At 32.6% G+C, this 144,179-nt stretch overlaps 1 protein-coding gene and 1 long non-coding RNA gene across 2 annotated transcripts; both read right to left on the bottom strand.

Annotated features, from left to right (window-relative positions):
• Nucleotides 1–32,997: 32,997 nt before the first annotated feature.
• Nucleotides 32,998–110,638, bottom strand: LOC129229752 (uncharacterized). The gene is given in 20 exon segments (XM_054864122.1): nucleotides 32,998–33,265; nucleotides 35,855–36,055; nucleotides 38,148–38,900; nucleotides 40,401–40,594; nucleotides 40,597–41,710; nucleotides 42,828–43,051; nucleotides 43,830–43,983; nucleotides 45,371–45,462; nucleotides 46,235–46,272; nucleotides 47,596–47,740; nucleotides 48,371–48,470; nucleotides 48,633–48,716; nucleotides 49,920–50,127; nucleotides 51,924–52,013; nucleotides 52,526–52,650; nucleotides 54,042–54,225; nucleotides 99,307–99,413; nucleotides 100,311–100,399; nucleotides 104,942–105,067; nucleotides 110,518–110,638. Coding segments are annotated over 19 exon segments (4,110 nt in total). The 3' UTR covers nucleotides 32,998–33,265; nucleotides 35,855–35,893.
• A 4,330-nt stretch (nucleotides 110,639–114,968) lies between these two features.
• LOC129230071 (uncharacterized) lies at nucleotides 114,969–118,117 on the bottom strand. Its single transcript, XR_008581148.1, has 2 exons — nucleotides 117,979–118,117; nucleotides 114,969–115,171 (listed from the first exon to the last, which is right to left on the bottom strand). It is a non-coding gene; the product is annotated as an uncharacterized LOC129230071 (long non-coding RNA).
• Between the last annotated feature and the right edge of the window lie 26,062 nt (nucleotides 118,118–144,179).

Below are 144,179 nucleotides of genomic sequence, written 5' to 3'. Positions count from 1 at the left end.
TACTTTATCTTTATCCGTTCCTGACTTATAAGAGTTTGAATGCAAGAAATCGGGAAAAATTTCATCATGGAGAGAAACGCGTTTCAAGTTTTAAAGTTAAGTACACATTACATGAAATACACCGCCAGCTGGAAATGACTGAGCTGGCGCTGATGAGTGCTAATAAGCACGAAACTGCAGTCCTCGGCTGAAAATGACTGAGCTGGCGGTGTATTTCATGTATTTCTGCTTTAGCCCTGGCTAATGGGCGGTAATTTGCTAAATATAAGTACACATTAGTTAGGTGCATGCAACAAAAATAATTATATCTTTTGTTGTATTTAAAATAGAAACAAGATTCAAACGTCGTTTTTAGCAGAAAAAACGGAGTAATTTTTCACATGATAAAAAAAAATTGCAAAATTTGACGATTTTTGTGTCCTAGACCCCCTTAATTAGGCTTGCCAGACATTTCGGTTTGACCGGGACAGTCCCGGTTTTCAGACAAAATCCCGGTGTCCCGGTCGGTTTACTTCACGTCCCGGAAAATGATAAATTTGATTACAAATGACCAAAAAATAATTAACTGTGAAGGATTATTTAGGACGATTACTTTATCATTTGTAACATCGACTTGTAAAATTAATACTGGATTAGTTTGTGAGGATTTTTACAACAAAGTTGAAAATATTAAGATTTGTCTAAAAAAAAGTCCTATAATACTGAAAAGTATTTCTAAATATTGTTAAATTTTTTATTCCTTATTCAAAGTGTTTTTTCTAACTGAAATAAATGATAAATCTATACAAAGTATAAAATGAAGTCCTCAAAAAGCGTCTGTTTGTTTGAACTCGCAAAACTCGAGAACTACCCGGCCGATTGCGCTGAAATTTTCACAGTTTGTTCCTTTAAGTCCTGAGAAGGTTTGCAGAACAGTTCGAAAACAATTCGATGAATAGTTCTTTTTTTATTCCCATTTAGGCCCAATACTCACATAAATTCCCGAATATGGGGGTGAAAAATTACTCGCAATTAGTAATATTATATATCGTTGGAAAGGGAAGAATTTTCCGCGTTCTACGCAATTTGTTCCAACGCTCTAACTTAATTGTGGCGGGAGTTATTTACGTTTTTAGCTCGAATTTGTTTAGGCTTAGCTGAAATTTAGGCACTACTTTCTTCATTAAATTTATCAATAAAAAGTGAAGGAATCGTCCTACAGTTTTCTTTTTGACACCATTTAAAAGAGCTACCTTTTTTACTCCAGATCCAACTCGACCTATGGTCGGAAGTTTAACCCTCTATCTCCATTAGAAAAATGTAACAAGCGAATTAAATGAAGTTCAAAAATCTGTTCTCTATTCAAGTTTTCAACCATTTTATTTTGCGTTTCCACGGTAACGCTTTTTGAATCCATTATTTCCATCTTTCTCATTTTCAATTCTGAAACTTATTTTATTTTGTGTTTCCATGGTTACGCTTTTTAAATCCATCTTTCTCATTTTATTTTAATTTCTTAAAAGTATTTTAATATCTGTCGTCATTGCTTGGAGGGGAAATTTTGAATGGTGATTTTTTTTTCTTTTATTTATGCCTGATTGTTGAATATACGTCACTTGACACAATTTTTGTTTTCAAAATAGACCGGGCAAAGCCGGGCAACGCAGCTAGTATCTTATATAATTAAAAACTGAGCGTATGTGTATGTATGTATGTATGTCCGAGTTACTTCTCCCGAACGCCAGTAAATTGACCATCGAACCAGGTATCGATGGATTCGTAATCTTCCCGTCTTCATGTTTGGCTATTTACCGTAATCCTCCGATAAAAGTTAGCGGAGATATCAATTAATAACTATTAATTATGATACTTGGATTTCGGCATAAAATCCCTAATTTTCAAAGGCTTTCCTTCATTCAAATTATTATTCAGTGCTCCAACTCAACTTTCGTAACAATGCTTTTATTAAAATTTGTCACGGTGAAGAAAATCATTGAAAAGAAAGATCTGTTGCCATTTTTTTTGCTCGAAAATGAACAAATAAAATTCTGAGTTGAGGCTTTTCCTGTAATCGGGGGGAATTAAAATGTTTATTTTTGGTTATTTTTCCGCAATCTGCCGCAAAATTTTACTGATTTTTTTTTTTAATTCAAGCCTGATTGTTGAACACGCATCACTTGACATTACTTTTATTTTCGAGGTAGACCGTGCAATGCCGGGCGACACAACTAGTTTACATCTGAGAATTGAAATATTCAAATTTTATCTGCTTATGTCATTTTTTTATCACCTCTGTTTTAGGTTCATAATTAGCAACCATGTATTTATGGCATGGATAATTAACTGCTCTATAAAACGGTCACGGTTATGAATACTACGCGTACCCTTTTGAATACTACGCGGGGGAGGGGGGGCATTCCGGTTTCCCGGTTGAACATTTCAGAAATGTGGCAAACCTAATTTTAATACTATTATTTTTTTCATTTTTGAAATTTGTGACCAACAAATAAGACTTATAGTTTTACAAATCTTGTTATGACATTCAGTGCCGGATCACTGAATTGGCCGTGACTTTAAGCCCCTACTATTTAGGGGTCCTCAAACGGCAGAAATGTTTCAGTCAATGCAAAAATTGTTTAATCCAATGGCTAAAATTGTAAAGTTTGAATACAGAAGGGGCCCCACTAATTATTTCGTTTTGGGCCTCCTGATATATTTTATCGAGCCTTGGTTACAGTAATGTTGAAGGCTAGTTTAGAAATTAGTGTATAATATTTGAAAAGAAAAATGCAAATATTGTTTTGAAATGAAATACAGTAAAACTTTCATTATCCGAACATCGATTAACCGAACCTCTCCGTTAACCGAAGTCGGTTTCTTTTTCACTTTTTTTCTCACTTTCTACCATCTTCCCAAATTTTTTCTTAACAAAAACGTGCATTTTTCAAGGTTTTTTTTTTTTCCCTCAGAGTCCTTTTATATGCAAGCTGTTCTTTGCAAACCATGACTGCATATAAATATTTTGGAATTTCCTTTTTTAGAATTCCTTTAGATACTTTTAATGACAAGTGTTTTTTTTGGGGGGGGGGAGAGTAACAAAAAATAAATAAATTGAAGCCCCACCAGTCCACAAAATTTTGCCACACATGCTTACCGGTTCAGGAATCGAAAAAGATTGAGGAAATCTGGTATACACTAATTTCAACATTCTTTTTATAAATAGAGAGTCGAAAACTAATTCCATAACCTTATCATGTGAGTGCAGACAATATATTTTTCAGTAACTGGACTTACCAGTTACTAAAAAATTTGAAGTGGAGCAAAATTAAATGAACTGGCTCAAAGTTACACTAAAAAAATACTAAAATTTAAAATAAAGCAAATAATCTATTTAATTTTTTTTTAATTTATTAACGTATTACTCCGCATCATGCGGCATGCCGCAAAATTTGGGGGTCACCAGATTTTCAATAACACTTGCCTGGTCCTTTCCGGCATGCCGGAAAAATCGAAGTTTGGAAAAAAATAATACTATAAAAATATATGTTCAACTTAAAAATGAATATAGGTTCCATACATATCTTATTAGTTTTAATAAACAGTTTAATTTTGTAAAAATATTGTTATTTTAACAAGAAAAATATTATTCAATAACGGATAATTTTATAAAAATTAAATAAAAACTAAGCAAACATTTTAAGTAGTAAGTTACCGTAATTCAGCAGTGCTAAAGAATTTACCATAGCTATTCAATAAATAAAAATTAAACTTCTAAAAGGAACCAAAAATAATTTCTTTAAAAAATTTTTGTATGAATTGTAGTATCAATGGTTTGCTATCTGATTGGAACTGAATGGGGAAATTTACTTTTGTTTTCTTGCAAAATAATAAACCTCAAGTTATCCGGCATGCCAGATAATTGCATGCCGGATTTGAATTTCCCGGCATGATGGTCAACCTCACTTTTTTCTGGCATGCCGGATAATGCGTGGTAATACGGTACATATTTTTTTTAGAAAACATTGACTTAACCCCTTCAGTCGGAATTAGGAAATATTTGACCAAAAATTTTGATATTTGGTACACAGTGTAGTATGGTAAAGGGTATCTTATAGACGAAATTTTGAGTTTGTAGGAGAAAAACTAAAAGAGTTATGGCACGTCCAATATTCCAAACTTATGTTTTTGAAATCAATATTTCATATACAAAAGCGATAAAATACCAAACAAACTTCATTAAAAATGTTCTACAAACAATTATAAAACATAATATAAGCGTTTGAAACGATTCATTAAAGATTATGTATTTTTAAAAAAATCTGGGAAAAAACCTCGCTTTTCAGATGAAAATCCATGGTTGGAAAAATGAGCCACTCTCTATCTCTCAATCCTTATATGTCAGTGTTGTCAATCCCAAAACGAAAAATTATTTCACAGATCATAATAAGCAGAGTGTAAAGAGTCAACTACAAAAAAATCAACTAATTAATCAATTATTAAATGATTAGCAGCTGTTTAAAGTGGCTGTCCGGTATACCGGACACCAGGTCTGAAGGGGTTAAGAAGTTTACTGATCATCAGAAGATTCTTCCGACAAAATGGCTGGAAGTAAACCATCAATTCGTGTCCGAAACGAGTTAAAGAAACATGCATCGAAAAAAACACAATATTAAAATTTTCAATCTCTTTTGGAAATCGAACTAAATTTTAAAACATTATACGATCGGAGAAGAATTTGCATTATCGAAGCTCAAATGAAATTTCTAAAAATATTCTCTGTAACGACGGAGCGCGTTAAGTGCAATGGCGAACAATCTGACAGTTTAATGCTTCTCCGTCCGTAATCGCATCAACTAATGGTTCCAGACAGACGATTAAATCTATTTTGGCAGTAAAGAATTGTTTGGAACAAAATAGAACGTAGGTGATCGTTTGCCTGTTAACGAGAACAACGGGGGTGGGAGCATTATTAATTAGAATATTAGAGTGGCAGAAAATTTGCACCTGTGTTAAAATTTTTGTTTTATGGGGGGCAGAAGAGCAATCTTATGGTGGTTTTTTACACGATTTGTCATCACTATGCGTGGTTTTAGGTAATGCGTGTGTAGTAGAACTTCGTTTATCCGGCTGTTATTTATCCGGGTTATCCAGATCAAATGTGTAGCATTAAAAAAAATGCTAATATCTAGATAACTTTAAATTATGATAGCTAAGAGCGTAATTTTTAGCCGCTGCACATTCGCTTTTTATTTTGTTTGAATATGTAGCTCAGGGACGGATACAAGGGAGAGGCGATGGGGGCAATCGCCCCTCCCTTGAGGGACTCTCCACTGGTAATTTTTCGAAAATGAAGTTCAAAAAAAAAAGCAAATTTAGACGAGTTCCATTGATGTTGGGTGAAGGGAGGTTTGGGTTTGGGACCCTATCTCGCAACTGTTTCGGAATGAACGTCCAAAACCTTTGTGATCAATATTTTTAAATCATTATGCATAGTAAAACGTAAATTAAAAAAATCAATCGCCCCTCGTTTGAAAGATTTCTGTATCCGTCCTTGGTGCAGCTCCTGCATAGATTGTACAGCAAATTTTTGTAATCTAACAAACATCATTGCAGCTGAACTGTAATGATAAAACGTAGATTGACTATGCTTTATAGGGAGTGTGTATAAGAAGGGGTAACAAGAAGCGACATTAGTCAAAGTGCGATGTTATTATAGCCTATAGCGTTCCTCATAAAATGGACTATTCAACACAAAATGAATTTTTTAATTCGAACCCGTACTCCTTGAAAAAAGCGTGTTCAAACAGACAAACTCTACAGCTTTATATTATTAGTATAGATTTAGTGATTCAACCTTTTATTTACTCATTATTTGCACAAAGATATTTTTTAAATCAAATAGAAAATATTATTTCTAATTTTTTTACTTTGAAAAAATTAAGTCACTTTGCCCCACATTCCCCTACTATGTATTGCGAAATTTTATAAACAATTAAAGCTGCCGGGCAAACTTGAGTAGTAAATTAGTATGTGCTAAAAACAACAGTATTAAAGTTTAGTTTTATTTTTCAGTGTGTGAAAAAAAAAAAAAATGCTATATTAACTTTGTTTCAAAAATTTTCAAACATAACTCTGCAATATGTTTTATCTGCTAAATATCTTACAAAAGAAATAATCTTACTTTGTTTTGGAATGCATTACTTAAAGTAAATGAGGGACACAAACATACTCACAAAAACAGCTTATCAGTAAAAGATAAATTTTAGATGCCTTTGATAGCCACCATAAATCATGCCCTAATCGTCAACAAGCTTTCAAACTGGGTCAGTAGAACATATTTTTCCTGATTTAAAAAAACACTTTCTTTCGTTTTTCTGGGAGAAAATATTGCTATCATTTAAAATATTTATATTTCATAGAAAAAGAAACTTTTGGGGTTTTGAAAGAGGCATTCAACATTCAACGATGTGTAATTTTTTTTCATGCTTTTTATCGCAAAATTTATTTCTCTCGATTTTGTGGACAATATTTTTTTTTATTTTGAATGCAATGGATAATATTCGGCTTTAACACCCTTTAGCTCATTATGTTCAAGTTTTTATTATTATATTTTTTATTACGCTTGCTCTTTATTAGATTGTGCTCCCTCAAGAGTATAGCACCCCCTCCAAAACAATACAAACCAAAAGCGAGCCCAACAGTGACCTTTCTCTCCCCCCCCCTCCCAACAAAAAAACAGCGCAACAGGTCTCTTACCAGAGACGAGAAACCTCAAACGTCTTTCACTAATCTCCACAGGAAGAAATCGCTGGGAGTAAGGTCCGGTGACCAAGTTGATGGACTGCTGCATGACAGGTAGCATAAAGTAAGTAGTACGACCACAGAACATTGACTAATCATGCCTTTACCATCCTTTGTTCATGATTTTGGCTCTAATTGTTAAATCATGTGTAGTGGTAGCTGCGAGGGACATTAGAAAGTTGAATATTCATAGTTTTTTCCACAAAAGCTCTTAGTAAACCAATAGAAACAACCAAAAATTGATTTATTCTATTGATTAACTTTTTATCAAACTAAGCCGAGAAATTCCTCTAAAAATTTCGTTAATTCAAAACGTTAGAAAAGATGATGTCGAATTGGGATTTTAATTATATTTTGCACAGCACTATAAAATAGAAAATGATGCAATAGAAAAAAATATCTTTCACATTTTAATATTTAAAATATTACCACATATGTATATGTTTACACTCATTGGAGCCAAAATAATTCGTACGTAGATAAAGCACAAACTCTCAAGAAAAATGCAGCATAAAGTAGCTATAAGGCAAAAGAGATCAGTTCTCGATTGAGAGTTTGTGCTTTATCTACGTTAATTTTTCACTTTATTTATATTTTAGCACAAAGCTTATTTGATCTTTTTTCACACAATTTTCTTTTTATACCATTATAGCTAAACTTCATCCTTGTATAGTCGTGCTTAAACGAAATAGCCTGAACAGCCGTTAATTACATTTATACTAATAAGATTGCATTGAATGTAATCAATTACATTCTTAATTATGTCATTAAAATAATGAAATCATATCTTGACGTCATCGCGTCTTCGTTTTGAATCTGATCACCAATTATTATTTCCACTATTACAAATTAATTGTCTGAAATGTTGAAAGTGTTAATGTACAATGTATTTATAGTGTTTCAAAATGTAATCTGAATTATGAATTACTGTTCATTTGGTTTTATTTCAATACTAGAGCCTAATATCGCTCCAAGTCATAAAAGTATTATTGAGTAATACTCATACAAATTGTTTAATAAATGCAAAGATTGGGTAATACGCCTTCTATTCTAATAGTTGTATTGTACTTTTTTTTTTTAAATTTGATAAGTAATATTACTGCTTTTTTTCCAGTTTTATGCAGTTACGGTCAGACTTAAATTAAATTCAGGTACTTTATCATTGAATATTGAAACTTATAAAGTTAGAAAAGAAAAATAATGAACAGGAAGTAGAACAGATAGCCACACCTCCTCCAAGAAATTCGAATATCAGTTCAAAATTCAGATAATGTATCAAAAGCCTTCAACAGCCAAATGAAAAATTTTATTTTCATATAATAATCCATTATTTGGTAAAACCTAATGAGAAAACATTTTAAATAGTACGATATACAGTGGCTCCCAAAAGTGTTCGTACATCTACGACTTTCAATGAAATAGGCCCTTATCCATTGGTTAGAATTAATATTTCGGAATAGGTATTTTATTATAAGATCCATGATCTATTCTTAACAAAACTGCATGAAAATTTTTAATAAATCATTAAAACGTAATTTTTTAAAAATCAAAAACCAAAAAGTGCCGGAAATTTTATCTCACAAAAGTCTTCGTACACTTTGCAAAAATGTCAAACAATTAGTAAATAATCTAATTTTTTACTAAGTTATTATTTAGTAGAATATCATGCAGTATCAACAACAGCTTTTAAACGTCTGGAAATAGATTTCATTGTTTTTTCTTTCTTTTTTTTATGCAATTTCTGAGTAAGTGTTCAACCGCACTTCGAGTCTTACTGTTTCTAGTTCGCTTTTCGTTTCAATGGTGTATTTGGGTAATCTAACCACTAGATATCTCCAAATATGTTCCATTAAGTTTAAATCTGGCGATTGAAGAGATATTTCTCAGCTTAAGGACAATTTTTGCGGCACCAAACGCAAACGTGTACTTCTTATCGTTATATTGATAAAAAAACAAAGTTGTTTCCGATTGCCAAATTTTGGGCTAATAGTTTGAAATTGTTTTTTGAAATATTTAAATGAACAGTATAATTCATTACTTCATCAAAAAATTCCAAATTTCCAAGTTCTGGTCCTGTTATGCACCCTCACACTAGAACACCTTCACCGTCCTGATTAGCTGATCCAGCTAAGTTCTTAAGATTAAATTCCTCATTTTTTTCTTCTATTGACAATTGTACAACAATTTAACCCAAAATGTTGAATTTATTTTCATCTATAAGTAAGACGTTGTTCCAAAACGTTTTGAGCTTATTTATCATTGATTTTACGACGGAAAGCATAAGCTTACTGTTTTTCGCACGAACAAGAAAATTTCTGCGGAAAGAGGTCTCCTTTAATCCAGCAATCAAAGAACTTGGCGAACAATTTTTGGTGAAAATTAAATGTAAAATGTTTCATTCAATTCTGCAGAAACCTTTTCAGCGCTCAAATGTGTATTTTTCATAATTTTGTTAAACTGTAAACCTCCGATCACGCTTTGTTAACTTTGTCAGTTGACCTTTTCTTACCTTGTTTTCGATCCGATTCTTTTCTTTAAAGCATTTTATCAAGCACTTCACTATAGAATGGTATAAATTAACTAATTTAGAGACATTTCAAACCAATTTATGGCTACAGTGAGAAAAAAATTCAAATTTCGAATCGTGTTTGTTGTTTTCCATGCACTCCTGACATTTTAAAAGAATAAGCAGAATATTAGGGAATAAATAAACAAAAAAATAAAGGCAAATGACTTTACAGTGTCATTACAATGCAAAAATAATAAAAAAAACCACATATGATAATTTTAACCATGAATTAATTCGAAAATATTTCAGCGTACGATGACTTTTGTGACGTATCTTTTCTCTGTCTCATCGTTTTTTGACAAATTTCAAAAATAAAATCTGGCAATATTTTGAAAATAACTACTGAGTTTTATTCAGAATGGCATAGGTATGGTGTGAAAAAAAATTGGATTTCATATTCGAATTTAGTTTTGCGTTATTTTGGTTTTACTACAAAATTTCAAGGTGTACGAACACTTTTGGGAGCCACTGTATAGAAGAATAAATGGAAAACCGAGAAAAACGTGCAGATAACGAAGTAGTTGTACTACTAAACTCAAATATTTCACTACAGTAGATTATTTCTACTTTCAACACTCTTGGGACCGAACAAAAGTGTTTAGATTATGAAAGCGTTCATTATAGAGGTAGACTGAATAATGCTTGTGTATTCACTAGGGCCATCAAAATGTGTTCAGAATATATTAATGTTCACATTAGGGAGTGAGTAGAGATCAGATAGAGAGAGTCCACTGTACAAGTTTACAACTAACAGCAAACTAATTTATGGTTAAGGTTTTGCTAGAAAACTCGGGTATAACTTACATGAAAAAGCAAAACAGTAATTTTAATTATGTATAAATAATATTTTAGAAACTTTTTTTTCATAACTAGTGCAGTTGATATGTTTTAACCGTCGGAGTATTTTTGGAGTAACATATTTAGCTTTTGTTTTTATAACCGAAGTGTAGTTGATAATTTTTAATCGCAGGAATATTTTGGGATTAAATATTCAACATATTCATGAAATACACCGCCAGCTCAGTCAATTCCAGACGAGGACTGCAGTTTCGTGCTTATTAGCACTCATCAGCCCGGCATAGGAGTGACTGAGCTCTTGGTGGAAAACATGTGTAACTTACTGAATTCAACATATTGTTTTTAGAAACTAGGAGGTTTCAACATGTCTTACTCGTTGGAATATTTTTGAGGTTACATATTCAGGACATAATTTTCTAGGTGTAGTTGATACGTTTTAGTAGTAGGAATGTTTTTTAGATCAGATAATCAGAATATTATTTTTATAACCTATGTGTAGTTTATACGTTTTAATCGTAGCAGTATTTTGGGATTAAATACTCAGCATATTGCTTTAATAAACTCAGAGGTGTTAACATGTTTTAATCGTTGGAAAATTCTTGAGTCTAAATGTTCAGCACATTATTTTTATAACCTACGAATAGTTGATGCGTCTTAATTGTAGGCGTGTTTTTTAAAGCAGATAACCAGAATATTACTTTTATAACCTAGGTGTAGTTGATACGTTTTAGTTGTTGGAATAGTTTTTAGATCCGATAATCACAATATTATTTCTCTGACCTTAGTCTGGTTGATACGTTTTAATCATAGGCATGTTGTTTTAGATCAGATTACGAGAATAATGTTTTCATAACGTAGGTGTAGTTGATATGTTTTAGTGGTAGGAATGCATTTTAGATCAGATAATCAGAATATTATTTTTGTAACCAGGGTTTTTAGTTGATACGTTTTAAGCGTAGCCATGTTTTTTAGATCAGATAATCGGAAAATTATTTTAATAACCCAGGTGTAGTTGATATGTTTTAGTATGCTTTTTAGATCAGATAATTAAAATAATATTTTTATAACCTGGGTTTAGGTGATATGTTTTATTCGTAGGAATGTTTTTTAGATCAGATAGTCGGAACATTATTTTTTCAACGAAGGTGTAGTTCATACGTTTTAGTTGTAAGCATGTTTTTTAGATGAGATAATCAGAATATTATTTCTATAACTTAAGAGTAGCCGATAGATTTCAATCGTAGGAATATTTTTGGGAGTAAATATTCAACAAATCATAACAATTCCATCTCAAAGGATCTTTAAACTGCTTGGCATGACAGTATTCGAACAACATTCCCACCCCAAAACACGGGGCACGTCAGTTCGAACCACCATATGCGCATCTGTGATCACGTGCAGAAAAGAACACGGGGGCTTACCTGTCTGTCCTTTTCCGAGGGTCTTCTCTATCCGGTAGGGCCCCACGTACTGGTAATGGTGGCCCTCTCCGCCCACGACAGTGGACCCTTGTGACGTCATGAGGGGGCCCCTCACTTTCCTGGCACTGTCTTACGATGCCATCGTGGTAATCCGTGGGTGGCACTGGCAGGCTGGCACCAACGCCATACTCTTTTGCGGATCGATAGCGCTGTGGTTCTCGGTCTCCGGCAGGGAGGAGGATTTGAAGTGAAGAGCTAGGCGCCGGCCCCATTCAGATCTGCGGGGCGAAGAGAGATGGGATAGGGTTACCGGAGCGGGCCGGATTTGGCTCCTTTTGGCGAGATCCATCGCGCCAATTTCGAGCGGAAACGGGAGAAGGGTCTCCGCTTTTCATCATCTGATTAGAATTTCAAATCGCTTTATTAATTAGCTGAATACATACTGTGTGCATCAATATAGAGGTATCGTCGCTGGGGGGCAAAAGGGGGTTTTATTTCCCCGATGTGGAGGAAAAAATGAGTTAAATAGGGAGGAAAAAAATACATTTATAGGGGTAAATGCAATCGATTTTAGAAATTTAAAATTGTAGACCTTAAAGTTTATTAGAATAAGGAATGTATATTAATTCTGGAATGCCACTTTTCCTTTATAGTCTATTAGTTCAACGTTTTAATTTACAAAATCGTTTAAATTTAAAATCGTTTCAATTTAAAAAGTTGTAGTGATTTTTTTTAAACTATATATTTAGATCCCAAAGTTTCTTAGAAGAAGGAATGAAAAAAAAAGCAAAAAATATGAAACTCAATTTTTTGCGTTTTCATAGAGGATTAAGCTTTTGCTTTCAATTTCAAGTAAAACGATTCCTTTTCAAAAGTTACAATGATTTTTCAAACTAAAATTTCTTAGAAGAAGGAATATGGGAAAAAATATATATTTTTTAATGTATTGATTCTTTAACCCTAATTTTCCTTTATATGGACCATTAATCCTTTGTTTGAATTCCAAATATATCATTTCACTTTTTAAAAAATACAGTGCTATTTAAAACTAAATGTTAAGAGCTCAAAGTTTCATAAAAGAGGGCATATGGGGGAAAATGCATGAGTTCTGATTCATAGCTTTTCCTTTTTGTAGATCATTACTCCTTCCCTTTAAATTTTAAATAAATCGTTTAATTTAAAAAGTTTAAAAGATTTTGTTAAACTAAATATTTAGATCTAGAAGTTTCTTTGAAGAAGTAATGTGAAATATATGTGTATGTATCATTCCTAAAACACTACTTTTTTCATATACCATTAATCTTTTGTTTTGAATGACAAATAAATAGTTTCATTTTAAAAGTTGCAGTTTTTTTTTTTTTTTTTTTTTTTTTTTTTTTTAATTAAACCTTCAGATCTTGAAGTTTCTCAGAAGAAATAATGTGAAAAAAAAAAGAAAGAAAGAAGTTCCAAAACGCTATTTTTCCGTTGTCATAGACCATTAATTATACGTTTAAAATTAACCAAACGTTTTCACTTTTAAAAAAATTTAAAAAATTACTTTGATGTTTTTAACTGAATTCTCAACGGAAGTTCACTAACTACTAGGTATTGTACTAATCGCCAGATATAGAATTTTAACTAAACTCTATACAAATAATAAAACAGAGAAGCCAAAACAAAATTTCTTGAGCCTAAATTTTGAACTGAACAATTTCGGTTAAGGACTGGAAGTGCAATTTGCATATTATTGGACCTGACTATTTTCATGATTTTTTTTATTACTAGCTGCGTGCCCGGCGTTGCACGGGCTACCTAAAAAATGTAAGAGCAGTCCAGTTGATGCTTTTGTAGTACACTGACACTAGTTTCTAACGCGTTAAGGAATAAATAAATGCGCGTAAAGCAAGGTTTAACTAAGGTTAGGTAACTAAAAATAAACTGCATGTAAATCACTCATTTTCTTTACGACGTGCACGGCCCTCCTCGAAAATGAAAGTTATGTCATGTGACGCGTATTTAACAATCAGGCTTGAACAAAAAAACAAAAAAAAAACAGCAAAATTTTGCTGCAGATTACGGCAAAATAATCGAAAAGTAAACAACTTAAACACCCTGATTACAGGAAAAGCCTTAAAACAAAAGCCTAATTTTATTTCTTTATATTCGAGAAAAAAAATTGCAACAGATGTTTCTTTTCAATGATTTTCTTCACGCTGTAAATTTTAATAAAAGCGTTCATCCGGAAAGTTGAGTTGAAGCACTGAATAATAATTTGAATGGAGGAAAGCCTTCGAAAAATGGTGATTTGATTTTGAAATCTAAGAGTCATAATTAAAAGTTTTTAATTGATATCTCCGCTAATTATTATCGGAGAATTATGTTAAATAGCCAAACATGAAGACGGGAGGATTACGAATCCATCGATACCTGGTTCGATGGTCAGTTCACTGTCGTTCGGGAGAAGAAGCTTGGACATAGATAGATAGATAGATACTCAGATTTTATATGTATAAGATATTCGATAACATTTAAGCAGCTAAGCCCATAAAAAACTGCCCATTAAAAAACATTTTCTAAACATTTCATTTTTCAAACATGTTAATAATGCTTTAAAATGTATAACATTTTATAAGTACCAAAACTACAACTTTTCAATTGAGTTATTTATTTATTTCCACAAAACACAATGTTTTTTACCTTTTTGAATACGTTCAACTCAATATAGAAATACTTAACGAAATTAATATCTTAAAAGCAAATGAAACTCTTGAAAATGATTTAAAAGACAAATGCGGGAATAGAATTTGACAAAGTTAGTCTACCCCCCCCCCCTGCCTCCGTTTCTGATTATTTCAATTTTCACTTACAATTACTTGATCATGTGAGATTCGGCAATTAAATGCTGTTTTAAAAGTTGAAGTTATTGTTCAATATTAAGTAATGATAATTTCAAAAAATGCACAGAAAATTAGGTAAAAAATATTAATGAGCAATAGAGTCGAATAATGAGCAATACTCGCTTCTACAGAGCGCAAATGGACCACGATATTTGCTCGTTATAACCGAGTGCTCGTAACAAAACGAGTTCGTGAAAAATCCATAAAAATTCATAATAGAAGCTTTTTTTCTCTCTTCAAAAACTGTACAGTACCAAAAAAGTTTGTTACTTTGCTTTGAACTGTGTGAATGTCTCTTGCGTTATTGTTCTTGACGAATACACATATACACACAATACAAGAATAATTTTTAAATGTTTCTTTTCTCCACAAATTAAAAAAAAAAAAAAATGCTGTCACCTCTTATTCTCCGGATTTATGATTTGTCTCCAACTTTACTTAACTGCGGAATGTTACCGAAAAACGAGCTGATGACATCACGTGACTTCCTTTTACTCCACTTTAATGTCATTTTCCCATTATTGGTGATTTTAAAGTGATTCAATAGTTTACTCTCTAAATATCACCAACAGTGGCCAAATTGAAACCAAATTTTTTTAAAAACGCCAAACTTGGCGACCAAAAAACTGGTGATATATCGCCAAGTGTCCGCCAAATTGTAACACCACTTGAGTTTACATCGAAATTAACAATGATTTCTCTCCAAAAAGGGGCAAAAGACCCCCTTAGAAAACACCCGAATGCAACCAAAAGAGGAGTTGCACAACTAGACCCCGCTAGGAGTCTACGAACCAAATTTCAACTTTCTAGGACATACCGTTCTTGAGTTATGCGACATACATACGCACATACAGACGTCACGAGAAAAGTCGTTGTAATTAACTCGGGAATCGTCAAAATGGATATTTCCCGTGTCTGTACGTTCTTAGGCACTTATCCACGTGTGGTCGAGTCGAAAAAAAAACCCTCATCATTCATTCGGGGGTGAGTAAAATGGAAATTAAGATCGATTTTTGAGTGAAAATTTTTTCGCGAATACAATACTTCCTTTTTTTTTGTAAAAAGGAAGTAAAAAGGATAAGCTGAGCTAGAAGTCAATTGAAATTTAATGAATCAGACAGATATTGCTCGCTTTAAGATGGGTTTGCTCGTTCAAGCGAGTTATGCTCCCATAGACTTACCATTGTACCAACCAATTATCTCCGATTTCCTCGCTAAATCGGGTTATTATTAAATCAGGGCTCATTATAAACGAGTTCAACTGTATCAATCTGTTTATAAATAATGAGAAATAAGCAAAGTTACATTTATTTGAATAAAAATATTTAATCGTTATTCATTACTCTAAATATGTTGTCACTAAATTATGCAGTAACTATACAATAAATGTTAAGTTCAGAATTTTAATCTTTCTCACATCACGGTACTAAACGAAAATACCTATACTACCACTAAATTATGCAGTAACTGTACAATAAATGCTAAGTTCAGAATTTTAATCCTTCTCACATCACCGTACTAGACAAAAATATTTATGTTGTCACTAAATTATGCAGTAACTATACAATAAATGCTTAGATCAGAGTTTTAATCTTTCTCACATCACCGTACTAGACAAAAATATTTATGTTGTCACTAAATTATGCAGTAACTATACATATACAATAAATGTTAAGTTCAGAGTTTTAATCCTTCTCACATCACCGTACTAGACAAAAATATTTATGTTATCACTAAATTATGCAGTAACTATACAATAAATGCTTAGTTCAGAGTTTTAATCTTCCTCACAATCACCGTACTAGACAAAAATATTTATGGATTTTCTTTTTTTCTTCGCGCATCGAATTAGCTTTCGATCGAGACAATAATTGCTCTTTATCTTTCATAAACACCATTTATTACCATCATAAATTCTGTAACGTGGGATCCACCCTAGTTTCTTCTAAACCAGTCACGTGATGCGTTAGAGGACAAATCACTAATAAATGTCATTGATGAAACTTGGGGTATCGATTTTTCCTCAGGAGGACTTTTTTACGTCCGAGAAGGTTCAACGCAGTGATCATGAAGGTCAAGAAGGACGAATTTTCAAGGTCAGAACTGAGGGAATTTCTTTTGCGTAAGTGGTTGTTGAAGATGATGACCAGTGACTTTTTTTATGTGCGATTAAATTAAATTATTAAAATTCATCGTTGGGGAATGTGGAGCAAAGTGAAATAGTTAAGATAACTTGATTCTTTTCAAAATGAACAAATTGAAAATTTGTTTGGAAAAATTACGGTACGTAATAAAAGAACAAAGTATTTTATAATAAAACTTGCTTTAAAACATTATTTTAAATTTTTGACTGTAAATTTGTACCTTTAAAAAAAAGTGGAAAATTTTCACTTTTTTTTACGGAGCAAAGTGAAAGAATAAGGTATTTTTCTAATGAGATATTTCTTATTTAGTTTTTGAAAACCTTTTTGATCAAATGAGTGAGCCAATAAAAAACATTAATGTTTCAATTAATAGGGAAAGAAACAATAAAAAACTTAATTAATTTTTCAGGAAAAATAAATGAGTGAATAAATAGTGAATTAATAAAAAGAATAAGTGGAGGAATGAATAAAGAAATAAATGGAATATTAAATGAAATAATAAATCATAAATTAATTATTAAATGAATACATAAGTGATTCAGTAAATGATTGATCAAGTAAATAAAATGAACTATTTAACTTTGTCCCGCACGCACTTGACATTTTCAATAAAAAAATGAGCTTGTAATTAATTAATTATATACTGCATTGAATATTTGTATGTCTCAGATAGTATTTTAAATGTGAGTAACGAGAACTGGATCGCACTTAATGATAGCAAACATAATTTTTGTCTTTCAACAAAATTTTGCAATCTTTGAAAAATTTTTGTATTATCATAGGCTTTGATCTTCTGGAGTAACTTTTTCCTCAATAGAATTGACTACATGTGTTTCTACGTAGTTAAAATGTTACCAAATAGTGCTAAAATCATAGTAAATATTTCACCATTTTACTTCGCTCACTATTTCACACTGTCCCACTTTCCCCCATTTCAAAATTTTGGTCATCTTTTTAAAGCATAACTCTCCCAAATAACCGTTTAAAATTTATTTTTTTACAAAAGTAGTTTGCTAATTATGCAAGGAGAAATTCAGACAATACTCGTCTTTAAAAAAATGTTTCAAAGAAAATCTTTCCGAGATTTAAATGGCTCTAATAAACGAAATTCAAATAATTTCCCATGATTTTTTTTTAAAATATTGAATTCGAGAAACATTCTATGCCTAGTTATTTTCAGAATGATTCAATTATCCATATTTAAAATTAGAAAAAAATAACTAGTTTAGAATTGTATGTTAGCAAAATGCATTAAATTTCCCTAAAACACCAATAATGATTACAGCACGGAACCAAAAATACAATTACGGGTCGGGTATTTTTTTAAAAATGATACCGGAATGATACCGATAAATACCGGAGTTAGAACTTTTCAAAATAGGAATGAAAGCCTTCTTTTTTTGCATTTTATATTTCATAATTTTTTGAAAAAAAAAATGCATAAACTGTAAGAAAATATAAAAACTTTTATTATGAGAAAATATAAAATGAAGGAAACCAAGTATGTAGTAACAATTACAGTATACTAATAATTTATAACATTAAAAGTAAAAGTAAATGTAAAAACTAACCATTAGAGTGAAGGAACAAAGCGTATAGCATTACTATTAAGAAAAAAATAGGTATCACTTGAATTTTTTCACTTTTATTTGTACGAAAATGTGTTTTACCCCAATATGATGAAATTATCACACTTTTATTTGTTGATGCTGTATTAATTCGCATTTTTGAAGATAAATTTTGACATTAAATGATTGATTTTGATACTGTTTCATCGATTAAAAAAGAAAATACGCATTTAAAATAGCTAAGTTAAATTAAAAACTTTAATTTTAAGCTATTTTCGAAAATACCGGTATTTTAATTTATCAAATATACTAGTTTTCCGAAATTTCAAAAGGATTTTAATGTAAGCTACCGGTTGGTGTTTTCATTTTAAAATTGATAGACAATTAATTTGATTTTATAGAAAAAGTATAAAGCCTTATTTTATTTTATTTTTTATATTTTAAACTAAATTACAAAAGACAACATCAGATATTAGTCAGTAAAACGGCAGTAGTTAAAACATTGAAATAATTTGACACTATTTTATAGAATTATCAACTTTGCGAATATGACAAATTCATTTTTTTCCCATGATTCTAAATATAATTTAAAATAATTGATTAAATTTTCTTAATTTTTTACCACCTGAAAGAAGTGTTTATTATCCCCTATGAGAGAAAAAAAAATTATGCTTCTTCTAAAACATTTTTTTTTTAACTTAAAAGTTGTAGTAGTTTTTTCGTAACTTCAGAAACAAAAGTCTTACTTTTCAAATTTCGAGTCCTGCCGGATTTCCGAACGCCGATTTTCGGGTCCCGTAATCGCTTGATTTAAGAAATACCTACTTTTATTTTTAAAATCCCTTTCATACTCTTGACGTTAAAACTATTTCTGCCAAATCTTCATAATTTTACGCATGTCTCCCTCATTTTCAGCTTTCAATGTTGACAGCTTGGTAATTTTTTTTTTTTTTTTGATATTTTTAAAGTACAAAACATATCAGCTGCATCCAAAGCGGTAAATCACTTTCTTCAACATCATTCCTTTGACTGGATGAAATTTGAATTGAGAAATGAATCAGTTGTTGCAAATTTGCATATCCATGTTGTGAAACAAGCCATTTAACACGAACTCCACAAAGGTAACCCTATAGTTCCTTTTCAAAATGAAGCAACTATTTTTCCTTTACTTACGTTTGCATCAAATTATCTGTATTAAATTCAGAAATTGAAGAATGTAAATTTATATTTAATTTGCATAATTATTTTAGTATATTAATATGATAAACGTTATAATTTTAGTGAAAAAAAATTTTTTAAATGTGATTTAAGGTTTCATGTGTGAATATCAAATTTAAAAATACTGGAAAATGTGTGTAACTAAGTATTAATGCTTCAAAACATTTTGAACAAGAAAAGAATCTGCAAAAATATGGGGAAATCAATACTCTGCGTACTGGGGTTGTTTCTATCAGTCAAAAGTACTACTTTAAGTCACTTAAGTTGGTAGAATGAGCGAAAAAAATAACATGGAGCGAGGAAAATCTTTTATCTTCAAAACGGTTAATTTTTAATTATTTTTTTTTTTTAAATCTCTGATTTTTCAAAAAAGGCGTGGTCTTTATGACGTCACAAGTGATGAACTTTGGCGAGCACTCTTTTTGGCGCACTGAATGTTTACGATTGCTGTCTACCGCGTTTCCAGGTTAGGATAATTCAGAAGAGTACTAAATATTGCGCTCTACGCTTGCTATCAACCATATCATTGCCAGCACATGTGAGTAATGAAGCAATTAATAATATTGTGCTCTACGCTAATGGCATCAGTGAATGGCATTTCATCACTTGTGATGTCATGTGCAGAAACGTAAAAAATTAAATTGAATCTGCGCAGCGATTAAAATATTTTTTAAAAATATTAAAATTTGTCAAAATATTTAAAAAATGGTCGAATCCTATGTTTTTAGTGTGCTCTTGCAGAAAAAAATACTTTTAAAATTTCGTAAACGACCCCGTTTTTCATCGTAACATTTTTAGCAATTTTTAGTGGCTCTACAGGTTAGTTATTTTATTTTCAGATCTAAAAAATGTTGATGCAATAAATACCTTATTTAAATTTTCTTTCGTAAAAATAAATTCAAATTAAAACGATTGAATTTTTTTTAATATCAAACTTTAAGAAACTTAAAATATAAATTTAATACAAAAACTTCACGAATCAAAATTTACAAATAACGATATTATATTTTTGATACGATAATAATACTTAAAATATTTGATCTTTAAAATTTGTTATAAAATCGATGTTTTTCAGAAATTTCCACCTCCGTAATCACAGAAATGTTGGCTTTTCGGCAAAGACGCAGGGCTAAACAGAAAACGTGTTCTACAGACTCGTTTTCACGTTCGCAGCACATTTCGTTATTAAAATTGATAACTCGCCAAACATTGGAAGCCGCGCTGTTGTTGCAATGGCAGACGACAGGCAGTCTGGTGCTGCACTCTATCGCAGCGACATCTATAGGAAATCACTATTTGTCATTTGATGAGAAACCGTACGCACTTTTACCGCTCTATAAAACTGTTCTCAGCTGCATTGTCGAATGGCAAGGACCCCATCGTTTGGGATTAAAGGTTCCATAAATACGAAATAACTTCTAAAAGTAGGAAGTAAAAGTTGTTTCATTTCAACGAATCAAGAGATTTTTTTTTTAAGTCGGACGTCTATTCATTGGTATTCTTTGGATTCTTGAACTAAAATTTAAAAACTTCGCTTTAAAACGTTATTTTTTATTTATTTTTTTCGGTTTTTATGTCTTTTGCTTTAAGTATTGGTTTATTTTGGTAAATTTATTTTTTAATTTGGTTAACTAACAAAAAAAAAAAAGCGAGTTAAAAGACAGAATAGAAATTAATGTAATAATATTTGTGTGGACGTAGTAGGAATCAAACCTGTGTCGAGATCAAAATATCGTTAGTCTGTTTAGTTAAAAGTATATACTTATTTATTGATTATTCCTTTCACAAGTGTCTCAAATACTAATTGTTTAAGTAAATTTATTTTTTTTAATATTGTGTTTTAGTTTTTTTTAGTAGGACAAGAAGTCATGTCAGACTATAAATTCTCCCCTCCGTTACCTAAACACAAAATGCCATTCCTCATTAACACATGGCAGTAATGACATCAAATTTTATTTTCCATGATACAAGGCAGCCCCATTGTTTCATTTTCAGCCATTGTTGAAGTTGTGAGGTTTTTGTCGAAAAACAAAAAGATAGATTTTGCTTCAAAAACTTAGTGTGGTTATTCTGGCTTCTCACCTTCGTGAACTTGAATTTCAAGGAAATAAATTAATGTAAAAAAAGATGTGAACATATTTTCATAAAACATGTGCAGATTGTAGCAACGAAGAAAAAAAAAATCCCTGAAAAATGCATCTATTAGGCCTATATTAATGGAAAATTCCTTACCTCTGTGACAGACCGTATCAATGTCATTATTTCTGAGGTGAAAATAAATGATGGAGGAGAAATACATCAATAATAGGCATTTTACCAAAATTATAAATTGCCAGTATATCCTCAAATTTACTAAATACCGTAAACGCGGGCTACTTTGGACTTAGGGTCCTTCTTTGGCCCAAATGGATAAAAAGATACAACATCCTCTGTCAGCCTTCAAGGCGCAATTTTTTCAACATATTATTTTGACAGATTCTACTGGAGAGCACTCAATTATGTATATCAAGCAGTTCTATAGCTCTGCACAAGAAGCTACACTGGTGGTTCTGCATTCCTTGTGCTAGCATGTACCTTCGTAACCTCTCAACTTCTCCATGTAGAAGCAGTTCTACGTCAGCTAAGAGTTTTTTTAAGTACCTATTTGCGAGCACTATTTAATACTCTTTGCCGTAGTGTAGTTGTACTTCTCATTACTGTTTTGATTTTTTTTCTTTTTTTGAGCAATCACGATTGCTTATAGTTCTTATTTGACTGTTTTTGGCGTTACGCTGATTTTATTTTCCCGCCAGAACCCTCTGCAGCATCACCGTCGACTGGCCGCCTCATGATGCTGCTCCTCTTGCGAAAACTGTGTCCCGGTTGCGTCCATATCCTACACACACACACACGAACGCCTACACACACAGCACTGCATACACAACACTCACACGCATGCATACATACACTCGCACACACTCGCACCCACACACATGTGCCTACACAAACACGCACATGCGCCTACACAAACACACACACACACGCTTGTGATTGCAAAAAATGTTTGAATTCAAGATGCCAAAAATTCAAATTAATATAATCTCTTTTTTTTTTTTTGATTGACAATGACAGCATATCTCTTTACCTAAAACTTACGACCTACTTTGGCTCAACATAAAATTTTGAAAAACTCCGCAACAGAGATTTGGAAAAGTAAAGAATAGCTAAAATTAAGACTCTAAACAGGTAAAACACAAGAAAAAACCTGGAATTCTGGGCAACGGATAAATAGAGATTGCAGACTAGATTCCTCAGGGCTCAGTTACATGTCTTTCATTATGGAAGATGAAGTGGAATTAAATGTTGCAGAAGGTTTAGAAAAAGGTTTACCCAGTGGCATCTACATATAATAAATATTGTTAAATTTGTAGGAAAGTTTATGCAATTTTATTATTGTAGAATGGAATGAGCTCAGGTTTCCAAAGAGAGCTGTCGATGCGAGAGAAGAAGGAGCGAATGTTGAGAGCATGGAATGCACCAAAAAGTTTTGGAAGTGACCAAAAATTTAAAATCCTTTGTTTTACAAAGGGTGTTGTCTTAATAAAATTATTCAACCTCCAAAACTGATGAAAAGATGAATGTTCTCCTTCGGTAATATATGAAACAATAACAAGGTATGCACACACAATAATAATTTTCCTTAAAACAAATATGTGTGACTCAAACTTCTTTTAAAGGTATTTTTCATTCAAGTAAATAGTTTTTCGTGTAAACACACGTATTTCTTAAACTCTAGTTCAGTGGTTGGAAAAACTACATTTTTTTTGTAGCGAACTACAACTACAACTACTTTGTTACAAATGTAGTTAACTACAGCTACAACTACTTTTTTCAAAATGAAGTAACTACAAACTACTTTTGAAATGTAGTCGCTACTTCGCTACTTTCCAAAAAATAAGCAAATAAAAAGCATACACAATAGGTTGTCCCTCAAAAAATGAAAGTCAATTTTTCAAGTCGCATACACTCTTGTATTTTTCCTCTTGTGTCAAAACAATAGTGAAAAAAAGTTTCATATAATTTGCACAAGGGCAACCCGTGCCAACTTTCACCTGAAAGTATAAAACAGTACTTGTATGCTAGGCCAAATCGCAAAAAAAAAAAAAAAAAAAAAAAAAAAAACGTTTTTTAGAAACTTGAAATTTCTGTTGGGAAACGTTGCCCCTGTACCAAACACCCCACATGTACCACAAGAACATTTATTCAAATTTTAAAAAAAATTAGATATGCCACACTTGACCTAAAATTTATAATTTTATTTAAAAAATTGATTTTTTTTTCAGTTATCTTTTAAAAAATTACATATAAATTTAAATAGAATATCAAGTTCAAAAATTAATAACGAACACATTTACAGATCAACAATTACAAACGAATAATAAAAAAAATAATATATTTTAAATGAAAAATTTAACTCAACCTGGAAAAAAACCAGATCTTTGAGTACTATGTGGGAGACTTAAAAATTGCAGGAAAACAAACGTTTCTATTTTAACGCTAATTACCTACTTTTCTGTTTATATTTTTCAGCTTGATAATTTCGTAAAATCTTACATTTCTGAAAATATGTATCAAAAACTTAATTTTTTGAAGAAAATTATAAGTGTTAGGCACGTGTGGGATATCTAAATGGTTTTTAATTTGAATAAATGCTTTTGTGGTGCATATGTGGGTAAGGAGCAACGTTTTATCAACAGAACTTTTGAGTTTCTAAAAAAACATTTTATTTCAATTTGGCCTAGCATTACACAAGTGCTGATTCACACCTTCAGATATAATCGGCACTTGCTGCCGTTGTTCAAATTATGATTTTTTTTTTTTTTTTTTATGTAAAAGGATAAAATATAAGAGAGTGTGCGACTTGAAAAATCAACTTTCGATTTTTTTTGGGGGGGGGGGGAGGATCCTGATACACACACCGTAAGAGAATTTAACAAAAAAGATTGATAAATTAGCTCATCAGAAGACATTAAGAAAAATGTTCGTTATCATACTCTACACACTGTAATGCTCGTATTTATTGTAAGTAATCCAGAACAGTTCAATTTCATCCTTTTCTATAACATTTTAAGTAATTTCTTTTTATTTGGTGAATACTGTCAAAAATTTAAGCCTCGCTAAAATATTTTCGTTTTTTAATCTTCGGTCAGTTCATATAAAATTCACCAAATTTTCAACTCGCGAAATCACCGATATCTTTATTTTCGCGAAAATAAGTGCTTTTTGCAATATGAATATTGGTGAAATATGAAAATTACAACGGCAAAAAAACTAATGGCGTCAAACAGATAGAACGTATGGCGTCAAAATGAAATGCCTGAGGTCAGCTCGTATTTTTATGAGTCTTATTTCTCATTGCATCCGCTGATGTACTTGTGTAAAATTTAAGCCAATCAAATTCGTTTGAACCTTTTTTTTTTTTTTTGTTTGTTTGTTTGTTTGTTTTCAGTTTATTTAAAAGTAGTTTCCAGAAATCGCTACAAACTACTATTTTTTGTAGTTAACTACTCACTACACTACTTTTTTAAAAAAGTAGTGCGCTACACTACAAACTACTCAAAAATGTAGCTACTACAGTAGCGTCGCTACTTGTAGCGCGCTACTTCCAACCACTGCTCTAGTTAGTTCTACAGCGATTTTAAATAGAGAAAATACTTTGGGCCAAAGTAACCCAAACGCAAGGGTAACATTGGCCCAAATAAAAAACACTATTAAAGGGTAAAAATACTTGGAAATAAACTGATCACTATTCAAAATTTTAATTAAGAGACCTCTAGATGTGTAAAACAAGTTTCCACAGCTTGGAAATTTGAACAGTTATAAAATTATTGTGTGTAAGAAAAGTATGAGAAAGTTTAAAATCTGGGCCAAAGTAGCCCGCGTTGAAGGTACTATTTTTTAACATACATTTGAAACTACTAATTCAGCCGTACTTGAATTAAGAGAGCTTAATATTATATTCCCACTAATCATTAAAATAGCTGATTGTTTGCACAATTAACAAAATTACTACTTTAATATTTATTAAACTGGCCTCGATTTTTAAATATTTTTATTTTATTTCTATGAACGAGGTATTTTTTCATTTTTTTTTTATTTATGAGTAACTTATTTGGAACTAAGCTGGGCCATTGTTTATGGTTACTTCTAGTAGATAGCACTTTCATGTAAGAACGAAAAAAAAAGAAAACAAGGTTTCAAAATTGAAAAATATTTGCGTTCAGAGTTACGTTTTCTGGAGAATGACCAATATACAGTTGAATCTCTGTTTAACGGCTTTCTCTAATTAACGACGGCTTCTCCCGGTCCCAGATGGTCCACTATATTGTTAAAAGGGGACGGACTTTCTATTTAAGGACGATTTTTTGTGGTCCCTTGAAAGTCGTTAAACAGAGAGCCAACTGCATCTGTAATGTCCATGAGGAATGGTCAGTTTTAGCAGGGGTATATTTTGCATCGGAAAAAAGTGCAAAACGAGGCACCCTAGTGTGTAGGTTGACACATGCCCGTCTTGTCTCTTCTCATCTTTCCGTATTGTGGGAGTGGGGGCAGCAGGGTGGTTCGAAAATTTTTTTTCAAGTAGAGCCCAGGACACCCCCTATTTTTTTTAGACTTACTAATAGTATTAGAAGATTTACCTTCTTACTCAAATTTTAAGAAGGTGCTCAATGACCCCTCAATTTAACATTAGCCGTAGCATAGAAAATGTCAAATTTAGAAACATTTAATTTCCCCAGATGGGGGCTTTTTTTTTTTTTTTTTTTTTTGTAGAGAATCATTTTATTAGAGACAAATTTGTGCTTCTTCTAACGTTGTTTTGTCTTACTTTACTGTTCAGCACAAAGGTATTTATTTATCTTATTTTGTCGCTTTCTCAGTCTTTAAAAGCTTTAAAAGGGATTTACTGCTTATTGTATAGAACTCGGTTCTTTGTATATGAAATCATTTTTCTTGGTATCATGCATTCTAATGGTTGTATAAGAGGAGTAGGGTGGTTCAAAAAACACTTTTTTCAGCTAGAGCCCAGGACACCCCCTATTTTTTTTTTTAGACTTACTAATAGTATTATGATGTAAAAGTTTTAGCTTCTTACTCAAATTTTAATAGGGTTCTCAATGACCCCTTAATTTAACATTAGCCATAGTATAGAAAATGCCACAAATTTAGAAAATATTTAACACTTCCTTAGCTGTTCTTTTGTAAATAATCATTTTATTGCAATGTATATGCATGTTACTAGTGTATATTATAATATGTAGCATTATTTTTTCAGTTCAATGTATTTTTTTTAACCCTCCTCCCCTAACTAATGAAGTTTGGGGGAGAGCGTTGAACACCCTCCTTCAGTTGAAATAGGAAGCTAAAATTCTTCCAGTATATTACTATCCACAAGTCTAAAAATAATGAGGAATGTCCCGTTATCTAGGAGAAACTTTTTTTTACATGTATTTTTGAACTACCCTAGGGGGCAGGGGCAAATGCGTCCCTAGTCACTTTGATTGTCAACCCCTCCCATTAAAGTTAAAATTTATACTACTCCGATTTCGAGCTGGACCCCTAGTTTCCGACTAGACTGACATGGCCTCTCATCGCCTTGGAAGAGGGATGTTGGGGGGGGGGGGGGGGGGGGGGAGGGCAGCAAGATGTTTTGTGTTCGATATTTGGAGATAAGGAAGTCCAAGCTGCAATAGTTCACCTCCTCTCTTGATAGCATTCAGATAATCAAAAAGTAGTGTTCACACCTTTTTTTTTTACAGCAAATATTGTCATAAAAGTGACAAGTGCGGTCCACATCCTTTTTTTTCTTTAACCAACTGACACAGTGCCTTTTGAGTTATGTGCCTCGATGCACATTTTATCAACATTTATGAAACCTATAGTTTTCGATACTACATTATTACTATTCCTTTGTGCTGCAATTCAATATAATAAATGAATCGATTATTTCAGAAAGGGCATAAGTCCAACTGATGCAACTTTTCAGGAATCAATAACAAGTGACTATTTCATTCAGAAATGAACTGAATTCTACGAAAATTTTTATGACTTATCTAGCCACAAGTAGGATCATTACCTCACCTTAAATTATGGTTAATTTCATCACTGAAATTATTAAATTTTTTTTAAATTTGGACTTATGCCCTTTCTGCAATAAATATCCTGAAAGATAGTTTAGAGTACGGGCGCCCATATATATGGGCAAAGGGGGGGGGTCTCGAGCCCCCCCCCCCTAGAAATTAGAACTTTCTTCCTTTTAGTACTTTTTTTCTTTTCAAAAATGTAAAAACATTTCTTCTCCAGCCATTAATGAATAAGTTATTAAAAATTTCAAATTTTAATGACTCTAATCTGTCCTGAAATCAGCTTCAATGGGGAAAATATCCTGCTAAACCATGGTTAAAATATCTGAGCCCCCCCCCTTACAATTTTACATATGGGCGCCCATGGTATAGAGTGATGAAAATTTGAATCAAATGAAACAGATTTGTTTCAAACTGCTTTATGATAATAAAAAATAATGTAACAAAGTGACAGAAATAATTAGTAAGTCCGTATTCATAAATTGATTATCTTAAGAAAATACATCTTGTATTTTCCTCTTTCTCTGGTCTTGTTTTAGTGAATTAATGAAGTCTGGCTTAAAAATAAAATAAATAGAAAAACTAACAAACTGAGATAAAAAGCAAAAGTTTTTTTTTATATGTGTATAAAGCTATGTTAATATTCATATTCATCAAATACATCCTCCATGGAAATCTTTTTTGCTATCTTTCTCTTGTCTAGTTTTGTGTACCAAGTTCGATGTACATATTAGTATTACTATATTCAAAATTGCACTGAATAATCATCTGGATATTTCTCGTTTCTTCCAACAATATGAAAATTTTCCTTTTATACTCGATATCGGCAAAGGTTGTTCAGCAGACAAGCGTTACTTTGCAATATTCTGAAAACCGTCTATAAAACAGCTAGCCTGAAACCGTTCCTTCGATGTTCTATTGAAAATTTAAACATCATGAATGTTATTAATTGAAAACATTTGTCGCCCAGTAGACTCTTTTTCCAAAATCTCAATTTGGGAAATAAAGCCCCTTAAAAAATGAAGGGCGCCTGTTTTAGCAGTTACAGATTTCATTGTTTTCAACAGATGTGACTACATTTTGATGCAATTTCACAATTTCAGTTATAAGAGATTGGATTTCAAATGGTAGTAATCTGTCATATTTGTTTAACATTCGTTTTATTGTCCTGAAATCCCAGTCGCAAAGGACAAAGAAATGTCCGCTCAGAGGAAAGTCATCAGCAGTTTTATTAAATTTCTTAGTGTTATTTCTAGAAAAAGTCTCATGCAATGTTGTTCTTATTTTGACTAGCGTATATCTCATTACAAGCAAACAGTTTTTTCGCAGTTCCTTGAGTGATGTTAATAAAACCTCCGAGAAATTAGCAAATTTCGTTCCGATTCCGTGATTTTGAATCCCCCTAACCCCCCGAACTGACGAACTTACCATTACCGAAATTATGCTGCATCAAAGGAGTTATTTGTTTTTACTTCATTACGCAAAAAAATTTAGTTCTTTTATAATCTTGCCATTGCGTCTTACTATTTCTTCCTTTGCATTTAGTGCAGAAAGACATTCTGACTTATGCCCTATCTGCACTAAACAAAAAATGTGACCCCTAAATAAAGTGCTTTGTTGTACAAGGATTGACTTCTCTGCTACACTAGTTGATGTATCTACATACAAATGTGGGAAAACCACAGCTAACTCAATTTTGAAAAAAATATGACCTATGCCTTTTCTGAAATAATCGATTCAAATGTTCTCTAACTCACGGCCATCTAGCGACATGAAGCCAGCCTGATGAGATGATAGAAAAAGTATAAAATATATGCAACGGATGAGTTTAATGTTGCTGCTTTCTCAAACAGGAGTTAATGCACAATTAACCTCAAAATTTTATTTTTGGTGTAGAGTAGCTAATTTAGTGAACATTTTTGAATTGAAAACGTCATGTAAATTACAAGTTGTGATTCAATAGATTTTCAGATCAAAAAAAAAAAAAAAAAAAAAAAATTTCAAAATGTAAACCTTATACTAGCAGAAATGCACATTGGGTATCCATTTTTACTTCTTTAGCGCAATAGTAGTTACATTTTTTAAGGCCTAAATTTACTCGTTCAGTCCTTAAGTCCAAAATGTGAATCTCTCTTTTTTCATTCAAAAAATCTGAGTTTTTTATTACTATTAATTTAATTTTCTTTTTCCTAGGAAGCTGCAAGATATTTTTTGAAAAGAATACCAGTACAGGGTGGGACCAAGCTGAATTTCCCAATGGAATCAATATTTGATTTATGTGATTCTTCAAACTGCTTCAAGTCCACATAATCAAAATATGCAAGTACTTTTTATGTTTAAGAATCTCAAATAGACTTTTATATAGTAAATTACCCTCTTCGGCACTCACTCAATTACAATAGAACTTTAATTAATGGTAGTTTCTATTAGCCAAGTTTTTTTTTTTTTTTCTTTTGCCAATGAGCATTCAAAAGACCACACTTTTTTTTGTAAAACATTCTCTTTGGCTCCAAAAAGCTACTCCTTATTTTTTCAAGAAGTAAAGCACCCAGGGAAGTAAACAATGAACATTGCTTTGTTTCTAGTGGTGGTCTGACTCAACTGAACACTAAATCTGCAATTATATCCTCACACTTGAAAAAAAGTTCAAACTTAACAAATTAATACATATGAAATTTAAAAAGATTTTTTTTTTTTTTTTTTTTTTGAGATTCTAGTCATTTTTAAAAATGTATCTTTCAAAAAATAACTTACAATACAAAAAAAAAAACTTTTTAAAATTAACAACTTGGTAGGTTTTTTTTTTTTTTCAATTTAAATTTGTCTCTGAAAAATAGCTTTATGTACGTTTATTTTTATCACTTAAAATGTTCGATTGGTTTTTTATTCTAAGATGTTAAATTCGTGATTTTGTAATAAACCTGATTAAGATAGTTCGTCTAGATTTAGACTAGGGGTCTCCAACCATTCATACTCAAGGGCCGTGTTGTAAATTTTCGAAGGGGAGGTGGGCCAACAATTCAACAATATTCCACTTCAGATGGCTTAGTATTAAGTTAGTGCTACCCCCCCCCCCCCCCAAGGGTAAAATTTGTTTCATTGCAGTAGGTTGGATATTTGATTCCAAAAGCATGATTAATTGTCTAAAATATGATTACGTACCTGTCCATTGTTAGCAGTTAGTAATAGTACCAATAAAACTAGGTTCTGCAATGATTACATTAAATAAACTAGCTTTAAAAATCAAAAGCTGAAAATAATATAAAGTAGATCCGCAATTTAACATTTCCAGCATTTAAAGTTTCATCTCGTTGACCCTGAATTTATTCAATGCTTTTAGTGTTATTTCTTCTTGTATTTTGTTTCTCTACCTACCACATTCTCATTTTTAATGTGCCTCAATTGATGCTAACTTAATTCTGCTAGTTTTTTAAAGATAAGTTACACATTATGTTTCTTCTGAAATCAGAAACAAGATTTAAAACCCTTTTTCATAACTTTTTTTCATTCAGCCTGATGAAAAAGTCATGGTTAAAAATAATCCCTTTGCCTAGGAAAACGAAACACAAAACTGCATTACTTATTGTTTCATGAATTAAGAACTGCATCTGCATTTGATACCTTTATTAGAAGCATCTAAGATTTAAAAACCCTTTTACGCCAACATGATTCACAGAAGTAACACTTAAAAAGTCTCTCTGATTCAGGGGGCTCTTTTTGAATACTAAAAAAAAAGAGAGAGAGACAAGCAAAGTTCATTGAAAATTTTAAACCCAGCTGTTTAGTAACTCTTCTATGTTTGATGAACTGTTTGAACCTACTCCTTTTCAAACTATTTTATAGTTAAGAAGTAGTAGTTAATAAAAATATGATTGACTCTTGCAATGTGAAAATAAGTCTTCAAAATGCTACTTCTCCGAAGCTCTCCCCTCCCTTGCCCACACACACTAAGAGCATTATGGAGTATCTCAAATTTTGTTTTTTCGTATTGCATCTTAACTTCACTATTTCCAGAAGAGCTCCCAAATACCTAACAAAATCCCAATTTGCTTATGATTGTTTTCGAAACTTCAATTTTGTAAAATTACTGTCCGTAATGCTGTGAGATATGGTGTTATAATCACATTTTTAAAACTTGCATTTAAGAAAACATTCGGGCAAGGCCCCCCCCCCCCCTTCCCGAACTTGCCTTCGTCTAACATCATAACAATTTTGTTATTTACATCTTCCAGTAAAATTTTCTAAGTTTGTCTACAATTGGCTTTTGAAACTTTAATTTTAAGAAATTTGAGAGGGAGGGAAGAATTGATTCAATCCATTAAAAAAATGATAGGGGACAGTCTCCACATCCATCCTCTACCCTAACATAAAAAAACATGACCTATAAACCCCATTTTCAAGGCTTCAATTTCTACCAGTTTCCACTGAGCCTGCTGTGCATCCCCCCCCCCCTCCAACATCACTAAAGAAAGTCTAGTTTATTAAAACTACAAGTTTCAAATTTTTTTGGACCCCCCCCCCCCCCCCCATCAGAGATTATTTTTTAGTGTGCCTCACACTTAACACTATTTTCTACTTGGGTCACTCGAATCTCATAACGTTTTCTCCCCTATTACTTTTTTTTTCCGAAAAAGTTAAATCGGAGTTCTATTAAGTTTTGAATAACTAAAAACCCAATCACGACATAAGACTGTTTCGTAGTAAACTAAAAGCTTAGGGCTAAATTGACTTGGACAAAAGTGGAGGGGAAGGGGAGGTTCAACAAGACAGGTACAGGGGTTATCTATCGCAAAAGTTCTTTGTTTGCCATGTTGGCAATCCCAGCAAAAGAATAAAGGGTACTGGCACCAGCAACAGACAAGGGTCCAGTAACAGAGTCATAAGTTTGGATTTAAATAATAAGAATTTCAAGCGGGTAAAATTGATGTTGCTGCGAACCATGAATATGGTACAACCATCTAGTGTTATCAGAGTAAATTTTATCAGCCATTTGGTATTGACAAGGCAGTGGTGGAAGGTTATGAACAGCTAACACGAGGTCTGCTGGTGTTTCATGTTCATTTGAATTTAATAAGGCTTTAGTTCTAAAAATAAGGAACTTTTGCACGTTTTGAAGAGAAAAAAAGATAATTTTTCCATTACTCATCCTATCTGTTACTGGCTATCATTAGATTATTCGGTGTCTGTTACTGGGGGGTTGGACCTCTTTTAGAAATTGAGCAAATAAAAATAGAATTAACTTGATCAGAGGATCCATAAGCAACCAAACGTTAGATGAGATATAGTTGCATGAGAGAAAATTAGTTTTAAAAGTCTACATACATTAAAAGGCCAGAAAATTTAGTTATCCAGAGAGTGAAGTCTTACGCACGTCTATTACTGGTGCTGTTACCCTACCTCCTTTCTCCAGGCTTTTTTTCCTTTGTACTAGTGGCGAAAGTAATTAACATAATACACGATTGCTTTATTCAACCTTGTAAAAAAACAGACAAAACAAATGTGTGAGGAAATTACAATGCTTTCCCTCTCATAGCTAAATCACAATATTTACCAGCTTTACAAAAGATGGAATCAAAAAATATGAATGATGAATTTACAAAAAATGTGTATGAAACAATGATATTTGTACCGAAAATAGATTCCAAATCATGAGCAATTATTGCCTACAATTATATAATGTTCATTTAACAGCACTTGGCTCAGTATATAATAAAATATATATGTCATTCGTGATACTTTTCCTAGAGCTGCTGCCACAGGTTTGGAACCTAAAACAAGAAAAGACATTTTTAGCTTTATGTAAGCAATTAAGTAGATAGCAATGCAAGTGATCCTCATATATATATATATATATATATATAATAGCCAATGATTTAGTAACCCGTGTGTTTCAACAATGGAACTCGCGCTACAGCATGATAGTTTGATAATATGTTTTGTTGATGTTTATAACATGCAGGGAAAGGTAAAGTAAGAAAAAACGTCAAAAAAAGCACAAATTTCCAATTACAGCAGACACGTGTTTCGGCGTTACGGGGAACGACTTTTTCAATGCCAAAAGTAATGAGCTTACGGATTAAAAAACATCCGACAAAAGCCAAGAGCAGATAAGCATGTAGCTTAAAAGATAAAAATAGTAGATTAGTAAACACCAATGAGAAAATTATAAACCGATCAGGAACCAATAGGAATGCAAGCAAAGGCCAAGAGCTTTCTCTTAGGTACAGTTCCCCCCTTTTCTTTAATTTATCTTTATTTTTTCCCTTTTCCACATATTTTTGTTTGTTTATTTTATTTTGTGGTGTTTTTTTTTCCATTCAGCTTTTCCTTTCTTGCAGTTCACAGTTACTGACATTTTCTTTTTGTTTAAGCTTCGGCTTAATCTTTAACCAATTGAATTCTTTCTTTTTGGGTTTACTGTACCTAAGAGAAAGTTCTTGGCCTTTGCTTGCATTCCTATTGGTTCCTGATCGGTTTATAATTTTCTCATTGGTGTTTCCTAATCCGCTATTTTTATCTTTTAAGCTGCATGCTTATCTGCTCTTGGTTTTTGTCATACGTCTTTTCATCCATAAGCTCATTACTTTTTGCATTGAAAAGGGCGTTCCCTGTAACACTGAAACACGTCTCTGCTGTAAAAAACTTGAAATTGTAACCCTATCAACCAAACAGGTAAAATAAAAGACTTGTGTACTTTCTCAAAAATTTAAAACCTCAAAACATTTAAATATTTGTGCCTTAAAATGTCAAGATGCATTAAAAAAAAAAGAAGAAATATTTCCCCGCTTCACCTTAAAACTAGGAACAAAATGTGTATACTGCTGTGCAAAGTACAAAAGTTGCACTTTTTATCAAATTAGAGTCTACTTTTAATTTTAGGTTACTGAACATGAACATACTATATGGTGTGAGCAGCAACCCTGCATCAAATGCACAAAGTAAAGAAAAAGGTTAATTAAAGCAAATTTTACAACGCATCAAATAACATGCTTTTCTGCAAAGCTTTTTAACTGTTTGTCACAAAATTGTAAAATTTCAAAAAATGGTGGCACCCAATAAATAATGCATTTACTACTTTTAATATGAAATTTTATACATGGGAATATTGGGCTCAGTCAATAAATGACGAAATAGAGGCTATAGAACAAATTTTATTCGACATTATTCAAAAATTCTGACCGAAAACGTCTAAACACTTATCTTACTAGTAAATTAGTCGCATAATTCGGTGCTCATATAAAAGTCCTTTGGCTGCTGCTGGCACCAATTACGCACCCACTCCTTTACTTCATTGTCTCCGAAGTGCCTTCTTGAGTTTCCCAAATATGTGGGATCATATGGGGATAGATCTGGACTATAAGGGGGGGGGGGGTGCAAGATTTCCAAATGTAATTTCTGTAACTAGACCACAGACAGCCAATGCAAAAAAGGAACTTTTGCGGAAATTAAAGTGGGAAATCTTGAACCACCCCTCTTATAGTCCAGATCTATTCCCGTGTGACCCCACATCTTTGGGGAACTCAAGAAGGCACTTTGGGGGACAACGATTTAATTTGGACGATGAAGTAAAGAAGTGTGTGCATAATGGGGTTGTTTCCTTCAGTTGAAAGTAGTACTTTTTGTCACTGAAATTGATAGGATAAGCAAAAAAAATAAGATGGAGCCAGAAAATTCTTTCATTTTCCCAACAGTTATTTTTAATTAATTTTTTTAAGTGTCCAATTTTTCAAACAAGGCGTAGTCTTGATGATGTCACAAATGATGCTCTTTGGAGCATCTTTCTATCGCGTTTCCACGTTATGATAAACAAGAAGAAAATTACAATTACGCTCTACGCTTGCTATCAACCCTATCATTGCCAATACACGTAAGTAAAGATGCAAATTAAATATTTTGCTCTGTGAATTGCAACACTGAATGGCATTTTATCATTTGTGATGTCATCAGCAGAAGCATAAATAATGAAAGCCTACCGATTTAAGTATTTTTTTTTTAATATTAAACTTAAACAAATTATTTTAAAAATGGTTGGATCTTATGTTTTTAAGCATGCTCTTTCAGAAAAAAATACTTTTTTAAAATTTTGGAATCGACCCCATTGATTACAGCAGCAGCCAAAGGACTTTAATGAGTGCGGCATTATGCGACTCATTTCCCAGTGGGATAAGCATTTAAACAATTTTGGTCTGTATTTTTGAAGAATGTCCAATAATTGTTATTTATTGACTGCCCCTAATAAAAAAACTGAATCATACTATTCCAGCATTTGACATTTTTTCACCCTTGCTATGCAAATAGTTACTCATAAAAAAATTAGGTAGAAGTGGCTACTGTACATGAAAAAGAGACAATCATACCTAATGATGAATTTTTGTAACAGGAACTCTAAGAACTTTTCAACCATTTCCAGAACAATCCATAGAAAGATGTCTTTGGTTATTCACTTGATAAGGTTGGATATTCATCATGGGTTGGTTCACTGTATTTTGCACTGGATTCTGATTTGTAATCATGTACGATGGAATGTTGACATATTGTGGGACTTGATTAGATACCACCTGAAATATATGGTGCATTTTTTTTTTTTTTTTAATTATCAAAACACATGAGATGAAAATACAAAAATTGCAATGCAGATTCTTAGTTTCAAAGGTTGTTATTCATCCTAATTTTACCAAATTGGTAAACTCTAAAATTATAAAATGAACAATTAACTATTTTTAACCATTACTTTAATTGAAGAAGTTTATTTGCCCCCTAGTGAAAAAGCAAATGCTTGAACCATATAAGAGGCACCACCACCTCCGTTTGAATCAAGGCAACATCAAACTTATGGTGAAGAAAAACCAGAATCATTATATCTGAATCATCCATACAGAAACCTACTCCTATTTTATGAATTTAAGGTCAAATGTGGTAAGTACACTTTCAAATTACTGATCTTCAAAGCAAATTGTAAAAATAAGTATTCTTGCTCAATAAAATTATGCTGAACAATATTTTATCTACAAGTCAATTATTTATGCCATGATATACACCAATCATATTTTATGTTAAGTTACATAGGGCTCATTTGGAAGAAGAGTGCCACAATATAAAGAAATGAAATTTTACAAAAGTGTTTGAAATTTAACTCTTCAGGAAATTTGCTGCAAGAGAAGTGAATTTGCTGTGCTCTCCAGTGGTTAATATTTAAACAAAAAATCTCATTATTTTCCAAAGAAAATAACGTCATTTGAAGCCTTTAAGTGAAAAAAAAATTACAAATTTCGTATTATGGCACTCTTATTCCAAACGAGTGATACATCGAGCTTTTCACATTTATCTCAAAATATTATCTATCGTTATTCATTCTCAAAAAAGACTATACAGACAATCTTAGTTTTAAAAAAGTTGCACACAACACTTAAAGATAATATTGTCACTTATATAAAAATATTCCCGTCCCACTAATCCTTTTTGCAACACTGATAATAAGCCTATAGAATGAAATGTGATTGAGATAAATAGCAGAATTATACAGTGATACTTATGACAGTTGAATTAAAAATGCAGGAAATAATTATTACTAAAATTTCAAGCTGAGAAAGAAAATAAGATTTTGAGTTTTGGAAAATATGTTAATTCAAGTGAGCTTTAAAAGGAATGCTTAGATAAGGCTAACTAAAAAACAGCTAAATATCTTAACACGCTAGACATAAACAAATTTTAGTGCACAGTTATTAAAACAATACATACATGGAGAGAAAAAAAAATGAATGACCAATTTTAGTAAACCACAAACTCAAATTTTTCCGTAAGTGATAATTTCAAAGCTAACAGTAGATCATTATCATCCATGTAAAAACTCAGTATGTTGGCACTTGAAAAGAATAGCGACAAAACTCAAAATATACCAAAAAAAACTATTTTTAATTTAGAATACTTTTAAAAAATTTTATCTTTTATATAGAATAAAGACAAGTTGTAGATAGTAGAGTTGCCGATAATGGCAGCTTAAAACCTAATTTGACCTAAATTTAAATAAAATTTATAAGAACCCTTAATGGCACTTTTTAGCATAAAAATTAAAACTATTGTCTCTCAGTTGTTGCCACATAGTTTGTTTTGTGTTATACATTGACAAAACAAGGTTGTTCAATTTTGACACTTTATTGATCAAATTCAAAGCAAGTATGGAACCTACTCTTGTGATATCAAATTTTGATTTTTGATGAGATCATTAACTTTTACCAGGTGGTTTTATATGCAATAATGGTCAACTTCGCGACATGAGTGGACCCTCAAGATGTTTTTTGCTGTTGAAATCCTTTTGAATGATGAAAATGCTCAACAAAAGGCAACACTCTCTGCACTATCATTTAGCATTTATCAGATTATGATTTTTTTCACTCCACCCTCATGTTCGTCCAACCAAGAACACTGATGTACCTTCTCTAATGCTAGTTTGCCCCCCCCCCCAAAAAAAGAATAATTCCTACTGAAATCCACCTCTCCCTTAAAATTCCAATGCAGCAAAGAATTCTTTAACCATTTTCCACTACTGATACAGATACATGTTACTGATATTCAAAAAAGTACTTAACTTGGAATTTTTTTTGAAGTATAACAATTAATTAATTTCAACTATTTAGAAAGATAATAACTAACCTGAGGGAATACTTGAGAAGTAGATAAGGGAGCAGAAGATATCGGGAAATTTTGGGATGCCGTGACAACCATCTCTGGAGACACTTTTCTGAAGCTCTGCTGAATGTTACCAGGATTCTGCATTTGTGGGTTCTGTATTTTACCATAAATATTACCGGTACCATCACTTGGAGCCTGCACTATAACATACTGTCCGGGTCTATTTTGAATGCTATTAAGTTGGAACTGCTGAGGACTTTGTACATACACTTTTTTCAACTGAGGTCCATTCTGCACATAAGAGTTCGATTGTGTGGTGGATACAATATTTGGCCTGAAGCTGTTGCTGTTGGTGATGTTATATCCAGACAGAACAACAGGTACATTATTCTGCCCTATAGCTTGATAAAGTGGAGGGGCTTGCTCTGTAACTGAATTATTCAACACCAATCTGTTTGGATTGGAGCTGAAAGACATATTTTGGGATTGAGGATTTTCTGGATTGGCGTTTGCACCTACGACTTGATTATTAGGTGCAACGGAGTTGGCTAAGGTTGTAGACACAAAATTAGGCTTTGGCATGTGCTGTTGAAGGTGTTGTATAGTTGGTGATTTCCTAGGTTTGGGGATAGGTTTTGAAGTGGCTGAAGAAGCGCTGAACTGTGGAGAGGTTCTTAGAACTGCAGATTGTACTGGTGAACTTTGTTCAGGAGTAGGAGATTTTTTCTTGCCGTAAAGATCCCCTGCACTTCCAGGTTGCTTGTTTAAGTTTTGCTGCAAGAAAAAAGTTTATCAGATACATACATTTCTAGACTGTATCATGTTAAGACCAGCGCTGCAGAGTCGGAGGGAATTTTAGAGACTTCGATTCTGACACCTCAAAATCAGTCAGACTCTGACTCCATAAGCACTGGTAGAGGTGCAAATTTTAAGGAAAAATGAACCACTCCTCCTGGAGTCTGAAACCTTTGACTCCCAATTTCGACTAGTTGACCCCAAAAATGAGTTTGGTTATGACTCTGCAGCCCTGATTAAGACAACTCTCTTAATACAAAATACAGGAAAAAATTGTTCTTTTCTATAAATGCTCTTTCAAGATTAAAAAAAATAATAATAATTTAAAAACTTCTACAATATCTTTAGATTAAATAAATATCCAAGGCTGCAGCTTCTAAACAGCAACAAGTTAAAAGAAATAGTGAACACCAGTTTCGTTTATTTATATAAAAAAGAAAGAATTAATTTTCCGGAGAAATGCAAGTTTTATCTTCAGTTGTCTTAAAATTAAAGTACGGTTACAGTGACATTTAACTTTCGGAAAGCGACGACAAAGCATGGTATACTTAAATGAGCAAAATATCGAGGCAAAATGTAAAATGGATTTACTGTCTCTACAGTACAGTGATGGGTATAACAATGAAAAATGGGTTGACTATATGTGTTGGGTGCATCTGTTTCAGTAAAAAGCATTGTAATACCTATTAAACATTTTAATATGACAATATATTTTTTTCCTGCCATCAGACATTTTGGCATTTGACTGGCTTCTTAAATAAACAATTCAATGCCTGTAACCAATTATAATGTACATCTCATTCAACTTGATTTTTATAGTAGAAAAATGTGTAACAGAAACTTAAAATATTATGCAAGATACTAAAATCATTTAATATTCCTAACAATTTAAAACTGCTCTTCTATTGTTGAGGCAAAGCTAACCTGGCAATGTTGTATTGTTGGTATTAGGATCTGTGTAGCCTTCTGAATGTTGCTAGGTTGGGTTTGCCCTAACTATAGGTACTAAAACAGTTATCATCAAAAAATAAGTAAATAAATAGGTAAATTAAATCTGTTCATTGTACAGACAAGATTTAAAAAAAAAAAATCAATTTTACACAAACAACATGGGAAAATTATATCATGTATTTAAAAAAAAATAGCTAAGCATTGCAAAACAAAGAAAATTATTAGTAATGGTCTGCATTTATATGCAACTTAATTATTGGAAGAGGTGCCATAAAGTATGATATAAGTCTGCACAATTCTAGTCACTATCTCCCACACTAGCCAGCAAATACTGTATTGGAATAAGACGGTTCTCTAATACAAGTGATGTTGTAATGCTGTATTGCAAAATTTAAAAAAATTAATTCAATAAAATAATCTAAACTTAGCTTCAGCACAAAGATTATATTTTTCAGCAGTTGGATTTATAAAAAAAAAGTTTCATCTCTTTTTAAAAGTAGGATGAGTTTTAAAAAAAGTAGACCTTACCTCAGTAGGAAACTTTGGTTCCTGGTTGCTCTGTGCATGAACAGATACAGGTTGGAATTGTACCGTTTCTTGTATTGGCTTAGAACCCTCTGCAGTAGGTTGTGCAAATAGCTGAAATGTCATTCCTGATTGTCCTGAATTAGAAGGGACAACCAAAATTTGCCCAGTAGATGGAGGAAGATTTATCTTCATGGAGGAAGCTGGTTCAATTGAGGCTGCTTTTGATGCAGATTCCCAGAATTTTGGTAAAACGTTTGCTGGTTTTGGAAAAGTTTGGAGAATGCTGTGTTGGCCTGAGTTGCTTGGGGTTTGTGGAGGACATTCGACTGAGCCGTGAAAGCTCTCGAGTACGTCGGAGAAACTTGACGAGGAATCTGTGAAGAATTCGAACCCATCATCTGAGAAGATATTGCTGCGGTAGTTGCCGAAGAAAAAGAGTCAGTAAAAGGTGCGTTAACAACATGATGGCTAACAGTTTCAGCTGAAGTCATTATTTGTACAGGCTGGTTAAGTATTTGTTTATTGTTGTCTTGTATGTTGGCAGGCACAAACGGTGGTGAAGATTGAATCTGGTTTTGTGGATTTGAAGCAGGAACTACATGTGAGACAGACGGAACTTGGGGTTGCTGAAGGTACTCTGTATTTTGCGGGCTGAAGTTGTTATTCAACTTCTTAAATCTGCCACTGGATGGAAGACCTAACACTGATGCATCAATTGTAGTGATCTCATTAGAGGCCATGTTATTACCTTCAAGTTCAATACTTGAAGCTTCCTGTGCAAACTGTTCTGTATGAGATAACCCATCAAAACTAGGAGGACTTTTTCTTTGTAATCGATTTGAAGTCGCTTCACTTTTAGACGAGCTCTCCAGACCCTGTAGCTGAATATCTTCTGCATAAAGGGGCTCCCTGATTATCCTGGAAATCAAGTCATTACCACATTCATCCAGTATATTAGAAAAGCCATTTTCACCAACTTCATTATTAGCATCATTTCTTGAATGGTGAGAATCAGAATTGGAGTACGAACTATCACTTCCCATTTCGTTCTTTTCGGATTCATCTTCAGACATTTCATCCTCCTCATTTTCAGACAATATATTGAAATCGTTGGTTTTGTTTCTATCAAACTGCGATCCACTACTACTCAAGTTATTACTTTCGAAATCATCAATGTCATTATGATCAGGTGAAGCTTGATATTGATCTTGATCGCTGTATGAGGTGGTTGCTTGATTAAAGCCAGAATTACTATCAAGGGCATTGAGTTTTGACATAGAATTGGGATTACCTCTAGCTGTACTATTGTTCTGCAAGAAAATTTCAAGACTTTATTAGTCAGAGAAATGGTGTATTTCAAGTGAAAAACCAAGAAAAAGGAAAAATCAATACTTAGATTTAAATGTAGAAAGGCTGAGTGAAGAAAGTAGAGCACAGATAAGAAAAGAAGAGCAAAAAAAAAAAAAAAGCAGAGCAAACGATTTTTTCAGTCATGACCAATTACTGTGAATATATTATTTGATTCAATGTTCAAAAAGCATTTTCTGGGTATTATTATTTAGAGAAATTATTTAGATTTTAATTGAATGTTTTGATGACTAAGACTAGCAGTCAGATAAATTTTTAAGTAGGATAATAAAAAAGAGAAACAGAGAAAACAAATTTTTTTTTTTTTTTTTTTTCAATTGAGAGCATTTGCTTTAACATTATTGGAGGGGAGAAAGGGGGAGGGGCAACAGACACATTACCCTTCATAACCATCTGTCTGATTTTTTTATTTATTTTTTATATTTTTTTGTTATTTATTTATTTTTATTTTATTTATTTATTTATTTTTATTTTTTTTTTTTTTTTTTTTTTTGAATTTTTATTGAAACAACCCTTTTTAAGTATACAAATAGCTTGAAATGAAGAGCAATAGCATAACAAGTGAAGATCAGAACTAGTGGTTATCGCTCTTAATTTATGTCCAGGAACTTCTGTTTCACAAAGCAAGATTTTTATCCCCATGCCTGACATTTCTTTTGCTCTTACGAAAAGAGAGAAGAAAGCAAACAATTCACAATATAAATAAATTTTATGATAAAACAAACTTCTTTTTTTTCTGTGTGTGTGTTATGTTTTAAATTTTCTGCAAGAGTTGCTAGCTAAGATAATGCTGATTTTTCATTCTTTTTTCTTTTTTAAAAAAGATACCCAGATTATTTATAGTCTGATCTGTAACATTGACTATATCGTCGATTCAGAGCAACAGTAAGATATCAAATCCCAAAAATAACACTAAGATATCTTACTGTTACTCAGAGGCGACAATATATACAACTTAAGTTTAAAAAAAAAAGCTTTGTGTACAAATACCAACACATCTCTTTATAAACATGTTATGGAGGCACCATACTATATAAACATTTCATTTAACAAACTTACTTTAATTGCTATCTCAGAGGCTTGGGCAAGTATTTCAAGAGCTTGCATAGCAGGTCCGGTTGTCTTCTTCTTCTTTCCCAAATTGGATTGCTTTTTAGTTTTCAATACGGGATGTTCATTGCTTCTTTTCAATTCAGTATTGCTTGAAGCAGAATCGGATTCAAAAATCCTATTCAGTCCCCTTCGAAACTTTTTCCAAATTACGTGAGCCATCTGGGTTAAATCTACAAAATATAGAACATGAATTAAGTATATTAAAATAAATCAGAAATTTAGTAGATCTTCTTCGGTGGCTGTCAGTTAAGGGATTTGTAGCACACATTTCTGTGCTTAATAACTCGATACTTTTTAATATACTATCCAAATAAATCAATACTAATAGAGCTTTTATACTGGAAAGTGAAGCTATTTCAAATACCTAAATCAAGAGTGTCCACTGTTCAAGCAGTCAGAAATTTGCTTTTAAATGTATTTTAATGTTATACACAGTAATGCTTTACAAACTAGACCTTTCTTGGCTGCTCATAACAATTATATCTCGGTGGAAATGAACAGAAAGTTATCTGAATGAATCAATATAGCAAAATAAAATGTCAAAGCGTAGTTCATAACCATTTTCGGATTTACATGTACATAAAAAAAAAGTTATTATATATATTTTTTTTTTTAATTGTAATAGAAGCAGACAGAAAAATCCATTTGTACTGCCCTTTTTTGCAGAGATTATGACTATAAAATATATCCATTGTGAACTAGAACGCAAAATCAATCAAATATTTTCACAAGGTTTTTTAAATCAAAGTATGAAAAAATAGTACTACAATGCATCAAAGCTGTAAAATTATATTTTTGATTTTTTTTTTTTTTTTTTTTTTGGAAAATTTCCCATAAAACACTAAATGTCTGAAATTTGACAGTACTGCTTTGCATGGCACAAATGTTTGAAGATTGACCTAAAATCTTATTAGCTTGTTTCTTATAATTAAAAAAGAAATTAAGCATTCTTTTTTTCTTTTTTTTGTAACTCACCGCTGTGGTCTCCATTGTAGAGTTCACAATTGGAAACCATTTTTGAAAAATCTTCTTCCATTTCTGAAACCGTCTTATACAGGCCATTCCAAAGTTTATTTTCTATTGTAGACAAATCCATAGGCTCCTAAAAAGAACAAATACAACGTAAATAGACTATTTAAAGGAATGAGAATATGGGCAATAAATCATCAATTTAGAAAGGCTCAGAGAGTAGCTAATAACCTTGATTGTGCTTTCATTTTTATTCCTCCGTAAATAAACTCTATTCTGCACTCTTTTTACTTTTTACGCATCTGTAATTCACAAAAATGTAAAAAGCTATATGAATCTAAACAAATTGTTCAAGCTGATCAAATCGTTCAAGGGAATAAGTGTGAAGCAAAGATTAATAATAAACAATGCAAAATATTTTCAAATATTTACAGAGTATTACTAATGAAGATGTTAAATACTAGGTATTGACAACTTGAGATATAGTAAGGCCTTCTACGTCTTTAACATTGGATGGTTATAGTTATGTAAGCAAAAATAAGGATGGACCCACAATTTTTGGTGACAATAATAAACTTTTAAAATTTTTCAGGTGAAGAGAAAGTTATCATTTTAATAGTTCAAAAATCATGAAATAAAAAAACTTGAGATAAAAATCTCAAAAACTTGCACTCAAATATCGTGTTTTGAGAGAAATGGAGGGGGGGGGGATTCAAGAAAAAGAATTTAGCTAGATGCAATACATATAAAATCTCCTAATCAGTACAATATGAACTGATTCAAAGATTTCATATTTACTAACTCAACAGTCAAACGCCAACTAGATTCAAAAAATTTAGCCAGCAATTCAGCATTTCGCTTTTTGACATTTCACACAGAAAGTGGAAATTTTTGCTTAAAACTTTTCAAATTCATGATTTTAACAAAAATAAAAATATTTGTTTGCCTCTTCACAAAGCACAGCAAATATCAAAAAGGAGAAGACCATAGCATTTAAAAAATTATATTACGTAAATTTCAAAATTAAGGCATCAAAAGTATTAAAATGATATATATGAAAGAATGAATTTATTGTGTGACATGACTCTTTGTCCTTCTAAAACGAACTAAATCACAATATTAAAAAATTAAATATACTTAAACAATTAGTATTTGAGACACTTGTGAAAGGAACAATAAATAAATAAGAATATGCTTTTAATTAAATAAGTTACTAAGCAACATAAATAGTCACACAAGGTGTGTGACATGTATGTCACAGAGGTGAGAATCCACATGTTGTGAACCAAAAATATACTAAAATAAAAATTATTATTAAAAAATTGTTGGCAGGTTTAAATAGATATATTTTTGATGAAATTAAAAATCATTGCTAAATGAGTTGTTCCTTAAAATTTTTACTGTAAAAGGGGTGTGACAGAAAAGTTACACTTTTTGAAGAATGACCCATAAGCAGAGTATTTGTTTATCCGTTTTAAACGGGGTGATAGTAAAAATGCAGAGAAAAATATTGTACTAACCGTTATAATTTCATAATAGCCAGGTGCATATCTTTCAGAAACAGGATGAAGAAAAGGCCAAGAATCTTTATCAATTTTCACGTCGGTTAAAACTGAAAGATAATTTTTTAAGTTAATCTCAAGAACATAAATTTGGGTAAAATCAACTTTAAAAAAATCACTTAACCATGACTAAAAACTTATATATATCAAAACATATTTGACAATAATACTTAATTATAATAATTTATCCAAATTTTGTTTAGAAAGAAAAGGTTTAGCTTATACTTTGACAAACACAATTAGGATTGAAAATGCAGCAGTTAAAAAATTCAAAAAAAAAAAAAAAAAGGAGCTAATAGAAATAAAACTAGGCAGAATATTTAATGAAAAATCCAGTTGGTTTACACTAAATTAAAGTTACAAAAATTTGTCACTCAACAAAATTTTTACCATCATTATCTATCTTGCAATAAAAAAAAAAAAACATTTGGTGCTATTTTTCTACAGGGGGAAAATGAACTAGGATCTACTATTCCTGCAAGGAAAAAAAAAGCCTTTGCTGTTTTAAAAAGTAAAGTAAGCAAGAGTTTCATATAGCATTAAAATGTAAAATAATATAAATATTCTGCACTTCTTTAGATGATTACGTAAAAAAATTATGATTAATGTTCTTTACAACTAATTATATCAATGTGTTAGTTAAGAACTTTAAGTACTTCGCTCAAAAACAAAGATATAATCACTTGTTGTAATCTATCCATAATGGTTTAAAAATTGGTAAGTAATTTGAAATTTCTCAAAAGCATCCTGGAACATCAACTTAATGTACAATTATATTAATAGATTTAATAAGTTTGTAAATTATTATACAATATGACTTACGTCTTTCTAGTTTAGTCTGCAAGCCTGTATTTTCTTCACTGCAAAGAAAAAAGAGGAAAACAATCTTAAAGAAATTCATAAATTAAAGTTACACAATAACTCTATATGGGGTCAGTGAGACACTGAGAAAAGGAGACTCATTATTTTAAAGCAATAACGAATACTTCATTATTTACAGGGTTGAATATTTTTAAAATATTATTTTAAGTTAAAATAAATCACAAGACTTTTTTTAACAGTGAGATATGAAATTTCAAAACTCGTTTTTACTCAGTTTGAAACCTCAACAGAATACCGACTTCGAAAGAAACAACAACAGAAGTCATGGTTGGAAGTAAACTTGCCACAAGAAAATATATATAATTATGTTCAGAAAATATTAAATATAATTGTTTTAAACTGATACATGCTTGTCAATAAAGTTAAAATGTGTTTCACTTTCAATAAAAATAGACATATTTTAACTTTAGAAAAATTATAAATTACACAAATCTAAAGCAACAATTGACTTACATGAAATACACTGCAAGCTCATTTTTCGATCTTTTTATCTTTCACAGTTTCATGCTTTTTAGCACTCATCAGCTTGGAATACGAAGTAACTGAGCTGGAGGCAGAAAACCTCTTAAAGGAGCCAAGAGAGCCAAACAAACTGGTAGCTAATGTAGAATTAGCACACCAGTTGAGTGACCGCAGCAGTGGTGCGGTTCAACTCAAAGATTGAAGGCAAAGCTTGGTATTTTGCAGTAAGTTAGCAGCAGGTAACTTACTGCAAAATGACTTTGTTTTGCCTTTTATCAAATTGTTTCCTCATGGTTTATTCTTATTGCTGAATGTTTAAATGATTTACTGGATTTTTATGGGACATTTAATGCATTTGTGAATCAATTATTTCAAACTAAAACTAACAAAAAGAAAAAGGGAAATCTAAAAAAAAAAATTTGTGCAGGATGCAAAAGGAAGGTTTTCTGAAAACAATATATGCATTTTTTCACTTTCATGTGGAAGAAATGGGCTCAAGTTATTTTAAGAAATCCTAAACATCTGCAATTGGTTTTCTATATTATTTATTATTTCCTAAAGAGTGGAAAATATAAAATACACTGAGCATAAGTACAAAGTTTTTTTTCCATCTCTTTTCAGTTCTCTGTGTTTGGGTGTTTTTTTTTTTTTTTCCTGACATATGCCAGTATTTTTCTTTTTAAAGCTTTATTAAAACCCACAATAATGATAAAAGTAGAATTCCGTAAACTTGAAGATTGAAATTCACGGAATTCTATCAAATAGCCCAAAATTACATGTGTCAGTAATTTATTGCATTTAAAAACGATCATACTTGGACAAATGAACAATTTACTTACTCAGAAATATTTAACAGCGTTCTCCTGTAATCTTCGACGTCACTTTTGTTATCAGAATCCATGCTGGTGTTGCTATCACATCGATAGCTGAATCGCTGTCTTTTCAGCCTTCGGTTGTCTGCAGGGGAATCCTCCATAGCTCTTCCTAAATACAAAGATAAGCTCTTTGTTATTCATAACAATCATAACATACAATTCTGCTGAACTATGGTGATATTTACAAGCAAAAAACATTTGCACACAATTTTGTAAATATATACACAAGTTTCAACCTTTCAACGCTTTGAATCTTGAAGAAAATTTACCTGATTAGACAATTGAGGGGCATCGCTTAAATAATACATTGCATTTGACTGAACATACATCACAAATATCTAACTCAACAATTTTTTAGAAACTTTAAACTAAGCAAATATTTAAAAGCAATATGAATATATGCTAAGAGTAAGAACTTAATTTTACAAATTCTTCTCAACTTTACAGAAAAGTGAAATATTACTTATCTTTTACTTCATATTTTTGAATTAAATTCCATTTCTTTTCTGATAAAAATAAAGATGCATTATTTTTGCAGCTCAAGTAAGTTTATTTTTCATCAATGTGAGCACAATCTGCTTCAATGAAGCAAACGCATCATAAATAAAAGAGTACATTCCAGAACAATATAAAGAATAAAATGTTTAAAAACAAACAAAAAAGCTTAAAAGCATTAAAAATTTCTGGTACAGTGACATAAAATACTGAAAATTAAATAGCTATATAAATTTAAACTTACTGTTTCTTTGTTCAAGCCTTCTAGCTCTATCTTGGATTAAATGTAATTTGTGTGCATCTTCATTGGAATAGCCATTGGGTTCAGAAGCTTGAATTGATTCCTTTTGATAAAAAACATTTTATTTTGATGCTTCTTAAATAAACAAATCATACACAAAGAGATTCATTTAAAACATACTATTTTTTTATGAAGAAAATATAAGCAAAAAATTAAATTATACAGCATTTACATGAAATAAAAAACATAGCAAACTAATGCATACCATTTTTTGTCTCCTAGTTTCCCTTCTTGTTACAATTCGATTATTTGGAATAAGTTCCCTGAGTTTTTGTTGAAACTTTCTTTCCTAAAAATAAAGACAAAAATTTTAAATTAATAACTGAATAAACATTAAGTAACTATTTCTTGATAAAATAAACTTGATAAATAATTCAATAAAGTTTTTATAGATGAATAATTTGAAATCAGTTGAAACCTTAAAATAAATGATATCTTGATGCACATGATGATCATTGTTCAATCATACAAGCAATGCCATTTCCAATAAAATGTATTGGTCATTTCTTTTATTCATTTTTAAGCACCCATTTCAGTTACTTTTTTTTTAACCTAATATAACATTTAAAATAATTAACACAATGTTGTTTTTAAAAAATAAAACATTTCTCCTAAATTACAAAATTACTTTAAAGAAAGTTCAGATTTGATTTCTCTTACATAACTTTTTCTCAATCATGGCATAGTTTTACTACTTGAAAAATAACCATAACAAAATTACACCTACGTGATTTTTTTTTTTCCCCCCAGATAGAAGGTAATTTTTACATATTGGAACTAGGTTTGAACCAATCATTAAGAATCTGAATTAGTTGATGATTGCTTAAAAGCTATTACAACTGCTATTAATGTTTATTTTCTACCACTACCTCTCTACCAACCAGAATAAAAATTAATTTACCTTGAAAAAAAAATTTAAAATCAAGAAAAAAAAAGATAGTGTAAAAAAATAAAAAAAGTAAAAACTAGAATAGGTACTTTTAAATTCAAAAGCTTTTTTTACACTAAGTTAATTTAATAAAAGCGTGTTGCCATTTCAGAATACATTACTTCCAAATATATATAATAGCGAATGATCGGGTAACGCTCCAGACGTCATCAACAATGAAACTAGCATGAAGGCACGATAATTTTATAATATATTTTGGCAATGTTTGACATTTAGGGAAACCTTTGCTTTGACAAGGCTGAACTGGATCCAGTAACTTAACTGTTTTACTTTATCTTATGGAGTTTAGGGTAATCCACTGGAGTTAGGAATAAACTTTTGACTGTCAAAATATCACTAAACAGGCGATTGCTTCGTTCAAATATAGAAGCATTTTTCACCTGTCATACCTTGATGAGTGATTTTCTAGTTTTAAACAATAACTAAATTAATATTTCAATAATTTCATAGCACTCATATGCAAATATTTTGCAAAAAATTATAACAAACTTACTGAGACGATTCAAACACAAAACAATATCATATGAAGCTCTCTATGTTTACCTTTTCTTGATAAATTTCATTCAGCACAGGAAGGAAATTTTCTTGAATGATTTCAAACAAAGCTTTCTCCTTCTTAGATTTGCTGTCCTTGAACTTTTCAGCAAAATCAACCCATTCTTCAATGGTATTGCAAACAACAGACCAACGAGATTTTCCATCAAGATTCATATACCCATCGTTATTAGAACCAGCATCATTAAACTCTTCCCTGTATCAAAACAAATGAAGGATTACCAAGATGTCAATTACAAAATCAAACAGTCATGCAGATGAGTCTTTTGTGGAATATCAATGCAATGTTATGGCCACAGAAGGGAATGATTTTCTGAAATTTTAAATTTTTTTCTTATTTTTAAAAAGGGTGGCAGGGAAGTCATCAATCAATGATCAAGATTGGTCCAGAGGCGGCAATTGGAACTAAAAAGAGGGGGGGGGGGGCAACAAAAAAAAAACAACTAAAAGCCATAGGACTTTTAGCGGCAGCAAAAAAATGTAAGAAAAAAAGAGATATGAGTGGTATATATCTCTCACTCTCTGATGTAAATCTTAACAGCTTAACTCACGTTTTCCTTAAGATTTTGATGAATTATGTACACAATAACTTTCCCCAAAGATACACTTGACCCCGAAGTATTTTGACAATGTCACAAACGCTTGGTAATAATTTCATTGAGCAAGAATGGCTTGTTTAAATAAAAAATTGATTTACTAACATCCAAACAATGAATACATAAACTAAAAGTTACTGCTTGTGTTAAACAATGTTTTCTAAACAGATATACAAAGTAAAACAAATAATTATGATCTGAAAATTTGACATTTCTGCTTTTTTTTCATAATTTCTAGTTATGGTTTCTACATTCAAAAATAAAAATAAATTATAATTATGGTTAAACCATAACCCCCCCCCCCCCCCAAATCGCCGCCACTGGATTGGTCAGATTTTCATATAAATCATTTCAAATTCAAAACTGATTTATTCAACCAAGAGCACAAAATATTTATTTGTTAAATCTTAATATGTACGGCAAACAGGGACAGATTGGGGCACAGGCCCAGGTCACCAAAATTTTGGGGGTATCAAATCTATAGTTTGAGTTTTTTAAGCAAATGGGAGCAATTTCATTTTGCACAAAAGCAATATGTAAATTAAAGAGTAACTAAATTTTTAATCTCTCGCAATTCCTAAAGTTATTGCCACTCCAGGCTTAACATTAACTTTACATTGTTATTACATTCAAATATTTCCATTGGATTATTTATGTGTTACTGCAACCACAGGCAAAATTTAAGGACACCTTACATTCTACTCATATGGGGGAGCAAGTGGGGGCTCAAGCCCCCCCCCCCTTTGACATTAGAATTTCTTTGCTTTTAGTACTTTTTTGTTAAGCAATTAATGAATAAGTTATTAAAAATGTCAAGTTTTAATAACTCTAATTTGTATTGAAATTGTTTTCTATGGGGAACATATCTGAACCCTGCCCCCCCTTACAATTTTGCCTATGGGCGCTCTTGATTTAAATAACAAAATCGCCTAATATCTCAGCTTAATTCCAAATTAACTAAAATACAGATTGATTCACTGATAACTAAACTATTCATTAATGAAGCCAGTAAATTAATTACACAAATCAGTAAAACTTCAAATAAAGAAAAAAGAGGTAACTTTTAATTTTGAATATAAACTCTGTAGCCACTTGATACCATATAAGTTACACCCAAACCTCTTTTTGTGCAGTAGATAGGGACCACATGAAAAAAAAATCGTAAAAAAAAATTTTGTTCGTTATATAAATAACTTTATCCATTTTATTAATACTATCGTCAATTGAGTCCCAATCTGATTGAAATTTTCATACAGCGCACAAAAAGAAAGTTCGCACAAAAAGAGGTTCGAGTGTACTTGATTTCAAATCTAAAATTATGACCTGGAAAAAGCAATTACAAGCAAACAATTAAAAGTTCAGCCAAGAAAAACTTTTAAACATTATCACAACTCACTCTTTAACTTTTGAGGCACGTGTTTTTCTAGGTCTGCCACGACCTCTTTTAGTAAAAGACTGATCCTTCTGTTTCTTCCATTCTTCTTCCCTATGAATAAATACCAAATTGTTAGAAATAAAATAAAAAATCAATATAAAAATGAAAGTGCTTAATGAAGTACAAACGCCATCTTTTTAAGTAGACTGCACTAAAATTTTGAAATCAAAATTAATAAGTTATTTTAACTAAGCTACAATAATTTAAATGTGTTTAATATCAACTTTCAACACTTGAGAGCCATTTTAGATTCTTTCTTGATAACAAATACAAAATAAAATATTGGTCAGTTATGGCTGCAAATGAATTCTTTGAATATTCAATATTTACCAAAAACAATAGAAAAAAAATGTACCAAGTAGTAAGTCATAGTAGTAGCACTATGAATAAAGTAGATAGGTAAATTTTCTTTACAGATGATTGAACGGTAATCTTTCTAAACACAATTTAAAAAAAAAAAAAAAAAAACATGTTGTTATAAGTAAAAAGATTGCATGTATATTTAGGATACTAGACAACTTAGTTTTCCAATGTTTTACAATTCAAAAAGTGAAAATAGTTACCAGTTATCTTTCTTCGATTTAAAGGGTTCTTCTTTGTACAACCTTGTCCCGTAAAAGTACCAGTACATATTACCTAAGTCATCAGAGCCCAGAGCCTGGACCCTCAAAGCTTCACTATCAATTGACTGCAACGAAAAAAAAAGTTTAGTTTTAATCTAGAAAAAATAGTGTACAGACATATTCTTGTTTAAAAAAAGAGAAGAAATTTACAACAATATAAAGTTAATATTGATAGCATATGAGAAAAGCATGTCTTTTCATCCATCTCATTTCTTTTCATTGTAAAAAAAAGTCCTAGTGATTGATCTAGAATTTTACATTTTACAGGCTGCTTTAATGCTTTTTCCCTAAATTTACAAAAATATATGGTTAATACTGAAAGCATATGGCAAAGGGCTTTGTCTCTTCATCCATAACCTCATTCTATTGCAACAGAAAAAAAAAATCCTTGTGAGTGATCCAGGAATTTATATTTCAAAAGCTGTCTTAATACTTTTAAACAAAATTTACAACAATATAAAGTTAATATTAAATTGTACATTAACTTTATATTGTACAAAAGCTTTTGTCTCTTCATTCATGAGCAATTCCTGTGCATTGAAAAAAAAAAAAAAGATTCATATGAATGATCCAGAAATTAAACTTGAAAGGCTGCTTTAATGCTTGTTAACTAAATTTACAACAATATAAAGTTAAAACTGAAAGCATATGACAGAAAACTTCATCATTAACCGCATTCTTTTGCAATGTAAAAAAAAAGTTCCTTGTGAGTGATCCAGGAATTTACATTTTAAAGACTTTTTATGCTTTTATACATAAAATTAAATTTCTTTGTCATATTAAGTATCGTAAAGTAATAAATATTTCTATGAAAGACGCGCACGATAGTTTTGGAAGAATACATGAAAATTTCATTCAAACATTTTTAATTGAGCAAAATATGTTTCATACATATGCATTCTTGTATTCTTACTGTACACCCAAACCTCTTTTTGTGCAGTCTTTTTTTTTTTTTTTTTTTTTGGCGAGTTTTTTTTTTAGGAAACTTTAATTTTTATTTATGCGGTCCCTACACCGCACAAAAAGAGGTTTGGGTGCATTAACTAAAATAAAATTAAATTCACTCATCAAATAAAAAATAGACCAATAAAGAATTTGATACATAAGTAGTACTCCAATATTGAATCACATTAGGATATTATATGCCAAAACAAAATAATTTTCTGTGCAGCTTAAAACTAATTCAATTCAGATTGCAACACACATCAAGGAACAGTTGCCACACATTCAGCCATTTTTTATTTATCTTTCTAGGACAAAATTTTCAATAATTGATTAAATTTAATGCAGTATTTAATTAAAAAATCTATTTTCAGGAGGTTTCTTGAGATCTACCAAACGCCATTCCGCTTGATAATAAATAATAGTAAAAGTTTCAATAAAATTTTAAAACCTATTAACAGAAAAAATAATATTATTGTTCAATTCATAGATCTGATTATAGAAAATCACTGACCTTCATGGCTTCTACAACATCACTCCTATCCAAACGATATAAACACAAAGAATAAACAACTTCAACTTTGGTACGAAGCTTCAACTTCTTAAAAGAGACGACTTCAAGAAATGGATTTTCTTTTCCCTCTTTTATCCACTTTCTACCAATAAGTTTAGACAGGTGAAATTCCCAATTTTCTGTACTGGAAAACAAAATGAACATTGTTAACAGTTGAAAAGATGGCTTGCATTTTTAAAAAACCTATGTCAGCAACATGATTTTAATAATTTGTAGCAACTATTTTTGAATAATATGGGTTTGGGAACAGCTCAGTTCAAAAGAAAATTTAATGCAATGCAAATAAAATAACTTAACATTATTTTTGCAAAGACACACAGTGCTTAATGCTTAAATTTAAACAAAAAAAAATGAAAAAATGAATATTGAAATATATCAAAAAGTACACGGTGAGATAAAAGCATGACCCCTGGAAAAATCAAAACTTTTGAAAATAATTACATTAAAATAATGAAAAAAAAAAAAAATCTAAGAGCCAAGAAAAATCTACAAGTGAACTTAATTGTGAACACTTATTTCATCATTTAGCATTGCATAATGAATTATTAAATTTATATATTTCACTTAAATCATTAATTTATAACTTCTGTAACATGATTGTACTCATTTCATATTATATTTTTTTAATTATTAAACAATAGCAAATGTTACTGAAACAATAAGATTAATATAACTTCAAAATATCAAATCAATATTTAATAATAAACTAGCTGCGTCGCCCGGCTTTGCACGGTCCACCTCGAAAATAAAAGTTATGTCAAGTGACGCGAGTTCAACACTCAGGCTTGAACCAAAAAAAAAAAAAAAAATCAGTGAAATTTTGCGGCAGATTGCGGAACCCCCCCCCCCCCCCCCAAAAAAAAAGAAAGTAAACATTTTAAATCCCCTGATTACACGAAAAGCCTCAAAACAAAAACAAGAATTTTACCTGTTCATATTCGAGAAAAAAAAAATGGCAACAGATCTTTTATCTTAACGATTTTCTTCACGCTATACATTTTAATAAAAGCGTTGTTGCCGAAAGTTGAGATGAAGCACTGAATAATAATTTGAATGGAGGAAAGCCTTCGAAAAATATGGATTTTATTTTGAAATCTAAGAGTCATAATTAATAATTTTTAATTGATATCTCCGCTAATTATTATCGGAGGATTATGTTAAATAGCCAAACATGAAGACGGGAAGATGACGAATCCATCGATACCTGGTTCGATGGTCAGTTCACTGTCGTTCGGGAGAAGAAGCTTGGACATAGATAGATAGATACTCAGATTTTATATGTATAAGATATTAAATCAACAAATAATATTTTGTGGGAAAATCATTACTTCTTGCTTACCAAACCAAATCTAAATGAATCAAAAATACATTTAAAAACGATTTTTGTTAATAATTTTCATTAAAAAACAAAAAGGTTATAATTACATGAAATGAACACACACACACATATTAAAGAAGTTATAAACGAGTGATTTAGGGGAAATAAATAAATTGAAAAGTGTCCAGAATTAAGTCCACTAGTGTATAAAATATTGAATAATTTCAGAACTACTTCATTCTTTACATTAGTAATCTAAAAACAATAAAGTACTTTCAGAACTGAAACTTAAATTCAGAATGTAAATCACAAAATACAACTCTTTTTAAAGTTTTGAAAACTGAAAGAAATGAATAATTCATAAGAAAAATGAAAAGAAATAATTAATTTTACTCAAAAGCATTCATTGAAGAACGTTTTATCTCAGAAAACTATCAATAGATGAACTCCAAATCAAAATGTTCTGCAATTGTTAAAGGTCAACTCTATTTGCTAACTTAACTAAATTAATGAAGTTGAGAAAGCGGTTAATAAAAATTACTAATTCATAACTGACACTTAAATTCAGAATGTAAATCACAAAATACAACTCCAAATTTAAAGTTTCAAAAACTGAAAGAAATGAATAATTCACAACAAGATGCATGAAAATTAATTTTATTCACAAAAGCATTAATTTAATTTACTTAAAGAACATTTAATCTGAGAAAATTATCAACAGATTGAATTTCATTTCAAAATATTCTTGAATTGTTTTTGCTAACTTAACTAAATTAATGAAGTTGAGAAAGCGGTTAATAAAAATTAAAATTCAATTACCTAAATTACCATGTAAATGATGCGAAGTCAGAGACGAAAAAGAAAACCAAATGTAAGAAATTCAGATGCAAATCCAATGAAGCAGTCGGGGAAAAAATAAATACACCACCGACTGCAGAGGCAGAGAAAGTGAGAATGAAATTGAAAAGCAAGAGCAAGAAGCTGTGCGATGTCGCTGATCCCCCCCCCCCCCCCCCTCGAGACAGTATCCCGCTTTCAACCAATCACGAGAACTTTCGCTTAGACAGCAATTGTCGCGATGAGCGATGATTGGTCTGAAGTGTAAACAATAACAGAAGCCTCGCAGCATCAACTAACAAAATGGGTTGCCATAGTGAAACACCGTAATTTGGCGAGATAATAACTTCAGGAGAAAAATAAATAAAATATTGGGTTATTTCCATGCTTTTTTAAAAGAAAATATGTGAAAAAAAGTTAAACGCACCCGATAAACCTGTTTGAGAGGCATTTTCATAAGAACAGAATGTGGTTCTTTAGTTGAAAATATATAATTTATAAACGAACTAAGGTAGCAGTCGAACCGGGTTATTTATGCAAATCCAATCCCAAGCTTTCTGCTGATGTAAATTTTAGAGTTTTTTCTTCTTTGATGCAGAAAATAAACTTCAGGACTTATATTCTTGTACAGTCTTTCAATTTTGATCAATTTTATAATACGTGAAACCTGTGTAAGTTGACCACTCGCGGTGCAGTACTTTGGCGGTCAACATAGACAGGTGGTCAACTTATAAGGGCGGTAATGTTTTTTTTTTTTTTTTTTTTTTTTTTTGTCAACATACATGACAAAAAAATGTCAACATAAATTTCATTTTTTTGAGGAATTCACCCTTACTCTTTCTGTTCAACTCCACTTTCATTGTTTAACATTATTGAAAGTAACACAATAATTAACAATATTATTCAAATACTTTTGCTATTTTTCCCTTGTTTTTAACTGTATTAGACACTGTAGTTTTAGAAATTCCATATATGCAGCTAATTTTCTCTGGCTTTCTCCATTTTCAATTACTTTTAATATTTCATACTTTTTATTAATCTCAAGTTCCACTAACTTTCCTTTTGAAGCCTTTTTATGTAAAACTTGCTGCACAAAAGCAACAAGCTTGACTCTCCCAGTTCATAAAGGCAAAATTAAAATGTTCTACCTTGCACCAGAAACATGTAACTTTACTCATTACTCATTAGCAGGCCCAGATCTGCGTACCCGCAGTGCGAGAGGCCCGCGTCCTTAAAAGGGCTAACGGCCCTAGAAATTGAAGGAAAAAAAAACTAGCACTAAGGCTTATTCGCTTTACAAATAGACACTGCTGGCCGCTAAGGAGGGATCCTACATATTTTGTAGGATCCCTCGGGTCTGCTCTTTTTAGCAGAATTCCTGTGTTGCCACAACATATTGCAACTGAGAGAAAAAACTTTGAACTTTTCTACTGGCACCTATTTTCATTGAACAGAGTACAAAAAACTATCTCAAATAGAACAACAAATGAAAAACAAATTTGGGGAATAAAGAGCAGCATAAGCTTTATGCTGCTGTTTAGTTTGTAAAATGCTAGTATGTCATCAAAGCAATAAAAACATTCTTTGAAAGCTATCAAAAAAAAAAAAAGAATATTATTATTATAAATAAATAAATAATAAAATAAAATAATATAATGAAGAAAGTTTAAAAAAATAAACCAAGTGGTCAACTTGCAAAGGGTTTTTTACAATACTCCAGACCAAATTTGGCATACATTAGTGGTCAAGATAGACAGGTGGTCAAGATATAGAGTGGTCAAGTTACAGAGGTTTTCCTTCATTATATGAGATAGGGCTACTTCCGTTCCTTACAAAAACGGTCAACATAGACAGGTGGTCAACTTACAAGGGTGGTCAACTTTACAGGTTTTACTGTATTTGAATTGAAATTCAGTATTGAATTTGTTTAATTGCTTTTTTTTTTTACCAACATACTGAATAACTTATAAAATTAAGAGTAGATAATACATACAATTAAACAGAATTTTTTATCACTGTAATTTATTCTTTACTTCATTTTGAAGCATTAATTTATGTCAACTTTAATCATACTTTTACTAAAATTAAGTTAACAGTATTCTTAATTATTATTTTTAGGTTACTTTTTTTTTCTTTCCCCAGAAAGTCATTCCAAAAGATACGAATTAGTTTACTTAAAATCGCTCTAAGCTTTAGACATTCTTTTTTTTTCCCCGCGTGGAAGCGTAGGCGAATTAATCATCGTATTACAAAATAAAAACAAAAGTTAATACCATAAAATAATTATTTTATACACATATATATTCCTTTTATAAACTTACATTTGTATTTCAGAAAAAATAATAATGAAAAAAAAACGCGTTTTTTAACCACTTTTCACCATTTTAAAATTTTTTTACAAATTATAAATGCTGATATTAGATTTTCGCTTTCCAAATATTTCCTTATGGGATACAGGGAAAGGGCTCCTAGGGGTCATGACCCCCCCCCTCCTCACACACACACACACACACACACACACAAATAGACACTATTATGCATCTACATTGTGTGCAAACAATCTTTATTTTCTTTATCTTATCTTCTTACTAAAAATAAAGCTGAGCTCTGTCTGTCAGGATATCTGTGACGCGCATAGCGCGTAGACCATTCGGCCGATTTTCATGAAATTTGGCACAAAGTTAGTTTGTAGCATGGGGGTGTGCACCTCGAAGCAATTTTTCGAAAATTCGATGTGATTCTTTTTCTATTCCAATTTTAAGAACAAAATTATCATAAGATGGACGAGTAAATTACGAAATTATCATAACGAGGAACCGTAACATGGGCACAAGCCAATTGGCGCGATACGAAATTATCTTAACGTAGAACTGTAGCATGGGTACAAACCAATTACCGAGAAAATTCACCATACATTATTTGTAAATGTACAGGCGAACCAAAAGATCTTTTGATTTTTCTATTGCGGGCAAAGCCGTGCGGGTACCACTAGGTAATGAATAAAATTAAAACAATTCTAGTATTTTCTAATTCATTTAAAAAAAATTAAAAGTAACTATTTGAAGTACTACATCTTTTCATTACTCATGAAATTAGTCGGTAGAATTTTTGCTCTTTTTGGTGCCTTATTCCTAGCCTATTTTTAGCTTTTTATTGACACCCAAGCAGTTTCAGAAATTTTTCGCACCCAAAACCGTAAGCTCGTTCGTAAGGGAGGAGGGAGGAGTCATTATTCGGTACGACCCCCCCCCCCCTTAATAAATAACAGTCTCTATCTACCCCTGGTACAAGTGGCTCAGCGAAGGGGGTTTTAGGGCTGAAAAAACCTCCCAGAGGCATTGGCTTTCACATAAATTCAAATTCTAATACAGTAAAGTAAGAAATAACAACGTCAAAAAGCACAAATGACAGATTACAGCAGACACGTGTTTTGGCGTTACAAGGAACGTCTTTTTCATTGCAGAAAGTAATGAGATTATGGATGAAAAGACCATAAACTCATTACGTTTTGTATTGAAAAAGGCGTTCCTTGCAACGCCGAAACACGTGTCTGCTGTAATCTGCAATTTGTGCTTTTTTACGTTGTTACTTCTTACTTTACTTTTCAGCATAAAGGTATATATTTATCTAATCCAGTAGTTTACGCATTTGAAAGGGTTGTTTTGAACAAGAAACCCCTTTCAGAAGGTATTTTTGATTTAAAAAAAAAACCCTCCAGTAGGTATTTTTGACCAAAATCGCCCCTCCAGCAGGTATTTTCGATCAAAAAACCTCCCCCAGAACGTATTTCTTGCTGCGCTAATACTACATACATGGAAATTTTAGACTTTTTTTTTTTTTTTTTTTTTTGCGAGAGGGTACTAACTTTGCAAGTTCGGAAATATTTCTTTCAAAAATCAAGATTTCAGTAATCGAGTTAATTTAAGATGAATTTAATCCCCCCCCCCCTCAAATGGATAAAAATGATTTTTTTATTTATACAGGTTTCCACAAAAAACGGCTGTAGCTACAGTTGATATAAAAGTGCAACAAGCCATTACTTCGGAAAAAAGGCAGTTGTTAGGGGGGTGGAATAATACAACACTTTCAGACTAAACCATTTACTAATTTTCATCAGTTTAAGAATGAAGCATTTGATTGATTTTTAACATCATACTGATGCAATGTTATCCAGAGGTGCCCACAAAAGAGGGGGGGGGGTATTGCGCAAGTTGCGAGATCATTTGGGAAGGGGGGCAAATACATTTATTGATTTATTTTTAATTTAAATTATTTATTTTATTTTACTATGTCATTATGTTTATGTTTCATTTCATTTATTTAGTTTGTGTGAGCGTCTGTCATTAGAGCGGCACAAAACTTTTCTAATAAAATAATAATAATAATAATAATAATAATTAATAAATAAATAAATAAATAAAAAATACATATTTAAAAAAGAGAACTAAAAAATAATAAAAATAAATAACTAATACTTAAAAAAAGTAAATATTATAAAAAATGATTTTTAAAAAAATAAAATAAAATAAAAAAGGGTAAAAGTGTTTAGAAAATTTTGGGGGGAATTTGCGCTATTGAACTAGGGGGGGGGATAGGCACCCCTGATGTTATCCAAATCTGAGTAACAGAAAACGATAATCTGTTTCATTGCTTAGTTTTTTCTCAATTTATTACAATTAGTACTTTTAAAAACTCAAACAACTTCACTATGTATGTACATGTACTTTACCTTCCCCACAAAAGCTTTTTTTTTTTTTTGTTTTTTTTTTTTTGGAAGCATTCATAGTTTTTTTTTTTTTTTCTTTTTTTTTAATTTATTAATTGGTCCATTTTTTTTTTACTTTTTAATTTGGAACTACATTGGCTTGACACGATTGAAAATTTAAATTAGTCAGATAAGATAAGTTTTTGTAAATTCGAAAGAAATCTATAGAAATCCATTATTAAATTCGGATTAATTTTAGATCAGCAAAAAGATTTCAATAGAAACTATTTGACCGTCTCCAAATAAAACAAATACAGTTCACAACACTGATTATTTGTTTTTTAAGTTAGAATTGCTCAACAGTTAAAATGTTAAACAAAAAAGGTTGGAGCTGAATAAAACGCAATAAGATTGAATCTTATTGCGTTTGCAAATCATTTGCAAACACGGTTTCGGGGCTAAAATGCGTTCATCCAAAATCTTTTCTTTTTTTTTTCTCTCTTTTTGGCATTAAAAAGGTGGTTCATTGTTCATTGCAATTCCAGAACACAAGACAGCATTTGTTACAGCTATGTGTGCGATTTAAACGTCTCTTATTTCTTAAAAAAGAAAAAAAAAAAAAAAAAACTGCGTATATGAGATGGATATTTCATTTAAAATTCATGTGTTTAAAAAATAAAAAACTCAAACGTTTATTTAAGCTTTCAACACAATTTACACACTCCAAACTAATGGCAAATACTTTTGTCTGAAAAGGATATAACTTCGCCAAAACAAACTAAGTTCTCACATCTTGCAACCCCGATTTGACGCAATCAAATGCATGTCCAAAGCGAAAGAAACAAGAACTACTAGACCACCAAGGAATAGGACGAACTCATCATTCCTCGACCATTGTTGAAAGACAGATAAAAACCCAAACAAGAGCGGGGAAGAGGAGAGATAGAGAAAGCCACCATAACAACCCCAATTATACGCTAAAAGGCAAATCGGTACCGCAGATCTACAGAATAGGCGGAGATTTGTGCACTTTCCAACAAGTAATTCCAATAGCTGGACAAGCAGACAAATGGCGGGATGATAACCACTTAGCAGGAGAATTGTCCAAGGGGGTGTGCAAGTGTTACGAAACAAGAGACCCGGAGGGGGGAAGGGAAGGATGACCTGGGGTTCGGGTTCTCACGGTCGCGTGGCCGTGGGTCCGAGAAATGGTCTGATTTTCTTTTTTTTGCTTTGCAACTTTCCTCGAAATTTGAAATGCATGACTGCCAAATTCAGGAAAGAATGTTCAGAAAAATTCGTGTTCAGAAGCAAAACTATTAACAAAAAAAATCCATTAGAGATAGAAGTTTGAGAAAAGATCATGGAAAAAATTTCTATGGGAGAAGTTCTTTTCATTTTCTTCTTTACTAATACAGTATCCCCGCGTTCCATCGCTGATTCGGATATATCGCCCTCTTCCTTTGTCTTCCAAAAAATTATTTAAAAAAATAAATAAACAAATGTTGCTTTACATTTGACCACACAGTAAATTTTTTTCAAAATATTTCTCAGAAAAGAAATTTTCTTTCTTTAAGCAGTGAACAAAACTGGCATATTTTTTATATACTTAGGTTACTTGCTGTTTAAGCTGCAACTTTTGATTCATATATTCCACAGGAAAACATTCATATATTTTTCAAAAGAAAAATTGGTAGACTAATTTTCTTTTGATTTTATTAAGAAAATCGTACAAACATGATAGCTAACTAATATTTTTGAGTTTTAAGGCAAGATATAGTACCAGTAGCCCTGCTGCTATACAGCATGATTTAAAAAAACTTTTCATTGAAAGTCTACATAGGACCGCAACGTAAAAGGCATTTTACTCAAAACTTGAAAATGTCCACATACATCTCTTTGCTTTTCACTACCTCATTTTTAGTCGTTTTCATAAACTTATTTATTATTTTTCATCTTATTTTATTTTATTTATTAATTTTTTGACTAGGGTTTTGACAGATCAAGAACAATAATCACTGCCACTGCCAAACTTAATAATTTTCCTTTGAGCAGGGGTAGAAGTGACCGACTTGTCTCATATAGGACATTTTCAACAAAAAATATGGGACACATTATATGAATAATTTTGCTATGAAAAAAGAAATAATACATATCATATATTATTTAGTTATTCTTATCAATGTTTTTGTTTCAAAAAAAAAAAAAAAAAAACTCAAACAAAATTATAACTTACATCTCAAATGACTTTCCTGTAGTTGAAAGAATAATTTTTGAAAAAAGTGTACTTTATAGACTAAATAACTGAACAAAATTTGAACAAAGCTGATTTTTATTTTTCTTCCTCACTCATGACCCAAGTACAAATTCCACTATTATTTGATTTTATATCTAAACTGAACCTTTTACCACTTCTATTAAGAACAAACAGAGCTTGAGGAGGATCCTCCTGACGTTTTTCAGAGTTTTCTTTGCGCTCGAATGTTTTAGCTGCTGCCTCAAATGGTTGCAAAATGGCAAACAGTTGCAAAAATGGCAAAAAGCGGTAAAATCATCTTTTCCTTTAGTGCACATGCACCAAAAGTTGTGCAATTAATGTCCTCCTGGTTCAACCACTCCACACGAAATTGTGTTAAGCGATGCGATTTCGCCATTATACGAGGCGTGTTTTTAAAGTAAGTTCCGTTTTTATATAAAAAAGGAACGAGTACAGATAGAGCTAAGTAATTTAGTGCACAAAAATCTACCACCCTTACGCTATTTTTCGACATTGCTCCCGTGATTTTCCAAGCATTTGTCATAGCGTGGTACAGGTTTTTGCATACCTATTCGTAAAAAGTTACCGCCCGTTTAGTCAACCATGAGGACTCTTACAGGGCTTTGGCTGGGGCGTTTTTGAACATCCTCTGGTCTGCCCTCACCTCGCTCGCAGCATCTTTCATTTGTTTCGGCATCTAAAGTCTTTCCAAGGTGGTCTGTGGCACAACAGCAATAATGAGCTCAGAGAACATGTTATCCCATGGCTGACTATACAGGCGGCAATTTTCTATGAATAGGTATACAAAAACCTGTACCACGCTATGACAAATGTTTGGAAAATCACGGGAGCAATGTCAAAAAATAGCGTAAGGATGGTAGATTTTTGTGCAATAAATTTCTTTGCTCTATCTGTACTCGTTCTTTTTTTATATCAAAACGGAACTTACTTTTAAAATACGCCTCGTAATTCCACTTAATACAACAAACTACGTTTTAACGTCATAAGGAACTAACATTCGATGATCCCAAAATTTTACAAAAAGAAAAGATTGCAAAAAGAATATTAGAAAATTCCAATTAGAAAATGCACTGAACACAAAAATATACCAACGATTTGATTTATGGTAACACACATTGGGGTATATAGCTATTCTCAGCGGAGAAGATTTTACCTCTAATAATCCACAACCTTTTTCCATATTTTATTTCCAGGACAATACACATGAAAGATGTACATTACATAGGAATAAAAGAACACTCATGGCTACAGACGGGAATCGAACCTGCGCCTCTCTGCTTACAAAGCAAGTTGGCGAAACCACACGGCCACCAAGGCCCCTATACCAACAAAAACGAAAACCATGATGGAAAACAAAACAAACGGCTGTTGCCCCCTAAACGCAAAATTCTAAAACCAACTTCAGACTTCTCGAAACTCCACCAACTATAGAGTGATGTCACATTGCTGTAGCCAATGAGAGAAGATGCCTGTTGCAGGATTTAGTCAGTTGCGTTATTTAATTTGAAATTCGTTTGGTCACGTACTTTCAGCGAAAAATCCGATGTCAGAAAGTTTATTTACTGTTCTTTTTAAAAGATATATAGGGTAAAAAAAGGGAATATAGAAAATGTAAGACATTTTTGAAAAATATAGGAAATATAGGACAACATTGATGCTTTTTTTGAAAATATAGGATATATAGGACTACTTCGACCCCTGTTTGAGGATACAGCATTTTTTTTTTTTTTTGAAAGAAATAAATGCTCTCTCTTATAAAATATCAATGCTATTTGTGCATTTGCTTTCTTTTTTGTCGCATATGCACCACAAACCGCAAACTTCTTTTCGAATAAAACCGGATATTTCGATGCGTTGAAAAAGAACGATCCTATCTCCCCTCCCTTGTAGAACATGCTCCAGGCATTCCAGCCAAGCAGCAAACAATCATGATATTGGCGCCCGCTCGAGAGGCTTTTTAATGGCTTTACGACAGATACGACACCGACAAAGAACTTGCAAAGATCTTTCCCACGGATGACCACCGAAGAAGGGACACCCTTCGGCCATACGATTCAAAAGAGCAGCAAGAGGAACGATCCAGCGCCAACTGTTTCTTTTCCACAAAAAAGAGTGTAAAAATCTAACACTAACACAAACTGCAACGCAAGACAAATGCAGGAGGGTCTAAGTTTTCTTGACTCAAAATTAATTTTGAAAACTATAAACAAATCGAACTTGGGGGCCATTCATTAATTACGTAAGGGTCCCGAAGGGGAGGGTGGGTTGGAAAAATCTGTACATACCCTCACTTGGGGGGGGGGGGGGGGCGGTTCAAGCCCATTCTTACGTAGTATTTTCCAAGTCGATATTTTACATTAGAAATTGCGCGGCCAAATGGTTTGACAGGGATTATATTTCATTTGCGCCTGGAAGGTAATAAACGTATAAAGATGAGCTTTTTTTTTTTTTTATACAAAGGAATGAATAGTCTGAAATGTAATAAAAGAATCGCACTATGTATGACAAGTTTTGTTTTTAATTAATATCGCACCTTATACAAAAAAGTGTCGAAAAAACAGTCAGTCTAAATTCCAACTTTTTAGTAAATATTTCTTTACACAAAAGAATTTAATTAATAGTGAATTTAATTTCGATTTCAGTGATGTTAGATTCGTTATTTTATTGTTTGAGAAACGAAATGGAATCTTACGTAAGAATAGGGGGGAGGGGTTTGAAAAATCTTACGTACCCTTACATGGGGGGAGGGAGGTAAAAATTGCCAAAATCATACTTGCGTAATTAATAAATGATCCCTTACTATTCTTACAGTTTAGGAGTAAAAGACGGATGGGTGAAGGGGATATGATAGGGATAAAAAGAAGCTTCTCTCCGAAAAGCGTAATCTCATTTGTGTACAGCCCTTTACCCCTCTCCTGGTTCGGTGGCTTTTTCACAAAAATATTGAAATAAAAAATGTTCACAAATTAACCGAAGCGTATTATGTCACACATCTTGTTACCCCTCCTTCCCCCTTCTGTCACAATTTCAGGACGCCCCCTCCCCCCCTCCTAAGGTGTGACATCATTTCTAGAAGACCCAGGGGTATTAGTGGACTCAAGTAAACTTTTCTGAAGATAGTGTGAAATTTTCGGAAGCTCGACCCCCTTCCCCCTGTAAAAACTCTTCAAATAGGCATACAAAAGTCATTGAAATCTCATTTTTGAAGTTTATTTTTTAAAATAATTTTTTAGTTTTAAAATGTGCTGTCAGCCCAAAGTTTCGGAAATTTCGGATCACAAACGCCTCTGGTAAGAGCCCTAAAAAAGGATAGCTTTATTAAATCTCACTCTTAAATGAAATCGTCTAAATCTGAAATGTCATTCATGCAAGATTTTTTGTTCCCAATCGATGATCAAAACAAAACAAGAATATATGTTGAAGTTAAGATGAGTGAAAATGATAAGTTTAAGTCCATCTTGAAGTCTATGGGTGAGATTTCACATTTCATACCATTGTACCGTAGATTCCTGAAATCTACGGTACAAAACAACAAACAAAATGCAATGAAAAGTGCATCAGTACAGCAGGGGTCTAGTGACACGCACACAACAGCTAAAATCTTCATAACGAAATTTGCAAAAACTTTTATCTCAAACACTTTGCTTTTACTTTTTTCAACACATTAGAAAAGATTGGGAAATTTTTCAGTGGCGAATACAAGCAAATTTATTAGTTGCCACTCCCTTTTTTACTTCCTTTTACAAAAAAAAGGAAGTATTGTATTCGCGAAAAAAATTCTCACTCAAAAATCGACATTTCCATTTTGCTCACCCCGAATGAATGTTGAGTTTTTTTTGTTTTTTTTTCGACTCGAACACACGTGCATAAGTGCCTAAGAACGTATAGACACGCGAAATAACCATTTTGACGATTCTCGAGAAAATTACAACGAGTTTTCTCGTGACGTCTGTATGTACATATGTATGTGCGTATGTGTGTCGCATAACTCAAGAACCAAGCGCGGATCCAATGGGGCCAGACCAAACATTACACAACAGGGCCCTTTTTAATCTTCCTGTTACTGAATTTTTTCGAAGGAGAAATTGAGGACCACCCAGTTTGAACAAATTCAAATTATATCCAAGCACAAAATTATGGGGGGGGGGGGGCAAGTGTGGATCAAGGGAGAGGTCATGGGGTCATGCCCCCCCCCCCCCCCCAGCTAGACCAAACATAGCTCAACAGAGCCTTTTTAATCTTCCAGTTACAGATTTTTTTCGAAAGAGAAATTGAGGATCGCCCACTTTCTGAACAAATTTAAATTATATACAAGTGCAAAATTAAGGGGGGGGGGGGCAAGTGTGGATCCAAGGGGGGGGGGTTATGGGGATCATGAGCCTACTCCCCTTAACCAAACCAAACATAACCCACCAGATCCTTTTTAATCTTCCAGTTACAGATTTTTTTCGAAAGAGAAATTGAGGATCACCCAGTTTGTACAAATTTAAATTATATCCAAGCGCAAAATTAAGGGGGGAGGACAAGCGTGGATCCAAGGGGGGGGGGGGGTCATGACCCCACCGCCTTAACCAGAACAAACATTACCCACCAGATCCTTTTTAATCTTCCAGATACAGATATTTTCGAAGGAGAAATTGAGGATCACCCAATTTGTGTACAAATTTAAATTATATCCAAGCGCAAAAATAGGGGGTGGGGGAAGCGTTTTTTTATTTAAATTGAAAAGATTTTCGTGCTGAGAGCTCTGGCTTTAAGCAGTTTGAAGCAGCATATTGCAGTTATATATAGAACTGCAATGCATATCTCAACACAAAATACCTTGGTACCTCTAAGAAACGAGACAATGTAGAGGCTTTGCTTTAAAAAAAAAGTAAAGAGGGGGGTGGGGGCTTAGTTTATGTTTTTTTTTATTTTTTTAAGTAAAGGGTAGCGAAGTGGCACAAAGAATCAAAATCCCAGTTAAAGATTTCCCTCCATGTATCATAAAACTTATCGAGGAACGTGACAAGGACATGTATCCTGGAATAAAATTGCCTTCTTCGACTCATAGCTACATTGCCAGTTAGTATTGCCACAAGTGAGCGAACCTTCTCGACATTGCGGCGTTTAAAAACCTGGTTAAGAGCCTCAATGTGTAAGGAACGCCTTGTGGGACTTTCTCTCTTTAAATATCCACAGAGACATTGATGTAAACATTGGCCACATAATCACTAGATTCGCAAAGAAGTCGAAAAGGAAGTTAAACTTTGTCTTGTGAGAAAAATGTGTGTAAGAAAACCGTTCAGAAATACTAAAATAATGTTTGGAGGGGGACCCCGGAAATTGAAAAGCGCTCGCCTTCACCAATGTTATTTTTCATAAAGTTTTCCATGAATTTATTTTCAAATGTTTCTTAGGATCCCTTAAGGTTAATTAAACTACTTTTTAATGCATAAATATTACACACTAACCCACTTTTGATGTGGAGGTAAAATATGTTTAACATTTCAAGCCAATTTAGTAGGGGAATGTGGGGCGAAGTGAAATAGCAGGGCAACGTGAAATGGTGAAATATCTACTCCGTTTTTAGCGCTACTTAACGAGTTAATATTTTAACTATGTAGTAAGATGTGACATGTGTAGTCTATTCCAGTCAAGAAAAAATTACCTCCGAAAATCGAATCGTATGATAATACAAGCAATTTTTAAAAAATGATACTCAAATTGTAATATTTTGTTGTAACTCAAAAATTATTTTGATATTATCGAATGATGAATTGGGACCTTCCAATATTCGGTGCAGTATTTATTTAGTTTAATATTTTAGCTTACATGTGTTTTTTAAATATTTCTCACAATTAGTCAAAGTCAACTCATTCAATCATCTAATAAATCACCCGCGTTTTTATTTACTTAGTAATTTGATCAAAAATATTTTTTCACAATCGAATAGAACATATTTCATTCGAAACATATTTCAATTTTCTCTTTGCCCCATGGAAAAAAAAAGTGAACATTTTCCACTTTTTTATTTTGAAGAAACAATTTTACTGCCAACATTCAAAAATAAGGTTTCAATGCAAGTTTTGTTATAAAATACAATGTTTTTTCTTTATGTACTGTAATTTTCAAAACAAATTTCCAATTTGTTCATTTTGAAAAAGCTCAGTCATGTTAACTATTTCACTTTGCCCCACATTCCCCTACTAAAAACCCTGTATAATTTCACCGAGATGCTATAAAATAAGCGGTTTCAATTAGAAACATTGTCATAATGATTATAACACGAGGGTAAGGTTTTTAATTATACCCATACTTCATTTGAGTTTTTATAAACTAATTTATGTGTTAACTATAAAATATTATGTAACTAAGAAAATCATACCTTCATAACGTGTAAGTTTTATTGTATTTAGTTTATAGTATATTTACATTAGTAGTATTGTATTTTATTTTATGTAGAAATTATTTTTTTTTCAAAGTAGTTGTCGATTTGTTCTTAATGGCTTGATACAGATGACATACCATTTTGATACTAAATGCCGTTTCTATTAATATTATATGCCTTAGTCAAGAAACTACCATGCGATCTTTATCATTCTACATTTTTTATAAGCTAAAAAATAAATCTATTGTTTCCAAAATAGCTTCTTGGATAGAAATGACTCATCTAGGCTGCACATTATTTTAAAATGTTAATAGTTGATTCCCTCAAAGAGGAATTAACAGACGAAACGCGGTATTAGGTTCTTCGATGAATTAAATGTATTCTGCCGCTCTGGCCTCTGACTCCTGAAGTACAGTTGACTCTTTTACCTGAACACCCAGATATTCTGAACACATTTTGATCGTCCCGGGAATCACGTATGCAATACTTCCGTCTCCCCCTATACTGAACACCCTCTTAAACTGAAGACTTTCGTTCGGTTCAATGAGTGTTCAGAATAGAGAGAGTCTATTGTACTTCCTTCGCAAACAAAATACTTTTAATCAAATATGCTTTGTGTGTTTTGTGTTCTTTTTCATGACTGAAAGTTTTTTATTTATGTAAAAGAGAAGTCAATTAAAAAATTAAATGAAATAGTTGCATTAATTTATTCCTTTGGGAGGGGCCTGAACCCCCTGGACTTCCCCTAAAATCTGCTAGTGACTATTCAGTATGGTATTTGTACAATTTGAAATTCTTGTTCGTTTTATAATTTTTTCATTTTCATTTTAGTATAATCTAGTGCGTTGACCAACATAAATGACTGCTGCTGCTCCTATTTCAAATTAGAAAAATCAAGCCTCCACAAAGTTTAAAAATTGTAACATTTAGAATATACATAGTTTTTTTTAGAAGCATACAGTATTTTTTGTTTTATATATGCTAATAATGCAACAACGATTTGTTGGTAAGTAAGAAACAAGCGCAAGATTTCAATACCAACGTTTTCAGATTCTTCATACATAACGAAATATGGTAAAACTACGATTTAGGCCGAAGAAACCCCCTTTTTTTGACGAGCATGTCGTAACCCCCCTCCCCCCCCCCCCCCCACCAAGATACCATTGTTTGTGGGTACACGTTTGGTGACCCCCCCCCCCCCCTAAACCGGAGCCTGGATACGCCCTTGTCAAGAACGGAATGTCCTAGAAAGTTGAAATTAGGTACGTAGACTCCTAGTGGAGTCTAGTCGTGCACGTCCTTTTTTCGTTGCATTCGGATGCTCCAAAGAGAGTCTTTTGCCCCTTTTTGGGGGGAAATCATTGTTAATTTCGATTTAAACTCAAGTGGTGTTATAATTTGGCGGACACTTGGTGATATATCGCCAGTCTTTTGGTCGCCAACTTGGCGTTTTTTTTTATTAATATATATATATTTTTTAAATCTGGTTTCAATTTGGCCACTGTTGGTGATATTCAGAGAATAAACTATTAAATCATATTTAAAACTGCCAATAATAAGAAAATGACATTAAATTGGAGTAAAAGGATGTCATGTGATGCACACATCAGCTCGTCCTTTTTTTTTTTTACGTTAACTCTTTTTTCTAAATAAAAAAGCAACTAAAAAACAAATTAGCTTTTAGATTGCTGCTAAAACAAAAATTATCAGCTTATTTAAAGACAATTAGGGAAAAGTGGCGCCCGGGTGGAGAATAAAACTAAAAATTTTTAGTAGTTACTTTTTTTAAAACTTAGTCGACACGTGGCAAGTGGTGTCATGATCTTTATTGATAACTAGCATTTAAGTTGGAAATAGTTTCTCCCTACACACATCGAATTTCCAAATTAAACATCTCTGTTAAATAAAGTTTAGTTTTCCGGTAGGCAACATAACACAGTGGCGTAGCGAGAAAAAAATCCTTGGAGGGGGTTAATTTTTTCTGAAGTTTAAAGTAAAGCCATGCCCTCAAATTTATACACTTATACTATATATATATATATATATATATATATATATATATATATATATATATATATATATATGTGTATGTATGTATGTATATATGTATGTATGTATATATGTATGTATATATATATGTATGTGTATATATATATGTATATATATACCTATATATATATATATATATATATATATATATATATATATATATATATATATATATATATATATGTATGTATGTATGTATATATGTATGTATGTATATATGTATATATATATGTATGTGTATATATATATGTATATATATACCTATATATATATATATATATATATATATATATATACATGTATTGTTTTGGGTCTCATGGGGGGGGTTCTGATCCCCCTATCCCCCCATGGCTACGCCACTGACATAACATATGAGCAATTTTACAAAAGACTATGGAACAAGTGAAATATCCAAATTGTCGAAAACCTGTTTATCAAATTTTAAAACACCTTAGAAATCAATACGTATCTTTACTTTACTAATAATAAAGATGAAAGTATGCGTCTGTGTCTGGATGTCTTTTACGCGCATAGCGCCCAGACCTTTCGGCCGATTTTCATGAAATTTGGCACAAAATTAGTTCGTAGCATAGAGGTGAGCACCTCGAAGAGATTTTTCGAAAATTCATTTTTGCTCTTTTTCTATTTCAATTTTAAGAACATTTTACCGAGGAAAATATCATAACATGGAAGGGCAAATTACCATAACGTGGACGAGCTAATTACTATAACGTGGACAAGCAAATTACCATAACGTGGGCGAGCAAATTAACATAGCAAATTGGCGAGAAATTCATCATCCACTATGCGTAAATATACAGGCGAACCGAATGATCTTTTCATTTTCTACAAGGGGCAAAGCCGTATGAGAATATCTATCAGAAATAAACATTTTTATTTATTTATTTCTACAATTAAAAATTTATGACGTAAGAGATCTCTGGGAACTGTAAAAGATCTTTCTAAACTTTATCGCACGAAACCATACCCTTGCTAATTTGTGATTTAAAAAAAAGCAGGAATCCTGCAAACATATCCCCTTCTGCGAAATCGCGGAAGGCATCAGAAGCTAGACTGGACAGATCCAGTGAAGAAAGACCCCCCAAAATGAAAGCCTGGGGAGAAGCCAAGTGAAAGCCATAAAAGAATAATGGAAAGTCGTTAGAAAACACTCAACGACAGGGGGGTGGTCTGTGACTTATCTCAGCCTCGTTAACCAAATCTATTGATGCTTTGAAAGCCATTCGATTGTTGGACAAGAATTGGGCATTGGCGGCTTCTGGGTTTTGTTCTGGGAAAGGCTCAGAGGAAAAACTGTTCAGCTTTCTTGAAATTTTGATCTTGTCTTCCATTTGATATTCCGCAATTTAGGATTCAAAGGCTGGTACAGTGGCCACCGCTTATATGAATCATTTATTCTAAGCAATTTTGATTCCATAAAGCAGCTGATTCAATAAAGCGGCTAATTCATTTAAGCTGGATTTTATTCTTTTTTTTTTCACAGTTTGATTCATTAAAGTGGCTGATTCAATTAACCGGCGGCTAGTCAGTGGCTCGTATTCTTAATAAGGCAGAGCCGAGGCTAAGGCGGCAATTTTTTTTACTCGTTGCAGATATTTTTTCATTCCTTTTGAAAACAAAATATTAATTATTTCGATTTCTTACTTTAAATACTGAATAATATTGAAAGGAGTTTGTTTGCTAATAAGCTTTTTGTAACCCCACGACTTTCTCCTGTAGAAAACATTTTCCTCGTTCTTCAATTTTTGCAACAGCAGTCACAAAAATAAAAGATACAGACAAAACTTTCTGAAAATACCTCGTCTACAATTTTCCAAAGTGACTTTAAAAAAAACAATCAAGGGCTTTCAATGATACTCCCCCCCCCCCTCTCCCCGCCCCTTCTACGCGCTCGCATCGTCCGAGATCCAACACTGAGATGAGTTTTACAAAATTTTCGGTTGGACCCTAAGCAGCTGACGCATGAAAATTGTGGGGAACAACGGAGTTGCGGGGGGGGGGGGGGCAGTTTAAGGGTTCACATTACCTCCCAAACTTTATTTTTTAATTTAAGTAAATTTTATTTTTCTTTGAAACCATAACATGCATGCTTATTTCATAATCAATAATTTACTTTCAAAATTTTAAAATATTGCCTACTTTTTAAAAAATTTTTAAAAATTAGGAAACTTTCAATGTTTTTAAATCCCCAAGGCTTTTTTTGTCTTTGCACTGATATAAAAAAAGTTTTTTTTTCTAAACGATTAAAATCCTCATCTCTAAAAATCGGTGCATTCATTTGCTTTTGAGTTTATTAGAAAAAAATTCGTGAATAATCATGTAAAAAATCTAATTTTTTTTATTATTTTTTTAATTTGGTTTTTAAAGGTCTAACATGCTCTATATAAACATTAGATTAATTTATAAAATACCTATCCAATGCACAGTTTTGTTAAATATATTATCCTAATTGCAGAAACTATTATTTTAAAGCTGTATCTTTGATAGAAAAAAATCCTTAGGGATTTTAATGGCATGAAAAAAAAAAACACGATTTTTTTTTTTTTTAATTTTTTTTTTTTTCGATCGTTTGTACATTTTTGAGGTACTGTAATCCCTAAATGGGGGCCCCTGAAGTTAACTTTGTCTTAAAAAACTGGACAGTAGAATTTTTACGTCATTATTAATTTAATGACCTTCTCTACAATTATTCGGGACAAAAATTCAAAAATCGAGACAAATGGTCACAGTGGACGCCCTCCTTGCAGCTCTAAACTAAGAATTTAACTAAGCTAAAATTCCTCCAGTATATTACTATCCACAAGTCTAAAAATATCGGGGGATGTCCGGTTATCTGGGAGAAACTTTTTTTTATATGTATTTTTGAAACACCTTAATGTACTTTCATAAGAAATAAAACTCATAAGAAATAAAAGTTATATGATTCAAAATCAAAACAATAAAATAATTCTCTCCTCAACACACTAAAGACAAATGCAAGCCCCTTTCTCCCTTACTTTTCTTGTCAGTTGTCAACAACAACTTACAAACCACTTTTCTTATAACAAGCGTACTCCCAACTCCTTTTCCACATTTCCAAGCATAAAGCGGCAAACGTCCCCGAAATGTGGAAAGAAAACAGTTCCCACAAACGGCCACAAGTGCCGATGGAAATTAATTTGTCACACACAAAAGCGAGATCATTCTTTTACTGCTCAGATAACAACGCCTCACCAAAAAACGATAAAATGAATTTCCCGCTCCCCTTCCAGCAAAAAGAGACATTCCACTCTGCGGACCTCCCAGGGCGTGAAAACAACCCCTCTTCTGTAACAAGGGAAGGGGAAAAGGCGGCGCTAATTGCTGACAAAACAGGTGGGTCGCGCTTTCAGATTGTCAGCACGAGCAACTAAAACGAATTGCGAAAAAGTTATTGGCAATGTCGTAAGATAAGCGTAACGAGTCATTCCATTTCAAATCAGGCAGGCAGGTATGAAAAGTGTCATATGACCATCACCGATTTTTTTGAAAAAAATACAGTAGTTACAACTAAGGTAAATATGAACTATCCCAAAAGGATTTTGCAAGAAAATTTTTTTTTTCTTCAGTTACAGCCCATTAAAATTCTGCACAAAATCCGCCATTTTGGAAAAAACCGACAAAACACTCCATTTGAAATGGACACTATTTCAAAAGTATTTAACCTATTCGAATAATTCTTTTTTCTAAAAATAAATAAGGACCCATATATCCTCTAGACATCGTTTTTGAAAGTTTAGTTAGGTTTTTTGATAAAGAAAAAATTCATTTTTGCCGCCAAAAAACTGCATTTTTACCAATTTTATGATTTTCTTTTCTCCATGAAAAAAAGTTTTTTTTACTAAACGGAGATGGCAGTCTAAAGCCCTTATATGATAGTTTCATAACATATTTTATTATAATCCTTGGATGCATACAGCCTCGTAAATAAAATTTGAAATTTTAAAAATTTTCAAAAATTAGCGATTTTTGAAGTGATTTTTACTCAAAAAACCCATTTTTTAAAAATCTAAAAATTGGCTTATTTTGAAACCCCAGATAATGCTTAACTAGTGGATAGACATCGCATCCGGTATTTTTTCCCATAAAATGGTTTTATGATTTTTTGAAAGTGACCTTATCGCCCATGGCATGCATGTAAAATAAAAATTTCTAATAATTTCAGTCACTGAAAATCTGATCAATATTAATGGATTAATGCCTAATAGCTACAATGATGGTGCACTTTATCAGCAACAAATAAAATTTTACTGACTTTTAATAATATAGCAATATCAAACCGCTTTTGATGACCCAGTCAATTCGTCTTTTTGTAAGACTCTGTGTGTAGTTTATAGATAGAAGAGCCTTTGGTGATTATATTAAAGACTAGCTATGATAATGATGTACTTTATCAGTAATAGTTAAAATCTTTCCTTTTTTTAAAAATAAATATTAGTTTATTTCGTCTCCAAAGCTATGCATTCACCGTTACTTTTCATATGCAGCAACAAATCACATTTTTTTCTCTTTCAATAGTCATTCTCTTCAACTCAATTACACGACAGAGGAAATCATCAAAGGGAAGAACAATACAATGCATTTAAAACGATTAATTTTAATTTCGTGCTTTGGTTGTCATTGGCGAATGTTGTCACATAATTTTTGGATCCTACCTCGTATGATTACTTTTATACGTAAGAATATTTATACTAAATTCAAACCGTAAAACTCACTTGTAGTTTAAGAATTTTAAAAGCCCACCTGTTTTATGAGGAGAAGCAATCAATTGAACATGGTTGTAAGTTGAGGTAACCAAAAAGATCTCACTAAAGGTGACTATTATAGCCAGGGATCCAATTTCTAACAAAAGAATTGCAGGATCCCTATAGTCTTCAGAACTTGTTTTAATGCTTTAAGTGGCCTGAATTCGGTCAAAAATACAAAAATTCGAGTAAAACAAATAAGGAAGTATGGGAGCTCAGCTCCCATAACAATTAGGCGCTGATCAACATAAAAAAGTATATTATATAACGAAATACAAAAAGGCGACTTGACTGGGTCATCAGATATTTTGAAAAAAACTGCTGGGTTTTTATTCAGAATGGCATAGGAATGATGTGAAAAAAAAATTGGACTTCATATTCGAATTCAGTTTTGCGTTATTTTGGTTTTACTACAAAATTTCAAGGTGTACGAACACTTTTGGGAGCCACTGAATTAGTCATTAATATAATCAACCAAAGGCTCTTCTATCTAAAGACTACACACAGAGTCTTACAAAAAGACGAATTGACTGGGTCATCAAAAGCGGTTTGATATTGCTATATTATTAAAAGTCAGTAAAATTTTATTTGTTGCTGATAAAGTGCACCATCATTGTAGCTATTAGGCATTAATCCATTAATATGATCAGATTTTCAGTGACTGAAATTATTAGAAATTTTTATTTTACATGCATGCCATGGGCGATAAGGTCACTTTCAAAAAATCATAAAACATTTTATGGGAAAAAATACTGGATGCGGTGTCTATCCACTTGTTAAGCATTATATAGGGTTCAAATAAGCCAAATTTTAGATTTTTAAAAAATGGGTTTTTTGAGTAAAATCACTTCAAATAATCGCTAATTTTTGAAAATTTTTTAAAATTTTAAAACTTTATTTCCGAGGCTGTATGCATCCAAGGATTATAATAAAATATGTTATGAAACTATCATATAAGGGCTTTAGACTGCCATCTCCGTTTAGTAAAAAAAACTTTTTTTTTCATGGAGAAAAAAAATCATAAAATCGGTAAAAATGCAGTTTTTTTCGCGACAAAAATGATTTTTTTTCTTTAACAAAACACCTAACTAAACTTTTAAAAACGATGTCTGGAGGATATATGGGTCCCTTATTTATTTTTAGAAAAAAAGAATTATTCGAATAGGTTAAATACTTTTGAAATAGTGTCCATTTCAAATGGAGTGTTTTTGCCGGTTTTTTTCCAAAATGGCGGATTTTGTGCAGAATTTTAATAGGCTGTAACTGAAGAAAAAAAATTTTTTCTTGCAAAATCCTTTTGGGATATTTCATATGTCCCTTAGTTGTAACTACTGTAATTTTTTCAAAAAAATCGGTGATGGTCATGTGACAGACCCTGCCTGATCTGAAATGGAATGGCTCTAACCATTTGATTGTCAAAGAATTTTCCACCAAGTAATCCCTTTACCACCAGACAAAAATTTTGAAAGCCTCAGTAAACAGACCGCATTTTACATTTTTTCACCAGTCCGTAACGTTATGAATAGCATATCAATACAGCCTATTAATCAGTTAGGTATCATTTGCCATTTCGCAGGGGAGACAAAGACAAAAAAAAGACTAATCTATATAAATAAAACAAAGAATATATATATATATTTATATATATATATATATATATATATATATATATGTGTGTGTGTGTGTGTGTGTGTGTGTGTGTGTGCATGTATGTTCTCTATACAAATCCAGTATATGTCGGATCTAGATCAAATTTGGCAGGGAGGTACTTGGGCACAGGAGAAGAAACGTAGGGGGGGGGGGGTTGAACACCAAAACTGTACCGAATCGTTCGAATTTTAATTTTAGCACCCAAAAATGGCCTCCCTCCCCCCAAAAATTGAGAGCAAAAAAAATGCTCGCAAAAATTGGAATAAAATACACAGATAAACCATGGGCGCCCATATGCAAAATTGTAAGGGGGGGGCTCAGAAATTTTAACCATGGTTTTAGCAGGATATTTTCCCCATCGAGGCAGATTTCAGGACAGATTCGAGTCATTAAAATTTGACATTTTTGATTATTCATTCATTAATGGCTGGAGAAGAAATATTTTTATATTTTTGCGAAGAAGAAAAATGTACTAAAAGTAAGCAAGTTCTAATTTCCAAGGGGGGCTTGAGCCCCACCTATCCCCCCTATATGGGCGCCCTTGATATAAACCCTAAATTCTTCTGCATAGGATAAAATTTGTTCCAATGTAATCAGAACGTGAATTATACCTGTTTTTTAACTAATATCGCGATAAAATGTAGGTGAAAAGATATGTTGCCATTTTTTTTCTTCTCTCCAATATGAACAAACAAAACTACGTCTTTTATTTTGAGGCTTTTCCTGTGATCGGTGGATACAAAATTATTCCCAAGATACAATAAGCAGAGAATATTATGCTTCGTTAAATTAATCATCCATCCTGGGGCTCCTCATTCAAAACAGGGGTGCCCATTATCCCAAAAGCAAGGGAGCCACCCCCCCCCAAAAAAAAGGAGATTAAAATAACCTTCAACCCCCCCCCCCGGAAATTTTAACGGCGCAGTCTGCCCATAAGCCACCCTAGGTGGGCATCCCTAATTTAAAGGTGTGTCCCCCCTCCCGGCTTTGAAGAGTTAACGTTTTAACACATAACTGGGGGGTAGTTTTTGTTGTTTTCCTATTAAATTTACGAGATAATAGAAAAAAGTCGCCAAATTAGCTAAAAAATGGACGCTTAAATAGTCACTGTAGCTGTGTTTCAAAGGCGCTGTCCACAATTGATGGGAGGGGGGGTTGTGAAATTGTGACAAGGGGGAAGAAGGAATTGACAAGAAGTGTGACATCACACTTTTTGAAAAGAATATATGAAGGAAAAATAGCATGACGCGTGACAAGGCGGAGGGGGATAAAAATATTGAAAAAAGTGGGGTTTCCTTATAGGTGTGTTGCTCTAAAGCAGTGGTGCGTGCCCAACGCTCAACATACGGCCCGCGAAATATGCCAATGTGGCCCGCTGCTTTGTTTAATGTTACAAATAGAAAGCAACGATTGTTCACAATGTCACAAAGATAAATAATCAGAAATGGGTTTCAGGAAAACAATTAACAAAATAAGCATCAAGTAAAAAAACCAACAATTATTTGTTTGTAATTTCCTTCCCTTTTTCATGTTTTCCCAAGTTATTTAGAATAATTTTGAAATTTTAACATTTTTTTCTGACTTGGGATCACCCAGGAATTTTCTTTTTCATCAGCAACAGCATGCTGTTGAAAACTTGTCAGCGATTACCCCAAAACACCCCTCTCACAGAACTTATCTAAATCCACCTACGTGTCTGTGAAATGTTAAATTTACCAAATTTTACTTTAACATATTTACAAAATACTACTAAACCAGTAGCGGATCTACAGGGGGCACTAAAATAAAAAATCTGAAAATGTGAAAGTTTTCCGAAATATTTGTGAAAACCCTCATGACATGACAAAAGAAATCGACTACATTTAATAGCGTTTTTAGGACTTGATTTACGAAAAAATTCCAGGAACAAGTTTTTTCTAGAGTCGCTGGGCCTTGGTTTTCCCCATCTTCAAGTCATAGAAATAATCTGATTTTTTGCGTTTTTTGAGTTTCAATTTCGACAAATGGCTGAAAAAGATACCTTGAATCCCATCCTGATTTCTTCTACGTTACGAAATTCGTCCTACAATCGTGTTTTTAGGTTTTCCGAAAAATTTCCGATGGGGAAGACCATAGAACTCTCGTTTCGTTTAACGTCACACACAAAAAAAAAAGCGCCCAAAATTTCTATTTTAGAATTTCAATATCGACATATTTCCGGAGGAGAGTTTTGAACCCTATGCCTTTGCCTGGTGTCATTAAAGATGATCTACAATTGCATTTTCAAGACTTTATTTTAGAAAAATTTTGTAGAGAGTTTCCTTTTTCTAATACCATTGACAATTGTCTAAAATTGCGTTTTTAGAACTTCAATATCAAAAATGCCGTGCCCTTCCCTTAAAATTATCCAAAAGGCCCAACCATCGTATTTTAAGACTCCAACTAGGAACAATTTTCGGGAAATACACTCGAATATCCGATTATTAACACTCCGTCGGGCGCAATATGTTGTAGAACACGATCGGGCGCATTGAGCCTGGGAAGCACACTTTGATCTACTGATCTTTTCTACACATGTTTACATTTTCTTACGAAAAAATTGTCAACTACAAACACCAAAAAAGAGAAATAAAACAGTTTTTCATGATTTTCGAATGTAACATAAGTTTGAGAAAATGAATATACATTTTTCCATGAGCTATTGAGGAGGCGTGGCTAACTAAAGAATTCGAGGTGTGCCTAATAGATCAGTTGCGCCCGACGGAGTGTTAAAAAACGCCTAAAAATACGTTTTTGAAGCTTTAATTTGGAAAACTTTTGGCGGGGAAGTTTTGAACCTTGTTCCTTCTCCTAGGTCATGTTGAAAGATTGCCTATAATTGCGCTTTAAGGACTTCAATTTCGAAACATTTCCAAAGAAGAGAGAGCGCCCAAGTAATTTTTCTAAAATCTTCTAACATCACCGAAAATCGCCTAACGCTGCGTTTTTGGAACTATCGACATATTTATGGGGAGGAGTTCGGAACTCAATGTTTTCTTTAAACAACGTCACCAAAACCGGCATACAATTGACGGATTTCATTTCCGAAAATGTTTCAGGGGCAAACCCCGAACCTCCCTTTCCTACTCCTTTGTTTTACTGAAGGTTCCCAAAAATTGTATTTTCGGAGCTCCAATATCCAAAAGTGTCTGGGGAGATTTCCCGAATCCCATCTCTTTCCGTCACGTAACCAAAGATGGCCAACAATTGAGTTTTTAAGCCTCTGAGTTCGAAAAACTTCAAAAGAAGAGCCCCCAAACCTCCCTTCGCCTAAACTGCGTTTCGAAAATTGCGTTTTTAGAGCAAAATTTCGATGGGGGGGGGGGGGGGGCGAGTCGCAACTTCTCCTAGATTGAAAAACTGAATCAACTAACGAATCCATAGATTAAAATTTCCAATTACAATCTACAGTTTTTGTAGTTTCTCCCATCATATTTGTTTACGTCCAGTACTAAAATTGGTAAAAACTGATATACTGCAATCTTCCTTTTGCAAGGAAAAAAGTGTAATTGAAGATCTTAATGACTACTGAAAATGAGCTCTGAAATTGAGCTCCCGGGTCCTCAAACACGTCAAGAGTTGAAGGATTTGAATCTTATAACGAATCCAGTATACTGGTAGAAATTCTTCTTCCTTTTTCTTTTCCCCCCATTCTTTATGCACGAACTTTCATTTAAGCTATTTTAAACACACATAACAATAAACAAATAAATAAATAAAAATAAACGACAAGTTCTTTATTTATTTTTTCAATTCTTAATTTATTAATTAGCCCCCCCCCCCCCACCATAATGTGTGCTTTAGTTGATCGTCCTAAACAAAATGGTCGTCGGGATCAGGGCCGTAACTAAAAAATAACTTCGGGGAGGGTTTTAAACTTTCATGCGAAGCTTTGCGCTATTTGTGCTAATGTTCAAGTCGTCGGGTTATCTGTTATGAAAGCGTTTTTTGCAACTAATATACATATGAAAGACATTTGAGTATTGGAACAATATTTTTAGGAAATTTTTAAATATTAAACGAACATTTAAATGTCAAACCAAACTTTCAGGGTGGGTTGAACCCTACGAACCCTCCCCCTCCCCTTGTATACGGCCCTGGTGTGAATCCACCACTATACTAAGCATCATATTAGTTCAGTCAATAAAACATGGAAATTTCAATGGGTTTCCATCTCCTCAACACGTTTGTCTTAAAATCAGGTAATTTTAATGGAATTTCAGGGACATTAACTTAAATTAATCAGCACAGTACTTGTGCGGGTTTTTTCTAACGTTCTATTAAGAGGGATTCTTCTGGAAATAATATATTAGCTATTAAAAACGAATTTCGAAATTGCACTTAAAAAACCAAGAGTAAAGTAACTAAAATAAAAAAAAAAAAAAACTAAGAGTGTGGCATAGAAGTTAATAATTAAATGAAAAGTAATTGAGGCAAAAAACATTTTTGATTTATCGAAGATTCATAGACGCAAAAGAGAGAAGTTATGGGGTATGTAGAAAATGAAAAGCAGGTAAAACAGCTTCAAGAGGATTTAGATTATATTACTAAGTGGGCGGATAAGTGGGGTATGACAGTTAATGTAGGGAAATGTCAAGTGCTACACTTCGGTCATAGAAATAAGCGTACGAGTTATCGTTTACATGGTTCAAACATTAGTCAGGCAGAAAAAGTTATTGATCTGGGTATCTTAATAAATCAGGACTTCAAGTCTAGTCAACAGTGCAGCATTGCTAGTAACAAAGCCAACAGAATGCTTGGGTTTATCAGTAGATCTATTTCAAACAAATCTAAGAAAGTCCTTCTGCCTTTACATAGGAGTTTGGTAACACCCCATTTGGAGTATGCTATTCAGTTTTGGTCTCCTTATCTTATGAAAGATATTAATGTATTGGAAACGGTTCAAAGGCGGGCTACAAGGCTAATAAAAGGACTTTCTCAATTAGACTATGCTTCCAGGCTTAGAAGGCTAAAAATGTACAGTCTTGAGCAAAGAAGAGACCGAGGGGACATGATTCAGTTGTTTAAATTTATTAAAATAAAAGATGTTACGGGGCTGAAGTTTAGCACTGAAAACAGGACAAGGGGTGATTGTTTTAAGCTATTTAAATCTCAGGCTAACATGGACATTAGGAAAAATTATTATTTCAGCAGGGTAGTGGAACCTTGGAACAGCTTACCGGAAGAGGTGGTAATGAGCAAGGGTGTGGATAGCTTTAAGAGCGCCATTGATCTTCACTGGGGATTGTAAATTGACTAGGACCAGCCTAGCTGGGCCAAGAGCCTGTTGCTGGTCGTCAAATTTGTATTTGTATAAAGTCAACTACACAAAACACAATTGATGTTACGCTTTGAGTGGGGGGGGGGGGGAGTTTCTGAAATCGTGAGTTCGGGACAAGCGGCAACAGGAGTGCAACAGGGGCAACAGGAAGTGTGACATTACACATTTTTTACAAGAATATGTTAGTGAAAAATAGTGTGACAAAGGGGCAAGGGTCAAAAAGGTTGAGAAAAAGTGTGAAATCATTTATAGGCAACCTATAATGCAAAAAAGAAGTTTATGTAGAAAAATGCACGGGAGCCCATACGAGGGGGGGGGGGGGTTGGGGCTCAAGCCTCTCCTCACCCTAGAAACGAGAACTTTCTTGCTTTTAGTACTTTTTTCTTTGCAAAAATGTAAAAATATTTCTTCTCCAGCCATTAATGAATAAGTTATTAAAAATGACAAATTTTAATAGCTCTAATCTGTACTGACATCCGTTTCCACGAGGAAAATATACTGCTCAACAGTCTTGCATAATATAGACGAACGCGCGAACGGCATTCGCAGAAAATTTTAGGCTCTGCAGTTTTTTTTTTTTTTTTCAAACCGCTAACGTTGATTTTTTTTTTTTTTTAAGGGAATTTTTAAGAAAATCCCAGAGTTTATTTCTGTTAAAGCCTTTCTCCAAAAGCCTTTTAAAGCTCATGTGTAAAAAAAAAATAATGATTTTGGCAGTTTTCTTCAGTTGGTGAAAAATAAGCAAACTATATGTTATTGTAAAAAAAAAAAAATTAAATGATTGAAAGCACTTTTTTTTTGTCCCTTTCATATTTGAATATAAATTTAATTTTTTATTCAAGGGTGAGTTAGGCAAAATAATTATTTGCAGAAACTTTTCCAGATAGGTTTTGTGTTCGCAGAAAGCTTTTCATTTTATCTAAGTCTGCTGCTCAACCATGGAGAAAATATCTGAGTCTCCCCCCCCCCCCCTTTAAATTTTGAACATTAGATGCCCATGGAAAAATGCTAATCTTGGAAACTTGATACAACCAGCTGAAACTTACATCAATACTGGGTAGTGTCAAACCAGAATCTACCCAGCTTCATAAGATGACTGTGCTTGACCATTTTTATTCCTCCATATATCTGTAACGTTCTCTCCCCCCTCCTCCTGTAACAATGTCAAGGACCCTACTCCCCCTTCACTTTCCTCCATCGATGTACTAACACTGCTCTAGTGCTGCCCTCTTTCTGTCATAACAGGCATTTAATTTTAAAACCACTCTAAAGTTATTGAATTTTGCAAAAAGAACAGATTTTTAATTCCAAATTAAGTACTAGTCAGGGCTACCAATGAGATTTTTTTTTGCAAAACTCAAGAATGAACTTATAAAATTATTGATTACTTATTTCTTGGGTTTTCTTGCCAAATCTAGGCAAGAAAACCAAAGATCATGTAACTAATGATTCCTAATATTTATTCTTTTTTTTTTTTTGAATATCAACTATTGTAGTTGGCTGATTATTATTAATTTCAACCATGACAAGGTAAAAAATGTGATAAAAAGTAGTAAAAGTGATCGCTCAATAATTATTTCTTTGAACAAATTTTCAAAATTAGAACAATAACAGGGAAGTAATCAATTTTTCTTCATCTTCTTAGAAGCTAAGAAATGATACAACACGGTGTTCTCACTCTTCCAGCAGATTAAGAAATAGGGCATTTATAATGGCATTTTTAAGGCACATTTTAAACTATATAGGACCACTTCCCGCCAGAGTCGTAACAAGAAACTTTTCAAGGTTGAAAGAGTTTCCCTTATAAACACATTCATAGAAATATACAGGTATACAGTCAGACCTCGCTATAAGGTCACTCTTCGAATTATCTAAAAACTTCTTTTGTAAATTAAATATGTTAGAATCAGAAAAATATTTTGTTCAGTAAGCTGATACAATAAGACAGAACAAGATAATTTTCTTTTTTTTATCATATTTCATTTGCAAAGTATCTTTTTAAATGATTAATGAAAAAAATATTTCTGACTTATAACAGTTGTGAAATCCCTATAAATCAGTTGTCATGGCATTCATCATTTTTATTAATTGTAGAATGAGATTTTCTCACTAACGACAAATAGTATTTCAGGCTCATTTTTTCACGCTTATCTGAAAGAACACCATCGAAAAGAAAAATTATTTTATAGGAAAAAATATGTTCTATCTCATGGTACCAACAAAAAGAAGATGCAAGGTGACAAACTTGAGCTACAGGGCATTAAAGACAGGCTATTTTTCATGTGAACTATTTTGATAGCCACTTTGGATGTCAATATCTCTTAGAAAATCAATATTTACACTCTGCAACAATAACCCATTAAAAACGTGCTTATTGACAATAGAATTACAAAGTTCGAGCATTTGAATAATTTTTGTTTAGAATTTATGACATTTTAAAATCCAGGAAAACGTTTCTCTGCTGCGTTTTGTCCAGTCTTTGCATACATGCTAACACAAAAGTTAATGAACTCAAGTTCACAAAAATACTAGAACCTGTTGACAACTAAAAGTACTTAAAGCTTCTAAAATTTCAGACTTCCAGTGTTATAAAATGTCCTGTAATCTGAGAATGAACATGGCAATTCGTTACAACAGAAAGTACTTAAAGCTTCTAAAATTTCAGACTTCCAGTGTTATAAAATGTCCTGTAATCTGAGAATGAACATGGCAATTCGTTACAACAGATATAATTTCAAGCTTGTTTTTTTATCCTTATTCGAAAGAACACCATCGAAGAAAAAACTTAATTTGAAAGGAAAAATGTGTTTTTTCTAATGGTATAAACGAAAAGAAGATGTGGGGTGACAAACTTGAGCTATGGCGCTTTGAAAATGGGCTATTTTTCACTTGAACAGTTTTGATAGCCAATTTGAATCACAATATCTTCTAGAAAATAGATAGGTATTTAAGCCCTGTAACTGTAACCCATTAAAAACAAACACTTTTACAATGGAATCACGCAGTACAAGCTTTTGAATTTTTTTTGTTCAGATTTTATGACAACTTAAAACCCAGGAAAAGAAAATTTCCAATTGCGCTTTTTCACAAGTTCACGCTCATGCTACACAAAATGTAACGAGCTCAAATTCACAAAAATACTTGAATATACTAACGGTCAAACATACTTTAAGCATCTAAAATTTCAGGCTTCCAGTGTAATAAAATTTCCTGTAAACTTGGAAATTTGGCACAAAAAGCTAATCTGCCCTCTTGGATCACATTTTTCGGAGACCCCAGATCCTCAGGATTTGGATCTAGGAAGCTGAAAATTTGCATAGGTTAGTTTCAAAGGCATCTCTACGCCTCAATAAAATTTGATCCAAATCGGAGATGGTCGAGTGGGAACGATTTGAAAAATTAGGTCAGTTGACATGGTAATTCTCGGTTTCAGTTTTGTATACTGGATTACGTCAATGTTCCTGATTGGGAACAACAAAGTTTTTTGACTTATAGAAGCTACATTTTCGTTGGAAATTATTACATGTCATGTTTGGTCATCAAAAGGATCCTTATTTATTGTTACTTTAGAATATCAAAACAGTTCAACTTTTTAAAAAATATATAAATTTTAATCTGTCTCCCTGAAAATCAGTAAAAAAGCACATTTTTCCAAATTTTTGTTGAAAACAGTGACGGCAAAAGAGAACCAGTTTTTCTTTCAAAAATTCAGGTCTATTTTTGGCAATAAATAGAAAAAAAAATAAGTCCTCACAAGCGAAACTTTAGCTTTTAGTATTTTTTAAAGTGGATGCTCCCATTTGGGAACATTGGCGATGAAAAGGTGAACTCAACTTTTTCTTAAGATTTTGATAAATTATGTACACAATAACTTTCCAAAAAGAAACAGTTGCACATGAATTAGACCTACATTATTTACCCCAAAGTGTGTTGAGATGTCGCAAACACTTGGTAATAAATTCATTGAAGGAGTATGGCTTGCTAAAATAAAACAATTGGTTCACTAATACCTAAACAATGAATACCTAAGCTAAAAGTTACTGTTTGTGCTCAATAATGTTTTCTAAACAGATATATAAAGTGAAACAAATAATTATGTTCTGAAAATTTGGGCATTTCTGTTTTTTTTTCCCATAATTTCTAGTTTTGGTTCCTAAACTGGAAAATAAAATAAATAAATTTTCCATAAGAATAGGGGGGGGATCGCCGAGACTGCCTGTGCCCAACAGGCATGTAGATTACCAGTATTGACCTGGTCCTGGAAGACAAGGGGTGGTCCAAAGGAATTAGGGTTACTGCAGACACACATACAGATGGATACGCACAGGTTTTAATAGTGTAGATTGTTAAAAAAGTTCATTTTCTACTTGAAAAAGTTCCCAATTTTGTGCACGAAAATTGTTTAAAAGACATAGAAATACTACAAAATAAGGGTTGAAAAGAGGGATTCTTATTCTGAACACACATTAAAAACAATAATAAATCCTAAACAAGTCAATTTCTTCAATGCAACAAATTTGACGCTGGTTTTTCAAAAAAAGTTTAAAAGTTTTAAAAAACAATCTATTTTTCTGTGTGTGTGTGGGGGGGGGGGGATTTAGTTTTCAGCATATATGAATAAAATTGCAGAAACTTAATAAAAAACAGCAACAAAGGAAAAACTTTTTTTTACGTACCTTTTGTAAAATAAGGATTAATTTAAACAAACAGGAAATGAAATTTATTTGAAGCAGTTCTCAAGGATTTTTAAAAGACTACGAACCATGTTAAAACATAGTTTTGCACAAAATTTCGATTTCTAGAAATCTATCTACCTTATTAGAAGAAGGTTACCTATATTTACAAGTAAGTAATACATAACTTTTAAGTTATGTATTTTTAATTTCAATATGAAGTTATTTTTAATACACTCAACATGAAAAACTTTAGTCTTAACTAGCTACGTCGCCCGGCTTTGTACGGTCCACCTTGAAAATAAAAGTTATGTCAAGTGAAGTGGCGGCGATTATTTTCAACAATCAGGCTTGAACAAAAAAAAAAGAGTAAAATTTTGGGACAGATTTCAGAAAAATAACCAAAAAGTAAACATTTTAAATCCCTCGATTACGGGAGAAGCCTTTAAAACAAAACCCAGAATTTTATTTGCTCATATTCGAGACAAAAAATGGCAATAGTTCTTTTGCTTTATTTCCGCTATAAATTTTAATAAAAGTATTATAGAGGAAAGTTGAGATGAAGAACTGAATTATAACTTGAATGACCTTCGAAAAATAGGAATTTTATGTAGAAATCTAAGTAGCATTAAAGATATTAATTAAGCATCTCCGATAATAATTAGCATAGATATTAATTAATAGTTTTTAATTAATATCTATGCTAATTATTATCGGAGGATTATGGTAAATAGCCAAACATAAAGACGGGAAGATAACGAATCCATCGATACCTGGTTTGATGGTTAGGTTCACTGTCGTTTGGGAGAAGAAACTTAGACATAGATGACTACATAGGTACATACATAGATACATACACTCAATTTTTAATTATATAAGATGCTTCCCTTCCTTGTAAGAAATAAAAAGTTGTGAGTTTCTGTAATAAATAATAAAAGGATAGTGCTGCAACATTTATACTTTACCTTTTTCTTTTTTATAAACAACTAAAATTAAGCAAATGTAATTTTTATTTTTCCTAACAACAAAATTTGATCAGACTGGATAGTTTTATAACACAGTACCTTTATATTTGACTGTATTTTATTTGAATATAGACGGAAAACCTTTTTCAAGCATACGTTTAAACCATGAAAAAAAATTAAGGATTTCGGAAATATATACATAAAAAATGCCTGTTTTAACTGTTTCTTTAATCACTTCCCAATACTTTAGGTCAAGTTATGCATCTAAAAGTACAAAGCAGTGGTTGCCAAATGATAGAGGGAAAAAATTGAGAGTCCATAAGTTGCAAATAAGAGCCTGCAAACTTGGATCCCAAATAAGCAAATCATCACTAAAATTTAGGCATTCTACAAGTCATTCTTTTAGTGCTACAGAGCACCAAGTTCAATTCTTACTCATGTACATAATACTTATCCTCATACATATAGTAGCAAACGATCGAGTAATGCTGATGTCATCAACAATGAAACTCGCCCCACAGTATGATAATTTGATAATATTTTTTGGTAATGTTTGACATGCAGGGAAAGGCTTTTTATTGTGACGAGGCTGAACTGGATCCGGTAACTTAATTGTTTTACTGGTACGACTGTCATTTTAGGAGAGTGAAGAAACCAAAAAGTGGTCAAATATTAACGCTATCTTCTGGAGTTTAGGGTTAATTCACTGGAGTTAAGGTTAACATTTTAACTATCAAAATATCCCCAAACAGGCAACAGCTGCCTTCAAATGTAGAAGCAAATTTTCACCCCTCATACCATGACGGGCGGCTTTATAGTCATTAATAAAATTCAATTTTAAAGTTTTTGGTTTTAATTATTTTTTAGTTTTAAAATGTGAAGATTTCCCTCTTTTTGGTGAAACAAAAAACTTCCATTTCAGTTATTTTTTCTGTACTTAGTATCCAATTAGTGATATCATATACAGTTTTGCTTGTGTTTGCAATGATGAATCTACATTGATGACAGATGAGATTTAAGGGAGGAAACCAGTTTAGACAGGCCAAAAAATCTTTTTTTTTTTTAATGTCATAAAATGTTAGTAGAACTATTCAAGAATATGTTGCAAAAATTTCAATTCAAAATTATGTTTAGTTCTAATGCTACGAGCACTTAAAAACTAAAGATGTGTAGAAAATGTTCACAGCAGTTTTTTTCGATTGTGTTTTTCTCAAAACGTTTTTTCAACTGGTGTGCATTCTAGAGCAAAATTTTATAGGCCAATCGTTCTGAAATTTTGTGTGAATATTGTTTATTCAATAACACTATATATGAACCTAATTCTGCGATGATATTATTATTAAATTTTGCATTAAATATATTTTAATGCAAAAAAGTTTAACAAAAATGGTAGGAAAACGTGAATTTTGTGATAAAACACCTCAAAAGCAAGAAATATTATATTTTTTTAAACCAGAATCAGGTTCATATTCCAAGGAAAAATTTTGTTAACCATTAAAAAAAATTGTAATGATTACAGATAAAAATTGTGACTTCAGGAATGCACACCCGCAACAAGCTCTGATGGTGGCCATCCATGGACTCTTCTATTTCTCGCAGAAATGACTTGAAAAAATTACACAGTGTACTTTGAAATATAAATAAAATATCCTTCAAGTCTGAAAAAATTCTGATAATTTCTCCTCTGTTGAAAAATTCACAAAAAACACTAAAATTTCTGCCCCATAAACTGGTTCCCCCCCCCCCCCCCTTAAGGTTACCTAAACATTGCATTACTGTTGAACTTTTTGTAATATTTATTTTTTTGGTAACACATTATGAGTGACCAAAAACCAATATTTTAATTTCTCAGTTTCTTTTCCATTTTTGTGTTTACATGCTTTTTGAAATCCTACGTTTTCTCCTCTTAATTTTCTCAATGGAATAAATCCTATCAAAAGGTAACTTTTAGCCAGTTATCAAAATATTTAGTTGAAGTTATTAATTGTTTTAAAATTCAATACTTAAATACTGAATTATCAAGAGGCATTACAAAACTCTTACGTTAAACTCTGACACTGTTGGAATAAAACTCTAATTTGTCAGGTGATTTTCATGCATTTTGCTTACACCTGATATTTTTTAATAGACTTCATACCTTAGACGAGGAATTATGGCCAGATTCACTCCATTTTGGAGCAGCCATACCTATATTAGACTGTGTAAATAATTTTGGAACTAGCCCTAGATGGGGGTCTACCAAAAACAAAAAAAAAAAAAAACTCACCAAGCGGTCCACCAAAATAAAAGTTCAGGAGCCTCTGGTATAAGGTAAGTGTACAAGATTCATTCAGCACTACATTTTAACGTTTAAAATTCAGAGCCTGGGGTTCAGTGGCGCAGCCATTGTAGGAGTTTTGGGGTTAAAACTAGGGGTGCGACATCAATGTCAGTGTTTTGGAAACAACGATGTTTTTGTTGAAACATCAATGTTTTACTTTCAATGTTTTTGAAACATTGATGTTTTGGGTTCAATATTGACATTTTTATATTTTAATTAAAAATTATAATAAAATGTCTCACACAGAAGCGACGTCGATTGAAAAAAATCAATGCTTCAAAATATCGATCTTCAAAATGATGGAAAAAAAACGATGGTATCTATAAATTGTCCCAACATTGAGCTCTAGGAAACATTGACATCAATGTCATATTCCTCATACTATATATATAAAGAATTAATGTCCAACAAAAGAAGTACTGAAGCCTTATACTTCTCTAATACCTATCTCATTTTCACATGTATGTTGAGAAATTATTCGTATCAAATTGAATTCATGATTTGAGGTTCAGTATTTACAATATATTCGTCGGGTACGTGTTATTTTATATTGCTTTTTTTAAGTTAACAAATACATATATATATACTTTATTACTGGCTTTACTTAGAAATTTCTGAAATAATAGCAAAATTCAACAAAATGAAGCAATGCCGAAAGAATTCACTGATCCACTAAGAAACAATTGTTAGAGATTATCATATATGTAAGTCTGTAGAGTACTATATTAAAAAATATATGCTATATACTGATAAAATGATCAATGTTTTAAAACATCAATGTTTTTTGGTCAATGTATCAATACCATCAATGATTTAATTTCTTAAATTGATGTTTTGCCACCGATGTCGCACCTCTAGTTAAAACCCTTCCAGAACTCCCACGCATTCATTCCACCCCATTCCCCAAACCAAAAAGGAGGAGGGGCAGTATTTAAGCTTTTCCCAAACGGAATAGGTTCTAACAGGATGGCTTATTGTACACAAATTACTTTCCAATTCTTAAACATTCAAGCAATATTTTGTGATGAGCATCCAAATTGGTATAACAAAAGGGCTAAAATGGTCTTAATGAAACTCAAAGGAGGATCATGGTCACTCAGCACTGCTAGTGCTGCATAAATTACTTTTAAAGGAATTCAAGAGAGAGGATGTCTACCACTACGGATTTTCTGAGGTTGCTTTTCTATTTTCATTAAGAAATTGAAACCGTTACTAGCCTGCATTTTGCTAAGTGACCTCAAAATTTACCAGGGTTCGAAAATATGATATTTTTGAAAATATCGAAAATATGCGATACTTTGATACATATCAGATATTTTGATACATCCGATATTTTCAAATAGCACAAACTAAAGTCTTCAAAATAGTAAATGCATCCTCAAAAAAATTCCTTATTTTCTTATATTAGAATTGCAATATGTATATTTAAAATTAAGGATTATTTCATTATTTATATCTAATATTTCGTTTTACATTTCTATCAACTTTAATGGAGTTAGTTAAACATTAGCTGTTTTACTCATTTCTCTTCTCTTAGCTACTTTTACAGTTATGTGGTTCAGAAATAAATAATATGCATTGTTTGATGTAAAGCCATAAGACATTTTCTTTTTTTCTGAGCAATGTTTAATATTTAATTATGCACTTTTAATATGAATTCAAATTGTTACGTTAATAATAATTTTATGAATATAAAATATAAGTAAAAAAGAAATGTATTACTTTGTTAGATGATTGATGCATTAATACATCATAAAAATATAATACTTACATAACGTTTCGGCTATTTTTAATAAAAAATGAAAAATATTACTTTGATTAATATACATTTTATACTGAAAATACCGTAGAAGCAATAAATATAGAAAATATCCAAATGTCGTGATATTATTCGCGATAACTCGATATCTGATAACTCTAATATTGCTATAACTCGAATTTTTAATCAAGTCCCGACCCCTTTGTCTTTAATTCCATGCTAATGTTTCTAAATATCTCAAAGTTAACTTCATTTAACTCGAAGTTCTTTTCAAAGTTGACTCGAAATTTATTTCGGAAGAACGAAAAAAAAGGAAAGAAAGAAAGAAACAAGTGACTATGAGAGAAAAATTAATTCACCTTCACTTACAATTCCTGCACAACAGATCTCTAAAGCAAGAAGAACATCTGTTGAGCAAATGTGCAATAAAGGAGTTAAGGAGTTACACGTGCAGAAATGAGTTAGCTTGTTTTCTTTTGTTATACAGTACTGTTTACACTTTGACATGTTGCTGGACTACGAATTTGCTTTTAAGCTGTCAAGTTATCAAGTCAACTGACTGTACCTTTATTCAAAGGCTGACTTAAGTTAAGATGCGTTCCCCTTCATTCTTTAGTTCGATCATTTGCTGATAAGTTCCTGAGAGACAGAGTGAGTTTTCTTTACTATTAAAGATATCCAAGCAAGTACTCTGTCAATGATAATCGAAGAAAAAGAGAAACTTTTAAAGCAGTAGAATCCATGAATCTGAATTTGAAACGAATGAAGATGTGTACCTTTCCTGAAGTAGAATCACATCTATTCAATTAGTTCCAGCAGTATCGAAATCAAAACCATGCTTTTGATTTTTTTCTCTCAATATTTTTGATTCAACTGTGTCCATTGAACTTAAATACTTTTAAGTTCCGTAATTTTATTTGTTATATGAACATATTAATTAAAATATTGGATGGTTTTTAATAGTAAAATGTTGAAAACCGAAACTGGCAGTAAGTCAAACTTCCAATGAATCAAAATTTTTCGTTGGTCCCTTTAGATTCGAGTTATCTCGAATTGACTGTATATCGGCGAACACTGCTATTTATTATCTTGATTTCAACCTATGTGCACTTTAAAAGACTTTTAAATAGCTATTTAACTAAAATAAATGCTTGTCCTTTCCTCCTTAAAGCTAATGACATTCTTCCCTTGGATTTAGGACTCCTATATAGCGTTTTCAGAAGAACAATTAAATGGCCTAACACTTACGTACATTTATAAAGACACTGAAGCACCTCAAAAGGAGATTTTAATAATTTTGTGAAACAAAGCACGTAAAATAAATGCAAAATTAAAATAAAGGCAAGGACAAATATATTATGCTTCCCTTAAGTCAGCATAACATTGATACGAATCGGTAATTATTTCAAAGTAAGTGAAAAATCACTAAGCCATGGAAAGTGTTTAGTTAAACATATTGAATATTATTTTGTGCATTACAAATTAATGAGAAAGAAAGCAGTGATAATTTTTGACTTTTAAAACCCCTTCCAGAATTTTATCTGGCTGTGCCACTGCTGGGATAGCACAACATTTGTGCCCAAAGCATTTTATCCAAATGAAATGGGTGCAAACATTTATCTTTGACAGCTTTTAGCTCGTGAAAATGACGATTTTGCATCAATTTAGAGTAAATTACATAGAAATCCTTCAACACAAATGCCAGCAATCTATTCTTTTAAAACTCGCGAATTTAAAAACATTGTTTACATATTTGGCTATCTTCTTAAATGGTGCTAGTTCTGACATCAGTGCTAATGTACTGAGAAAAATCAGGGAATCTACTTTGACCAGTCTCATTGCCGTGGGGGCTTTAATTAGTGGTGATTTTACATTTTAAACTAAAAAAAAACTGATGTGGACATTATACTACTTCCTTTTACTTCTATTAAATAATCCATATTTTTTAATAACTCAAAAAAATAGCAGCGTGCACTTATGCCCATTAGAGGAAAGGAAAAAGACGAAGTATAATATTGAAACAAAAGAGTTGGATACTGTAAATAGTCAAATTAACTCTCATGCTGTAAAGTTATGTAAATAAAATATATAACGATGACCATGCCATAACCTCTCTACTAGGTGAGCACCCCTGTTTTACAGAAAGAGCAACAACACAAGGCATAAGATACACAATATGTTCAAGTTTCTTTAAAATTGTTTTGCTTTGAGTCTTAATTCTAGAACTTTTCATATATCTGAGCAGTGCGGCGACCTAGAGTTTTCGAACAAAACAAAAGTTCTTTAACATTTAAAAAAAAAAAAAAAAAATTCAGTTGCATCAGTTTTGTGTTATATCTTTTTCACTGTAGTTGATTTTGATGTAACAAGTCAAGTAAGCGAAAGTCAAGTAAAAAGTATTTAAAAGGTGAAAAAAAAAAACTGAATGTATAAAATAGCAGAGTATTAGCAATCCAACTGGAGAAGCTTAAGTGAGCAGCATAAATTACAACTGCCCTATTCTTAGAAAGAATCCCGAAATCACTTTAACAAAATGAAACTGAGAATCAAAATTAATGGAGATGTTTTTCTAACTTTCAAATATTTAAAATAATTCTTTTGAATATCTTAACTAAATGAAATGAAATGATAAATTAAAACCAGAACATTATTATCATTTTTAAAATTGTTTAAAAAGAAAGCAAACCTTTTCGAAAGCTGGTTTTAAATAATAGTGAGTCATAGGTGAAAAATTATATTTTAAGAATTCAGATCACAATGATGTATCTTTTTAAAATTACAGTAGAATAGTGTTCATCCTGATCTCAAGATTGATTAGAAGATTTGCCTCCCGTTTAATATGTTCATGTATATAATAAATTTTAAACTATGATAGTAAAAAAGTAATTTGAAGTATGCTAAACATTTGCCCTTTTTGTTATCCATTGATGATAAAGTGCTTCCATGCCCCATTCAAATGCTATTTACATTTGAAATGAAAAACATTAGATCAATTCCTTGTGAGAAAAAATGAAAAATTATTTTACTTAATTTTTTTAAAGGGTAAAATTGCCTTCCAAATATTGTTTTTTTAATTTAAGTAAATTTTATTTTTCTTTAGGACCATAACATGCATACTTATTTTGGAATCAATAATTTATTTTCAAAATTTTAAAACATTGCCTTTTTTATTTCAAAAAATTTAGCAAAATTTCAATTTTTTTTATTTTCTAAGGCTTTTGTTTCTGCACTAATATGAAAAAAAAAAAGCTTTTTGCTAAACGATCACAATCACCATTTCTAAAAATCTGTGCATTCATTTGCTTTTGTGTTTATTAGAAAATTTTCTCTGATCAACTATGTAAAAAATCAATTTTTGTTTTTTAAATTTGGTTTTTATATGTATAATATGCTCTAAACATTTTAGTAATTTTTAAAATGCTTATCCAATGCACAGTTTTGTTAAATATATTATCCTAATTGCAAAAAGGACTGTATCTTTAATAGAAAAAAATCCTTAGTGATTCTAATGACATGAAAACACAAAAAGATCATCAAGAAAAAGCAATTTAAAGTTTTTCTTTTGCATAAGAACACATGGCGAGCATGACCTAAAACCACTCATAACTTTTTTAAATAATTGAACTAAAGCAATGACAGGGTGGCGACAGAAACTGTGAAAAAAAGTTCCCTGACTTTTCCCTGATTTCCCTGATTAGGTTCATCAAATTTCCCTGATTTACGTTACCAATGATAATGGTTTCCTTTTGTTGTTCTGCTTGAAATCCATTGTATGTTTGTATAAAATGCAGCATCTTAAACGTTTTAAGTTATGTAAAGTTATTGAACTAAAGATATAATTTTTAAAAGATGCTGTTTTTTTAATAAAATGTTTAAAAAAAAACATATCAAGTCAATTTTTTTTTGGAAAAAAACCTTACAAAACAGTATATTAAATTTTTCTATATGCAAAGATATATAAAATTAAAAAAAAAACTTTACTTCCAGTAACTACTTCGCATAAGAATTTTAAGAAACTATTGAAATCACTCTTAAAAACATATATGTATTTATGATAGAACTAAAAAGTAATTGAAATTTTTTTGAACTAAATTTTCAAACAGTATAATAATTTTGCAAGAAAAACAAGTAATAGTGAAATAATAGAAATAATGTAGTTATTCTTATGTAACTAATTGACATATTTATGCAAAACAGATGAAACCTTTTGACATCTATTCATAAAGAGCTTTTCTCTAATCAAGAACATAGGTTTTAATGAATGATTACAGCATTTTAACAATCGAAAAATAAAGATATTTACTTAAGTGCACAAGTTAACTCTATTTCAAATGATTTCAGTATGTACCGAAAAAAATCTTAGGTTGCTTTTGTAACAAACAGCTTTAAAATGCAAGGGGGAAAAAAGCAATTGGTTAATTTCAAAATATATAAAAGAATACAACTTGGTTAAAAAAAAAAAAAAAAAAAAATCATTTAAGCCTGAAAAAAAGAAAACCTTTCTGATCTGCGGTGACAGCAAATAGTATAACGGCAAAAAACAAAGTTCTTTTGATTCAAAGTTCTATTTTAGCAATTACATAAAAAATGCGAAGAAGTAACAACTTTTAAGCTTTTATCAGTATTAATTAAAAAAACAAAGATTTCTTCTTGAAATCTTGATTACAATACGCTTATTACTTCGAGACAATGGAATAAAGGCAAAGGAGCTAAGGCATTAATGACGGTTTCCTTTTTACCTGTACGGTTGTTTATTTTACGTGGTATTGAAAGCGTGAAAGCAAACTTCAAGCTAGGTGAAATAAACAACTTTACAGACACAGAAGCAATTTTAGGAAGTTCATCCTGTGGTTAATAAGTAAGATTCAATACTTTGACGTTGAGGAAAAAAGATGCACAAATATGCGGCAGTGTATAATCGCACCTCATAAATGAAAATTGGCGGAAAATGCATAGATAATTAGGGTACTTAATTCTGCAAAGCAAAAAAAAATTTTTTCTTCATAAAATCAATTTTCCCTGATTTTTTGTTATTTTTTCGAAATTCCCTGATATTTCCCTGACTTTTCCCTGATTAATAAAGTTCCCTGACTTTTCCCTGATCTCCCTGATTTCCCTGATCTGTCGCCACCCTGAATGAAACTTTTTGCTGTGTTTGAAGTAGTTTTTAGTTTTGAAATAGTAAGCAATAAATTTTTTTTTTTTTTTTTGATTGTTTCATCATTTTTGAGGTACTGTAACCTCTAAATGGGCTGTAAACAATTCTGTTAGTAAATGCCATGTCTTCCTATTTTAGGATTTTGTATGCTAACTTTCCACTATACCCGGATTTTTGATAATCTGAATTGCCTTTGGTTCCAGTTATGTCCCGATAAACAAGGTTGTACTATGCGTTGAAACTACCAAAATTATTTTACACTCCTAAACCTAAATTGTAATTCTCTTGAAAGTATGCATTACTTAAAAATACATCAAGTAAATTAGAATTCATTTAACACTTTTGATAAATGATATATCTGATTCACTACTTAGGCAAAATATCATTCAGCAGGGCAGGGATGGCAAACCTTTTTCAATAAATGTCCCTGTCCATTCCTTGAGGACCAGAACAATATACCGAGAACCAAAACACTAAAAGAGCAATGCTGATGCAGATATTTTCATAATCAAAAATTTTGTGGGGATCATTCCACTGCTCAAAGATTAACTTCTAGCTTTTGGAGTCCTCAGAATTTGCTGCTTTTAACACTTCCCCAAGTTAGAAATTTTCACCCAGTAAAATTGTTCAAAACTGCTATAAGTTTCGTTTTGAAATGTTTATACCTGCAAACATTCAAGAATAAGCTGCAATGTTTTCTACAAATTTGAAGTTGAGAAAATCATGCTGGTACTAATTTGTTTTCAGTAAATTATCCACAATATACTAATAACTTAAAACAAAATTTATGCATGAAATAAAATATTCATATATTACCAAGAGAAATTGATTTTTTCTTCCTATTAAAACTAAGAATGCAATTTTTTTTTTTACAGAAAAAAAAGTCACTGTAAGACTTTTCATAAAAGCAAAATATAAATAGAAAATTCACAAAAAACAAATGTTGAATATAACGTTTTTCATAAAAATAAGATAAAAATTATTGTCTAATTCCCCTGAGAACCCAGTACTAGTAAAAGAGTAATAAAGCATTTACATACTTTACTCCTCGCCCATTCAAAATTCCACGTAAAAAGGCAACAACTAAATCTCGAAGCCAAACACTGTCCTCTTTAGCACCATCATCAATAAATCCATTTTCAAGTTCCTATACGGTGAACAAAAGATTAAAACATTGAAATTGTACACAAAGTTATAAAAATATCTTTACTGGGTTCATTATTTCTTCTGACATAAGAAAAATTATTTTTAAAAACTTGGATCAAATTCAAACATAGTAGGCTTATATAAGAATTGTAACACTCAAAAATCACAAAATATGCTGCATACACTTGTATCAGGGTTATATTATAAAGAATGAAAAAACTTTTCCAATGAAAAAAAAAGAGATTTTTGATATGAGGCAGTGAAAAGCAAAGTAGGTGGACTTTTAAATGGTTTGACTTTTGAGAAAATGAGAGCGAAGTTCAGACGGTAGGTAAGCTTTCATGCAAAAGTTTTTTGAATCATGCCAACCTGTATAGCAGCATCTACCAGGGCTACTGATATCAGTTCTTGCCCCAAAACAGAGGACAAACTACAATTCGTACTGTTATATGAGCTATTTTCGTGATCGTAAAACTACCATATTTTCAGACCATAGTTCACAGATGATGATTTTCTAAACATTAAACCCTCAACCATGGAACAGACCTTAAAATATCCACAAGTCACATGACGGGTGTACAAAAGGGCAATTTAAATAGAAACTCCCACTAGGACAGTTTTTCATCGTTTTTTTTAACCCCCAAGCTCTAATTTCCTCACAATTCATTTAAAAAATCTGCTAGTCTGGAATTTACCATTTAACTCACTTTTTATACATTCAATCACATTCTTAGTTTGGCTCTGATAATTTAACCTATACTTAACTTAACCTAACCTGATACAGGTTATAAGAGAGCCATTTGAATGGGGTTGATGGGAATTATTCAAAGAAATAATCAATTAATATATTTCAGAACTCAAGTGCATCATTATTTTTAATGTATGGTGAAAATTTTACCTCAATTTCAATTTCTGGAAGTTGGAAATGATTTCGAAATAAAGACACATATTGTGCTATGGCTGGCACTTCCCACCATGTCTGAAGATCTATAAAAGAAAAGTACTGAATTAATAAATGTGCATAATTAAAGTATTTTCACAATACTGCTGCTTGATTAATAAATATACTACTTTGGCAACAAAATACAAATTCAGAAAAAACTGACTTTAAATTTACCATTCTTGCAGGGGAAAAAATTGCTACAGTTGAACTCTATTAATATGATCAGGTTTAATACGAAATCACGGCTAAAACGGACATTTTGTTCGTTAAGTTTGGTTTGCTATCTAATTAAATTAAACATTTCACCTATGATATGTACATTAAATTGAAAGTATCGGCTAAAATGAACAAAAAGTTTAGACCTCTTAACTTAAAATATTTGAGGCTGAATACTGTAATTTTCTTTTTTTGAAATTATTCACCATTTTGTTAGGTAGTAAGTCCCATTGTGTATCGAGAAGAAAATATTAAATATTTTACATTGAAAATAAAGCCCGTTCATTTGTTTACCTGTGGACATTTTAATTTCCTTGGAGATAAAACTGGTCATCTTCCATTGGGGATTACAACCTATTTTGCAATTGTCGATTATCTTCTTCCTTCTTCAATACTTTCCAAAAACATTCATTTATGAGAAAAAAGTGATTTTTTTGGAATGTACTAATAGTTAGATTACAATGAGTTAAATAGTTAGTGTTACATTCTTTTAAATATAGGTAAGCATTTCTTCGTTTTTTTCACAGTATCTCTCATTTACCATTGTTACAAATAACGGCTAATATGAACAAATTTGAGGATTTTTGGCAGTTCTCATTAACCGAGCTCAACAGCATTTGTTTTTGTTTCTTGGTGCAGAAACATTTTCTTGATTCTATTTCTTATCATCAATTTTTCATTCAACTGTGCATTGCCATCAAGCTCTTCTAAATTCTCCAATGCTGTTGACATGTTGCAAATCCCTTTGCAAACTGGTTTGTAGTCTTTATCTAATTACAGTAGAATCTTGAAAACCCAAGGTAGTTGCGAATTACGCCACATCAAACTGCTGAAAACTCGAACTAACAGAAAATTTCTTTGTGATTAAAATTTTAAGCTGTTTGAACAGCACAAGAGTCAAGCAACTATTATTTTCTTGTACAATGTAAAGGAAGTATTGCCTTCACAAAAAATGTATCACTTGAATTTCAACATGAATTTTGTTTTAATTACCCTTAAATGAATTTTGATCGGTTTTTTCCTGATGCCTGAATGCCCAGTATCAGAAAATTCCTATCCAGTCTGGGACACTATTTTGAGCAGTAAAAAATAATCTGCAGCATTATTATTAGTTTTATTTTAAGTTTTCATAAAATACACAAGTCCCTTGTGAAGGTCAAGACTCGGAAATTTTCCAATTGGCCACTCGACATGAAAAATTTAGTGGCCACCACTGTCACTGAGTTTTGAAGTATAAAGGGGGCGAGGGGCAATTTTCACTACTTTTATAAAAGTAAATAGAACTCTGATCACTATGAAAAACAATTATTCAATACATATTTATTTAAATAAGGAAACGTTACGTTCACATTTTTCATGAAACTAATTTTGAAAAAACATGATCTATTGAACATTTTATGTTATTTTCAATAGCTTGTATTGAGGTAACCATCCAATTCTGTTTTTGGAAACTTAGGCAAATAATAGTCTCGTCTATTTTCATCTTGAGGATGGCAAAACATGGCATCTACTCGAAAAATTCATGATTATAAATAGATTTTTGAATTTTTTAAATAAAAGTAGAAATAAATTCAAAATCCTTAAAAAACTACTATTTAGAAAAACCAGTCCATTAGCCTCTAAAAAAGCAATGAAGGTAAGAAAATATTCCTAGGATAAAATTTTGTACTTTTCAAGATAATAATTAAGAATTATCCAAAAAAAAAAGGCAAATTTTGCATAATTTTCAATAATCTGCATTGCAATGAACATGCAATTCCGTTTATGAAAACATAGGCACTTAAAGAGTCTTCTGTAGCAACATCTTGGGAATGACAAAACATGCCCACTATGCCAAAAATTATGATATAAATTCCTCAATTTGTTGCAAAAATGTAATTAAAAATAAAAATCCTCATGAGACTACACTTTAGTTGACTGGTTTTAGCACTTATCCGTCCATCCAAATCAATGAGGATAAGGTGAAATTTCAAGTATAAAATTTTTCATTACTTAACATTAAAAAATTACTTAAAAAATTTAAAAAAAAAATGATTTGCAGCACATTTTATGAAATTTTCATTATTTTGCAGTTAAAAGCTTAGGCACTTTTAAGCATTGTATCTACAGTAGAACCTCGTTTTACGCGGGGGTTATGTTCCTCGGAAATACCGCGTAAATCGAAACTACGTAAATTGAGACCTAATACTAGTGTCAAAACAGGGGTTTGGTTCCATACATAACGAAATACTTTATTGTAGTGATGACTAATTGTATAATAAGTTAAATGTGTACTTATATCGACTTTAATGCACAACATGTATAAAGAAAACAAAAATTAATTTTGTGTCCTGTTTATAAAGAGGAGCTGGCTATGATAGTCTTTTGGCAGTCATTAAGAATTTTTCTTTGTAATTCTTTGCAGAGCATTAAAGCATCCATGATCACTTGTGTCATTTCCATGATAGAATCTTCCTTCACTAAAAAAATCAGAAAGATAATTTCTATTGTGTAGGAATGGATCAAAATTTTCAATGTGAACGCTTTTGGTTGTGTGTCACCGACATCGGTATCCTCGTAGGTTTTGGCCTCCTTTGTCACTCCTAAAAGCTCTTCCTTCCAGAGAGTTCTGAACTGTGTATAAGAACTTTAATTCTGGAAAGAGCTCAGGAACCAATCGCACAAAATGTCTTCAGTGGCCCAAGCTTGATTACTAGCAAGTCAAAATGCAGTTGATTACGCGTAATCTATAATATTTAGGAGTTTGGATTTTGAAAGAGGGGAAAATTTTATCTGTTTGCATTGCCGCATCCGCGTAAAACCGAAACTCATCCGCGTAAAATGAAATAAAGGTGTCAAATCTTAAACCGGATAAAACGAGGGTCTACTGTACATGGTCGACTATGTTTCTAGCTGAAATGCAGAAGCATCGCCTTTCCAATCAAAAAGCCTTTCCAATCAAAAAACATTCTCCAAACGAAAAAGGATCTTTGACAGATTTTTTTTCTTTTATTTATTTACTTTTTCTTTCGTTCGTTCTTTTGTAAAATTATCTACAGGCCTCTGAAAAATCTGCGACGCACACCTCGCAATTTCTGCTACCGGGCCTGAACGTATTTATGCGTGTAAACTTGAAGGCAACTAAACAATGCATTTTGTCTGTCACTGAATCCATTTTTGAGAGTTTTGTTGAGCCATCTCGCAATGTGGGTATGTGTGTACTGATACTACAACAAAAGTTGTAAGTTAATCATAGAAAGTTAAAATTTTTGTATTTACATACAATTCCCTTTCTGATAGCAAACTGATATTCCGAAAGCTGTTTATTCATCGTTGTGACAAAACCAGGGTTGGCTTTCTGCCGGCAGAAACTAGTTTTTGCCGTGCCAGTGGCAGAAACTGGTTATAACCGGTAAAAACCGGCAGAAACTGGCAAAAACTAAAAAGCATCTTTAATTACTTAAGTGATTGCTAAATGATATTCATTTAAGTAAGCTTATTAAACTTCATTTCATCATTTAAAAAAAATAAAATCCTATGCTAATGCCCTTGATTTTGTTCGAGAAGGGAACTTTTCAATTGCAGATGCTCATAATGTTTGGATTAATTTAACAAAGGACGAAAAATCATATAGGTGCTCAGGAAAGAGGAGCGACATACAAAATTAAAAGGCATTTCTGATTTTAATTTGCTCACTTATATGCTTCATCTGAATTGTTTTTGATTGAAATTATAACGTGCTTCAAGAAGAAAGTGCCAGAATTTTACTTGCCAATATTAACATAGATTTTGTAACTAATGTCACAGCTTTGCAAAAGAAATTGGCCCTATTACTCGAAACTTATTTTTCCAGTCGAATTTCTCCCACTACCCCAGTTACTACATGGTGGACCAGTTAAAAAAAAAATACAATAGATGAAAGTTTCACGAATATTGCTTGTTCCTTCATGCATTGCCTGCTAGCTCTTCTGTTGCAGGAATATTCTGAAGTTTCTCATTTGTACATATTGGATTGAGAAACTGTTTAGATTTTAGAAACCACCTTTTCCAAGAAGCAAATGCAGGGTCCAAACTATGTAACATTTGATTTTAAATTGTGGTAATATCGAAATAAAATTGTACTTTGGTTAATAATTATTTTTTCCATGCACTTCCTATTGCATGTCAATAATTTAATTTTTTTTTCATTTTGTGAGTGTTTGCCAGTTTCTGCCAAAAATGTGGCAGAAAGTGGTTTTTGCCATGCCGGTTTTAACCGGTTTCTACCAGTGGTTTTAACCACCTCGGCAGAAACTTGCCAACCCTGGACAAAACAATACTATTTTTTTATCAATTTTCATATCAAGTAGCAATGAATATGATAAGTAGCAAAAAATACGAAAGCAAATCACCTTCAAGAGTTTCAGGTACAGTACTTTCCTCTGGCTTCTCTTCTTCGAGTTCTGCTTTAGGTTCTGCCACCTCATTTGTAATGTTTTCAGCTTTTGATTTCTTCATTCTAGTTTGAATGGACGATTCTGAGGAATAGAATTATAAAGATTAACAACGATCAAGTTCAAGGAAAGTTGCAGCAAGGTAGAAGATACAGTAAGTAGTGATGTTCCGGATATAAGTATCCGTATCCGCGGATATCCGAGGAAAAATAAAGATCTGTATTCGTATCCGTTACTTTTTTGACGGATCTTAAACGGATCTTTTCTTTTCTAAATTTTTTTAAATATTTGAATAAAAGACTCTTAAATTCCGTTTAAATTAGGTTTTATTCCCTATGTAAATTATAAGGTATCACTTCAGAAGTCAACGGCCCTCTGAGACATGTTTTTTTTTTTTTTTAATTTTTAGTTTAATATTAGTTTTTGTTATTGATATAAGGTTTCTGTTTTTTTTTTTTTTTTTTTTTTTTCATTTTGGTTTTTCCCGGCATCCTTAAAAAAAAGTGAGACAAAAGTCACTATTTATTGTTTGAAAGGTGTTCCCGGCTCTGTTATCCCATCGGTCGGAGTAATTTGGGTGGAATAGGTCAGCACTGCATTTATGCTGAAATAAAACGTGAAAAATTATTTCTAGCCTATCCAGTAGCAGCTTCATGTTCTTGCTCCTGTATCCTACATCTACCGAGCAAGCTAGAAATAATTTTTCATTTTATTTAAGCATTAATGCTGCGCTGACCCGCTCCTTCCAACTCTCCATCAATTTTAACCGAGATTTCTTCAAAGAGTAAATCAGTCTTTATTATATTTTCGCCGTAGATGAAATTTTTTGAAGAAACAGTGTTATTATATTGACGGGAATACCTTCGGTAATAAATTTTACACTTGGATAGTTGAATTGGGCAAAAACATTTTGAGATCTGTATCCGCATCTGCGGATCTTGACACTAATGATCCGGATCCGTATCTGTAGATCTACTTTTTTAACGATCCGGCACATCGCTAACAATAAGGCAGAAGAATAAGAAAAATTTCCTAATGATGGGATTTCAAGTTAAATTTATATACATTAGCGTCAGAAATAACTGATCAATACTTGCATTTTGCTACTACAGTAGATCCTTTCAATAAAAGAAATTGAAGGGCTTGGAAATTTAATTGATGCATGCAGCAGTGTTAGAGATAAACTGTCGTTACTCCCACTTTGCAACCAAAATTTTTGATTTGACACCTGGATTTCCAACTCTATACGTCAAATTTGAGCAGTCCCAAGGACAGATACAAGAGAAGGGCAATGGGGGCAGGGATCGCCTCTCCATAGAGGGGAACCAGCAATCTTTCCGAAAAGAATCTTAAAACGCAAATGTAGGCCATCTCTGAGGACGTTAATGAAGGAAATGGGGTTCGTTCAAATTCAGATCTCCTTCTCGGAAACTTATCAGAATTGAAGTTTCAAGGATAAAGTTTCAGACGATTTTTGGTGATGTTAGGAAAAAGGAGTTTTGAGGTTTCCCCTGGTCCACCCCCCCCCCCCCCTCTCTAGCATGTATAGTTATAAACCAGATACGTAGGAATGTTAAAAAATCAACTGCCTCCTCCTTGAAAATTTTCTGGATCCGTCCTTGAGCAGGCCCATCATTTGGGCGAGCAAAGGTCTTGTAACTTTTTGCTATAATACCAATTCTTTTAAACTAAACGTCCCTTAACCAAATACATAGACGTTCAAGAGAGTTTTCTTTTTTTTTTTAATTATTAATCACCTTTTTAAATATTTGAAATGAAATTAGTTTTTTTTTGCTGTAAATTTCAATAACTACTAATGCATTTTGCCATGTGTCTGACAGGGGCGAAAATTACCCGAATGCACTTGGTTTTTGTTCCATTTTCTTAAAAATAACATCCGCCTCACTTCTTAGTCACTTTTCCTCCCCAGACAAGTGAAATTGCAAAAAATAAATCATAACATATTAACATTATATCAAAAAAATAAACAATCAGTTTTTGCCAGTTTTCTGAACAAAAAATTGTGCCTCAAGAGGTTAAAAAATAGCAGTTAATAGACTTTCAGCACTTAAAATTGTTTTTTTCCTACTTAATGTTATATATTTAAATGAGTTAGTGACAGTAAAGTTGAATACGATGTATCAGCATTAGGGTGGTGCAAAATTTCGAATGTGAAAAATTTTTGAGTCTTACCCTCCCATTTGGTTCCAGTATATTAGAAAATAGTGGCACAAAATTTTATGTCATTTCAATAATATTTAGAGGTAGCTCAAAGCAGATGAAGTTTGCATCATTGCCGAATATTAAGTGTATTGAATTGAGGACCAAACTAATCACAAATTTGATTGCTATTTCCATTAAAAGAAATTAATTGCATTGCAAAACTGCTATTCTATATACAGTTTCAACATTAGCCATGAAATATATTTTGCAAATACAAATATTTTCTGCAAAATTTTGCAGTTTATGTAATTCTGTACAATTCTTTGTAAGTCGACAAATGTTGTGCTTTGACCGAAGAAGCATCAATACTTGCAAAAGCATTAGCACCTGTTTTAGTGGTATAAAAAAAAAAGAAATAATTCTGGAATGTCAACACCACAATTTGGAATTGATTATTGGTGCCATTTTTAATAAATGCATAGGGTTTGGGGCTTCTGCGCCAAAAGTGAATCTCTGTAACAGAATCTAGGCCTGCTGGGAGTTCATTGATAAGAATAAATTCATTACAAGACTCAATAATAAGGAAAAGTGGCTGATGTATAAGGACTACAGAGTACAATTTTTAAAAAAATTACTGTATGACTCCTATACTCGAGATGATTATAGAGAATTTCTGGAATCGATTTTAATAATTCTGAATAAAACCCCTTCTCCTGGAATCAGATTAATTGTACCTAGAGCTATGCACCATACTTAATGAATGTTAAAAATCTTATACTTTTTAAAATATAAATTAACTATAAATTAACCACTAAATTAAATATAAATTAACCACTAGTTCACCATCACTTCAGTAGAAAACATTGGATTGCAAAAGATAAGGTATGTTTGCAGAACGTGTTTATTTAAAACCTTGAATGGACTGCTTCTATACTTTAGAATGCACTATGTACTGATTTCAATTTAATTGAGTCTAAATTTCATAATTGCAATATAAAAATATTGATGAAGAAGTAAGTAAAATTGCATGGTTTTTTTTGACAGTCAAGTGTCACACTGGAATAGAAGACAATCGGTGAAGCTGTTCAAGAAGTGCAAAGTACCCAAGATTATGCCCAAAAATATCATGAAGTTTGATGACTTTCTAATTTATGATCAGCTTCATTAACTGAAAAAATGAATTTGCCTGATATATGTTACCATGCAAAATTTCGGAGATCAAACAATTCTGCAGGTTTTAGGAGAACTATCATAAAGCACTAAAATTATTGACTTCCTTTATTGAAGGAAGCCAGTAATTAATTATCTTGCTGAAAGGAATTGATATATATTATAAAAGAGTTAAATGAAAATATAATATCCATTGAAGATCAACTTCAATTCTTCTGGCAGGTTGTCGAGAACATTTCCGCACTTATATCCATGGCAAAAAATAGTTTGGTAGGTACTAGCACAATCACATCTATAGTGAGTTGAATCTAACTGTGGTATTATAATTTTCAACTCAAAATTCAAAAGATTTAAATGAAATAAAGTTGTATTGCTTTCCAAGCCTTTTCTTTCCTTTTGCATTTATTTCGCACATTCATATATGTATTACCAAACTTTGAGGCTGTTGAGCTACCTCTAAAAGTTAAAATTAAGAGCTCAAACTTCACAATAATTATTTTTTACATAAAAGGAGTCAAATAGGAGGGTAAGACCAGTAAAAATCAGAAATTTTTAAAAAGGGGTCTTTTTTGCACCACCATAATCAGCACTTAAGAAAAATTAAAGTGTATGAAAAGTAACTATAACTGTTATTCAATGTTAAAAAAATATGTATTTGTTTGATAATAATTGAATATTTAAATTAAATCTATTATTTGTGGGCTAAGTATATCAAAGCAGTGGCGTAGCCATGGGGGGGATAGGGGGGTCAGAACCCCCCCCCCATGAGCCCAAAACAATATATATGTATATATATATATATACATACATATATATATATATATGTGTATATATATATATATATATATATATATATATATATATACATATATATATATACATATATATATACAGTATAAGTATATAACCTTGAGGGCATGGCTTTACTTTAAACTTCAGAAAAAATTAACCCCCCCCTAAGGATTTTTTCTCGCTACGCCACTGTATCAAAGCAGGGGTTCTCAAACCTTTAGATATTGCGCCCCCTTTTTAGACTAAGCATTTTGGCAACTCTTCAAAGTTTTAACTCTGTCTAAACCCCCCCCCCCTAAAAGAATAACTAAAAACTACACAAGCGCTTAATTTTTAACCTTAGAAACACAAATAAACAGTAAAATAAACATGAATTTTTGTCTTTTAAATTATTTTATAATTAGAGACAGTACCTTACTGATTTCATAATCTTGGAGTAATTTTATGAGTTATTAACCTTGCGCTCTTTGGTGCCATTTTCTACTTCTTACAAACTGTGAATAAGGATGAATTTAATGATGAATTTAAAAACAAAATCAAGAAATCTTTCAACACTGGAAAATGACATTTTTCTGTATGTTACAAAAACTTATTCCAAACATTAAAAAATTTGTAAATTCCTTACAAGCTCATGACTCCCACTAACTAATAGAACACAAAAACCAACTTGTATGCATATTAAAAGCTTTATGTGTACTCTTTTTGAAATAAAAACACAGCAATAAATTAAATTTCTTTAAACATTTCTTCCACATCTCGCGACTCAACATTCAGTTTGTCAACTGATGGTTAATCTGTCAATATTCTTTGCCCAGTTTGTCAACTGAATGGGTAGAGAATATTCCGTGTATCATCCCTAATATAAAAATATACGCTATGCATACAATTTGATTTTATCGCAAAACTATAGATTGTGAACATTCAATGGCAAATTAATGTACTAACTAACAAATGAAAAAACATCACTTTTAGAAATTTCAAATTTTATTACCATGAATCTCATCTACTGAAACGTTACACATAAGCAAGAATTTGTCTTTGGATAAAATTGATCATGAAATAACTAATTTCTAACATAAAGCTCAATTCCGGAATTATAACGTTATCTAAGACTGACAGCAGAAAAAATTAGTATAAATAACAGATATTAGAAATTGGAACAGCAAACTAGGTTAAATGGCTGATCCTGCAAATGAAAAATATTTTGATCTTTCGTTAAAAAAAAAAAAATCGCAATGAGGGAACATAAACATACAATCATGCAAAACACTTAAACGTCAATTTATTTAATCCTTTGCTTCTTTTAATTTAGCAATAACTATTACTTATGACGAGAGAACTATTTTCCACGTTTCGCATTTGGTGAGTGTGAATATTTGACGATAAAAACCAACAGGGGTTCAAATTACCTGCAAGAGATTTTGATGTAGAATCCTTTTCTGCCGGTTTTTCTTCTGCTTCACTAGAAAGTGTCGTCTGATCTGTAACATTTTCCTCGGCCGGTAATTCTTCATTTTCTGATTTAACCATTTCAATGAGAACTAAGATTTTCGTGAAAGATACTCAAACTAATGCAATTGACAAACAACAAATATACATCATTGGGGGGGAAAAACGATGAGTTATAAAAGATTGTTTTGGTTTTTAAAGAGCAGCATCTGTGTTTTTTTTGTCCTAATATCTCATTATTAATCTAAAAATTTCTTACTTCAGTTCAGTTCGAAATGCTGAAACCATTGCTTAGAGAATTTTCGAAATTTCTCTTCCTCCATGGTTGAAATCCCGCGACCAGTATTGTTCAAGTAGAGTCCCTAGGGACTCTAAGTTTAGGTAGCTGTTTTTATGCGCATGCAAATAAAATTCACCATGTATCTAGACTTTTCAAACATTTTCATGAACAATTTGAGTTGCGTCAAAATTTATGTTGTGTTTTCGGTTTTAAAATGTTATCATTTGAATGCGAAAATTCAAATAGTTCTAAGCTAAGCGAAAGCAAACATGAATCATAGTGGCATAATATTAGTGGTATACATCCCAGCTTGAGTTCACTTCTCCCCAACATCATCTCAAATAATCAAATTTTGTTTTTGGAACTTCAATTCGAAATATTTTCTCAAATTGAAACTTCGAACCACAACCCTTCCCCTTACTTACAATTATGTTTTTTGACTTCGATTCCGAGCAAACTCCGGGAGAATGCCTTTTGTGCCCCTTCACGTCATTAAAGATTCACGGGCTTCACCCCCTCTGTCTATTAGCGTCTTGCGAAGATAAAATCTGACTATCCCAGATCCCTGTAAAATTTTGAATTTTTTGATAACTTGTTCGTCTCTTAACTCACTCTAGAGGAGGTCGAATAACATAGATATATAGATACTGTCACATTTTAATATTTTAAGTCTAGCCGCTTGAGGGGTGTTGGTACAGACCAGTCCTGATTCCCTTTGGGCAATTCGGGAGAGGGGGGGGGTCAGTTTTTGACCCCGGCTCAATTTTAAAAACGTAATATAATGATGAATTTTACATGTATTTTGGTGGTCTTCCGCCATTAAAATGCATTGAATATATACCCTTTGCCCCACCCCTCTCCTCAGGGGCTGCGTTCGGAAATAAGCCACCGGTTACACCTCGTGGTTATGACGTATATGTGAAATTTCTCTAACCGCCTAATTCACCGTTAACCTAACCATACGCCTTTAACCACGAGGTTCGTTAACTCGGGGTTGAGATTTTAACCACGAGGTGAAATATTCGGTATTCACCGGTCACGCACCGGCGAAAAAGGCCCCGGAGTTTTCCAACTTCGTGGTTTCTCAACTTTGCCAGCACACTACGCATCCTATTGGTCAATAATGATCACATGATTTTCTACGTTTTTTGTTTACATTTTGAACGACCTTTCGCTGTTGCTGTTTCATTCCGTGCTGCGTTGCAAAGCAAAGCGAGACGAAGATAGCATTTGCTCTCTTTGATTTGAAAAAAATAATTGAACACAGTTCATTACCAAACAAAACAAATAATATGATTTAAAGTTTTTCTAAAAAGTCAGAGGCGTAAGTACAAACACGGAGTTAAATTTGAGTAGCAATTGTGTAAATTCAAGTGTAAACAAATGTATTACTTTTGCTATTATTTCTTCGAATCTACGCATACACAATTACGGATGCAATTTAAACTTATTATAAAGCTTCGGAGATTGATAATTTTAATCTGCTTATCTCTTTTCTTAAAGAAACTAAATTTTTAGTGACAAATCATTTTAATCCAATAAAAGAACTGTTATATCTGATTAAAAATATTATTTTAAACCTCTTTCATACCAGGATATCTCTAGCAATAATAATTTCAGATAAAACAAGTTCAATATAGATACATTATTATTATTTTTTTTTATTAATCAATTTAATAAGAAACAATAAAGGACATTTTCAATGGTTTTCTTTTTATGGCTTATAAATGTGCAACAAAAGACTTTTTTACTGCCTCATCAACATGAAGAAATGCATTTTTTAACATAAAATTCAGTTTTACTTACATTTTCTATGAATATTCTAAACTAATAATTGAAGTGTGCTCCGCTAGACATAATCTCACATGCTAGACACGTTTCGGCATGGTATGTACTAGACTAGTCCGTATAGTTTAGTCAATATATCTTAACCATAAGCCAATAGTGGCGGAAATCAGCTTCTCCATCCGTGCCGTCTCACTTGGCTGTTTTTTGATACAGCCCATAAATTTCCTCTCTTATTCAAGTTCTGTGAATTCCCGAAACAGTCCAATACAGTAAATTTGTTTTTTGAGCACAAATTGTTAATATGCTTCAAAATGGCACTGTGCGCTGCCTTTTGGAAAAAGCAACTTCCTTTACACCATAGTTTAGACGATTGAAAGCATTTTTCAGGGCAGTATAACTTTGTAGCTGGTATTGTTCGTTATTCCTTCTACGAGAAGAGGAGATGTAATCTCTTAAACCCAGAAACATCTTTTTAGGAGAGGTGCCCACTTAGGAGGGGTTATGACGCAGACTGCGCCATTGAAATTTTTAGGGGCATTTCTCTTTTTAGTGGGGGGGGGGCTATTGTTTTTGGGAGGGGGGATCTTTGTGATTTTTACGCGGGGTGAGCACCCTGATTTTGGGCGGATACTTGGGCGCTTATTTGGTATAGTGCTGAAGAGATTTTCCTTTGCTCCTTCTCACGTACTTGGATTTAAATCCCTGAATCACAAAATCTGTTTTGTCAGAAAAAAAAACTTCTTAGTCTATGTTTTGTATTTCAATACTCATTTTAACCTTTTTTTCTTTATAAGAGACGTGAGAAGCTGTTTCTTGTACGGTTAACATCCTCTCCGCCAGTGTTCTAACAGCCTGTATCGCACTGTTGAACGTGCAATATTGACACCAGCTCCCGCCGTGGCCCTGGAAAGTTGTTCAAGGATTTATAACACTCATTCAATATAAAATTTTGTCTTCACGAGTCGAAGTTTATCCCTTTTGGTTGCATTTTCTAGTGCAATTGACTCGAGCATTTCCTGTTGTCTGAAACTACTTTCATATCCTCTCGACACTTTTTGTACTCACTCCACAGATTTTACCTATTTCTTCTAACGTCATTTCAGTGTTTTCTAAGCGCAATCTATTTGTCACTAACTTTCTAAGCTGATATCCATGAGGTTAAAAATTACCCCCACAACAAGCGAGATACCAACATCGCGGAATACCTACCTCTCGGGCGGAAGAATTTCAAGATCTGCTACTTACCAGGTGAATAGGAACACCTACTACTTTGATAATAACTGCAATTTGCACTCGCCTGATTTGGAGTACTTCTTCAAATAAACTTACACATGATAAAAAGAAAAAAATGATGTTTCTCAATTTAATGCCACAATACTGTAATTGCGTGTCTCACAATTTTTACAATGACTTTACTTTCAAACATAATCAAAATAAAATAGAAAATAATAAGATTTTTTAAGTTTTGGACAGGGCTGTGGAGTTGGAGGTTAAAAATTCCAAGAGTTGAAGTTGCGTTCTCCCTCAAAAGCCTGCAACTCTGGCAGTGCTAGTGGAGTCGAATTGATTTCGGAGAAAAGAAGTCAGAGTCTAATGCTCTTCTGTCATTTTCCCTCCAATTCCACAGCTGTGGTTTTTATCGCACTTGAATTAAGTTTTATACTAATTCACTACATTAATTTTTATAAAAGGAAACCATTATTTCTGTTTTCTTTTTTATACGGCATTGCACTGAATGTAAAACAAGAATGAAGCATGCTTTCAAGTGCAAATGAATTTTAAAAAAAAGTATTTTACTTACTTTCCCTATTAAAAGTACAAAAAATTTTTTATGCTATACTGAAAATTTACTTTCATGACAATATTTATAAATTAGAAAAAACTTTTATTTAATTCACTATTTCAATGAATATATAAAGCATAAAGAGCAATAGTGTACAGTTTTAAAAATAATTTATTCTGAAATGTTGAAATCTGTTACACAATATCTTTCACATTTGAACACATTGAAACATCAATTAACAAGTAAAGATATATCTAATGTTTTGACAAATGATTGTCATCAATGACTTTTTATTCAGTTCATTGATAATTGAATTTTGTTTGATTTATTTTAATCACTTTAGTCAAACCATGATTTAATTTAATTAAGCTGTTTTAAATCAATTCAAATGCTAAGCAACATAAGTTACATTAAAATAATGAAGAACCCATTAAACTTGGACACCTTATTGTTGAGTTAATGATATCAGAGCATAATCTATAGTTAGTAATTATAATTTTAACTGACAATCAGTTTTTTTTTGTGTTTCATATATAAAATAACTAATAATATAAAATAAGTTACAGAGGCAAGTAAAATTTATTTCAGCTAATTGAGTACATAATCAGGATTTAATCTTTTAAAAACAAATACAAAGTAATACAATTGAAAACCAATTAACATAAATTACAACTTCCTTTTGACAGAGACACCAGTTATATGATTCCTGAGATAGATTGCAGCAAGTTGTAAGTTTCAGTATCCAGAGTCAATTCGGAATCAACTGAAAAACAAATGAAGTCAAAATGCTGATAAAAATAATTTTTTTAATTAAAAAAAAAATGAATCAGTTGTACCACAACTCTAACACACACTGGCAACAATAGCAGCATATTTAAAATTCTACACTATACCCAAAACATTAATAGGTTGTGTTAACATTATTTGCTGCTTCTTGAATATATTTGAAATTAGAAAATGTTCCAAGAAACTTTGAAATTTTAAAGAACTGCCACTATCTGTAATATAGTTTTTTGCCCTCATGTACAAGAACATTAAAGTCGTTGCCACTTTTCACAAAATACAATTCTGTTTAACGAAGGGGCTTTAGGCAGTGCCATACGGAGTAGCACTTAGGCCAAACAAGGAGTACTTTCAACCATTGCTATTCCGCTAAGTAGTATTTATCAATAGAGCTAAACAAAAATTCACTGACATACACGAGAAGGATTTTGAACTTATTGAAATATCAGTTTGGGATTTCAAGCATATACTTGTAATAATTTGTAACATAACAGATAAAAAGGTCAAAACCAACACCCGACAAAAGTGGATGTCTTTATTTTTTTCAATCCATAAGCTCATTTCCCTTGCATTGAAAAAGGCGTTTCTTGTAACACCGAAACCCGTGACTGCAGCAATCTGCAGTTTGCTTTTTGATGATGCTATTTCCTATTTTACTTCTTATGCACGAAGGTATTTATTTAATGTATAGTAATTTATGTAATTAAATTCAATTTAAAATTAAATGAGGGAGCGCAAAGTCATTTTAAGACCAAATTTTACACCAGTCAAAGTAGTTTACAGTGTTATGCTTGAATACTTACTGGTGAAAATAGAAGAGACTCCTGGCATGATTTTGCGAACAGGGCTGTCTGAAGAGGGGACAAGGGATGCAATTGCCCCAGGTAACAAGATAAGAGAGAGCCCCATTAATTGAACCTTTTGCCACATAGTACTTGAAGGGTTTTTTTCCCCCTCCAATATAATTCCTTTTTAAAAATAGTTTCTGAAATGCTATGATATAGATTTATTCAGGCCTGGATCTACAAATTTTGGACCCCCTGGCAACAAAACCTCTAGGGCCCCTCCACAGAAGCGAGCAGTGTGCATTTGCAACGTTAATAAGTCTGAGTGAGCTACTTTTTTTTTCAATTTTGTGGGTTCGTCAGACCCCTTAAGGACATACCCCCCCCCCCCTGTCGAGTCTGCAGGCACGCAGATCCGGGCCTTATTTAATATTTGTCTTTTATGTCACATATGATCTGATGAATTCAGAATACATGTTCAAGTAAGCAATAATTAATTTAAAAAAATGTTCAGAACTTTACTATTTTTTGCGTGAGGGGGGAGGGCAAAAGATGATTGCCAACTCTTCGGATGGCGTTGATGTGGCAGGGGCCATACAGAGATTATAGCATAGCATACGCTGACATTCATACAATGTAGAAATTAAGGGCTTTTTCAAAATTACTTTACATTCAACTAGTGTGGAACCAAGCTGCACTCAGGGCGAGTACGTACTTGGTCAAATACAGAGTATCTTAAAAAAAATAATAATAACCATTGACATAAATGTGAAGCATGTTACATTTAATGGAACATTAAAATCAATTTTGCACACATAGTGATATTTTTGAATTTGAAATTTAACTAAGCACCCCTCACAGATTTTAAGAAAAAAATTACAATTGTCTTTTTTACTACTAATAAAGCTCAAAGTCTCTCTGTCAGGATATCTGGATCTACGTGACACACATAGCAGCTAGACCATTTAGCCGATTTTCATGAAATTTGGCAAAGTTAGTTTGTAGCATGGGGGTATGCACCTCGAAGCCATTTTTCAAAAATTTGATTTTGTTCTTTTTCTATATCAATTTTTAGAACATTTTCCGGAGCAAAATTATCATAAGATGGATGAATAAATTACAAAATTGTCATGACGTGGAATGGGAGAGTGAATGAACATAGCCAACTGGCGAGAAATTCATCATCCATTATTTGTAAATATACAGGGAACCAAATGACCTTTTAATTTTCTACTACGGACAAAGCCGTGCGGGTACCCCTAGTTTAAAATATAGACAAAAAACTGAATTAAATGAGATGAAATTTCAACTAATTTAGGAATTTATTATAGCTTTAAAATATTAGAAATTTGCACATATAAAATATTTGTGGCGTAATAATAATAAAAAAAAATTTTGAGTGCCATATTTTTTAACTTTCCCACGTTTAAAAAGAATGGTGGAAGTGACATATATGCATATTAAAATTTTACTTTGCTTTACATGTTCAGTTTTTATTAATTTTCTTATACAATACAGTCATATTTTAAGAGTCAAACAGTAGTAAATGATTGCAAACTGAAAATTAAAAAAAAATCCCTGAAATATTTCAAAATTGCTCGGGATAAGCAGGAAACATAGTTAAAATTTGACCGAGTATACCAGAAATAGACCAAGCAGTATCGAGTACATACAGATTACTTGGTAGATATTATATGTCACACTACTTTCCAACTCAGTCACCAAATGTGCAATTATTAATATTGAGATTTATATGTCATACCACAACTCTGGAATTACTATTTTTCTGTTCACTGACACATCATTACTCGTAAAGCTGAAATATTTTGAATAAACTACGGAATAGGAATGGAAAGTGATGAAGTTGCATCTTTTAAAGCGCAAAAAACGACGGATCAAATCCAAAATGGAAATTTATGAACGATTACTATTGACATATACAGTACAGAACAGCAATAACATAACTAAAAACTTTCATTTGCAGGAAATAAAAATATCTTACCTTCAAGCGAAGATCACCTCGAACCGCCATTGCTTCTAATGTTTACTTGTAATGCGCATGCTCAGAAGGCAAACCAAGCCTTTAACCTTGCTCCGGAGCTTGGTTAGGTTTTTCAACCACGCAAGGTTTCGGAAACCTGTCAGCGCGTAGTTAAAGTTGACGGTGAATACGAAATCGGCGGTAACTCCGGGTTAAGGACTGGTTTCGGGCTTAACCGCGAGGTTTAGGTGGCCCGAGGTTAATGGTGAATTAGGCGGTAAGAAGCTTGGCAGAACAGCTGTGTTTCCGAACGCCCGTAGTTGCAACGCGGTAGTTCTAGTTCAGCAGCAAACGACACTCCAATCAAAGCGTAACTTTCGTGATAGGAAAGTCACTTGCATTTCGATCAAAACATGCACCGAGGCAACCGAGGCTGGTAAAGCAGGTTTCCCGGAAAATTTCGAAAATTTTGGTACCATCCAAAATTTAGCCAAACTTAGCCGGAAATGGGTCTTTGGAGCATCAATTTATATGGCAATTTCCGGTAATGACTTCCCCTCCTTCTCTCTTGTCTAACGTCTCTAAACAGTGACAGATTTTAGGAAAGCTCGTGCCCCCCCCCCCGAAAAGGATGAATTAATTTTACTCTTTTATTTATTAACTAGAGGACCCGACTGACATTGTTCTGTTCAAACTTTGTAAATTGAAAAGTTGAAAAATTTCAATAAACTATCAAGTGTTTGAACCTTTTTGTTGAAAAAAATAAGGAAAAAGAAAATGTTTTACGTTGCTTGGTGTCAGAATGCAAAAATTGATTACAACTTGATTTATCTAATGCCCACTGAGCAGTTGTTTTATTACCTATTTTTTCTCGCGTACTTGAAAGATCTTCGTAGATTGTATGATTTGTTCCTTCATCCATACTCAAAGGATAAAAATCGTTCTCAGATATTAAGTGCAAAAAACTAACTACCCTTCTAAAACAAACGGTAAATCCCGCTGCAACGCTCCCCATATGAAATAAAATAAAATAAAAATTAATTTGAATTTTGTCATCTTGAATTCAAATTATGTTTTTCGCAATCACGAGTGTGTGTTTGTGTGAGTGGGGGGAGTAGGTGTATGTGTGTAAGCATGTTTGTTTGTGTCTGTGTGCAGGCATGAGTGTGTGGGTAATTGTGTGTATGAAAGTTTGCGCGTGGGGGCGGGGTATGTGTATGTGTGTGTAAGCGTATGTGTTTGTGTCTGTGTGCAGGCATGAATGTGTGGGTAGTTGTGTGTATTTGTGTGTATGTGTAGGTGTCTGTATGTGTTTCTGCGTGTGCATGTGTTTGTGTACAGTCGCTCAAAAAATTTTTAGAGCGACGGGACCCCAGAGAAAAAATCGATAATAGATTCGTGTGGATGATGGTTAAAATTAAATTTTCATCGATTTACACTATACGGTATCGATTTTTTTGGGTATCGATGATGAAGCAGTTGAAAAGCCAATATTGGCTCGAAATATAAGGAAAAAAATTATTTTATATATATATATATATATATATATATATAAATTTGATGATTAAATATTGGATTTGCAATTATTTGATCATTCAATTTATATAAAAAATAATTTTTTTTTCTCCTTATATTTCGAGCCAATATTGGATTGTAAAAAAGGCAAAAAAAAAAACATAAAAAATAAATCAAAAACTATTTTCAGAAACGGGTCACGTACGATTTAGTGAGAACAACCTAATAACAGCTATCAATTATAATAATTGACGTGTGTAAAACATGTAACCCATAGCGAAAACAGCTATTATTTTCCAATTAAGACAGCGTTCAACAGAATAACAATTATAATAATTGACTCTCGCAAAAAACATGTAATCTTGTTGATATAAAACAGCTACCAATTATATTAATTGACTTGCGCGAAACTTGTAACCCATTGCGCGAAAAACAGCTATTATTTTCCAATTAGGACTGCGTTCAACAGAATACCAATTATAGTAATTGACTTTCGCAAAACATATAATCTTGTTAATATAAAACAGCTATTATTTTTTTACAATTAATCATCATTTAGATATATTTAACTTTCATTTTCTTCCCAAGATTATACCTCAATGTTTCTAATTTTATTTTTTTATAGATAATCTTTTTTTTCAAGGTTTCCATTTCCAACAAAAAAATGATAAACACAAAAGATACACAACACATATATATTTTTTTTTTTTTTTTTTTTTTTTTTTTTTTTTTTTAAAAACAAAACAAATCATATTTATTTACATATCATACAATACAAAGATAAAAACATTCAATTTGTACATTCAAAAATTAATAATATCAAGATTGTTAAAATCGATGTCATCACCATTCAACCAGTCTTCCGAAAATATAGACAAATCTATTAGTGGTGTTTTGGGTTGAAATTCTAGACTTGATCCGTATTCCGTAGCATTATTAGTATTATTATTATTATTATTATTAGCAGGTGATATCGGTTCGTACATGGAGATCGAAGATGATGTTGAAGGAACGTCTTCCGTGATGTTAGCAGGAGATATCGGTTCGTACATGGTGACCGATGTTGATGTTAAAGGAACGTCATTCGTGACAGGAGATATCTGATCATACATGGTGAAAGATGATGATGATGAAAGAACGTCATTGGTAGCACTCAAAGATTCGATTTGCTCTCCTTGTTCTGGTGGTGGTTGTACGACAAATTCGACGAATATCATTTGTTGTTGTTGTTGTTGTTGTTGCTGCTGCTGCTGCTGCTGCTGAGGACAATATGTGGCACAATGATAAAGACTTTTCACGGAACATTTTCTTTCATCGTTGAACCTTGCAATTTTAAATTTCAGTTTCAAATCGGATAAACTCGACGATTTAATTCTAAAAAAGGAAAACAAACATTTTTGAGGGGTCACGATCACATACGTCGTTTCCGGAGCTATCGCAAAAATTCTGTCCGGACGCAACACGTAACCCCTAAAATGACCAAAATCCACGTCCGAGAAATTTCGTTCTCGCACCGAATAGGTTCTTTTTAATTCGTAATAGAATATCGGCACGTTTTTCGTTTGGATCACGTGATGTTCTTCAGCCGCCACGCTCCTGTATCCAAACGTAAAACCATATTTCACCAGAAAAATGTTTCTGTACAAAAAACTCAACCGCCGATCCGTGTTTTGTTTTTTGATTTTTGTAGTAGTCTTTTTTTGTTGTTGTTGTTGTTGTTCGCAGCAGTCATCGAAAAGAATCGGTCTTTTTAATTTTCTGTGTACTTTGAACCATTCCAACGCACGCAATTCGTTGGACGACAATCCCTCGAATAAACTCCGCTGGAAATTTTCTTCGACCAGAGCAGTCTTTTTGTCTATCCTCGCAAATCGAACTCTGTGCGAATCCATTTCTATGTAAAAAATGAACGGAATCGATAGCGAGCGAAACCGTTGAATAAATTCAGATGGATGCGTCTTTTTACATAGCATCTCGAGATCCAATTCGTTCAAGTCCAAAACATTGTCCACGACAGATACGTCGGGAAACACATCCAAATTTTTTTCCATGTCTAACCTTTTACGGTGGTATAGAATGAGTCTTTTATTTGCTCCAGAGAACGAGCTTTTATATACAGCAGCAGCAGCGATGACGTCCATAAACGTCATCAATTGATGACGTCGACACGTTATGTAAGTTTTTCTGTTATCGATTGTGGCATCGAGGCTACGACAAATAAAAAAAAAAAATCAATGAACAATCGGCATTCTCCAAACATCCACCAAGAGTCGTGATGCCAACATCATTTCGAAACGATGGCAATCCGGATCAAAGCAACTGGGACATACATTATCGCGATAGTATTCATTTCTCTTTTCAATCATACCTTCCATATACATTTGAGTCATGGGTATACCATTTTCCATCGCGTATTTCTTTAATAAATTATAAGTCGGACCATTCGCGGCAAATAACATTTCGGAACAATGCAATCTTCCCAAGTCAAACACTAAATATTTCATTTCGAACGGTCCATCGCGACTCAGGAAAGCTATTCCGTTACTCACAGAGTATCCTTTTTGAGGATGAGCTGCCACGATAGCCGGAACGTGTGAAAAAAACGAAATGGGTCTATTTTTTTTCTCCGATTTCAATTCGTCGGCAAATAAAATTCTTCTAGATTCTTGTGCCGTTTCGGAAACGCATACCGATCGACTCGGTGTACAAACTTTTTTTTCCACTTTTCGTTTCTTGTAATTTTTTTTCCCGTCAATAAATTGCCTTTTTCCGGTGCTAGTAGATTGTCGTCCATCATTTTGTTGCTCCACGAAAAATTGGTCGTCTGTAGGGTTGGTGGTGGTGGTGGTGGTAGATTGTCGTCCATCATTTTCATCATTTTGTTGCTCCACGAAAAATTGTTCGTGTTCATCGTCTGTCGGGTTGAGTTCAATAAAATCCATTTTATATATATATATATATATATTTTTTTGGTGGTGTTGTTGTTGTTCTTTGCAAATCTCTCGAGAGACACGAGTTACAATGAATGAAAACGTCGAAATACCGCGCTTTTATAATCAGAAAACAACCTATCTCGCGCGATAATCTTGTTTACGCATGCGCAGTTACATTTGTTTACGCATGCGCAGTTACATTTGTTTACGCATGCGCAGTTACTTTTTTTTTTTTTTTTTTTTTTTTTTTTTTTTTTTTTTTTTTTTTTTTTTTTTTTTTCATATCTAAAAAAAATTTGACTAAATGGATTAAAAATTTTTTGACAAGGGGGGGATATTCTATAGTATAGAAAATACTGGGTGAATTTGCACATTGACTAAATGGATTAAAAAAGATTAGTTTGAATTATAAATCATTAGGATAAATTTGACAATTTAATGCATTCTTGAATAATTCAACAAGGAGAGATCCTATAATATAGTAAATACCACTATCTCGGGTGAATTTGTACATATCGAAAAATTGACTGAATGGATTAAAAAAGATTAGTTTGTGTTTTAACGGGTATTAAATTTTTTTATGCTCACAGTGTAGAAAGAATGTTCCATCAGTTGTACGATGCCAATATAAATCATTAGGATAAATTTGACAATTTAATGCATTCTTGACAAATTCAACAAGGAGAGATTCTATAGTATAATAAATACCGCTGAAGAAAAAAGGGTATATGAGAAATTGAACGAAAAAGTGAACAAACAGTTTCAAAAAAAACTCCAGCAAAGGAACTAGAGGTAACGCTTCTTCGATTACAGCAATGTTGCAATCATATTAGCTTACTGAACAAGGATACGAGTAATTTATTAGAAGATTCAATATCGGATAGTGTATCAGATCTAACAAAATCTATATCAAGTTCGTTACAATTCTCACCTCCCGAGCTACAACAATCGTACGATTCTTGTGAGACAGCAAGCGTCAACGTAAGCCTCTCCGAATTTCAAGATTGTGATTTGAAATTCGGAGAAGCTTATGCTTCTTCGGTTACAGCAATGTTGTAATCATATTAGCGAGCACGAATGATTTATTAGAAGATTCAATATCGGATAGTGTATCAGATCTAACAAAACCTATAACGTAAGCCTCTCCGAATTTCAAGATTGTGATTTGAAATTCGGAGAAGCTTATGCTGTTTGGAAAAAGGTTTCATTTCGAAATCAATAGATCGCAGTATGTCATTTGGAAAAAAGGTTTCATTTCGAAAGCAATAGATCGCAGTATGTCGTTTGAAATATTAGTAGTATGCTTTTACAATTCAACGTGTCAAAAACACATCTTGGAAAAAAAAAAAAAAAAAAAAAAAAAAAAAAAAAAAAAAAAAAAATGAAAAAAAAACGATGGGCGATGGGCGATGGGCCCTTCGGGCCCTTTTCATTTGAATGCTGGCAAGGTGGCATTCAAAAGAGTTTTTCGCAATTTGAATTGCAATACCTGTATGATCTTAGCTTCAGCGGTCAAGTGAATTCCGGATGTCGTTAGATGAATTCCCAGAGAGGATCAGTTATCCAAAACCATGGACCAATACATGATGATGAATGGAAACAGCATCGAGAACATTAGTCGGAATCCAGAGTCATTTGAACACATTCTAGAGGACGTAGAATTTTATTTCAAGACCATTGGACCAGAGTTCATTGGTACGATACCAAATATCGGGAGATAAAACCCAAAGACCAGAGAAACATGAAGCAAGAAGCATGAAGCAGGAAGCATGACGCATGAAGAATGAAGCACGAAGCACGAAGCACGGAGCATGAAGAATGAATCAAAAAGCATGAAGCATGGAGCACGAAGCACGAGGCATGAAGCATGAAGCACGAAGCATGAAGCACGAAGCATGAAGAATGAATCAAGAAGCATGAAGCATGGAGCACGAAGCACGAGGCATAAAGCATGAAGCACGAAGCATGAAGCACGAAGCATGAAGCATTAATAGACGAGAACCGTAAATTCTACGGAAATTAAAAATGTATGGTTTTGAAAAATCAAAGGAACGTCAACAGCGGTTAAATGAGGACAATAAGCAATTCAAATTGCTCAAAAAAAAATATATATATATATATATATATATATATATTTTTTTTTTTTTTTTTTTTTTTTTTTTTTTGTGAGTTGTCAAACTTTTTGACACGTTGAAAATTTTTTAGGTGTCAGATTCATAATCAGAATCGTTATCATTCATCTCTTCCTCTTCATTTTCTTGTTGTTGTTGTTGTTGTTGTTGTTGTTCCGAAACAAGATCAACATTTTCATCGCCATTTTCTTCTTCTTCTTCTTCTTCTTCTGGTTCGACGACGACATCTTTTCGTTCATTTTTTTCTTCGTCGAGTTTCATTTTTTTTCCATCTTTGGGTTTTTTTTGTGTTTCTTTGTGTTGTCTCTTGCGTTGTTTTTGTTGTGGTTGTTCGTTATTCTCGTTCCATTTCTTTTTAATAAACTCCAGATGTGCACTGATATTAAATAAATAATATTCAGACCAATCTTGATCTTCTTGACGCAAGACTTTTCGTCGATTGTCATCGCTTTCGTTCGTTACCGTCAATGCTCGATCGATAATTTTATAAACGCGATTCGGATCCCGTATTTGCTCGTGTAAATATCTGACGTAAAATACTTGACACGCCATGGGATCGTGTACACACGATTCGTCGGGTGTCAGAGGATAACGTAAATTTTCAATATATTTTCTAAAGTCGACGACCGTTTTTTTCCCTTCTTCTATTTTGTCGTCTTTTTGCTCTTCTGTTGTTGTTGTTGTTGTTGTTGCTTCTTCTTCATCGTTTTTGGTTTCGAATTGATTCTGACCACGACGATATTTTCGTTTCGCCGGTTTTTGTTGTTGGCGATCCGAAGCGAAAAGAATTTCTAATGCCGAACGATTGACGAATTTATATTTTTTATTCATGATACCCGCACATTTCGTCAATTCGATTTTCGGCACGTAATCTTTACTCAGCACCGATTCGATGATACTCTTTTCCTCATTTGTGAAAAGTATCGCGTTCAATTTATAAATCTCGTACAATCGCAATTGACATTCCCGATGAACTTTGATGAAACTTTGACCGTTATTTTGTTGTTGTAAAATAAAAAACTCTGTCAATCCGTTCCAAAAATGAGGTCCGTTTAAAATATGGGCAATTTTTTCCAAAATTCGTAAATGAATCGTATGGAGAGAAACGTATTCGTTTTTTCCGACTCTATTTTCATTATTATTAGTATTATTATCATCATCATCATGTCGATGACGATATTCTTGTAATAATAAACGTTCCAGAACATATTTCAAATTTATATCGACCCTCGACGATGATGAAATGGGGCGGACGGTATCTACCATATTATTATTCTTCGTTACAATTCGTTGTCTTTGTTAGAAAAATAGATTATTCAAAGTGTAAAAAATGTTTTTCAATTTATACAACTCCGACACAGATTCGACACACACACATGAAAAAAAAAAAAAAAAAAAAAAAAAAAAAAAAAAAAATTTTTTTTTTTTTTTTTTTTTTTTTTTTTCATGTGTGTGTGTCGAATCTGTGTCGCTTGTTTTACATGATTTTTTTTCCCCCGAAAAGGGTGTTAATCGCCAATCGTATTCATAAAACCATATCCAAATGCACATTCCTTTAAATCGTTTAAAGAAATGCCGTTAGAAATATCGGTACATTCGTGCGCTCGTTTTCGGAACGCTTTCATTCTTTCCATCAATAACTGCCATTCGTATTTTTGAGCTTTCAATTCATCTTTGCTCGATTTATAGCGAATGCAAACGTCGTTGTCGTCTTTAATTTTTTCCTTTTCCGTGGTGACGATACATTGCGGATCACAGCAATAGACGAATTTGTGTAAATTTTGAGCTTCTTTGAGAAAAAAATATCCATTTTTAATCATGGGGTTAAAAGTCACGAGAATATTCAGATATTTTTCGGCAGTTTCAAAAACCGGATCCAAATAAGCTTCGAGAATCGAAAAAATTTGTTTTTTACGTAGATCATCGTCGATCGCAGAGTCATTCCAGCTTTCCAGAAAACGTTCCAATTTCATGACGGCAAAATTAAACTGAATATTGACGATATCGTAAATGGCTTTCCATTCGCGAGCCATTTCGATAAAATGAGGACATTTTTTTATGTTTTTCGGAAAGTTTGAAACATGTTCCGTTACTTTTGTTGTTGCGAGATGTTTTTCAGCAATCAATGTAGACATGCTTACCGATACACAAAAATGAAAAAAAAATAAAGGATTTGAAATTTATTTTTGATAAAGAGGTTGTGTATCGTTATATCGTTATTAGTGTCATTAAAAAAAAAAAAAAAAAAAAAAAAAAAAAAAAAAAAAAAAAAAAAAAAAATATATATATATATATATATATATATATATATATATATATATATATATTTTTTTTTTTTTTTTTTTTTTTTTTTTTTTTTTTTTTTTTTTTTTTTTTCCTTACTCCAATTTTTTCAAGTGGTCCCGCAGAGAGGATTTCGTCCAATCCATGTTTTTGCAAACAAATTCGACGATCACATTCAGAGTTTGCGACGTTTTGTCTAATCCAACCCTCAACTCGTCGTTCCATTTCGTCACCATATTCATGAAATTGCGATACATTTGTTTCATTTTTCTCTGATTTTCTTTCAACTCACGTTGACATTCCGCTCGAACCTTTTCAATTTCCACGTCTTTTCGTATCAGTTTCATGTCGCATTCCGCGTGAACCATTTTCAATTCGTATTTTCTCAATTCTTCTTTCAATGCCTCGTTTTCGCGTTTCAACATTTCGATTTCGCGTTTCGTTTTCGCTCTGTAGTCCGATTTGAATTGTTCCATCAAATCTGCGAATCGTTTTTGACTCTGACTTAATTCATAAAACACTTTACCGTCCAACGCCTCGTAGAAAAAATTACCGAGCGAAATTTGTCTCGCCATCCATTCCCGCGGCGATAATAATAATAACGTCTCGTTCGAAACGTTTTCTTTCAAGAGCATCGAATAATCGTTCGACAAATACAACGACGATAATAATTTTGTACCATTTTTTCGTTTGAAACTTTTCACGAAACCGTCGGGTTCCAACGTCTTTCTCAAGGGAACTACACATCGAATCGAAGCACACGCTTCCAATATCGGTGCAACCCATTCTCTCTTACCGGTCGAATAATTCATTTTCTTTCTCAAATGCCACCCGTCGATTCGCTTGTTACCGTTGGATTGGAGCAAATAAGATTGTAATCCCCCGGGAAAACACAAACTCATAAATAACGCGGCGTGATACATGACGGGTCGCTGGATATAATAATGTTTTCGATCATCATCATCATCATCATTTCCGCCGCCACGAAGCGTTTTATCTCTTTCCAAAGTTCCATCGCACGAAGATTTCGGCATGGAAACGTAAGCGATAGTCCTCGCCAAATGTATCGCGGTTTTGATCGGTTTACACAATTTTAATTTTTCGCCTTTCGCGACGCGTTTCGTTTTAGACTGCACGCGATCGTACATTTGCTTGAAAGCTAGCGGACCGTTCAACGAAACAATTATCATGTGACGATGATGGATATTTTTCCAATTCTTCTCGTCGTCGTCGCCACCACACGTGCGATAAACTTTGGACGTTGTTTTAAATCCGTCGCATAAACAACTCCAAGGCAAGACGATCAATCGCTGCTCGTTTTTCATCATTTCCGAAGAAAACGTATCGAAAAGCGTCGCTTTGATCATGACGTGGTACCAAGTAGGATCATCTAGACAAATATATTTATCCATCACAAATTCGAAATCGGAACCCAATCCCGATTCCTCGCTGAAAATACCACGGGGTTGTTCACTACTACTACTACCACTCGTCACCGTCCAATCGCGAAACCTTTTCAATAAACCATCGATTTCGTAAAACGATTCGTAACCGGGTCTTTTTTTCTCATCCTCGTTCTTCATTTGTTTGGCTCGACACGTCAATTTAATTTCACCCGTTCGAGAATCGTAACAAGACTCGCAAAACGACAAATCCTTCTTCTTTTTTAAAGAAGGTTCGAGTTTTCGTTTTTGCGAGTTTATTTTCTTTTCGATTCTTTGCAACAAACATTCCGAAGAGTGATTCGCGTTATTTTTTAAACCCGGAACCGAAAACGTTTTGCCACACCATAGACAGGATACCCTTTCGCCAAAGATGCAATGTTCTTTTTGCACGTGTTTCGACATGTTACCCACCGAGATTTCTTTGCGACATTTATAACAAGACAATAAAAAGTCACCATATTTTTTTATACGAAAACAATAACCCTTACGTCCGAGCTGACGTTTTAAATCCTTCATACTCTTTCGATTATATAAAATATTTATTTTTTTCCCCTTATCCAAGTCCAAATTTAATCGTCAATGAAATTTATAATTATTTGAAAAAAAAAAAAAAAAAAAAAAAAAAAAAAAAAAAAAAAAAAAAATATATATATATATATATATATATATATATAATTTTTTTTTTTTTTTTTTTTTTTTTTTTTTTTTAAATTATAATTTTTTTTTTTTTTTTTTTTTTTTTTTTTTTTTTTTTTTTTTTTTGAACTAAGAAGAGAGAGTTGTAAATTTTTAAGAATTGTAATGTTCTCTGGTTAAACTCTCAACGTTTTGCAAACGATCTTATTTCGACCGATCCTTTTTTTTTATACGTTCGGCGTAAAAGGTTTCTTTTCGAAATCAATAGATTATATTTTGCAATCTATCATATTTTTTGAAATTTAACGTTTCAACCACATTTTGTAATGTATCGAATATGAAATTTAACGTTTCAACCACATTTTGCAATCTATCGAGTTTAAAAATTCAAACATTTTGCAAACGAGCTTCTTTCGACCGATCCTTTTATACGCTCGCGTAAAAAGGTTTCATTTCAAAAAAATCAATGGATTACGGTACGTTTGTAAAACGTTACATTTCAAAATCAATACATTACGGTACGTGCGTAAAACTTTACATTTCAAATCGATAGATTGCGGCATGTCGTTCAAAGTGTACCACCGGTTTGAAAAATAAAAAGCGAAGGCACGCAGAAGTTTTTTCATTTTGTAATGTATCGAGTTTGAAATTTAACGTTTCAACCATATTTCGCAAATCTATCGAGTTTGAAATTCAACGATGTTTACCACATACTAAACGATCATATTTTTTTAAAATTCGACTATTTGCAAAAATATCTTCTTCTGACCGATTCTTTTTTTATACATTCGCGTAAAAGGTTTCCTTTCAAAATCAATACATTACGGTACGTTTGTAAAAGGTTTCCTTTCAAAATCAATACATTACGGTACGTTCGTAAAAATTTACATTTCAAATCTATATATTATGTCGTTCAAAACGTACCGGTTCGAAAAACGAAAATCGAAGGAAAGCTGAAGTTTTTTTTGTAAACGGTCGCATTCAGAACGGGTAGATTTCGTAAAAATGTCACGCATTTCAAAAAAAAAAATCAAATAATGCGAGAGAGCGAAAAAAACGTGACGAACGGGCTCGTCGCACAAACACGAATGACGCTCTCGAAAAAGTGACAAATTGCCAAAACAATCGCGCATGCGCAATGAAATTTTTTTTTTTTTTTTTTTTTTTTTTTTTTTTTTTTTTTTTTTTTTTTCAAGGTTAACTTTTTAGTCGAGTTTGCAATTCAGAGTTGTTTTTTTATCCTTATTTTTTTGAAATCTATCCTATTTTTTTGAAAATTTAACGTTGCAACCATATTTTGTAATGTATCGAGTTTGAAATTTAACCTTTTTTATGCGTTCGCGTAAAAGGTTTCCTTTCAAAATCAATACATTACGGTACGTTCGTAAAAGGTTTCCTTTTAAAATCAATACATTACGGTACGTTTGTAAAAGGTTTCCTTTCAAAATCAATACATTACGTTACGTTTGTAAACCTTTACGTTTCAAATCGATTGATTACAGTATGTCCTTCAGAACGTACCCGTTTGAAAAACAAAAGTCGGCGAAACGCAGCATTCTTTTCGTAAACGGTTGCATTCAGAACGGGTACATTTCGTAAAAAATGTCGAACATTTCAAAAAATCGAAAAAAGAGAGAGGGAGCGAAAAAAAACGTGGCGAACGGCCTCGCCGCACAAACACAAATGACGCTCTCGAAAAAGTGACAAATTGCCAAAACGTTCGCGCATGCGCAATGCAAATATAATTTTTTTTTTTTTTTTTTTTTTTTTTTTTTTTTTTTTTTTTTTTTTTTTTTTTTTTTTTTTTTTTTTTTTTTTTTTTTTTTTTTTTTTTTGAGTGACCTAGATTCGAAGCGATCTCGTTGCAAAAAAATTCATTTACAAACTCGTTTTTTCATTCGAAATCCAAACTTTTTATGAAATATTTCGTTATTTTTTGGTTTTTTTACGTTAAAATACGCGTCCTCTTTAGAAAATAACGCAAATATTCCTACAAATTACCGTTGCGCAAAGTATTTTTCATGTGTCGTGCAAAGGGGAAAATGTCGAGGGGAAAAGGCCAGGGATACTATGGAGTTGCAAGCTAGCCCAAAATCGTTTTTTCCAAGCTAGCTCGAACGATCAATTTTCAAAGAACGAATTTTAAAATTTATTTCCAAACTCCCCAAGTGGTGTATCACGTGACCTTTATGACGTCATACATATCACGTGACCTTTATGACGTCATACATATCACGTGACCTTTATGACATCATACATATCACATGACCTTTATGACATATCACGTGACCTTTATGACGTCACACATATCACGTGACCTTTATGACATATCACGTGACCTTTATGACAGATCACGTTACCTTTATGGCGTCAACAAAATCAAAATGAATTTGTGGTGGTTCATCAATGTATTTGCTTATTACAACAAATTGAATAAAAAAATTCAACGAAAGATGGATAGATACACACACACACATGATAAATACAAATTTTATTTTAGTTTTTTAGATTGGACCCACCACAACCACGACCCGATGTTAAAAATTATTTATTTAACATCGTCCAATCTAAAAAAAATACCATTACCATTATATATTTTTTTTGAACCATACCATTTCGATTCATATATTTGAATCGTTTCGAGACACACAAATTTTATTTTATCTTTTTTATAGATTGGGCCCACCACAACCACGACCCGATGTTAAAAATTATTTATTTAACATCATCCAATCTAAAAAATACCATTACCAAATTTTTTTGAACCATACCATTTCGATTCATGAATCGTTTCAAGATATATACACACACAAATTTTATAATTTTTTTTTAGATTGGGCCCACCACAACCACGACCCGATGTTAAAAATTATTAATTAACATCGTCCAATCTAAAAAAAACAATACCATTACCAAATACCATTTCGATTCATATATTTGAATCGCTTCGAGATATATACACACACACACAAATTTTATATATATTTTTTTTAGATTGGGCCCACCACAACCACGACCCGATGTTAAAAATTATTTATTTAACATCGTCCAATCTAATAAATACCATTACCAAATTTTTTTTTGAACCATACCATTTCGATTCATGAATCGTTTCAAGATATATACACACACAAATTTTATAATTTTTTTTAGATTGGGCCCACCACAACCACGACCCGATGTTAAAAATTATTTATTTAACATCGTCCAATCTAAAAAAACAATACCATTACCCAAATACCATTTCGATTCATATATTTGAATAGTTTCGAGATATATACACACACACACACACACAAATTTTATATATTTTTTTTTAGATTGGGCCCACCACAACCACGACCCGATGTTAAAAATTATTTATTTAACATCGTCCAATCTAAAAAAAACCATTACAAGATGCTCAAAAAACATAAAGTTTCGAGACTTACATGAAATATTTTGAGTGCTCGAAACATAAAGTCTCGAGACTTACATAAAAATATTTTGTGGTGCTCAAAAAACATAAAGTTTCGAGACTTACATGAAATATTTTGAGAAACATAAAGTTTCGAGACTTTTATATATATAGTTTCAAGGTTCAAAACGTAAAGTTTCGAGACCCATAATATTATGTACTCAAAAAAACATTCGAGACGCGATTATTTTGACGCAAACCGATAAATTTCGAGACGCGATTATTTTGACGCAAACCGATAAATTTCGAGACACGATTAATTTTTTATTTTTTATTCCTCCGATATTCACATCGTTTACGCGATCGTTTTGGCGGTTCATCTGCAGATTTCTGTATATTTCATCTTCGTTCCATCTTCATTTCATCTTCATAGGCCATTTTCATTTTCTGTCTTCATCTGTCCTGTAAGAGAAAAAGCACACACAGACAACACAAAGCACACGTAAAACATACACAAAGCACACATAAAACATATATAAAACAATAAGAGAGAGCGCTCAAATTAATATTTTAAAGTCAAAAACAATTTAAATTTAATGCCGGCAATATCATTATAAATTAAAATAGAATATAAAAAATCATACTTACTCATCTTTATCCGTTGTCACGGGGAATAGTTCGTGGAATCCATATTATATTCCCCGGGTCCTCTTCATCTGTCCTGTAAGAGAAGTACACATACATATACAACAATATTAGTTCCCAACGTCTTTGTTTTGCGATCGAGGTGTGTGTAAAAAAAAATTAGATAGATAGATAGAGAGTTTAATTTATTTTTTTTTTAAAAAAAACATTTAAACACCAGCAATTCAAAGACATGAAACAGAGAGGAACTAATAAAATAGAATAGAACAAATCATAAACAAAAATGTACTTACCCATCTTCATCTGTCGGAATTCCACACAAAACTTGGTCTTCATCTGTAAGGCATCAGTTGATAGGCATCCACGTCCAGAAAGCATCGGTGTTGAAGTCCAGGAAACAGCAGGCGAAGATTCACTTCCAGAGCATCGGTGTTGTGAAGTCCAGGAAACAGCAGGCGAAGATCCACAGCATCGGTTGATAGGCATCCACGTCCAGAGCATCAGTTGAGGCATCTGCAGCAAGTGAAGATCCACAGCATCGGTTGAAGTGAAGATTCCAAGTCCACGGCATCAGTTGAGGCAACTACAGCAGGTGAAGTCCAGAGCATCCGTTGCGAAGATTTCCAAGTCCAGGGCATCGATTGAGGCATCCACAGCAGACAAAGTCCACGGCATCAGTTGATAGGCATCTACAGCAGGTGAAGAACCTGAAAAGAAACAAAAAAAAGAAAAAAAAAAAATGAAAAAAAAAACGATGGGCGATGGGCGATGGGCCCTTCGGGCCCTTTTCATTTGAATGCTGGCAAGGTGGCATTCAAAAGAGTTTTTCGCAATTTGAATTGCAATACCTGTATGATCTTAGCTTCAGCGGTCAAGTGAATTCCGGATGTCGTTAGATGAATTCCCAGAGAGGATCAGTTATCCAAAACCATGGACCAATACATGATGATGAATGGAAACAGCATCGAGAACATTAGTCGGAATCCAGAGTCATTTGAACACATTCTAGAGGACGTAGAATTTTATTTCAAGACCATTGGACCAGAGTTCATTGGTACGATACCAAATATCGGGAGATAAAACCCAAAGACCAGAGAAACATGAAGCAAGAAGCATGAAGCAGGAAGCATGACGCATGAAGAATGAAGCACGAAGCACGAAGCACGGAGCATGAAGAATGAATCAAAAAGCATGAAGCATGGAGCACGAAGCACGAGGCATGAAGCATGAAGCACGAAGCATGAAGCACGAAGCATGAAGAATGAATCAAGAAGCATGAAGCATGGAGCACGAAGCACGAGGCATAAAGCATGAAGCATGAAGCACGAAGCATGAAGCACGAAGCATGAAGCATTAATAGACGAGAACCGTAAATTCTACGGAAATTAAAAATGTATGGTTTTGAAAAATCAAAGGAACGTCAACAGCGGTTAAATGAGGACAATAAGCAATTCAAATTGCTCAAAAAAAATACGGCAGCAACAAAAAATAAAAACACACAAGCATATATACATACAAATACAACACAAATATAACATTTATATAAGGATCCTTATACATAGTATTAGTTCCTAATATTCGTTTGCCGTTTAGCGTAAAAAATTTCAGTCTTTAAATTTTTGGAAATTTTGCGCGCATTTTAAGAGACAATTTTCAAGTCCAAATATTTTTTAAGTAACAAACAGCAATTCGAATACATGCAAGGAAAACTAATACAACAACAAAATATATACAATCACATTCACACAACATAAAAATATATATACTACATATAAAAATACATATAAAACATACTTACCCTTTTGTCCCACAGTGATGATTCCACTTCCAGAGCATCGGTGTTGAAGTCCAGGAAACAGCAGGCAAAGTCCACGGCATCAGTTGAGGCATCTACAGCAGGTGAAGTCCAGGAAACAGCAGGCGAAGATCCACTTCCAGAGCATCGGTGTTGTGAAGTCCAGGAAACAGCAGGCAAAGTCCACGGCATCAGTTGAAGTCCAGGAAACAGCAGGCGAAGATCCACAGCATCGGTTGATAGGCATCCACGTCCAGAGAGCATCGGTGTTGAAGTCCAGGAAACAGCAGGCGAAGATCCACAGCATCGGTTGAAGTCCAGGAAACAGCAGGCGAAGATCCACAGCATCGGTTGAAGTCCAGGAAACAGCAGGCGAAGATCCACAGCATCGGTGTTGAAGTCCAGGAAACAGCAGGCGAAGATCCACAGCATCGGTTGAAGTCCAGGAAACAGCAGGCGAAGATCAACAGCAGGCGAAGATCCACTTCCAGAGCATCGGTGTTGTGAAGTCCAGGAAACAGCAGGCGAAGATCCACGTCCAGAGAGCATCGGTGTTGTGAAGTCCAGGAAACAGCAGGCGAAGATCCACAGCATCGGTTGATAGGCATCCACGTCCAGAGCAGTTGCGAAGATTTCCAAGTCCAGGGCATCGGTTGAGGCATCCACAGCAGACAAAGTCCACGGCATCAGTTGATAGGCATCTACAGCAGGTGAAGAACCTGAAAAGAAACAAAAAAAATACGGCAGCAACAAAAAATAAAAACACACAAGCATATATACATACAAATACAACACAAATATAACATTTATATAAGGATCCTTATACATAGTATTAGTTCCTAATATTCGTTTGCCGTTTAGCGTAAAAAATTTCAGTCTTTAAATTTTTGGAAACTTTGCGCACATTTTAAAATACAATTTTCAAGTCCAAATATTTTTTAAGTAACAAACAGCAATTCGAATACGGAACTAATACAACAACAAAATATATACAATCACATTCAAACAACATAAATATATATAAACTACATATAAAATACATGTAAAACATATTTACCCTTTTGTTCCACAGTGATGATTCTAACACAGCATCTTCGTTGCAGGAGGATACATTGAAATGAAACATCGAAGTAACGCGCTTTTATAATCGAAAAACCCCACACGTGATCAACTTCACGTGATGATCATCTGCTCAGCGCGTGATTGCATTGACGTCAATACCAATAACCTTCGGGTTTCTTTCGGGGGGAGTAGTTTGTAACGCGCATATCGCATTCATTTCGTTGAAAATTTTCGGACAAGAAAGACTACTACGATCCAGAAAAATAGCGGCCCGTGACATGACGATTCGTTTAGCGTTCCATTTTCACGATCGATTTTATGAGTGTCAGACAAGATCCGGCATCGGCACACTGAGAAGTAAGTGTTTGTTTTTACATTATTTTGTGCAAAGTTGAAATTCGTCGCGTAATGTTTTATATATTTTGTGTAAGTTTGGAAATGTTAGTCTTTTATTGGGAAAATAATTTTTTTTTCATTTGATGCGAGTATAAACACTGCTATTTACATCTGTTGTATTTCGAAAGCGGTAACTTAGTTAGATTTTTACATGATTCTAAATACATTTAAGATATTATATTGCTCATCGAAACATAGCGTTTTTTCCTGGGAATTCAAACTTTTGCAGAATGAGTACCAACAATATGGGTTTATTATGGGATGTGGGGAGGTTACAAAAATAATATAAAACAACAATTAAAACACACAATAAAAAACATGAAAGAAGTGACAGATATACAAAAAAAACCGATACGGTAGCTTAATGGTCTCAGAGAGACGAGCAGAATGCATACCCACAATGTGGGTCTATTTTGAAAATTGTGGAATTTGCATGAAAATAAACACAATAAATAAAAATATTTAAAAACAAAAATAACTAGTAAACGATTACAGATATACAAAAAACCGATACGGTAGCTTAATGGTCTTAACGAGACGAGCAGAATGCATACCCACAATGTGGGTCTGCGTTCTAAATTGGGGAAGTTACGAAATTGATTAAAAACTCGTTAATTGGCAATTAAAAACAAAAATAACTAGTAAACGATTACAGATATACAAAAACCCGATACGGTAGCTTAATGGTCTTAAAGAGACGAGCAGAATGCATACCCACAATGTTGGTCTGAGTTGGAAATTGGGGAAGTTACGAAATTGATTAAAAACTCGTTAATTGGCAATTAATTGGAGAACTATAGCAGATAGGGGAAAAAGGAGAGTACCAGGCCATTTGAAATTTAGAGCTGATTAAAATGAGTACCCACAAGCCGGGGTGCAAGTGAGTTCGAAAAATTGGTCCGAGTACTCTCGGCAAAATTAGGTATTTTTTAATACTCCAAATGCCTCGAAACTTCGAAAATGACTACGTGGGGGGTGGTTACAGGGGTCCGAGAGGGGGGGCAAAATTTTAATAAAAAAGCCGTATCTCGGCTCCTTCCCCCTCAAAAATGCAATTTACAGTTGAAAGAGGTAAAAATACCTATTAACAAAAAATAAAAACACACAAGCATATATACATACAAATGCAACACAAATATAACATTTATATAAGGATCCTTATACATAGTATTAGTTCCTAATATTCGTTTGCTATTTAGCGTAAAAAATTTCAATCTTTAAATTTTTAAGTAACAAACAGCAATTCGAATACATGCAAGGAACTAGTACAACAACAAAATATATACGATCACATTCACACAACATAAAAATATATACTACATATAAAACATACTTACCCTTTTGTTCCACAGTAATGATTCCAACACAGCATCGGTTGAAGTGAAGATTCAACATATAACATCGGATACACACATTTTTTGGAATTATATTGTCACATCATCTTCGTTGCAGGAGGATACATTGAAATGAAACATCGAAGTAACGCGCTTTTATAGTCGAAAATCTCACACGTGATCAACTTCACGTGATGAACATCTGCTCAGCGCGTGATTGCAAACTACCCACGAAAGAAACCCGAAGGTCGGTATTGACGTCAATGCAATCACGCGCTGAGCAGATGTTTATCACGTGAAGTTGATCACGTGTGAGGTTTTTCGATTATAAAAGCGCGTTACTTCGATGTTTCATTTCAATGTATCCTCCTGCAACGAAGATGATGTGTTAGAATCATCACTGTGGAACAAAAGGGTAAATATGTTTTACATGTATTTTATATGTAGTATATATATATTTATGTTGTTTGAATGTGATTGTATATATTTTGTTATTATATTAGTTTCTTACATGTATTCGAATTGCTGTTTGTTACTTAAAAAATATTTGGACTTGAAAATTGTATTTTAAAATGTGCGCAAAGTTTCCAAAAATTTAAAGACTGAAATTTTTTACGCTAAACGGCAAACGAATATTAGGAACTAATACTATGTATAAGGATCCTTATATAAATGTTATATTTGTGTTGTATTTGTATGTATATATGCTTGTGTGTTTTTATTTTTTGTTAATAGGTATTTTTACCTCTTTCAACTGTAAATTGCATTTTTGAGGGGGAAGGAGCAGAGATACGGCTTTTTTATTAAAATTTTGCCCCCCCTCTCGGACCCCTGTAACCACCCCCCATGTAGTCATTTTCGAAGTTTCGAGGCATTTGGAGTATAAAAAAATACCTAATTTTGCCGAGAGTACTCGGACCAATTTTTCGAACTCACTTGCACCCCGGCTTGTGGGTACTCATTTTAATCGGCTCTAAATTTCAAACGGCCTGGTACTCTCCTTTTTCCCCTATCTGCTATTGTTCTCCAATTAATTACCAATTAACGAGTTTTTAATCAATTTCGTGTTGTATTATATTTGTGTTGCATTTGTATGTATATATGCTTGTGTGTTTTTATTTTGTGTTAATAGGTATTTTTACCTCTTTCAACTGTAAATTGCATTTTTGAGGGGGAAGGAGCCGAGATACGGCTTTTTTATTAAAATTTTGCCCCCCCTCTCGGACCCCTGTAACCACCCCCCATGTAGTCATTTTCGAAGTTTCGAGGCATTTGGAGTATTAAAAAATACCTAATTTTGCCGAGAGTACTCGGACCAATTTTTCGAACTCACTTGCACCCCGGCTTGTGGGTACTCATTTTAATCAGCTCTAAATTTCAAATGGCCTGGTACTCTCCTTTTTCCCCTATCTGCTATAGTTCTCCAATTAATTGCCAATTAACGAGTTTTTAATCAATTTCGTAACTTCCCCAATTTAGAACGCAGACCCACATTGTGGGTATGCATTCTGCTCGTCTCGTTAAGACCATTAAGCTACCGTATCGGTTTTTTGTATATCTGTAATCGTTTACTAGTTATTTTTGTTTTTAAATATTTTTATTTATTGTGTTTATTTTCATGCAAATTCCACAATTTTCAAAATAGACCCACATTGTGGGTATGCATTCTGCTCGTCTCTCTGAGACCATTAAGCTACCGTATCGGTTTTTTTTGTATATCTGTCACTTCTTTCATGTTTTTTATTGTGTGTTTTAATTGTTGTTTTATATTATTTTTGTAACCTCCCCACATCCCATAATAAACCCATATTGTTGGTACTCATTCTGCAAAAGTTTGAATTCCCAGGAAAAAACGCTATGTTTCGATGAGCAATATAATATCTTAAATGTATTTAGAATCATGTAAAAATCTAACTAAGTTACCGCTTTCGAAATACAACAGATGTAAATAGCAGTGTTTATACTCGCATCAAATGAAAAAAAAATTATTTTCCCAATAAAAGACTAACATTTCCAAACTTACACAAAATATATAAAACATTACGCGACGAATTTCAACTTTGCACAAAATAATGTAAAAACAAACACTTACTTCTCAGTGTGCCGATGCCGGATCTTGTCTGACACTCATAAAATCGATCGTGAAAATGGAACGCTAAACGAATCGTCATGTCACGGGCCGCTATTTTTCTGGATCGTAGTAGTCTTTCTTGTCCGAAAATTTTCAACGAAATGAATGCGATATGCGCGTTACAAACTACTCCCCCCGAAAGAAACCCGAAGGTTATTGGTATTGACGTCAATGCAATCACGCGCTGAGCAGATGATCATCACGTGAAGTTGATCACGTGTGGGGTTTTTCGATTATAAAAGCGCGTTACTTCGATGTTTCATTTCAATGTATCCTCCTGCAACGAAGATGCTGTGTTAGAATCATCACTGTGGAACAAAAGGGTAAATATGTTTTACATGTATTTTATATGTAGTTTATATATATTTATGTTGTTTGAATGTGATTGTATATATTTTGTTGTTGTATTAGTTCCGTATTCGAATTGCTGTTTGTTACTTAAAAAATATTTGGACTTGAAAATTGTATCTTAAAAATGCGCGCAAAGTTTCTAAAAATTTAAAGACTGAAATTTTTTACGCTAAACGGCAAACGAATATTAGGAACTAATACTATGTATAAGGATCCTTATATAAATGTTATATTTGTGTTGTATTTGTATGTATATATGCTTGTGTGTTTTTATTTTTTGTTGCTGCCGTATTTTTTTTGTTTCTTTTCAGGTTCTTCACCTGCTGCAGATGCCTATCAACTGATGCCGTGGACTTTGTCTGCTGTGGATGCCTCAACCGATGCCCTGGACTTGGAAATCTTCGCAACTGCTCTGGACGTGGATGCCTATCAACCGATGCTGTGGATCTTCGCCTGCTGTTTCCTGGACTTCACAACACCGATGCTCTCTGGACGTGGATCTTCGCCTGCTGTTTCCTGGACTTCACAACACCGATGCTCTGGAAGTGGATCTTCGCCTGCTGTGGATCTTCGCCTGCTGTTTCCTGGACTTCAACCGATGCTGTGGATCTTCGCCTGCTGTTTCCTGGACTTCAACACCGATGCTGTGGATCTTCGCCTGCTGTTTCCTGGACTTCAACCGATGCTGTGGATCTTCGCCTGCTGTTTCCTGGACTTCAACCGATGCTGTGGATCTTCGCCTGCTGTTTCCTGGACTTCAACACCGATGCTCTCTGGACGTGGATGCCTATCAACCGATGCTGTGGATCTTCGCCTGCTGTTTCCTGGACTTCAACTGATGCCGTGGACTTTGCCTGCTGTTTCCTGGACTTCACAACACCGATGCTCTGGAAGTGGATCTTCGCCTGCTGTTTCCTGGACTTCACCTGCTGTAGATGCCTCAACTGATGCCGTGGACTTTGCCTGCTGTTTCCTGGACTTCAACACCGATGCTCTGGAAGTGGAATCATCACTGTGGGACAAAAGGGTAAGTATGTTTTATATGTATTTTTATATGTAGTATATATATTTTTATGTTGTGTGAATGTGATTGTATATATTTTGTTGTTGTATTAGTTTTCCTTGCATGTATTCGAATTGCTGTTTGTTACTTAAAAAATATTTGGACTTGAAAATTGTCTCTTAAAATGCGCGCAAAATTTCCAAAAATTTAAAGACTGAAATTTTTTACGCTAAACGGCAAACGAATATTAGGAACTAATACTATGTATAAGGATCCTTATATAAATGTTATATTTGTGTTGTATTTGTATGTATATATGCTTGTGTGTTTTTATTTTTTGTTGCTGCCGTATTTTTTTTTGTTTCTTTTCAGGTTCTTCACCTGCTGTAGATGCCTATCAACTGATGCCGTGGACTTTGTCTGCTGTGGATGCCTCAATCGATGCCCTGGACTTGGAAATCTTCGCAACGGATGCTCTGGACTTCACCTGCTGTAGTTGCCTCAACTGATGCCGTGGACTTGGAATCTTCACTTCAACCGATGCTGTGGATCTTCACTTGCTGCAGATGCCTCAACTGATGCTCTGGACGTGGATGCCTATCAACCGATGCTGTGGATCTTCGCCTGCTGTTTCCTGGACTTCACAACACCGATGCTCTGGAAGTGAATCTTCGCCTGCTGTTTCCTGGACTTCAACACCGATGCTTTCTGGACGTGGATGCCTATCAACTGATGCCTTACAGATGAAGACCAAGTTTTGTGTGGAATTCCGACAGATGAAGATGGGTAAGTACATTTTTGTTTATGATTTGTTCTATTCTATTTTATTAGTTCCTCTCTGTTTCATGTCTTTGAATTGCTGGTGTTTAAATGTTTTTTTTAAAAAAAAAATAAATTAAACTCTCTATCTATCTATCTAATTTTTTTTTACACACACCTCGATCGCAAAACAAAGACGTTGGGAACTAATATTGTTGTATATGTATGTGTACTTCTCTTACAGGACAGATGAAGAGGACCCGGGGAATATAATATGGATTCCACGAACTATTCCCCGTGACAACGGATAAAGATGAGTAAGTATGATTTTTTATATTCTATTTTAATTTATAATGATATTGCCGGCATTAAATTTAAATTGTTTTTGACTTTAAAATATTAATTTGAGCGCTCTCTCTTATTGTTTTATATATGTTTTATGTGTGCTTTGTGTATGTTTTACGTGTGCTTTGTGTTGTCTGTGTGTGCTTTTTCTCTTACAGGACAGATGAAGACAGAAAATGAAAATGGCCTATGAAGATGAAATGAAGATGGAACGAAGATGAAATATACAGAAATCTGCAGATGAACCGCCAAAACGATCGCGTAAACGATGTGAATATCGGAGGAATAAAAAATAAAAAATTAATCGTGTCTCGAAATTTATCGGTTTGCGTCAAAATAATCGCGTCTCGAAATTTATCGGTTTGCGTCAAAATAATCGCGTCTCGAATGTTTTTTTGAGTACATAATATTATGGGTCTCGAAACTTTACGTTTTGAACCTTGAAACTATATATATAAAAGTCTCGAAACTTTATGTTTCTCAAAATATTTCATGTAAGTCTCGAAACTTTATGTTTTTTGAGCACCACAAAATATTTTTATGTAAGTCTCGAGACTTTATGTTTCGAGCACTCAAAATATTTCATGTAAGTCTCGAAACTTTATGTTTTTTGAGCATCTTGTAATGGTTTTTTTTAGATTGGACGATGTTAAATAAATAATTTTTAACATCGGGTCGTGGTTGTGGTGGGCCCAATCTAAAAAAAAATATATAAAATTTGTGTGTGTGTGTGTGTGTATATATCTCGAAACTATTCAAATATATGAATCGAAATGGTATTTGGGTAATGGTATTGTTTTTTTAGATTGGACGATGTTAAATAAATAATTTTTAACATCGGGTCGTGGTTGTGGTGGGCCCAATCTAAAAAAAATTATAAAATTTGTGTGTGTATATATCTTGAAACGATTCATGAATCGAAATGGTATGGTTCAAAAAAAAATTTGGTAATGGTATTTATTAGATTGGACGATGTTAAATAAATAATTTTTAACATCGGGTCGTGGTTGTGGTGGGCCCAATCTAAAAAAAATATATATAAAATTTGTGTGTGTGTGTATATATCTCGAAGCGATTCAAATATATGAATCGAAATGGTATTTGGTAATGGTATTGTTTTTTTTAGATTGGACGATGTTAATTAATAATTTTTAACATCGGGTCGTGGTTGTGGTGGGCCCAATCTAAAAAAAAATTATAAAATTTGTGTGTGTATATATCTTGAAACGATTCATGAATCGAAATGGTATGGTTCAAAAAAATTTGGTAATGGTATTTTTTAGATTGGATGATGTTAAATAAATAATTTTTAACATCGGGTCGTGGTTGTGGTGGGCCCAATCTATAAAAAAGATAAAATAAAATTTGTGTGTCTCGAAACGATTCAAATATATGAATCGAAATGGTATGGTTCAAAAAAAATATATAATGGTAATGGTATTTTTTTTAGATTGGACGATGTTAAATAAATAATTTTTAACATCGGGTCGTGGTTGTGGTGGGTCCAATCTAAAAAACTAAAATAAAATTTGTATTTATCATGTGTGTGTGTGTATCTATCCATCTTTCGTTGAATTTTTTTATTCAATTTGTTGTAATAAGCAAATACATTGATGAACCACCACAAATTCATTTTGATTTTGTTGACGCCATAAAGGTAACGTGATCTGTCATAAAGGTCACGTGATATGTCATAAAGGTCACGTGATATGTGTGACGTCATAAAGGTCACGTGATATGTCATAAAGGTCATGTGATATGTATGATGTCATAAAGGTCACGTGATATGTATGACGTCATAAAGGTCACGTGATATGTATGACGTCATAAAGGTCACGTGATACACCACTTGGGGAGTTTGGAAATAAATTTTAAAATTCGTTCTTTGAAAATTGATCGTTCGAGCTAGCTTGGAAAAAACGATTTTGGGCTAGCTTGCAACTCCATAGTATCCCTGGCCTTTTCCCCTCGACATTTTCCCCTTTGCACGACACATGAAAAATACTTTGCGCAACGGTAATTTGTAGGAATATTTGCGTTATTTTCTAAAGAGGACGCGT

The sequence above is a fragment of the Uloborus diversus genome, chromosome 9 (assembly GCF_026930045.1).
Source record: "Uloborus diversus isolate 005 chromosome 9, Udiv.v.3.1, whole genome shotgun sequence".
NCBI lineage: Eukaryota > Metazoa > Arthropoda > Arachnida > Araneae > Uloboridae > Uloborus > Uloborus diversus.
This window is presented reverse-complemented; position numbering and strand designations above follow the sequence as displayed.